Consider the following 122014-nt stretch of genomic DNA (forward strand, 5'->3'; position numbering starts at 1 on the left):
GTTTCTGACCATGTCCATCCCTTTATGGCCACCATGTACCCATCCTCTGATGGCTACTTCCAGCAGGATAATGCACCATGTCACAAAGCTCGAATCATTTCAAATTGGTTTCTTGAACATGACAATGAGTTCACTGTACTAAAATGGCCCCCACAGTCACCAGATCTCAACCCAATAGAGCATCTTTGGGATGTGGTGGAACGGGAGCTTCGTGCCCTGGACGTGCATCCCACAAATCTCCATCAACTGCAAGATGCTATCCTATCAATATGGGCCAACATTTCTAAAGAATGCTTTCAGCACCTTGTTGAATCAATGCCACGTAGAATTAAGGCAGTTCTGAAGGTGAAAGGGGGTCAAACACAGTATTAGTATGGGGTTGCTAATAATCCTTTAGGTGAGTGTATTTCATATGCAATTCCGTGTCTATTAATGGGTAAAGCTACAGCAAGTAGCTACAGTCATGCAGAGGCGAAGCACAACCAAAACTATGTTCCTCTGCAAGATGCAAGAGGGCAAAAGGTTACATAGTGTACTTTTTTTTTTTAATTATACGTTATATAATCTTTTAGCAAACATATGCAATAGTTTTCAGAACAGAATTTGTGCGATATGAGTCAGAGTTGTGAGAAATAAACTTGCAATTGTGAGATAAAAAGTTGCATTACCTTTTTTCGGTGGCGGAAACAAGCTTCCATAGATTTGTGCATCTCAGGATTTTAGTAAAGGACATCATATTTGTGGAACATGCCTAAATATTACTGCATTTGCCAATAGGGGAAATTCAGAAAGAGAAGAACAGAGAAAGCATTTAGAGAGGCTAGAACTGATTTGAATTAAAGTATTATGTCATTTAGGGTGTAATTCGTAAGACTATCGGGTTCCTGGCATCTCACAACATGAAGAGACGTTGGTGTTATTGAAATGTTTGACCCATAATTGCCCATCTCCAGCCAAAAGTGAATCATGGCTTTAAATGTAAACCGTAGCATGGAAACACCAATTAAGTGGTTACGAAATGACTTCATGTCATCTTAGACAACTTCATAGTCAGATTTTGCTTTTGACTCATTATTGTTGATGGGGGAAATTTCATTTGTTTGGACTTTTCTAGCCACTGTCTATATAAATGTGGTCTTTAGCTAATCAAAAACAGCAATATTGACCCTTCAGAAGTACAAATTTTGTGGTCTCACTCGCTGTATAAAAGAATAATAAACTTTAATTTCCCTTTGTGGTGTCATATACAGAGAAGCAAATCATTCTAGAACATTCCTCTAGATAGAAACCAGCACACCACCTCATTGCCAATGTATTTGTATCCTTTCGATTCAGAATGTGAAATCACCAACCACACAAATGGAAATGAAAAAAATCAGAAAACCAGTCATGGAATTTTTGATCTGTAATGTAATGTTCGTGCCGTGAGGCTGATGAGATGTGTTTTAATGTGTTAAGATTTTACTTTAACATGTCTTGCATCCTGGTTTTACATCAACTCCCAAGACAAAAAGAAATTTGAGAATGCAATTATGCATTTGAATTTTCTCTGCCAAAATTTCTAAACTGTATCTGCTTCAACCGTTCTAAAAGCAACAGCTGTTATTGATCAGTTTTGAACTCTAATAAGTGGAAAGTATATTGCAAATGTACTTGAAGACCTTTTTCTGGGCAGTTACGTCTATGAGGTGATCTGTACTTAATACTGTACCTAATAAATCTTTGCCTTAGCGGTTATATGTTGTTTGATGTACCATGTCATAATCATCTATATGCATAGTTTCTATCAACATTCATTTACAAGTTCTCGAACACATCTGGGTGTTCATATGGTTACATCATGTGGTTTGCCACTGCAAGGATGATCAGCTGTCCTTCCTGTCAGTATCCTGAAAGAGGGACATCTTGGAAGGTCATAAGCCTTCAAACCAAGCTGAGCTGTTTGAATTTTTGCACCAAAGTGGCATAAAGTCACCCAACAGCAATGTGACCGACTGGTAGAGAACATGCCAAGACGCATGAAAGCTGTTCCACCAAATATTGATTTTTGAACTCAAAACATTAGTATCATGTTGTTTAAAAATGAATATAAACTTGTTTTCTTTGCATTATTCGAGGTCTGAAAATGGCTTCGTTTTTGTGATTTTGACCAGTTGTCATTTTCTGCTAATAAATGCTCTAAATGACAATGTTTTAATTGAAATTTGGAATAAATGTTGACAGTAGTTTGTATAATAAAACATAGAAATGCCCATTTACTCAAACACATACAAATCCAGAGAAACTGCTAATTTTTACAATATGTAGGATTTTTGCAGTAAAATATCCAAAAACCACTAGGCCAAATGTTATATATTTTGTTTAGTTGATTACTTACAATATCCCAAATGTTTCAAACTATTTGTAAAACGTGAGCAAATTGCGATTTTAACCAAGGAAACGGGGCGTGTGAGCAGGGGTGAGGAGTCGCCAGTCAATGGCGTCATATCCGCTAGTACTGCCATAGTAACCATGGCCCTGTCCCAAATGGCGCACTTCATGCGGACTTTCGGTCTCGTGGACTTAAATTGCGCGTGCTCGCCGAGTCTACGAGTCCGTAGGCTGTCCCATTTAGCATTTTAACGCTCTGAAGTGTGCTCAGCAGCGCCCCCTTTGTACCCTTGAAGCGGTCTTCCGCGAAGCCCGCATAGATGCAGGCTCCACGCACTTTAACTACCCAGGAATCCTTGCGAAAAGCCAATCAGACAACGGATGGGAGGAGATTTCGCTCACTGACAATTGTTAACATGGCTGAGAAGACAATATTTAAGTTTAATTATCATTACGGTTTTTATGACAAGTTTATACAAACATTATGATCATCGACCAGTGGTTGATGTCTCAAACATAGGATAATAATAGCGAGCTGAATAATACGATTGCATTATGCTTCATTAAATAATAGAACAGAATGTCAGGGCTTTACTGAGTAAACACAACAACAATAGGCAGCATATTTCCCCGAACCTGTAGCTCCTGTCCATAACAACAATCAGACCGTCTTCCTGTTTCCGGCGTGAAGATCGAGTCTGTCCCAAAAATACCTCTCAATGCGCCCTCGCGGACTCGCGCTAAGGGCCCTATAGGTCTGCACTACATGACGTCACCGAAGTGTGGACTCTGAGGAAGTCCACAAGTCCGGAGTGTGCCATTTGGGACAGGGCCCATGGCGACAGACGTGGACAACTCATAGGGACAACTGGGTAGCAGGACGGTCACGCTGTTGTTGTTTTGTTTAAACATTATGGACCATGGCAAGCAGACTTTGAGACAAAAAGAGGACTAAAACGAAGATCAACATCTTTCGAGATGCCGAGAGCTCCACGTGCGTGACTAACTTCGACTTAGTGTTGCCATGTAACGTTAGGCTACTTAATTAGACAGGTGAGCAAATGTATAAAACTAATTAATGTTATTTAGTTCAACATGATGAAATGTTAGAATATGATCTATATGTTATTCTAATGTTGATCTAAGTTAGCTTACTGCTAGTCTCATGCAGCCAACAAACAACTTAACTAACAACATTCAACACACTCGAATGCCGTTTAGTGTGATAGTGTAACTGTTAGAGCAAGTGAAACAGCGCTGCGTTACCTCAAGTTTAATTTGTCTAATAAACTGACCTGTGTGAGTAGTAATTCAGCACCTTATTCCATTATATCCGCGGGACTCGCGTGTGGCGCTGATATCTGTCTCTCATTAGCAATCGCGTCCTGCTTCATCCCAGTCATGTTAAAAACATCAATGTATTCACTCATCCATAAAAGATCCATCAAATTGACGACAAGATCCATAATTCCGCTTAATGCTTTACCGTCATCAATAAACGCCTGTTATTGTAAGAGGTTAACGACCTGGTGGCGAAAAATCCTACATATTGTACCTTAAAGGTAGGGTAGGCAATTTTAGGAGAGGCTAGCAATAGCAAGCTAGCTTTGAAAGCATGAGATCCCACCCTCCCTTCAGAGCGTCTCCTCCAGGCCTCCTTCAAAACACATGAATGCTTACAGCAGGGAGCAAACAAAAGCGTCATGAGAGACGCCGTTAAACTACCTCATGTCTCAAAGCACATAACATTACAATAATAATGACCATAAACAACTTAGAGAGATCCTTCCACAGATGATACACATTTTGTGATTACTATCAGGATGTGAAGAGACCTTCAACCAGCATAACAAAATATGTTTCTGGAACAAATCACCCACCCTGTCTTTAATTTATTCCAGAGCTGTATTTTATTCAGTTACTCCATTATGATAAATTATATTGAACATAATTACATTTCTGAATTTTCCTTAACACTAAACTCCTTTGCGTGTTTTCCCACACCGTGACACAGTTTTAAAGCAAGACAATGCTAAATTTTCACTCAGAAATCGATTGCAGTCATGCTCGAGTTACGTTACAGCGTTACTAAACAGCTTCCGGTTTGAGACATCAATGTTGTGGATGTAGAAGTTGTGTTAGGCGGGGCTGAAGTACAGAGGTAGAATTTAAGGGTACATTGGAAGCCCTGCGGAAAAGCTCCTCACCGCCACCATTTGTTTGTCCTCTTCCCTCTAAATACCCCCTTCACTCTGCAACCGGCATTTATCCCCACAGCCTGGGCCTTACAAAAGCCATTCCTGGAGCGGTCTCACGCTGGGACATATCGTTACTCGCTCCCTCTCTCATTCGCCTCGTCTTCCCACACCAAGGGCATTTAAAATCTCATCTAGCTCCTGCTGTGAAACTCCACCATCGAAATTGTTTCTTTTTGTAAACTTTTTGTCTGTGTGCATGCTGTAAAATATGTTTGGATAGATGTAGATGTCCGCTCCGGGAAGGTAAACATTGTGTTCAGAGCGGGTCCGTGTGTGAATGTTAAGCCACAAGCTGCAAATTGTAAACATTAACATGTAAAAAAAAAAAAAGTAATATTTGTACAAACATCTGACTGGTTAAGCTGTGTTGCGCCTCTTTTAGGCAGGATACAACTTTAGAAAACTTGAGACAGGCTGATTAGCCCATATCAGATAACCACAAGGGGGCGCCTACTAAATGTCTCTGTGCTTCAATACTAACTGAGATATATCCAGCAGCTGGATACTATTGTACCGTAAGCCCCTGCTGGTAGATGTTGTAACTACATCCTCTAACCAAAAACATCTTTTCATTGGCCCTTCAAAAGTAGCTGTGTTCTCTGCAAATAAATGATTATTATTATTAATAATAATAACAATACAAGTTTGCCATTTTCCAGGTATTATAGACAGTTGTCAAAGAAATTGAAAGAAGCATCACTCAAAAACCACAACTGTGTTTTTGTATTCATGACAATAAAGCTATAACCTAAAACTTTGGAACACAAATAAAATGACATTTCAATAATGTGCATCTTATATCAAAATCTCTCTATTTGCTCAGAGTTGGCTATATCATGCAAAATATAAAAAGTGGATTTTTTATAACTGAAGAAATGCAGATTAGGCAAGGCACTAAACACTCCTAAATATATTGACATTGATGAGTTTTTGGTTAAAAAGCAGAATACTAGCCTAATACATTTACATACAATTTACAGTGAATTTCTTTATTAAATATTTTAATGACTAAAATGTGACAAATCACTGTGATAGTGTCTTAAAGGGATAGTTCACCCAAAAATGAAAATCCTGTCATTAATTAGGCTACTCACCCTCATGTCGTTCCAAACCCGTAAGACTTTCGTTCATCTTCGGAACACAAAAGATATTTTTGATGAAATCTGAGAGCTTTTGGACTAAATCGCTCAATTCATATGGATTAGTTTTATGAACTTTTTGAAGCGTCACAGTGGTAGTTGTGTAGCTGTCAATGGAGGGACAGAAAACTCTCAAATTTCATAAAAATATCTTCATTTGTGTTCTGAAGATGAACGGAAGTCTTAAGGGTTTGGAACGACATGAGGGAGAGTAATTAATGGAAAAAATGTCATTTTTGGGAGAACTATCCCATTAATAGGTTCAATCAACAAATGAAAAAAAAAAGATGTTTAACGTGGGTGATGTTACCTCAGCTTCATCTGGAAATCGATAGTCAAGGCAAGCAAATTGCATTGTGGGATAGGGATATTTAAGGCATATTTCAGCAAGTGTTGTAGGGCATCTAATCTGGGTATTAGAACTTGTTATGCACAATAAACATTTAAAAGTTTGAAGTCAGTAATATATTTTTTTCTAAATAACACTTTTATTCAGAAAGGACGCATTAAATTGATTAAAATGACAGTAAAGACAATTACGGTATGTTACAAAGAAATTGTATTGCAAATAAATGCTGTTCTTTCGAACTTTCTATTCATCAAAGAATATGAAAATATGAACTGTTTTCAACATTAATATTAATAAGAAATGTTTCTTGAGCAGCAAATCATCATATTAGAATGATTTCTGAAGGATCATGTGACACTGAAGACTGGAGTAATGATGCTAAAAATCCAGCTTTGCATCACAGGAATAAATTATTAATTAATAAATTAAGTTATTTGCAATTAAATTGCAAAAATATTTCACAACATTACTGTTTTACTATATTTTTCTAATTAAATAAATGCAGCCTTGGTGAGCATAAGAGACTTCTTTCAAAAACATATATTACCAAAGTCCCTTCTATAGACTGATATTACTGACTCCAAACTTTTAAACGGTAGTTTACACACTGCAGAAACAGTATGCTATTCTCCTGAACAAAACCTCTTTATGTTTGTCTGAGAAATTTTCATTTAAGCTATATTTACATGCGTATTTGTGATAGTCTGCATCAGTTATGTTTGGCATCTTAAACTGTGATGGGTAAAGCAAAGAGCCCTCGGCCAACTGTTCATCTCTCAGGTCTGAGGTGGAGGGGTCGGAGTGTGTGCTGGGGGTTGTAGTTCACTACTGATCTCCCGCTGTAGTCCAACAGAATGCGAGCGGGGAATCCGTCTCGTCATACTCCTCCTCTTGGGTTTGCGTTGGCGGTTCTGTCCGGCTGGTTTGACACGATCGCTAAGAGCGTCCGAAGACTCGTCGATGTACGCCAAGTTCTCGCCAAAAAAGTCCAGAAGGGAGGGACGGGGCGGACTGCAGTTGTCAACCACAATGACAGGAACATCCTTTCGACTTTCCGGTGATCTCTGAGACCCCTCGGCTCCAGATTCCAGGTCCTCTGAGTTAGGGGAATTGGACTCGTATTCCGACCAGGATTCTGATGGTGTCTCGGATTCAGAGACTGATCCTGATTCAGATTTTGAAGGAGACGTGGACATGGCTCTGGACCCGGGTCTCGATGGTGGTTTCAGGTCTACCCGTGAGATGGATCTTGACGCAGGTCCTACGGTCAGCCTCGATCCTGGTCTCATCTCATACGCCCCATCTAACCTATACCACGACCTGGATCGGGACAGCACTTCAGACCTGTTATCAGACGCTGGGGTATACTTGCACGACGGCCACCCGAGGATCAGATGTCCGTTCTCTCTGATAACATCGGCATCGAGGGAGATTCCATGAGCCAGTCCTGCCGCGCTCAGTCTTGGGCGGCGATGATGGCGGTGGCGCTTTCTTCTGCGTCTCCGTTGGAGCTGAAAGGGGTCGTTGAGATCCAGTGGCACTGGAATACGGAAGTCCATGGACATGTTCTGGATGTTCTGAGTCCAGTCTGTGGCATGAGCTCTCAGCTCCTCCATCTAGAAGAGAAATATATTACCATTGAAACCAATTTATGGGCGGAAAGTGAGAATAAACCCTGCTTTTTTTAAATACAAATAGTAAAAATGTACGTAATAGCCTAAAAACGTATAAAAATGTTGCCATACTATTTGTTGGACAAATCCTAATCTCACACACTATACACTTACCGGTCAAAATTGTGGGATTAGTACGATTTTTTTTTTTTTTTTTTCTCTTTCATGCTCACCAAGGCTGCATTTATTTGATCAAAAATACAGCAGTATTGTGAAATAGTGTTACTATTGAAAGTAACTGTTTTCTATTTTAATATATTTTAACATTTAATTTATTCCTGTGATGCATCAGCAATTTTCAGCATCATTACTCAAGTCTTCAGTGTCACATGATCCTTTAGAAATCATTCTCATATGCTGATTTGCTACTCAAAAGACATTTCTGATTATTATCAATGTTGAAAACAGTTGTGCTGCTTAATAGTTTTTGTGGAAACCGTGATCATTTTTTTTTTTTTCAGAATTCTTTGATGAATAGAAAGTTCAAAAGAGCAGCATTTATTTGAAACAGAAATCTTTTGTAACATTTAAAATGTGTTTACTGTAACTTTTGATCAGTTTAATGCATCCTTGATGAAAAAAGTATTAATTTCTTTTCTTTTTTTTTATTAACTGTATTGTATATCTCACATGAGATTAATGTGCAAATTGGGATGCAGGAAGCCTAACTGACTCAAATTTGGTCAACTGATTAATCTGTTAAAAAAAAAAGTTTTACAGTAGACAGAAAAGGACCTTCATATCAACATTTAAAGTAACCACAATTCATTTGGTTATGATATAATATTTAGGGGAGGATTTATATTGACTAGTTGGTACTACAATAGTTGGTCACCGTGATTTTGCCAAGTAAGACATGGTCCTGGATCAACATTCCTGTCCCAAAATGTAGTCCTTACCCAATACCTACCCCTAAACCTAACCCAATACCTACCCCTACCCATAACTTTTCCCTAAAATCAGAGGGTAATGAAAGGTGAATAACACTGATGTTTAAGTACTTCACTCTGGTTCTAAGCCTAAACTTGACATAAACTGTAAACTTGTCCCTCAAATCTGATTGGTTGATTGGAAAGTTGGTCCAGGATCAACAAAGATGTAGATCCAGGAACATGTGGTACTTGGTGAAATCACGTTCACCACAATGGTCGACCAGTGTGGAAAAACTGAAATGGATAAATTCTCTCTGTCTCACCTCTGCACGGGTCTTCTTTGACAGCACTCTAAGCCAGTTCCCAATCATAGTGAGGATGGATGCAAAATACGCCAGACCAAACACGATCCACAACCACACCAATGGCTTGTACAGGGGTGTTCCATCTCTTCTGTTCTCTGGAGCAGAGGAAAGAGAAAGGTAATGACTCAGGGCTGGTGGTTAAAAGCTCAGGACTGGTATACGGGGAAGATCGCTGCATGGTTTGAGGATTGAGCCATGATTAATCACCTTTGTGCTCATGAGCAAAGCACTCAAAGCAAAGGAATATTCTGAGTTAAATACAAGGTAAGATCTACCAATAACATGCACTACCATTCAATAGTTTGAGGTCGGGAAGATTTTTAATGCTTTTGAAAGAAGTCTCTTCTGCTCACCAATTTGATCGAAAATACAATTAAAACAGTAATGTTTTGAAATATTGTTACACTTTTAAACAGCTGCTTTCTATTTAAAATGTAATTTATTCCTGATGCAAAGCTACATTTTCAGCATCATTACTCCAGTCTTCAGTGTCACATGATCCCTCAGAAACCATCCTAATATGCGGATTTGATGCTCAAGAAACATTTCTGATTATTATCGATGTAAATACTACTACTAATAATAATAATGCTTAATATTTTTGTGTATTTTTTTTTTTATTTTTTACGATGCTTAGAAAAATATAATGTTTAAAAGAATAGATTTTTTACAACATTATACATTTCTTTACAGTCACTTTTGATCAATTTAATTAATCTTTGCTGAATTAATGTATTAATTTCTTACAAACAAACCAAAAAAATGTATATAAATAACTGACCGCCGTGGCCGGTAATGTATATTGGATGCTCTCAATTACCACATGAATGTAAATCTGTAACAGGTCCGTTACAGTTTGAGGCCTCATTATCATTGACTTAAAAAAAAAGAAGATAATTTAGTCACTAAAACAGAAAATGGAATTGAATAAGCATGACAAAATTCTGACTAAATTTTAAGGACATCAAAAGACAACAAGTATGAAAAAAACTACTACAGGGGAACTACAGGGAACACTGAATTTAAATGGAGTGCATGTAACTTCCTTTATAAAGAGTACTCTAAGTCACTTTGGACAATAGTCTGTTAAATGACAAATTATAATCTAACATCTCAAACGATTCTCACAGATAAAAGATTAGTGCATGCACTGGTCTAATATTACAGCTATTACAATTAGTGTCTATGGCTTTAAAATACAGATCATTAGATGATATAAATGTCTGCAACGTCATTGCTGTCTGGACCACAAAACATCCTGCAGTTCAAGGCGTAATACAATCTCGAGTTCTTTAACAGAATTACCATTCGCTCACATGACATAGTAAACTAAATAATATGTAATGATTATTGTATGTAGACATGATAATTATCTGTGCACCTGCCACATAGTCCCCAAAGCCCACCGTGGTAAGAGTGATCACGACAAAGTACACTGCTTCCAACAAGCTCCAGCTCTCCACTTCCTGAAACACCATGGTCGGCACGGCAATGAAGACTAAGCAGCCAATCAGGATGGAGAAGACAGCGGAGATTACGCGTACACTGGTGGGCTTCACACCCTTGCGCTGTTCAGCAGAAAACAATCATGGGGAAAATTATTAAAAGATGGCAACATCCTGACAACTGTGGGATTATAAATTTAAGAATCAGTTTAAGATCTGCTGATCAAAAGTCCAAACCAAACATCACTTTAACTATATTGTATTTGGCATTCAAGATGAACACGATGGCATCAGTTTACTAATTAGGTTTAATAGTTTCCAGTGAGGAGACCTATCTTCTTATGGAGGCCATGTTTACACCTGGTATTAAAGGGGTCATATAATGGTACATGCACTTTTACAAGTTGATTGTACTGAAATGTGTGTTGGCAGTGCCTGTACACAACCATCATAAAATGATAAAAATCCATCCAGTGTTTTTGTTTTAATCTCCTTATATGTTTTCCCCTGCCTCAAATTGAGCCGTTCGACCGTGTGACGTCACACGCTCGGAAGCCCCTCCCACAATTGTTGATTGACAGGAGCGTTTCAACACAGACCCGCCCTCGCTCGTGAGGGAGCTGTCAATCATAGTCCACGCGGACCGGCGCGCTCATTGTTGATATGCTGGAGCACTGTCTGTGAGCAGAATGGCGTCTAAGCGATTGTGGTGTTCTGTTCTTGGGTGTAATAACGAACACAGCAGTCATTTTAATGTTCCTAAATCCGAACCGCTGAAGACGCAGTGGCTGAGTTTGTTTTCGAAGGGAATATTCCCCACGAGCAACGTCAATGCTTTCATGTTTGCGCGAATCATTTCACACACCAGACTGGTTTATAAACGAGGGTCAGTATAAAGCTGGATTTGCTAAGAAGCTGCTCATGAAAAAAGGATCGGTACCAGCTATTCGTGTTCCTGCTGAACCTCCAGAAGAACCGAAGTGAGTGTAACGTTTTATTAAACTTTATATTAATATATTAATCTTTGCAAATTGCTAGCTGCACGCTTCACAATGAACACGTCTAAGGTTTACACTCAGGGTACATTACGGCATGTTTTCTATGTATGACGTTCTCAATATAATTCATAATCCCACGTTTATACTGAACAACGCGTTATGGTTATTGTGTTATTGTGTTACAAACGGTGTACGCCAGAGCCGGCTCTGGTGTATGCACAGAACAGAGAGGCGGGGTCAGCAAAGCTCATTATCATTTAAAGTCAAATGCACTGAAACGGCGTGCTGAAAACAGAGCTGTTTTTGACCAAGTAAAATAAGTGTTTTCTTACAATACTAATGAGAATTTTTAATTAAAGTATATTACAAACTTTTAATTTAGACCCTAAAGAATCATATTAGCTTGTACAAAAATGGCATTATATGACCCCTTTAAGATGCGTTTTGGTCGATCGGATCACAAGTGGACAAGGCTAAATACAGGTGTAAACGGGGTCTAAAACGTTTTGAGTTTGTCCACTTTCGACCACTTCCAGAGGTAGTCGGAAACGCATTCGCCCGGATTGCTTTCGTAGTGTAGACGTTCCTGTGGTCGGATGCGTTCGAACAGCCACAAAAGACGCCTACTAATGCGGAAACATTATGGGAATTGCTCTAGACAGACGGGATTTAAACTGTCGGCTGAAAACCCAAGTTTGGTTTGAAGATGAAAATGTACCAAGCACAATGTTCTCTCACCATTCCTGATTTCTATCACACACTCACAGTGTTCGGCTGGTCTTTCGGCTGTCAGAGCAGACACGTAAGCTGATGCTCTCTGTGTGTTTTATGTCGTCTCTGGGTGCATTTATATGTAAATTGTGTGAGCTTATTTTATCCATTAGATCGAAAGATCTGAAAAATACCATTCATTTACCCGCCCATAGACCCTCCCCTCCAAGAAATTTTGGTTGAAATTAGACAAAAGAGACAGATTAAAACACATTGATGCAATATACCATCACTTACTGTTTTTTGTCTTCATGCACATTATTAAAAATGATCAATAATTAGAACTTGTTTACACAGTTATTGAACTGAACTGACTTAAGTTGAATATTGACTACTGTCTTTTCAGAGCTGCTTTACTGTCTCATATTTGAAAAAGTTTGATTCTGTTATTTATTTTCCTGTTTATCACTGTAAAGCTGCGTTGAAACAATCTGTATTGTATAAAGCACTGTAGAAATAAAGGTGACTTGACTTAATCTGAATTTGTAATGAGAAGCCACTCACCAAAAACAAAGTCTCAACCCTTGCCACCGCTCTCCGCAGCAGCGTGCCCAGGTGATCTCCAACCCCTGCTAACAGGATCCCAAACATGGGGATCCCCACCAGAGCATAGAATATACAGAACATCTGACCACCTTTCGTCTTGGGCGAGATGTTTCCAAAGCCTGCAGAAGAGGAGAACTTGCGAAATCAACCTCACAAGATGATGACGATCTTAAGTGAAAAATGTGTTCATCTCACCAATGGTGGTGATGATGGTACCACAGAAGAAGAAAGCATTGGATGGATCCCATCTGCTGGTATAATTTGATGTGCTCCTGGCGTCCACACCTGCCTCAATGGCATCAACCACTTTCTGAAGAGAAAAGATGATGGATTTATCTACGATGCTTCAAAGTGTCTACAGAGAATGGGAAGAATTATATGTGTATATATATATATATATATATATACACTAAGAATTATCAATATCTAGAAGAAGTAGAGGTCCTTGGACATAGACTGTATTGTGTATATATATACACACCCGTAGTTATTCTAGATATTGATAAATCTTATATATATATAATTAGAAAGGTTGAATATAAGTTTAATTTTTATTTATTTACTAAAACTGAAATAAAAATAAAGCTAAATAGATTTTTTTTACATAATAATAAAAATGACAAAAGCACATAAAAACAATTTTTTACATTTTAGTAATTTTGTTAACTATATATATATATATATATAAATAAAGCTAGTCAGTAACACTTTACAATAAGGTTTCATTTGTTAACATTAAAAAATATATTATTTATTAATACAAGTTAATGTTGAAGTTAATGTTCAACATCAACAAGTTGTATTTGTTAAGTATTTGTATTTGTTTTCTAAGTGACAAAGATTAATAAATGCTGTAAAAAATATATTTCTCACTGTTAACTTTTTTTTTTACAGTGAGAAAAATATTCTTACAGCATTTATTAATGATGAGACATTATTGTAAAGTGTTACCAGCTGTTCAAAATATGAATAAATACTATAATAGTATATAAATAATATTTAGCATTCTTTTAATTTAATAAAAACGTTTCATTACAAATCAATTATCAGCAAAGTCGATTGATTTTTGAGTTTACAGCATTTATAATGACCTCCATGAACTCTCTCAGACTGTAAGGCGTGACGCAGCTGTGGTTCTGTAGGAAAGCCATTCGAGACGTCATCAGCTCACGGTGAGCCCATTCCTCCCTGGAGGACTCCAGCCAGCCGAACACCAGAGCTCCCAACACCAAATACAGCAGCACGGCTGCCAGGATGGTCAACAGTGTTGAGTACCGCATGGCTACGAGGGGCTGGCGACGTCAAACAAGATGCTGCATACTGTGGATGAATGTTGTGGAAACACTGACAATCATGTGTCCATCAGGTAAGGTGGAGCGAAGAGAAGAACGTCAAGGGGAATGGTCACAATAATGACATTATCTCTGGGTATCATGACAAAAGTATTTGGCAAAAATAATTTGGAGTCACTCAAAAGTGTCATCAAATATCTGAATCTCATTGCACTAGATCACAAAATATAAAACAAAAAGTGACTGAACTTCTTTTATGTGAAAAGTTCAGCTTGAAAAGTGTTACATGTAACCTTTCTTTTGCCTTGACATTCATTTTTGTTTAAGAGCGTCCTTAAGTAGCAATATTTCTAAGGTCACGGTATATGTAATAGAAAACAGAGATTAACTATTTACCTTATGCAATAAGGTTTTCCAAATCCACCGTTTTCTCCTTCTCCTCCTCCATATCAGATGTTTACTATAGTGGTTTACACACTCTTCTTTTCTCCGTACAGCCTCTTTCCCTGGCCCGCACAAAAACCTGTGACAAATAATGGTCAAAAATGCTCTAGACAACCTGAAACTGACTCCAGATCAGCTTTGAGCTTTAGGAGGCTTGACCCAGTCCAGACACATAACAGGAGAGCGGTAAAGGCACAGAGGTAGACAACACATGACGCCATTGAAACAGAACTTCTGGCAAAGGTCTATGAAAACAGATTGTTTAACGGCCCTCTGACAGGATCTTGATGCTCACCAGGGCTCTCTAGGACCTGCTTTGTAGATGCATGGTTACCGTATATTATGGTACAAATTATGTTGTCACTTTCTGTATTTGCAATCAGTTTTATTTTACCGTGTTCCGTTTCATATTGCATTTATATGCACATAAATAAACTTTTTTTCCCAGTGGAATAGAAAAATAAAATACTTTTTGCAAAGAACATTGAATGGTTACGGCTCTTACAAAATGGCATAGCTGATGGGTATAACAAAACAACGCTTACATATTTTATTTATTAAATTAAAATGACTTTGGTATCACAGATAACAGACTTAAGTATGTTTAAAATAGATGTTTAAAACACAGTGCAGTCCAACATACCTTGCTCAATCAAGTAGCTACTGATACATCATATAATAGGCTACAATTGCACACTTTTTATATTAAGTTTTTTTTAAATTATTATTCAAGTTCATTCAAAATAATCTTCCAATTCAAAGGAAATTACTATTGTTGTTATTTTATGAATATTTGAAATGCAACAGGCACTAAACAGTAACTGTTTACCTTAGGATACTATCTACTTACAAATACTCATTAATGTGTATAATCCTTTACGAGGCATGTTCGTGAGGGAATGTTCTCTTACCTTAGCGCGCGGTTCCGTCGGGAGTGTGTGACGGTGAGGAGTTCCCTTTCTCCAGCAGAACACTGTGAAGATACACACACTCATCAGGACTTTCCCCATTCCCAAGTCTTACGTGAACCTGCCAACATGAGAAGAAAAAGAGCAGGGGAAGAGACCGAGAGAGGAGGGGAGGAGAGAGCTCGGTTCGGCATACACACTATTGAAAGCTGACAGTTTATCAATCTGTTTCAAGTGTTTAAAACATTTTTGTTGAGCACTCTTCTCTTTGTATGTAAATCCCTGTGGTATGTCATGATTTAGATTTTTTTGCATTTTATAGGCTTCAAAGGCATAAAAACTTAGGAGCAGTGTTCATTGCTGTTATGATGAATACAAGTGAAGTTTTCACATATTATAATCCTGGATGCTGATTGGTTAATGCATAGAGCCAGCAAAAGGCTTAAAGGTAAGGTAGGCCTTTTTTTAATATATATAAACAGTTCTAGTATACTGATTGAAACTCTCTTCCCACCCTGATAGCAATCAATAATAGAAGTGGTCTATATATTAAAAACATGTACATAACATATCTTCTGTGGAATTCTCAGGACCAAAAAATGTTTGTCCAATCACTGCATTCGGTCCGACATCACACGTCATCAGCGCATTACGTAAGACTGTGCAGAGTTGTAGACACTGGGTGATTCTCAATACTCAAATTGACGCTTCCATGTTTCCTTGCTCCTCCGTCTGATTCAAAGTTAGCCATCTTGAAGGACAACTCAATTCTCTAATTGTACCGCGAGGAACGAGGAGTGAAGAAGCTTCCTGAGGAGCTATGAGAGAGGATTCACAGGTGTATTTCTGCCGAGAAACCTGATGCACATATAAATTCTCCTCCCCCTTCACTTCGGTCACAATAATTTTAATTTATGCTTTACCTTTGCAGTTTAAATAAACCATATATCACACATATTTCAACAGGACATTTTGCTTTATTTATGAATTTCTAAAATAAGCAAACTTCTACATAAGGGCAGATCCCTTGAGCGCAGCTGATGATGCTGTGAGGTGACGCTCAAGTGATCAAGAATATTCCTATGGGCTATATGCACGCATAACTTCCGCGTTTGATGCAAGGATGCTCTTGCGTTTCCGGTTGGGGAGATTTAAAGCGGAGGAAAACCGAGGAAAACGGGATTATGGCAGAGTCTTCAAAATGTACTGTCCTCTCGTCTGTGAAACGAAACTTAAATACGTTTAGATGTAATTTTATATATAGTTATGTTTATTTAATATAATAAACAAAGAAGCATAAACAAAAATGAGGGGTGTCTGTTTTTGTGACTAACGTTTCTTTAGTATAGCAATAGAGTATAAAAACCAGTATAAATTCTCGGTATAGCATTGGACTCTACGATCTGCGGAAGTAATCCAGCATCCTTAGACCTTCACCGGAAATACCGCCGTGCATAGAGCCATACACAAATAAGATGATTTCCTTCAATTCCTCAATCCTCATTTTCTCTATTTGCAGCCTTCCCTCGCATCCTACAGGGGGTGGAGCTGAGACGCGAGGAAAGGAAATGAGAAGCACCCACAGTCATAAAGAGCCACAAACCAACAGCAGCCACATTTTACAGTTCCTCCTGGACCAGAACAAGCTTATACTGCGTTCACACCATGTCCCAACTGTAATTATGATGGCAACCCGACGCTCATGTCCTCAGACTCATATTTATGCGTTTCTACACTATCAACGGTGAAGTGAAGCTGCATCAGTCAGGTGGTACAAGCAAGAGCTCTAAGTTATTTACATTCATTATTATTGTAATGCTATGTGCGTTGAGACATGAGGTAATTTAACACCGTCTCTCGTCTTGTGACACTTTGCAGACTCTGCAGTGTGTGTTGTGTGTTTTGAACGAGGTGTGGTTTTGGAGACGCTCTGAAGGGAGGGTGTGAGCTCATGATTTCAAAGCTAGCTCGCTATTGCTAGCTTCTCTGAAATTACCTACCCTACCTTTAAAATGAATTATAATTCACATCAGAAATGAACAATAATAAATGCACAAAAAATAACATTACGATGTCCAGAAATGAATTTTAGTATTATGAGACAGAACTCGTTTAAGGTGATTGTTTCATCCTTACATCTACTATAATACAGTATGTTGTTAGTCTTGAGAGTATTTACATCAATGATTACCTCTTTGACTGGTGGTATAATTTTTGTTAAGCTTCCCAGAGGTTCTGGGCTCTAAATTAGCCAGTGTTTTTTTTTTTTTTCTCATTAAACCCAAAGATGTTCATCAGTGATTGTATATCAAGAGCAGGGAATGATGTCAGCCATGGTGATGACCCAGCTCTAAATGGACTAGATGTCTGTCATCTGTGGACAAAAGCTCAATGGTAAATCAACGTCAAACATGAAAGCTCAGAATTCAAAACATTCACTGTAAGGACCGCAATGGGCCCTCTGGGTCCAGCCAAAGCTCAAGAGAGAACAAACAGAAGTCCCCGACCGAGCTGATGTAGAGACCAAAATGGCCTTTAAATCCTTTAAAAGCTCTGATATGGGATATCACATCTCTAGACATGCCTTTGATTTCTGCTCCAACAATGACTAACATTTTGCTTTTGAAAATACAAGTGCATAACACCATGTTCATGAGTTATCTGAATCTATTATTACATTAATCTGCAAAACAGGTTGTAATTTAACTGTGGACATTACTTGTGATTAAAGCAGGTTTGTGTGATGCCAACAGTCCTTTTTTTTTCTTTTTTTACAGACGAATAGAAATTTTGTAAAGCAGAGAACACGGACTCTTCGAAAAAACCTGTTCAGCCAAAAGACACAAATGGAGAATCTTTAAAAACACAGAGATTGGATAACAGTTGCTTATACTTAAAGCATATAGATCTGCTGCACATGAATCTTAAAAGTCTGATGTAAAATAGTATTTAATGTAACTAAAGTATGGGGTAAAGCTGGTTTCAAATTCACAAATAAAATATATGGAAATTAACAAATAAATAAAATGAGGTCTACAAATAAATGGCTTTTCACACAAAAATAAAGTAAAGCTGACTAAATTTGAGTGTAATTTGCAACAATGACTGGCTGATTTTATTATATGGCTACTTACCAAACAAATCAATATAAAGATATTGTCAAAAATATTTGAATATGAGAAGTGCGGATACAAAACAAAACAAGCCTAGCTTTGCAGGAGATTATAATGTAAAACAAGTGTATCTGTCATTTCAAAAATTAAAAAAGTATTTCAAAGACCCATGTAATAATGCAAATTACCCAAAGAACTCCCAAATTAAGCTTGCACAAAGTTCTAGAATGCAAAAAAGAAAACCACCCATCAACATGGACATTTGGGTTTCATTTACGTTTAATAAATGTAAACATTCCTAACTGAAAATTCTACAAACCATTTGACATTTAGAAGAAACGTACACACAAATACTAAGATGACAGTGAATTAGATAAACAGATTAATCTAATCAAAAATGTATCCATTTCTCAAACCTTCTCAAAAGCTTCATTACAAACGGACAGTGATATAAATACTCCACTGTGCGTTATAAAGCTGTTAGATGACAGAGAGAGAGAAAGAAACAGTCTGACAGTGAATCGCCATACAAGGAACGGAAACAGGCTCAGGTTGATCTGAGTCATACCACACACACACTCACTCTCTCTCTCTCACACACACACACTAGTGCACAAAGGCAAGTTTTCAAAAAGTGTCTGTCAATAAATAAGGCTATTCACAAAATTCAAGTCTCTAAAAGAGGGGCTATCGCCACCTTTACGCAAACAAAAATATATTACATTGGTATTTCAAAGCTAATTTGTAAACGGCTCCATTACTCAAACAAAACTATATGACATCAATATACACAATAAGGCACTGCCTGTCAGCTGATGAGAACCACCAAGAAAAAGAGAGCGCAAAACTTCAAATTCTACATCACATGACAGGGCAGGACTCTCGAGCGTCTTGGTGATCAGATGACATCGTTGACGCTTACAGTAGGATTAAAGAGGCAGTGAAATTCCTTCAGTGTGGAAACCTGGAAACAAAAACAGATGATGCTGCTCTGAAATGTGAATTATATTAGTATAACCAGTGGAAATGACTTCAAATGCGTCTCTAGATGTGTTTCAGAGCAAGCACAGTAAATACCTACGGGAGGTATCAGGTGTGTGTGAGTACTATGGCTCTATTTCATCATCTTTCTCTTGGGGCGTGGCTTCTCTGCGTGGGAGGGGCAGTGCATCAGTTCCCAGAAGCCCCCTGCGCAGGACATACGGACAAGCGGGTCCACTGGGGATGTCAGCAAATCCTTCAGGAGATAAAAAGGTGCGGAGACCATTCAGTCTTATAATAATGAAAACAAAAAGAGACATTTTGAAGAATGTTCACGCTACTCGGTTTCCCTTCTTACCCTTCATGACGACCTCGGGCAGGCCGTACGGTTCATATTCGGTCTCGTCGTACGCGGCAGACATGCGGGTGCGGTTTTGCCGGATGCGTTCAGCAAGGTGAGCTGGGTCGCTCATGGGGAACACGCTGGATAAGAGCAGTTGGTTCGTAACAGTCTGTGGGGCCAGAGAGAGGGGCGGCGAGTCTGCAGACTCTTTATCGTCTTCATCTTGCTCCGTCTCCAGCTGTTCTCCATCTGTCTGGGTGCAGGCATGGATGGGGGAATGTTTGTCCCTCAAGTCCAGCTCACGGCTCTCCTCTGTCTGAGTGGACACACTCTTCACCTCTGTTCTGTTAGAAACGCCAATGACCTCGCTAACCTCTGCCCTTTGACCGTGAGCTGGCTCATTCTTGAGTGTTTTTTCCACAGTAGCATGTTGTTCACTCTGTTTATTTGAAGTATCTCCATGACAATGCCCTTGTTTTTCCAAACCAACAGTTTCTATAGTTTCAATCTCATTATGCCCACTGCATAACACATCAGAATTCTGGGAGTCTGCAGTCTCACAGGACTCTGTGATTGGATTTGAGTTGATTACCTCCGTCTGATATTTGGTTGAGATGGAAACACTGATTAAGGCATCGTCCTGGCTGTTCGCACTGGCATCTGCTGCTTTGGTCTCATCCTCGAGAGACACTGAGGCAATCGGCTGAGACTCTGAATTACTGTAATCTGTTGGTTTGGTCAGTAGAGGGGACAGCTTGTCTTCAGTGTTACTAGTCATTATATTTGAGACACAGACAGGAGGACTTTTGTCGCTGTGGTTGGCAGAGCTGCTCTCGCATTCGTGTTGAGCATGTCCTTCGGTCATCCCCTCATTTCCAGTCATAAGGTTCTGAAAACAATTACAGGAATAGGTCTGTGATCATTTGAAAGGCATTCTATCATAGACAAAAAAAAGAAAAAAGGAGAAAGGTCTATAGTCATTTACTCGCCATCATGTTCCAAATATGGATGCCTATATAAGGGATGCACGATTTCTTTTTTGGGAGGGGATATCTATAGGTGATTTTTCTGATAAAAATTGTGATTGCGATTTAAAAGGCAATTTAAAAAAGCTCCAGGTTTGCTGTGCTTGTTTGTAGGGCGGAACAATGTGGGCTAAAATGTTGTGGTTATATTTCATCATCAGTAGAGTCGAATTGGATATGATTATTAAAAGCTAAGAGCAGCTGTTTTATCAGATTTTTTTTTTTTTTTTTTACAATCAGATACCAAAGGATAGCACATCAATTCTGTTTGGGGGTTCAGGGTTGTCATCTTGAGAGAAACTTTTGAAAAATGTAAATTCAATGTAAATCAATCTGGACCACTTTTATGCTTTCCTTAAAATAAGAATCTACGGTAACGCTTCCTTTTACAGTCCTGTTACCCATGTACTTACTATGTACTTATTACAGTAATTATAATTACTGGGTAATAACTAGGTACTAACCCTGAACCTATCCCTAAACCTACCCCTAACCCATGTACTTACCTTATATTAGCCAGTACTTTCTATGTACCGTATTTTCCGCACTATACGGCGCACCGGATTATAAGGCGCATAAGATACTGCAGTCAAACGTTTCACTGGGTTTGCGAATGCATCCACTAGATGTCAACAAATGTCAACAAAAAAGTCAAACTTTATTAAGCTTGGATGTCAACAAATGTCAACAAAAAAGTCAAACTTTATTAAGCTTACTGACAACTCCGTTCACTCCCATGGTAACGTTGTTCAAACGTTAAAGGAAAACTCCGGTCAATTTTAGCATTGAGCTCATTTTTTGTAGATTTGGAGTGCTGTCAGTACAGATAACAACGACAAAAAACGGTGTTGCCTACACCGTGTTATCCTCTTTTTAAAATCTGCACCCTGTTGACTTAAACGGGACAAGTTTTAAACCTGCTTTTAGCCTCTTAACAACCTTAATGTGTCATTAAGTTACAAGTGCACAGCCATGTGAGTGAACACGGTGAATCTGACTGCAGTAAATGTGAAAGATATGAATAAAAATGATGTTTATTCAGCCAGCTCACATACCCGTATTTTCTTCCTGTTTTCGGTCGAAGTCCACAGTAGGCGATTGTCGAGTGCGCGATCATTGGTAACTAAGCAACAGTGGAGACTCAGACTGTCAGCTGTCAGCCGATGACGGTGCTGTGTGGTGTTCTGAGAATATCAACTCAAATGGATAGTTCGGATAGTTCATCCGAGTCAGATGTTGAACACACGGAGGAGGTTTGATCGCGCGCGCGCAAACTCGTCAATCAACTACTGTGGACTTCAGCCGAAAACAGGAAGTAAATACGGGTATGTGAGCTGGCTGAATAAAGAGATTATTCCTGCCTTCGTGAAAGCTCGGATCACAGTTGAGACTGATATATCAGCCCAGGCATCCACGATCCATTGGCAGATAGTGGCGTAAGTCGCCCGGCGCTGTCTCTCCGTCTTGGTGAACGTGTTTTCACCATCCAAATATAAGGCGCTTCGCATTATAAGGCGCACTCTCGTTTTTTGAGAAAATAAAAGGCTTTTAAGTGCGCCTTATAGGGCGGAAAATACGGTAAGTACACGTAAGTACTGTACTGTAAAATGAAGCGTTACCGAATGTACAAACAACAATCAAACAATGTACACATAATCTAATAATAATCAAGGCAATCTCATTACAAGCAGAAACAAAATTAAGCTAACTAGTCATTTCAAAGTTTCAGTTGTGCATCCATGCCAGAAATTATGATCTCTAACTATTTTTCCCAATTAGAACATTTGTTTATTATAAAATGCTCTTAATATGCTAATAAATAATGCTAAACGAACATGGAAAAATGCCTAGTCTTAAACCACCACGTCATTGATCATTCAACTAAACTAAGTTAGTCATTGATATATATAATTTTTTTTAAACAATTTTACTTTGCTTTTTAACAACTATCAAGTACCATTCACTTTCATTGTGCATTCTGCTAAATTTCTCCTTGTGTTCCACAGAAGTCAGGATTGAAGCAACATGAGGGAAAGTAAACAGTACATTTTCATTCTCGGAAAAGTACAGTTCAACACTTTCACCAGTTCAACAATTTCCCATATGTAAATAATGCCATGCGTTATGAAACGTTATTTACCTCAGCAGGCCCTTGAGATTCCCTCACATCATGTGTCATTTGGGTCTCAGGTGACACATGCTCCCCCAAGTTGGTCTGGTCGTTTGTGTCATCTAATCCAGACCGATATGTCACGTCTCCGACAGTGCACCGCCTGCTGTAGAACCATGATGCACCAGAGCACAAACTGAAGGGTCTTGCATTAAGGGTCCTACATAAACATCCCTCACTCACTGAACCTGTGTTTACTTTCCCCATCTCAGAACCAACATACCCATAATTCACGTTAAGTACCTCGCACTGCCTTTTAAATGATTATGAACAAACACAATTTACATTTCTATGTCGCTTATCACATAATTATCTTCAACAAATGCCAGTCAAGGGACATTACCTTGTTGTTCGGGACTGCGTTTGCAGCTTGCTGGGACTGCAGGGGAGGAACAGCTCGAACTCTTTTAGCACGATGGAGGGCGAGTTGTTGCCCACTATTTCTTCCATGGTCGAGAGCTTCCAGAGTTCTAGTTCTTCAGCTTGTGTCCTGTTCTGCTCAGAGAGGTGCTGGATTTGGTCCTGTAATGCCTGGATCTTTAATATGAATTTAAAAAAATAATAATTCAACATAAAATACATGTAAATACATGCAAATAAAGTAAACGTTTTTTAACAATTAGTTAATCTAAGTAACATAAAGGGTTTTAATACTAATAAGGGTTTGACGCTAAACATCCAAGAATGCTGTTTTCTGGGATAAATGCGCTTGTTTTATATGCGTAGCCTACATATGATGGTATTTGACTATCTGAGAACTCATGAAGAGCTTATAAAATGTATTAAGGAGTCAAAACAGCGGCAGGAATCCCTCCTTCACACACACACACACACACACACACACACAAACAAAGATCTGCTGCAAGGAGACATGGGCAAACTCATGACTATGACGAGATAACACAGGCATGCTTGAGCATTCTATCCTTTTTAGGGTCGCATCTTGTGACATGTCCTGTTTTTGGTTCGTTTACATGTCTTTGGTCCGTGTTGCGTTCATATTTCAGTTAAACCGCACCAGAGAGAGTTCGTTTGGAAGTGGATGAGACCCATCTTTTCAGGGATCTCGGGTCTGCTTGTTTGGTGCACACCAGGGTTCGGATGGCAATGTCACTTATTCACTTATTCAAATAAACCGCACTTACAGCGCAATCGCACCGGAGTTCGTTTTAATCTAACCAAACATGCCAAGTGTGAACACACCCTGGCCAGAAGATCATAGGACAGTTCGTTAAATTTGTGATGTAATGCAAGTGGCGAAGGATCGATTATTTCGTATTGTGATGTACAAAAAAAAAAAAAAAAAAAAAAAGTAGGGCTTTTATCCATCAGCTGTTGATTGGATGGAGGCAGACCTGAACTCAAACTTGCAGTCGATTGTAAGAAAGGGGTGTGGTTTAAAAGGTCGCATGTCATTAGAGAGAAGTCTATCGTTTCAACAGAAGATTGAGTTATGACATTTTGATTAAAGATTATAAAATTGATAAGGTGACTTCCCATTTCGTACCAAGTTTTTTTTTTTTTCTAAAAGAAGAAAATTTCCATTTTACTAAAAATTACCTGCTCCTGAAGAGAATGAACCTCTGCTTTAGAGGTTTCATGAAGAACAACCAACTCCTCCTGTCCTAATGAGGAGCTGGTTTGTAATCCTTTGTTTGTACTGGACAATTCTTTGTTTTCAGTGTTCACTAAAAGCAAGGCATCTTGTTCCGCACAAGTGTCTTTGCCCAACTCTTCATTCTCTCGTTTAACAGTCAGAAGCTCTTCCTTTATCACACCTCCCTGTAAAGAAAGCTCCAAATTCTGAGACTTTAACACATTCAGCTCAAGTTGAGTGACTTGTAATTCCTTTGTTACTTGTTCTTGCTCCTTGATATCATCTGTGGAAGGTTCTGGAATGGGATGTTGGAAGTTCAGAACATCCAACTGTTCATCTGGCAAGAGAGAACTTGCATTCTCTTCAATCACCTCAGAAAGTCCTGGTGCTTCTGAATCTGCACTAGAATTTGGAGCATGTTCACAATGTACGTCTGAAGCGGGACATGATTCATGTGGCTTGGAAGCTTCAGTTACTTGCAGCTTATCAGATATCTCACTAGTGTTGGTTTGATCAATGTTTTGACTAACAGAGAGTTCCACAAGCAGCTGTGCAGAAGGCTGAGAGACCTTCTCCTTCAAAATCAGTTGCGTATCGTCACTAAACATTTCATGGTCACTTATACTCGTGTTGCTGAAGACAGAATCGCAGCTTAGTTCTCTTGACATCTCTGTAGAGATGTCATTGGGGGTGATGTCCACCCTAGTGTGTTTTTCTTCAAGAAAACTGATTTTCTCTAGACATTTGTGCAGTTCCACACCCTGCTTCTGGAGAGCGCATTCTTTATCATGCAACTCTCCCAGCAGGTTCTCGATGTGCTTGCTCTGACTTTCAAAAGCTTGGGTAAGGTGCTTAGTCTGAGTGGTCACTTGCTTCTGTAAGTCCTCCAGCTTTCCTTGAGCTAGTTTCGCCTTCTCCGACTCTCTTTCCCTCGCCGCCCTTAAGCGGTCCACCTCCAAAACTAAAAAGGTAGTGCTGTCCAAATCTGAAGCATCTGTGCTCAATGCTCGAGTCCTGCCTGTCTCCGCAGCTGAGGTCTTGTCCTCTGTTGGTTTAGTTTGTGCTCCAAGATCCATAATTGTTCTGGTTTCTTTGCAGACTTTTGCATTGTGAAGGTTCACAGAATCACAGATGGACTCTTGAATGTCATTCTTATCGTTTGGGTGGTGTTCTAGTTGTAAATATGTGACGGGAAGATTGTCTTTTGATATTTTCTCCTCTAAACTCCTAGACTTTTGAAGATTGTCCAGCTCTTCTTGAAGCTGTGCAATCTTTAGTGCTTCTACTTCCTCTCTTCTGATCTGCTTCCTTTCCTCTTCTCTCTCCCTCTCTCTTTCCTCCCGTTCCTGTGCAAGCTTGAGCTGAAGGTCTTGCAGGTCCTTTTTCATTCGCATTATTTCTTCCTCCATGTCCGTCTCCTTTCGCTTCATCTCAGCCAAGACGTTCTTCAGCTGGGTTCCTTCTTCCTGGCCTCTCTCCTTCTCTTCCAGCCTCATCTCAGCTTCTCTTTCTAGTGCATCAAGTGTTTCTTTCAGTTTCATGCTCTCCTTCTTCTCTTGTTCCAGCTGGGTTTCCAGTTTCGTCACACTGTCTTTGAGCTCAAGAGATTTGGCGCGTTGCTGCTCTGTCTGGATCGAGTGCTTGCGGCTCAACTGTTTCAGTTTGGTCCTGGCCTCCGTTTCCGCTTTCCTCTGGGTTTCGAGGTCTTCGAGTCGCTTCTGAAGGTCGGATTTCACATCTCGAAGTTCATCGCGAAGCTCTGCATTCTCCTTCTTTAGATCTTTTAGAGGCATCGAGTCACGTTTTTCTGTCTTACCTGATGTGTCATTTGCAATGTCTAACTGTAGGCTGCAAGAGATGTCCGACTCACTTTTAGGCATCATACCACTGGTTGAGTCAGATGTAAACGAGTCTGTGTCCACATCTTCAATACCCGTGTCTTGTTCTGTCACTGAGGTGTCTACATCCGTTTCACTCAGCCTTGGAGAGCCGCTTGGATGCGTTTGACCGCCTTTTCCTTTAAATTTCTGTAACTGCTCAGACTCAAATTTACTGATGTGCTCTGAGTCGATGCCCTCCCCTGGCTCTCTGCCGGAGGGGAATTTCATTCGATCCTCTTCTCTTGTTCGTCCTTTTTTAGGAGCTCTCTTTCCTTGAGAGGAGTGGTTGTAAGGAGGAGACTGGTCATGATGGAGGGAAACAGAGGGAGAGAAGCAGTCTCCTGAAGAGCTGGAGTGAGGAGCGGGCACAGCTGGAGGAGGTGCGGCCAGCTGAGCTAAAGGAGAGAGAAATGATATGGTAAATTGTTTAGCAATTATCAGGTAAAAAAGAAAAGTCCCTGAATCCCAGGGTAATATCACAGTAAAGCATTGCCTCAAATATCTTACTGCTTTTATTTATAACAGTGGCAGAATCAATATGATAAAAGCCTAATAAAGGGTTACACTTATTCCTATAATAATAATAATAAGAAGAAGAATATAGACTGATTAACTATATTAATCAGTAAAAATGTGCACAATAATAATAATAAAATGATGCTTATATACTCAGAATTTAGAGTTGGAATTTATCCATTTCAGGAAAAAACAATAAGCCAAAAGAGGCTTTGTATAAGACATTTTACCATTATGAAACTGTCTTTGCCCTTATTCTAGAGTAGAACAAGCTGAACATGTTTACAAGTCTTTAAGAGAATTCTTATATATATATATATATATATATATATATATATATATATATATATATATAAAATGAAGTTTGGGGGGGTTTGAGGGTCTACTGCAGGGGTGCCCAACCCTGCTCCTGCCGATCGACTGTCCTGCACAGTTTATCTCCAACCCTAATTAAACACACCTGCCTTTAATTTTCAAGTGAGCCTGAAGACCTTAATTGGTTGCTTCAGGTGTGTTTGATTAGGGTTGGAGATGAACTGTGCAGGACAGTCGATCGGCAGGAGCAGGGTTGGGCACACCTGGTCTACTGCTTTGACTGGCTTGTCTAACCAATCACAGACTTCTTGTACAAAAAGGTTTTTGAAGGTGCACTGTCAAAGTCTGGCCAGAAGGGGGAGGCAAACACATAAGATGTGTGTAACAGGGCGGGGCCAACACATACAAACACAGTTCTTTCAGACTCACCCTGCAGTTCTTTAATAAGCTTGAGGGCATCAGCAAGCTCTTCGGTCAACCGCTTCACTTCCTCCTGTAGAGCTTTCTCCTGTTTCTTCATCTGCCCCAGAGACACAGTGAGACTCTCGTTCTCCCTCAGTGCCTCCTACAGGACAAGATGAGAAGTGCACATATAGAACAAAGTCAAATGAGATTAATGATTAAAGATACTTTTCATCCATGAACAGCCATAAAACTACATTATACAAGTGTATTGTTACACAAATAAAATCTAATAGTGAAAAGCAACCAGAATCCTCATAGGTGTTTAGGGTGAGGCACGCTGGACAAAGAAGACACACAACAAAATACACAAAACGAACGTATTCAAGCAGACAAACAGGTTATCCAACTGCAATCTTGATCTGCATATAACATTACTCTGCATTTAAACATGTATTATAATCACCAAAAAAGCTTTTATGATGTTTCTTACATTGTAAGTCTACTGTAAGTCATACTGTCTATAAATAAAGCGCTTAAACCCAAGCCCCAGTGTAAACAGAAGTCGTAAGGAGATAATGGTGCTATATCTGAGACTATATCCAGCTGAGTCAGTAACCGTATTGTTGCACTGGGAGCTTCGCCGGTGTGTCCCTCTCTATGTCTGGGTCACTTGGTTTAAAAGTTTGGGGTCAGTAAGATTTTTTTTGTAACAAATTACTTATATTCATCAAGTAATTGTACAGAATTTTACTTTGCTACAAAAGAGTTAAGTACTGAAAAAGCTATTCTTTCATCAAAGAATACTGAAAAAATGTATCACAGTTTCCACAAAAGTATTAAGCAGTATAACGATTTTCAACACTGATAATAATAAAATAATAATAATAATAATCTTGAGCATCAACAAATTAGAATGACAGGAATAAACTACATTTTTAAATATATTAAAATAGAAAACTTTAATTTGTATTAATATTTCCAAATATTACTGTTTTTGATCAAATAAATTCAATGAGACTTTTAAAACTTGTGAACGGTAGTGTACTTTTGGGGACATTATCAAAAAGGAAATAAAGAAACAGTTTATGCATTTGTAAAAATACCCAAACCTGTATATTAGGGTAAGAGTTACAGTCTATAGTAACTATAAGAAGCTTAATTTAGTAGTCAAAATTAAAACCCCATTTAAATAGCTAGGTAAATGTGTGCTGTTGTTGATTCTGGTCTCTGTTTGTGTCTCTCTCCAATAAAATTGTTAGAAATTAGCAACCCCTCCAAAAAAAAAAAACAAAAAAAAAAAAAAAAAGATCAGTATTTGGTTCCCAGCTGGATTTCCCACCCTGTCATAACTGAAGGCTCTGCCTTATCTACCAGACACTGTGACAGGAGACTCGGTTTGGACTTTGACATTGCTGTTCAATAACAATGACACTCTTGTTGAGGTAAGCTAACATTTTATTACATGACTACACTGCACACTGATGCATTTTGTCCCTTTTAATGTTTTTAGAGTGGCCATGTTTGAATAAAGGCTTTTTAACATTTTTGAACCAGAGGAAATGCCTTGGATCTTTTTTCTATAAATGCACCTTTTATTATATTTTGAGGAACGTGAAAGAAAAACTGGAGAGGTACGTGTCTGATTGGTTGAACATCAGTGCATCTCTGTCCCATCGTTCATAGCAAGTTATTTTATACATTTGATCTGAATTTTTATTATATAAATACAATTTGACCAAAATGCTTATAAATATCACTAGAAGTTAACCAATTCCTAAGATCTCCTTTTAATGACCTCCCCAGAAAGAGAAATGGTTAATAAAGAGACTAAATGCCTTTATATTCCAGAGCAATGTAAATAAAAATGAAGGCCATCATTAAGATACACCACCATTCAAATGATTGAGGTCGTTTGAGAAATGTTTGAGATTGAATAAATCAATAAAAAACAGTGATATTGTTAAATATTACAATTTAAAATAACTTTTCTTTTGAAATATATTTGACCATTTATTCCTGTGATGCTGCTTAATATTATTTGATGAATAGAAAGGACAAAAGAACATAATTTATTTGAAATATAAATATTTTGTAACATTATACTGTCTTTACTGTCACTTTTGTCCAATTTAATGCATCCTTGCTGAATAAAGGTATTCATTTCTTTAAAAACTTCTTTTAAACCCTAGAGCCTCAGTTGGAGTCTCTCAGGTCAGTGTGATTATGCATGTTGTTGTACCATGAGTTTGGCCTCAGTCTGTGTCTCTCTCTTCTGACTCTCTCTCAGGTCAGTCTCTGTGTTCTTCAGTTTTCCTCTCACATCCTCTAGATCTCTCTCCAAACCCTGCTTCTGCAAACACACCTGAGAGAAAGACAAATAGTCAGCATAAAGATAAGACCGTAAGCCAAGAGAAAGAGCGCGGATCTTCATCATGCCGTGTTTGTGGCAGATTGAGTCATGTGACTCAATTTCATGCAAGACGCCACACAAACCCATGTCATAGAAACTGTGACAAACATGATGAGATTTATTCATGGAATGTAAATGCAAAACATTATTTTCACGCATCTTGCAGTTTGACCAGATGATGTACAAACCATGCAAATAATTTTTTCAGTTTACTGAAGTGAATCTGGAGGCTTACTCTTGTTAATTAGACATTCATGCAAACCACATATCTAAAATATGTGTGTGCTCACTATCCAGATTTAGAATCATGTAAAATATCTTAAAGAAGGGAAACTTTTAAAAATTGCCATAAGCAAAGTAGAAGTCAAATCAGCACATTCCATCACCTCAAGTCATTTGAATCAGTTTTGTGTCCCACCAGTATAGAGACAACATTATCTATCTCTGTATTGACACATTTGTATCATTGCTCTTCAACACACAGTATCTTATCAGCACTATAAGAATGTCTTATTCTACAAAAGCAACAAAACATGGCTCAGACAAGACTCTGTTGCTAAATGCTTTAATTAATATAACACCAATCAGTGAACTACATGTCAATAGGTGATATTTTACAACCAATATACACACACCAAACTTGGTCACCTCCATATCTCGTTGTACCCATGTTTCTGGAGAATATAAGACATTTGTGCAAAAACATGCCATGAGTTTCAAAGTCAAACAGACATCACACTGAGATTACAACACTGACCTTCGCTCTAGTGTCCTCTGATGAGGAAAAACAGAAAGAGAAAAAAAAGGAATAGAATTGTGTGAGAAAACACATGAGCAGTGGGAGCATGAGAGAAAGAGAGAGGGGTGACATTAGTGCATTGACCAACGGACACCCGTTCTGGAGCTCCCATGAGACAGAGAGAATAAAGAGAAACAGAGGAAGTGGACAGAGAGCAGAAGCTACAGTTGAATCTAGAGTAGATAAACTACAATCAGGCTAGCCTTCTGGAAACATGAAGTTTCTGCAAATTAGAAATAAGAAGTAGCTGACTGCACTGTAGCTATTTAAGGAAATAGAAGTGAGTAGCAGCAAGTGGTGCTCGTCTAAACACTAGACGAGACATTATTGCATTGCTCTACGTGTTCTAGTTGGTTGCTGGGACACTGCTATGTGGTTTCTAAAAGGATCAGGGCTCTAGACTAACGTTTGAGAGCAGTGCACCAGCAGCATCTGACTTGTTAGCAGCAGGAAGGAGGGGGGTATTAATAATATTACATGTTTTGTCTATTGGAAATGCACATTTGATAGTAATTTGCATTGACAGTATAGTAGTTCAGCTGAGATGCAGATGCAAATTTATTTTCATTAACAAAAACCACATCTGTAAAAATTAAGCACATTTTTATAGGGTCAAATTTAAATATGCTGACTGAATTAGGACTCAACTCTTATTAAAATTAAAATTGTTCTTCCATAGTATCATACATTTGTAGATCATGATAACTAGGGATGGCCCGATACCATTTTTTTTTCAAACCGATACGAGTACGAGTATTTACATTTGTGTACTTGCCGATACCGAGTACCGATACCGATATTTCTACCGCAAAAGTAATTGGCTCCCAGAAAAGAAGATGACTATTTTAAAACACAGGTTAGAAGACTGTTTTTATTTTCTTCTCTGCTTGTTTTAACAAGTCTAAAAAATAAATAAAAATTAGTAAAATAATAAATGTATTAACACACAAACCACTGTTAATTTAACATAAAAGCAAGCAGGCTACTGCGTGCATGGTCTGGCATGACTGAATGCGCGCAAAGTGCGCTCCCTTAATAAATCCTAAAAGCTGACAGTTCATCGCGATCTCACACATCTCTGTTATTATCAATGAAGCTGACTGCACAATCAATCTTTCATAATATCCACACTTTGTTTGTTATAATTAGAGGATTTGCCAGCATACAGAATTCAGCACTGAACAAAAAAGTCCGTTTTGAGCGGTGAGGGAAGTCTATCTTAAATGCTTCTGATTGGCCATTGCGTTCCAGAAATCAACACATATGTCTGTGATTGGCTACAGCGCTCAACGCTGTAACCATGTTATGAATAGAAACTCTGTCCTGTAAATCGTTTCTATTTTGTTGTAGTTGTTCTTGTTGCTTTTCTGCAAGAGATGAATAAAAATCTTTTAGTTTTTATGTTTTATTCATAGATATTTCTAGTTTGCGGGAGTCCCGCGAATCGTTTTATTCTCCCGTAACCCGCACACACGGAGTGAGTGCATTACCGCCCGCGCGCGCGCTCGGCCATCAGATCTATGATGCGTCTTCAGATGTTTAATTAGATTGCTGGTGTTAAACGATGTACTTTCTTTCCCTCCTCTCGACACCTTAGCTGAACATAACTCACAGTCTGCCTTGCTGTTGTCATCATCCCTTATCTTGAAATGAGCCCAAACCGCCGACATTATACTTTCCTATGCCTCAGTTCACCTCGACAAAGCACTCGCGGCGGCCAGTTTCGTTTTGCAAAATGTACGTGGTATCGGCGAATTTTTATGAGTACGAGTACGAGTATATTAGGACAGTATCGGCCCGATCCCCGATGCCAGTATCGGTATCGGGCCATCCCTAATGATAACCACAGGTAAGATTCATGCATGGCTTCTCATTACCATGGTAAAAACTAAATGGATTCTATGGTATTTTTTATGAAAAACTGTAGCCTTAACACTTTTAGTAAATACAAATGCAGGAGAAATGCTATAAAAAAAAAAACAGGTCTTCATTAATAATATAATAAAATTTGATACTGAAAAGATCCCACATTTCTGCCACAATACCATGGTTACTGTTAGCGTTATTACAATAAATCCACGGAAAAGGTTTGTGATTTGTGGATTGAAACGCCTCCGAACTGGATCGTTGTGGCACAATGTTTCTCCTGTCTCCTGAGTGTCATCGCGGTTTCATTTGTCTTTTGAATAAAGCTACACTATTTCTAGAAAGGCTGAGCAACTCCTACACTACTGCAGTCAAGTAAATAGGGTCACCACATTTAGTTAGTCGCTCCTCAGGGCTGGTACCTTGTCATGCTGCGCCTGCAGTGTGTTGTGAAGTGCTCTGGCCTGCTGGATCTCCTGGTTGAGTCTGTTGCTCTCCTGCTGATGTTGTCTCTCCAGAGCCTGTCTCTCTCTCTGCAGCTCCGACAGCTCCTACAATACACAAATCGCAACCATCTCTTAGTTACTGTAGGACGTTAAGAAGGAATTTTTTGTTAGGCTGCTTAGAATTAACAGGCATTTTGAAGAGTGAAATAAAAATGAAACAAAACCAATTCCAAGACTAAGATCACAACTCAAAGCTAAAATAGACTTGCAACGGAGCTGTAGATTTAGCAGCAGGGCAGTGGAGGAAACAATGAATCACAAGCATGTCCATGTGCTCGGTCTCACCCTCTGATGTTCTCTCTCGAGGTCTTTCCTGCGCTGTTCTGCACTGCAACGGCTGCTCTCAGCATTCTGCCTTTGACACTTCAGATCCTCCTGAAGTTGCTTGACTTTTTGCTCAGCAGACTGGACCTACACACACACACACACAGGTATAATTACATTCTCTAAACATTCAATGTACACAATGTAGACACTCATTCTCAAGAAAACGAAAATAAATACATAAACTGGCTGAAAAATCTATTATCTAATTATAAAGAAACACTTCACAATAAGGTTCAATTCGTTAACAATAGCTAATGCATTAGACATAAACATTTTTACATAATTTATTAAATCAGCTTAATGTTAATTTATACATACACTACCGTTCAAAAGTTTGGGGTCAGGAAGATTTTTTTTTTTTTTTTTTAGCAAATATTCATTAAATTGATCAAAAGTGACAAAGAGTGTTACAAAAGATCTGTATGTTAAATAAACGCTGTTTTCGAACTTTCTATTTATAAAAGAATCCCAAAAAAATACTAAGCAGCACACCTGATTTCAACATCAATAATAATAATTAGAATGATTTCTGAAGAATCATGTGACACTGACAACTGGAATCACAGGAATAAATGACATTTTAAAATATATTTAAATAGAAAAACGTTATTTATTTTGTATAATTTATATAAATTTCAATAATATATCACAATATCACTGTTTATTGTTTTCTTGAGTTACCTGCGAGTCTCAAAGAAAAGAGATTGAGGGTGTACTGGTTTAAACACATTGTTTAGTGTGTGTTTACCCGCTCAGTCTCCTGTGTGATGCGGGTCTGTGCGCGGGTCAGCTGGTCTTGGCTGCGTGTCAGACTCTGTTCTTTGGTGCTGATCTCTCTGTTAGCCTGAGCCAGGCGAGACTCCACGTCCTTCAAGCGCTCAGACTCCAGCTGTGCCTCCCGCTGTAGATCTGATACACGCACACGCAGCTCTGAGAGAGACGGACAGTCACTAAATTATTTACGTTATCACTCTGACCTTCTGACTGTTTCTGGCTCTTTTGAAATAACAGAGTTTGATGTGCTACTGTATGTGCCAAACACTAATGTTCACAGTGCAAAGCTTCCTCCTCAATACACCAAAAGCATTTATGGAAACTAAGCTATGCATAACTTTTTTCATTTCTGAATGACAACACAACCTAATTAACATATGGCTGCATAATCCAGCATCCATCCATATATATATTTTTTTTTCCTGACAATTTAGCAATTTCCCGTCATATGCTTATTACTTACAATGAAAAGTATTCTTGTTAATATATTCAGAAACATTTTCTTCATGTAAAATATAATTTTTCTTATGATTTTGGACATTTATATTTGGTCATACCACTATACTAACAAAGACAGCCTGTTTAATTATAAGGGTCGGAAAAAGTAAGGGAATTAGTGCAGTAACTTAAATTACAATAACTTTTGATGCAAAAAAAAAACACCTTGACTTGGAAAAATGAAATGCTCCCAAAGCGTTGGATACAGCCCATATAAAAGCCCTCTGAACCACCCGCCACTGTGACAGTTTATCACAGCTTCTTGTAGGGAATTTACATTCCAGAAAATGTTACATTCCTGATCCAGAAGTGAATGGAAGGGAAGTGTTTGAAGAATCAGTGATACTGTGGTGTAGAGCTGTCAGAGTCAGCTGTCTGTGGAGATGACAAACCCTGATGACCTCACTGATGACTCATCAACACAAAGAAACAAAACAATGAAGAGCATTTATACCACCCACCCACACACACACACACACACACACACACCTCTTGCTCAACAGACACACACCCACTCTCGCACTAAACCACCCCACATCTCACTACAAATATGGCAAGAGATAAGACCAGCATTGCGTTAACTTCCATTATTTATCAGATCATCTATGTCAATACTGGAAAAAAACAATCCCCTGACATTCCATCACAAAAATAAATTACATCTTTAAAGCATTTAAAAGTAACTTTTCTATTTGAATATATTTTCTGTACTTGTGATCAAATAAATGCAGCCTTGGCAAACATAAGAGATTTTTTCCTTTTTTAAAAGAAAATCTTACCAACTCCCCAAACTAACAGTAGTGTATTGCGCTCATTTTATACATGGGCAAAAACAAAAATGATTCATTGGCCACTGGTATTGGCAAAAATGTCTATATCAGAATGATCACAGGTTCTGTTTTGGGCCTCCTTTACTGGGAAAGCTTTATTGGAAACCTGACAATAGCATTCAATATGAATCAGGTTGCTTATATAAATAAACCTGACATTTAATGAATAAACATGATACTCCTCACTCAGTTTATGGGCAAACACAGCTGCACTAAATAAATAAAACTACACTTCATTTTAATTTTATACACACACACAAATGCAGGTATGCATCCCATTTCTTTCCAGCTCAGTCTGAAGCTACGCCTGCTGAAAAAAATCTCCACCCTCCTTAACATGCAAATACTACACAAATCTGCTCATGCCACTGATGAGGTGGAATAACTTACTCTCATTGGCTGTCATGCCAACTTGCTTTAAACAGTGACTTTGGACTGCTTTCATTTATGATTATTAAAGAGCAGACAAAATGTCCTGGATTCAAAAAACCCAGGAAAGAGAGATGTAACTCAATCTGAAGAGTTCGACATAGTGTTTAAGTATTTAAGCAAGTTAAGTCTCTGGGTTGGTTTTACCCCGGGATGCCTGAACATTTAAAATGAGATGAAAAGCCCATCTCCTGAAAGCCCAATGGCATGAGAAGCTCACCATCTATCTCGTTCCTCAAGGCCTCCTCCATACCAGAGTCATTGCTCTTGATTATGATGTCACTGGATGAAACCGAGGAAGCTGGTCGTCCTTTGGGAGTCGACGACAAATCACCACGTTCCCATGGAAACACAGAGGTGGGGGTGGAGGGTTCTGATTGGCGGACGTTGCGCCGAAGGGGTGGGGATTTATGTGGTTGCTGTGGAAACGGGGTGGAAGCCCCGCCCACTGAAGGCTTGGGGACGTCTCCGAACTGCAGCTGCTGCTACAATAGACAGAGCACAAACAAATGAGTCAGGAAGTATATTCATAAACAAAATATTCCTTAATAAGTGGTTGCTCTTAATAGGGTTTGTGGATTGGAGACTTACTCTGACATGCTGTGTTTTGCCTTCACTCTCTGCTCTGAAACCACCTGCAGAGTTAAACAGGTTATAATAACAGCAAAAGAATAATGATGAAGAGGTCGTTCTAGATGCATCCCACATGGACAAACATGCACACAGAGCCTGGGTACAAAGTCAAAATGTAATCACATTTTTACTACGCAATCAGTCCTTCTTAGGGACATTCAGACAAATAAAACACCCTTTTGCCTACTTTATGAGTGGATACATTTTGCAATCTTTAAAGAGGGACACTTTGTGAACAGACAGTGAATAAAACAAAGGGACAGTGCGTGAGGGATGGTACCGTTGTTGTCCCAGGGAGAGCTCAGGTTCCAACAAGGTGTGGAAAACAACGTTGATTCCCCAGAGCCATTTCCCTTCTGCAGCTTTTCCAGCTCCGCCTCAAGCCTACATGCAGAGAAAGAAAAAGAGCTTGTTATAGGTCAATATAGGCAACCGAGTAATGGGGCAAACACATTTCTCAAAGATTTAAATTCTTTTTAGTGCTTCTAGGTGTCCAGAAATCACTACTCCACCTTTACTGTTAATAACAACCTAATGGCTGACTATCACCAGTCACCTCATGATACAGTCCTCATCACAAGTGTCAAACCAGTGTTATAGACCTTAGTCAGGTTAGACAGCATATTGAATTTAACGCAGACAAAAACGAGGCTTTGAGGGATAAACTTACAGTCTTTACAATGGTACACACACTGTATAACGATCCTAATCACATCATTTTCACAACTTTTAAAACCGTTTTATGGAGTTTGTCTCAACTGTAAGCTTTTTTCCCCCCTGGAAAGACATCGTCAGCTAAACAACCGGTATGTTGTTAAACAACATCACAATCTTATTAGACGCACTGTATTTCTTTTGTTCACAGCCTCGCTTTCGTTCCTGTCAAAAATTGTTTATATATATATATATTTAAATAAATTAATTTATTTTCATTTTAATTTATTTATTACGTAAACTTTTAAACAACGGCAACATTTCTAATTTTAATTTAAGTTTTATCCTTTTTTCATCTAATATTTCTATTTTATTTTTTTCAGCTTCATTTCAATTAAAGCTGCAGTCCGGAGTTTTTCCTCATTGTCGCCATCTCTGTTCGAAATCTGCAATTGCATTCATTCGTTGAATTATCAACTTTACGTGAGTTGTAGTTCGACACGGCACAGCACGGATGAACACATTGAGGAGACTGTGCAGCTGTCAATCACCGCGCCGGTGTGGATACTGGCATTCAGAATCACAGATTATTCTTTTTGGAAGTATGACCAACATAATAATTTTCACCGGAAAATGTAATCTGAACAAGTGAGTAACATCCACTTTTGTTCTGGTTCTGAAATTGCAGTAAATCACGCTGATTAAATCTAACAATCGCTTATCATCACGCAAAACCATGCAAATTATACTTTGTTCACAAATTGTTAATGTTAACAACATCAGCATTGCGTGACTACATGTAATGTCCTTCCGATATTATCCTTGTTTTCGCATGGGCCGGTTGCAGTCTCTTTTTTTCTGTAGCCACTCCGAAGTCCGAACGAAGTTTTTTGCATTTTACAGCGGGTGAATCTGTTGTCACTGGTGATTGTCGTTTGAACCTTTCTGGATCCGCCATCAAATTGATAAGTTTAATTATATCAAGTGCTGTGAGAAAAGGCTATAAATCTCCACCTCCAGCATCCTCACACTCATAGCCCACTAGCCGAGACTCCTTCTTTATGTGTACAGATGTGACGTAATGACACAAAGACATGCTCGAATCTCCCACGGAAATCCGCCAGTACCACTGGGATTAAAAACATTATTACAAGCTTACCGCTTTGAATCGAGCTAAGGCAAGAAGATAGTTTTGAACACATGGCTGGTTATGCATTTTCTCAAATATGTATTTTGGATCATTTTTAACCCAAAAAAAAGCTACGGACTGCAGCTTTAAATAAAACAATTTTTAATAGTTTTAATTAACAATAACATGAAACACAATTTGGTTATGAATTTGATCATGTTTTTAACTACTAAACTTTTTTTTTTTTAAACTGATTCACACAAGAGTGTGCGATATTCCCATTTCCATAGTAACAGCGACTTCTCCGATTTTTGGATCTCTCTCTAGGAGTTCAAAAACATTTGCGTAACCCTAAATTGGATCATTCCTTTATTCTGTATACAGTAGTGATGCAAGAATCTAAAGTATAGGCACAACAGTGTAAGAAATAAAATGTAACATTGACTAGCAATTGAAATGTCATGACCTTGTTCAGTTTGGTATGTAAATGCACAGGAGGGTTTATGCGTGCGTGTCTCACCGCTTGATCTCCTGTGTGAGGTTTTGTGTCTGCTTTTTGGCAGATTGGAGTTGTCCCTCTAGCGAGTGCACTTGAGCCGTTTTGACCTGCAGGTCGTGGGACAGGCGGTCTCTGGTGCGCACCTCCGCTTGCACTGCCTCCCGCTCTCCTCCCAGCTCTCTCTGAAGCACAGCCAGCTCCACACGCACCTCCTCATACTGACAGAGAGAACACGCTACATAACACATCCAGCACTGTTTGTGCTACAGCTATGCTGAAAGTCTCAGCCAACTTTCCATTTGGTGTCCTTTCAGGCAGTTATTTCTCCATTGCTTGAGTGCCTCTGTTAACCCTAGTAGGACTGTTGTATCCGATCTACCACAAGCCTTCTGTCGTCTGATTGACAGTTCATACTTTTTAGCAGGTAAAAGACCTTTTAGGATAATAGTAAAATATTCACCAAAATATTGTGGTGTACGCACGTGTCTTTTCGCAGTGGAGTCTTTAATAATTTTTAGGGCTGTCAACTTTATTCGTTTAGTCGACTAATCGGTCGATGCCGTCTTGGTCGACTGAAATTCTCATTGGTCGACCAGTTGCATTTTATTTTATTTATTTTTTATTTTACCAATTGTTAAGAAATTTTCATTGATTTACCCCTTGATATTTATTCCTTTTATAAGCAGTTATATATTACTGTATTTTAATTAGCCTATGTTTTATCCCCAACTTTAGGCTATTTTGTAACAGCGCCACAGTTTAGCGCACCACGTAGAACACTCGGGAAGCGCACCTGTGGCTGGCTGCGCTGCTGCTGCGGCGCAGATGCGCTTGGAAAAAACGAGCGCGTCGCTTCCATTATGAGATAACAAACAAACCTGAGCGCGCAAAAGACGCGATATGTGAGCAGGCCCTTTAACGGCTTTATTATGCCGACTCAATAGATTGTGTTTACTTATGTTTTTGTTTTTATTTGTACACTTGACCCGTTTGAAAATAGCCTAAATAATATAACAAAACGAAAATAAACCTATATGCCTTCCTACTATACAGCCTATTATTATTAGGGCCCAAGCCTTGAAAAGGCGAATTATTGTTTTGAATTGTATTGTTTTTTAGGCTATTTGGGGTTTTTGTGTGTTTGTTTTAAAACGCCTAGATCGGCTGGACAAAAGTTAACCCATAGCTTTAAAAGTAAAGAAGAATATACAGCCTGTATAAACGAGAGCTTTTGTTAGGATTTTTCATTATTTGTCAGTTTTAGCGGTTATATTTTTTGCAGCATGTGGTGTGGTCAGGTGCGCGATTGTGACTGTCACTAGACCTAGGACAGAGCTGCTCACTTTGCAGTTAAAAAAAAATCACTTAATTTTCAAAGAATTGTATTATTATTGTAGTTTTATGTATTATTGATGTTTTTTCGTTGTTGTTTTATAAATGCTCTGACAATTGTTTAATAAATGTTCAATCAAAATGCAAAACATCGCGTCTTTTTCTTCTTTTTTTTAGTCGACTGATTGTTGCGCAGGACAGGACTTTGGTCGACTACGGATTTCTTTGGTTGACTACAGCCCTAATTATTTTTATAAAGGAAATGCAAGAATACATTTTATATCGCTATTCGTTAGTAAAATATTGGTAAAACTTCACAATAAGGTCCCATTAGTTAACACTGGTTGATGCATTAACTAATATTACCTAGCAATGAGGAAAACATTTGTTTATAGTGTTTATTATTCTTTGTTAACTTTATTTAATAAAAACACAACCATTAGTAGTTCGTATGGCGTAGCTTCTCTTCTTTCATATAGAAACCCTGCAACATTTTTCTGTAAAACTTCTCGATTTAAACTTCTAATTCATCCCTGGCGTTTTGTTTTGCTCTTTCATCTGCACTTCCGCATTCGTCAATTCTCACTTAAGCAACGCCTATGTCATACGTCGGGTCAGAGGTCACCCTAGGATGACTTGAGGGGGAGTAAATTATGTGATCATTTTCATTTTTACTTGATTATTCATACATTATTTTAAGTAAAAAAAATCATGATATATCAGGTTTTTGAGATGTTTGTTTGTCTCTTCATCATCATTGTACTGCATTGCATTATAGTTTTGCCCCCACAATAACAAATTCAGAGCTTTGATCATAAACCTTAGCATTTAATTATCATCTCACCAAGACATATTTATATGCATTTTATGCAAGTAATCTGATAAACTGTTATACATATCTAATTGTTATACATTACAAGCTATCAGAATTTCATCTTACTTTTTGGTCATATAAATATCAGCAACCTCACCAAATTGCATATTTTTGCAGTTTGGCCCTCTTAATAAAACTGAGGTGTTTTTTTCTTCTCGAGTCTGAGCTCCATGTCATACTATATGAGCCATAAAAACACCTGATGTATCAATTATGATGCTCAACAAAAAATTTTTTGTTATATATATATAATTCAATAAATCAAATTATTATTTCATATGTCAGGCTCTAGAGGGTTAAAATGCACATGTACATATCTCTCGATGCTCACCTTCTGCTTCTGTTTGTGCAGAGCTGCTTCCGAGTTGTCCAGCTGCAGTTGCCTCTGCTGTTTTTCCTTGTTCAGCTTCTCATTCTGAGCCTGAAGCTGCTTCACCTTCTGCAGGACGTGACCCGTCAGACCCACGGTCCAGTCGTCTCCGGCCCAGCTCATCGCTGAAGATGCTTACAGACTGAGGTTTCAGAGAGCTTGGCCGATCATCTTCCAGCGCTGAAACGGAAGAGATATAGAAAGGTCTGGCTTGAGTTGTTGTTCATGAGGATCCTGTGTGCTGCCTTAGGGGAGATACTCTCAGCTGTCTGTACTTGTTTCAGACCAGAAATATCAGTTCACATACTTATCACATTCACTAATGACAAAAATGAACCAGTGTATCTGCATCTTTATATAAAGGAAAAGCACAGCGATCGTGTGGGTGTGTGTGTGTGTTTGTCAGAGTGTTCATGGAAACATTCTTAAGGGACTTCTGCTGCCAAAACACCAAGTAAAACCAAAAACAGAAGATTCTGTCATTTCCTTACATCATGTCTTTCCAAACCTGTATGATGGCTTATTTTCTTTGCAAGACAAAAAAGGAAATATTAACTATTTTGTACTGGTTGTTTTTATTCATGCAACTACAAAGAATGGGGACTGTCAGTTGAACTCAAAAACCGGATCGGTCCGATTCATAATAAATCATTCAGACTACCCTTTTGTAAACTGGATCAATTGTTTTACTCAAAAGAACACAGATTGGACATAGTCACTACTCTAGCACGGGTAGATGTGAAATTGCTAATGCATTATTGCGGTTTTATACACAAAATTTTCATAAGTCATCAGAAGGATTACTATGGAAGCTGGTTTCAGCCACTGAATAAAATATTTTTAAAAAAGTAATTGTGACTTTTTAATCGCACAATTCTAACTTTCTCACAAATCGCGAGTTTACATCTTGCAATTCAGATTTCCTTCCCCTCAGAATTGGACTTTATAACTCAGTCACAATTCTGGCTTTTTTCCCCTTGCAATAGCGACTTTATTTCTCAGAACTATGAGTTTTTATCTTGCAATTTTGAGAAAACAGTCAGAATTGCGAGATGTAAACTTGTGAGATAAACAAGCTTTAAAGGTATCATTCACCCAAAAATGAAAATTCCGTCATTTACTCACCCTCAAGTTGTCCCAAACCTGTATGACTTTCTCCTGCTGAACACAAAAGAAGATATTTTGAAGAATATGGGTAACCAAACATTTGATGGACAAATGTTGTTCTGCAAAAGAACGTTATATGGGTTTGGGACAACATGAGGGTGAGTCAATAGACAGATTATTATATATATATATATATTATATATTTGGTGAACTAGGGGTAAACTATCCCTTAAAGAGAACTTGCAATGAAAAGGTTTAAATACTGAAGTGAACAGTCCCACAGACACACACACAAAGTGAAAGTGTCTATTTATATTATCACTCAAGTATTTGGTTTCTCTTCTCAGTCTCCAACAGTAAGAACTGGATTGCTGAAAGGAAGGAATGATGAAAATCCGGCCTGTGAATCTATAAGAACTGTGAAACTAAACATGCTGGCCCGATCTCACCGTGTACCTGAATTTCCATTACAAAGCATCAAAGATGAGCTTTCAAATACAGATGACGCCAGGCTGGGATAATGACCATTGGCTACCGAGATACATATAAACGTTCAACAACCAGTCTTACCAGTTTTCGCTGTATAATTACGTATACAAACCTCAGCAGATTTATGAATCCTACTATGGCGAGTTTTGGGTCATGAATATCAATTACACTTCGTGAATGGAGGCAGCGAGAAAGGCTACTAATTAATATTCATGAGAAACGCCTTCGCTTTAGTAAGATTTAAAAATTCGCTGGCGGGGTTTGATTAAACTAGAATCTGTAGACTGCTGAAATAGCTAGTTAAAACAATAGTTTAACTATTTATTGGGAAAACAAATGCAGACCATAATCCTGTCAGGTAAAACGAAATGCTTAAGTGAAATCAAACAATGTGGCATTACTTACCAGGACTTCTGATATGTTGATCTCTTTAAAAGGCAGTGATCCTGATGTCTTGAATGCCGTTTACGTGTCTGTTAATAAAATACAACCGATATGTATATCTATATAGCATCTGAAGCGTTTGACCGTTTAACGTAAACAGATTGTCGCTATTTTCAACAGTCAAAACTGAGCGCACGCGGTCGCTGTTTCTTGCGCCCCTCAGAACAACTGCCGAACATGATTTGACGCGAGGCGTGGGGGTCCGTGACGTATACAAAGAGGCGGAGCTTTAAGAGGTAACCAGAAGTGCGGTGGCACCCACAGGTCAGTGATACGTTTTGTTTTGTTTTTTTAATACATTGATTTAACACTACAAAATGATATACATCAAATTAAATATTATGAATTAAAATGTTAAGTTGCTTAAATTGAGTACACAAAATCGTTACGCATTTTATCCCAAACTGTTTTACATTGTTTGCAAAGAGGAAGAAAAATATTGGACACTAGCTAGTGTCAGAAATTAACCAGGCATTGGGGCAAATATATAAATACATTGGCTCTACATACAAAAGTGTGATGTTAAGAGCTGAAAACGTAATGGAAATTTCTATAATGAATTCAAAGTGTTTGTTATTCTCAATCAGTAGCCTACAGCCTGGGAACGTTTTTCAAAATGAGTAAAACACTGAGTTTAATATGGGTTTTGTGTCTCTGTAGACACAATAGTGACCTGTAGCCAACGTTTACTCTTAAAAATAAAGGTTCTTTATTGGCATATGTTTCCATGAAGAACCTTTAACACCCATGGAACTTTTCCATTGCACAGATGGTTGAAAAAAAATATTCTTCTATGTGGCATCGCTGTGAAAACCCACTTTTGGAACCTTTATTTTTTAAGAGTGTATATTTTCCTATTTTAATCATCTGTGTGTGATGATTTCTTGTGTATCATTTATGTCTACTTTAGTAGTCTATTTAATGTTGATTTCATTTTATAATCAACAAACAAATCAACGGATTCACATAATGGGCAGCACACAAATTCCAGTTCCAAACCTATGAGTTTCTTTCTTCTGTTAAACACAAAAGAAGATACTTGATAATATCTATTTGGTAAATGTTGGTAATCAAACAGTTGACGGCACCCATTGACTTCTATATTATTATTTTTTCCTTCTATGGAAGTCAATGGGTGCCGTCAACTGTTTGGTTACCAACATTCTTTAAAAACCTTCTTTTGTGTTCAACAGAAGAAAGAAACTCATACAGGTTTGGAACAACTTGAGGGTGAGTAATGACGAATTTTCATTTTTGGGTGAACTATCCCTTTAAATCAGTGCTTTTGTAAACTAGTGTCAAACTCTTGAAGGATAAAAAACATTAAAGCCTTCAGAAATTAGGTACAGAAGCGGGATGCACCTTGACTATCAGTCACGCATTATAGCCCGAATGGTCACTTTCACTGGTCTAATCCACCAGCATAAACAGCATGTACGGTAATCAGATTATCCTTATTGCCGTGGCCCTTGTTTCTGAGAAGAGTGTAGGAGTGCAGTGTAATCCATGATCACACATATGCATATTAAATCTCCGAAGTGCTGAACAGAGTGGAAACCCTCACAGCACCTACAGATCTGTTCTCTCTCCATCTTTCGGTCCGATCGGACACAGACTGCTTGGTACAGATACGCAATGATTAAGACAGCGTGTGCATTGAAAGCGGGTTACGTAACTCCTTAAGTACCTCTGAGTAACTGATGTTACCACCTTAACAATAGAGCTAATGGACACTTTATACAGCTTTTACAAATCATTAAGCTGCTAAATTTCATTGCTTTACTTTGCTTGAAACTTAAAAATTACATTTTGTAACTTAGAAATTCCTTTATAATATTCAATAGATGCAATGCTAAAAAAATTTTTGCATATGCATTAGTTAGTAATTAGTAGTAAGTAATAATGCATATAAATATCTATGCATATATATATATAATTTTTTTTTTTATGCATTCAGTGCACACATGTGCTGGCAGCTCAGGATGAGCAGGAGGTCACACTGTATGCAAGGTGTGTGTTCAGCGCGCTAATCAGATGGCTAAATACCAGCTCGCATATTTATATGGGATTACATACACATTTACAGTGACTAAATCATCGCAAAGGAGAGCTGTCTCATCTGGAGTGCTCAGACTGGAAACAAAAAACCCTGGATTTTGAGATTTTGGCGCTACATTTATTGCACTTCGGGTCCAATTTGGAGACATTTGATATTAAATCAGGAATATATTGTCAACATTTGAAAACTCACATTATCTGAAAGGTAATATCCTTTTTCTATAACTTGAGTGGTTTTAAATGTATATGGTGCTATTTTTCACCATAATTTCAATTAATAATAATAATTTGCATCCCATATAGGCAATATACTGTACTCCAGAGCAAATACATTTTACATTTACATTTAGTCATTTAGCAGACGCTTTTATCCAAAGCAACTTACAAATTAGGACTAAATTAAAGCGAGTCATCGTGAAGAGGCAAAAACAACACAAGAAGTGCTCAAAATACAAAGTACAGGCATTTCTCAGAGTAGCGTAAACCAGACAAGGGAGGATTAAGAAAAAAGGAAAGATTTTTTTTTTAAAAATTTATGAGGTTAAGTGCTCAGGGAAGAGATGAGTTTTCAGTTGTCGCTCATTGACTGATCGTAGGCTTCTGGTAGGGACGTAAACTCGTAGATGCGAGTGAAAGTTGGAGGGAGCTGAGCCTGTGATAGATTTGTAAGCAAGCGTCAATGCCTTGGACTTGATGCGAGAAGCGAGTGGTAGCCAGTACTGATTCTATTTGCACAATTGTGCACATGTTTGGATATCTAAACTTCTTATTAATTGGATAGTCAACCAGACAATTATCCAAATTACTATATCAAAGACTATATCTGGGTGCGAAAAGCTGTGCTGTGTTGCCACTGCCAGTGTTATTTAGAGGAATTAAAAGTCTGTATATTGAACTAAAGTTGAGTAGGACCACAAAGCAATAAACATAAACAAAAAACAAAAACGTAAATAGCCAAACACGTATTACAGCTCCAGAACTTTACTTTGTACTTAAATTTGGACCTGGGATCTAATAGTCAGATATATCTTTAAATAAATAAGTACAATTCAAAAATAAATACAAATCATTTTCACACATGAATTGGCTCCTCTGAGTCCAGACCTTAAATTCATTGAAAGTCTTTTGGGATGTGCTGGAGGAGACTTTACAGAGTGCTGGACTCTTGCATTGTCAATACAAGATCTTGACCAACAATTGATGCACCTCTAGATGGAAATAACATCACAACATTTATTTCCATCAAGAGGTACATACCTTTTTGGTCAAGATCTAGAAACATGCTAAAAACATAATAATCTTTTTTTTTTTTTTACATTTGCCTAATTAAATCCAAATAGACTCTTTTTTTGTCCGGGCAGGGTGTGTGACAGACAGACAGACAGACAATGTTACAACCTGAACTTCATAACTCAAACCTCTAATGGTTTTTGCTCTCACAGATGTTCCCCTGGTCAGTAGTGTTCTCCCTGGAGCCGAAGGTTCCCGGACAGCGCACTCCAGAAGAGCTGGTGACCAACACTTTGATGCTGGAGCTGGGTGCCATGGTGAAACGGACCGAGCGGATCCGGCTGGAGAAGGCAGCGGAGGTGCGCAGACGCCGAAACTCTTCCTCTGCAGACTACAGCTGGCTGGCCGGCCCTCAGCCTCGGGCCCCCTACGAGCTCACGCCAGGAGAGGTTCTGGAACTGCAGGAGCTTTGTGCCCAGATCCCACCTCAACAGTGCGGGCCGGTCATTGTCAGGTAGTTACTGTCAGGTAGTATCTCATGTGTTACTGGGATACTAGTATAGTCTTTATTAATAGTTTGAATTAGTTCTTATTTTGATATTTTCCTTCTTAATTTTAGTAAGTTTGTCATTTTTTAATGTCTATATACTGTAGTTATTGATTTTGATTTCAGTTTTAACACATTACAATAAGGTATCATTTGTGTATATGTATATATATGAAGAGTTCAGATGCAAAAGCCTCTAAGTGCCATTTGAAATTTTCTTCTAGAATGATATTTTTATCAAGCTTGTATATTTAAGTTCAGTAATTTCACTTAAATGGCAATGAAGATTACCTATTAATTGTCATTTAAGTGAAATTACTGAACTTAAATATACAAGCTTGATAAAAATGATCATTCTAGAAGAAAATTTCAAATGGCACTTAGAGGGTTTTGCATCTGAACTCTTCATATATATATATATATATATATATACATACTCAAAGCATGTATTAACCTTTGTTAACATTAGTTAGTAAAAATATTTATGTTAGTCCAATCACAGTGCATTAACTAATGTTAACAAATACAAACTTAGATTTTAAAAATGTATTAGTAAATGTTGCAATTATCATTGACAAAGATTAATAAATGCTTTAGAAGTATTGTTCATTGTTAGTTCATGTTAATAATAGTTAACTAATGTTAACAAATCAAACCTTATTGTAAAGTGTTACCGTTATTTTAGTACATCAAGTTAAATGAAACCGAGAAGTGTTTTCTTTTTAACTAGCTGAAATAAAATAACTTTTAAGTTTTAGTAATATATTTTATTTAAAGTAGCTAAAAATAAATGTTTTTATTGTTTTAATTTTAGTTACCTATAATAACCAGGTAGTGATATGGTGAGTCATGTATAGCCTACCTCTCAACAGATGTTGATATTTTGTTGCAAAGGTTCCGGAAACTAGTGTCAGAGTTTGAGCCGGATGTGACCGAGGTCCCCAAACTGTTTCGGGGCGTCCTACAAAACTGCCTGGATGAGCTTCAGGGAGATGCAGAAATCCAGAATCGGATGAACCGTTGGGAAAAACAGCGCAGCAAGAGCCTTTCCTTTGTCACTTTCCGGTCCAAGTTCCGCACCCTAAACCACGGCAAGGGAAGCTTCGGTGGTTCCCGCAACAACCTGCAAGAGGAGAACACATGGTCTGATGAGGAGGAGGAGGCAGCCGAGCAGGTGGTAACCGCCCTGCGCGCACGCAAGGGACGAAGTCACAGCATGCCAGAGATCACCCCTCTTGAGCAGCCCACACAGAGCTGAACACCAGGAAGACCAGATGAATAGAAAGACAGAGGAAAGCGATTTGAAAAGAAATGCAGCCTGCAAGCTAAGCTGGTGATGGAGGAGGAAGAAAAGAGAAAGTGGCAGAGAACAAGAGAAGAGAAGACAAATCTGATTCTAGGAAACATCTTGAAAGACCAAAGTTTGTGCTATCAGATTGTAAAACAAACACTGTTAATTTGTTAATTACACCAAAGAACACCAGTATAGGCATATATAAGAAGCCTATAGCCTAGTCTTTTTTTTTTTTACCTTCTAATGTGTTCTTAAATATTTTGAATATTTGGATGTGAATATAAATGTGAATATTTGGCGTAAATGTACATATTTTCAGAAGTAAAATTTTTTTGTGAGGCTGAAATTCAAAAAGCCTGACAAGTGCATGTCCAGGTCATATTTCAGGTCTTTTATATATATATATATATATATATCTTTAAAAAAAGTGCTGGAAAATGTGGGAAAAATACTTTTTAAATTTCATAGCATATCCATCAATACAGGCTTAATTGTACTGCATAAAAAAAATACTGTATTCAGTATTTCAGTTTTAATTTCACCATAAGAAATTAAATTACCCTATTAAAATAATGTCAGCTTAATTTTTGGTATGCAACACATTTCTTTTTTTCTTATAATTTTGGTGTGACCCAGACAGGTTTTGTGCAAGTTTTGTGAGATTTACTCCATAAAATCGTTAGTCACAGCAACAAATGCAACATTAGCCAGAAACACCACTTCTCAGATGTGTTTTAATATGTACTGTTTGCTCTTACATTACAACAGTGTTCAGTTCATACAAGAGATGCAGATCATCAGCTAAAAAAAGCCTGGAAACAGGAGTCTTCATAAAAAGTGCTTATTAAATAATACACTGTACATCGTTCATGAGTTTGATTTGAGAGTGTGTGGCATGTGTGGGAGAGAGAGAAAGTCTGTGATTTAGCAAATGAGAGAGTTTGACCTGGAAAACGCTGTTTCTAAGTGAAGACATCATCTCTGGCAGCTCCTCCTCCTGTTTCATTATTCACAGCATGAAGGAGCTGATCTTGTTCTTTGTGCCGTGGCCAATACTTTCATCAGGCCGAGGTTGCTCCTCAAAAATAAAGGAAAAGCACCCACCGCTCATTTATCAGAGTACCGATCGGTTTCATTACCAGACGTTCAGCTCCAGAACAACCAACACATGAAACTGTCTCAGCACTGACCTGGAACGAAACATCCGAATGCGATGAATGAGCAGTTTATAGCTTTAGAACCATCTGGAGTCTCTTTGGGCCCTTAAAACCTCTTTTAAAGTCTATACTACTATACAAAAACACTGGTCTTCATTTGCACCTTGTCTATTACCGCCTGGAGCAAAATCATAAGACCAGGTAACTTCCTCTAACTCCTCCTTGTGTATTTGGCAGAATCAAACTCAAAAAAAAAAAAAAACTCAAAGTCTCTTAACAGTATATAATATTGCAGACCTCGTATTTACAGGGCCGGCAATCAGAAGGCCTTAACACTAGAAGGTAGAATCTCATGAAAACTGTCAGGAAATGCCAGGCTCATATTTCACCACCCAAACAAGAAACATAAGTACATTTTTAGGACCAATAAGATTTTCTTTTGCAACTAATTTCTCCAAATTTTCATGACTTATGTTTGAAAAAATATATACATGATTTATAAATGTACACATGCATTTGCACATTTTCAAAGTGCGTTTGTAGTGTATATCATAGTAGTATTTGTTGTATTTAATTAAATTAGCATTTATTAATAATAAATATATCATGCCATATACAATCATTTTCATCATACTGTAATTTTTTTCCTTCACATTAAAATTAAAAAATATTTTTTCCTTTCATTTTTGGGGTAAAATATGACCCTGATATTTCTTTGTGAGAATGACCCATAAGTGGCAAATAATTGCATAACTTTGATATAAAAACAGATCAATAGAGATTAATGGGGGCATTATTATTATCAGGAACATTTTATAAAGAGAATTAGGTCAATCAATTTACTGTAAAAATGTTATCGATGATTACGGATAACACTGCCTGAGAAAAACAAACTAAACCAGTTTGAAGAATCAAACCATTTTGGGGAAAAGCCTTCTCTTTTAATATGTGATTATTAATGAGAAACGAAGGCTCAAATATTAATGTAGATGAAGCTTAAAGAGAACAGAGTGAATCAGAACACCCTCCTCTCGGTCTAAATGCACAGTAAATCTCAGTTCCACCTTCGTCAGCGTCATCATCCTCCTCCCTCTAGAGTGAGAGAGTCAAACATGGACAGTCACTGACCAAAATCATTCCACCAATGAGATCAGACCCCCCCCCCCCCCCCCCCCCCCACCCCAAAAAGTCAGAGTCCCCTGCCGCCCAGTCCACTTGTGTTTGTGTTTTTGCACATTCGCCCATAAGTCCATCGCCTGTTCCTCCTTCCTTCAAAACCTTTGGCTCTGTTTCCACCCCGTCTTACACTCAAGGTTGTTCCTTCTCAGGCGAAGAAGACCACAAAGATGATGAAGAAGATGATGAGAACGAGGAATATCTTGATCATGAGCCAGCGATTGGAGGAGACGGACTGGAAGTACTTCAGTATCTCGCTGTGGGCCATTTCCACATTCAGCTGGGTGTCCTCCACATTGGCGTCGATCCTGGTGATCAACAAGAAACATGAACAGCTCAGGCTTTTGGCAGCATTTGACAAAAACATCACAATTAAATCAATAATATTTTCAATTGTAAAAAAATAAAAATAAAAATACTGTTTCACTATAAAATATTATACTATACTTATTAGCAAGTTATTGTTTATATATAGTTATTAGTATTTTTTACTAAAAACAATGTCTTCAAATTGTCCTAAAAAACAAGTTTAATTTTCTTTATGCAAAATACAATTTCTTATTTTTTTCTTTTGATTTTGGGGTGAAAAGTGACCTGGACATGTTTGACATTTTCAACAAAAAATAAATAAATAAATAATAATAATATTTCCCCTGTAGAGGCATATTTAAGTGCTACAACAATCATCAGTCTTAAATGCCAATAAAAAATAAATGGACATTTTAAATATTAATATGCCATTTTATTGTGCAGCAAAAGATATATTCATGACACATTTCTACGACGAGAGAGTGAAAAGTGTTTGTGGTTTGTACAGCATGTATCTGTTGAGTCTGTGGTTTTGCAGTATGCATATTCATATGGTGTGCATGTGTTTGTGTGTGATCGTCTGACCTCTGAATCGTCTCCTCCTGCTCTTTGACCATGTGTGCCAGCTGCTGAAAGATGGAGCCCAACTCCACGATGGTGCTCTCGATGTTCTGCATGGTGTCCGCTCGGCTCTGGATATACGAGTCCTTCGCAAACACAACAAAGGGACATTAAATCATGAAATCAGACATTCAACATTTGTCATACATGCAAACGTTCAGCAACAAGCAGCAGCCTATAGTCTACAATCCTTTCCTAACTCTAGAGGCATTTCCTCTGAGAGACAGATACCTGTTCGTCGATGAGCTGCAGCTGAAGAGGGTTTGCTGTAGAGTCCATGTCGATGGCCACCTCTCCTCCCAGACTCCTGGACTCATCCTGCATCAGAACTGAGCTATCTGCAGGAGGCAAGAAATTAAAAACACTAAATACTAAATAATGGCACCAAGTGTGTCTACAAAACCAAATAATTTGACAAATGGGACATGGTGAAGAATTCTGTTTTCTAAATACAGGGTTCCTACACCTTGGTTCACTTCAAATTCAAGGACCTTTCAAGGACTTTCCATGTCCAATGCTCTCAAATTCAAGGACTTAATGTGGGGACACATTTGTTGTGTCCAACAACAAACGTTGGGTTACCATTGTAGTAGTTTTGCGCGTGCGTGAACTTCATGGCAACGTACAACACAAAGTACCTCATGCAGGAAACACAACGTAACGCGTAACTAACGTAAATCAAGAAAGCTAGTATGGATAGGCCATGAAGTATTGGCGAAATAACACATTAGCGGACCGGAGGTAATATGGCATTTTTTCCAGAAAATGTTTTGCACAAAATAAATTCAAGCACTTTCAAGGCCATGTATCTATGTATGTTTATTTTCAAAAACTTTCCAGGGCCTTGAATTTTTTTTTCTCAGATTCACAAACTTTCAAGGATTTCAAGGACCCATGGGAACCCTGTAAATAATAAATGCAAAAAAATATATAATAAAAGTCACAAACAAGAAATTAATAATATAATATTAATAATTAATCTATAATAATAATTATTATTATTATAATACATTACAATATAATAACTTATAATAAAATAATATATTATCAGCAATAATGTTATATTATAAACTATATATAAAACATTAACATTACATAATAGATCATATAAAATATAACAAATAATAAAGTTTAATAAAAGTGTGGAATGTTAATACAAAATTAGCACAAAAGAGAAGCTCAAATATAAGGACGTTTTTATTTGTTTAAAATGTTTGGTCATTGTTTGTATCATACTATCATCGTGTGTTACTTAATATTAAGTTATGATTAATTTACCATGTAGAAAATATTGCTAATGATTTGAGTGTATCTGCACAGCTCAAGACTATTTATACTAATATTAGTTAACAGCAAACTGTAATAGCATGACATTTTAAAGGGGTGACGTACTGAAGTTATTGGTGAGCAGAGGAGAGGCTGAGACAGGAGCCTGGGAGAAATGCTCTCGTCTGCTGCGCTGCTGCTTCAGATTCTAAACACACAACAGGACAGACACACGTCAGTTATATTACAATATTCACTCATTACAAATGTTTTTGTTTGGAATACAACTCAACCTTTGCTACACAGCAAATGGTTTCACAGGACCATGATGCACAGTAAATGCACTTTGTGTATTTTTTCTTACTAAAGAGCTGATATTTAAAAGCATAACAACTGCTTGACACCGAATTGATGACATTATAAAAGTGCAGCACTTGTCATAAACCAAAAGAAAACTCACCTCTGTTCTCACTTCCAGGACTGACTTGAAATCATTTGACATTGATGCCAGCTTGGACTGCAACACAAACATTCCCAGATAAGACTGTTAAATCATATACTATATTGTGGCAGGAAAATGAAAGGTGTGGCGGCTGTTTAAGTCATTTTATATGTCAAACCAAATAAGATCGTCCACCCCTACTGTCTACAGCAAGGGATATGGGAGACTTCCTGGAGAGTCTCAAATATCTGTGCACTGGAGGAATATCAGATATAAGACTGTACCTGCAGGGAGACAACAATTGTGTTGGAATGTGTCTGGATGTGGCGGCCATTTTGCCCACTGCGGGATCGCACAAGGTCTTGCAGCTGCGCTATCTGCTTATTCAGACTGGTGATGTCCTGATGAGAGACAGCATATCAGATCACTGCAAGAGGTTTGATCTTTCACATTATGGAAGTTAGCTGAAGGATTCTGATAAACACAGATATCAACAATCCTACAGGCAACTTCAACATCAATGCAAACTAAGTGAAATTAACAAGTACTGAGATTCATATCAATATGTTTTCATATGATGGATAGGGAGAAGGACAACAAAGACGCCACTAACCTGTTTAATGATGTACGTTAGCTCCTCAATCTCCACTGCTTTATCGTCGAACAAAGACTTCCTTTTGGCCACTAGGAGTTAGTGGAGAATAAAAATTAACTTGATGCAGTCTCTAACAGTTACAACAACATCAGTTTAAACCCCAATGTAATGTAACATAGTTCGCAAAGAAAAATGTCATTACAGACAGTAATCTTAATCAAAAATGAAATACAAACTATTCAAAAGTTTGGGGTCAGAAAGACTTTATAAAGAAATGAATACTTATTCAGCAGGGATGCATTAAATGAATCAAAGGTGATCATAAAGACATTTACAATAGTGCAAAATATTTTTATTTCAAGAATCCTCAAAAAAAATGTTGGAAAAAAAATCAGTTTCAACAGAAATATTAAGCATCACAACTGTTTTCCAACATTGACAATAGTAGAACATTTTTCTTGAGCATATTAGAAAGGATCGTGTGACTGACTGAAGACTGGAGTAATGATGCTGACAATTCAGCTTTGACATCACAGGGATAAAATAGATTTTAAAATATATTAAAATTCATTTTTTTAAATAATATTTCACTATATTATTATTTTATTTTTATCAGATAAATGCAGCCTTGCTGTTGAGCATAAAAACATTTTACAAATCTTACCAACCCCATACTTTTCAAACAGCAGTGTATTTTAACTCAAAGTCAATTACATTATAACAGGGAACTAGACTAGGGAAATGCCAAATAACCATGGACAAGCATCAGAACTATTAAATACACATTCTTCCACCACCAACAAGAGTCTAAAAAGAAAAGAAGAGCAGTCTTCTATACTGGTGTTACAGTAATCTATGTAGTGTTACTGACATGTTACTTACAAATTGTAAGCTTTTCAAGCTTGGCAAATGTGTTGCTCAAGTCTTTCCCAATTCTCCTGTTACAGAGAAACAAAACAAGATTTCAGGGAGGCAAAGATTCGAGGAAACAGGACAAGACAGAGTTGCTCTGAAGCGAAAACACACTGGGCAAAGATCAAAGAGAAACATGGATCTGAACTCTTACTTGGCCATGAGAGTGAAGTCACTGCGCTGTTTAAGGGCATTAATGGCAGGTTTAGCGTGAGTCCCATTCTGAAAAGACAGAACAAGAACTCTTGGTACATGTGAAAACATTAATAACATATCAAGTAGGAAATACATTTTTGCCAATAACAAAAAATGTGACATGATATAAAAGAACAGCCAAACAACAATGACAATGTTTTACTCTCATGAAGCACAAAAGGAGAGCTTAGGTAGAAAGTCCAAGCTTCTGCTTCCAAATCAAGAAAAGTGGATGGTGATTTATATTGCTTTTATATGGCTTGCTTTGCATAGTGTCTTTTTGGAACTTGCAGCTTAAGTCACCATTTACTTTTGTGCCCGGTTTCACAGACGAGCCTTAAGCCTAGCCCAGACTCAAATGCATGTTTGAGCCGTTTTAACTGAAATAACTTGCTCTGACAATATGTCAGTGCCATTGTTTTGTCTCAAGATGCACACCAGTAATGTTTTTCTAATTTAACTAAGGCCTAGTCCTGGCTTACTCTAAGCATGCGTGTCTGTGAAACCAGGCCTTCATGTATGGTAAAGAGCAGCTCACATTCTGCCAAGCATTTCAGTTTCGTAAAAAGGTTCAGTAAATGATGACAGAATGTTCATTTTATTTTAGGTTAACTATCCCTTTAAAATGTTCAAATAAAGTATACTGTAAATTTTCCTCTAAGATGGTGTGTAACAGGATACATGGCTTTAAGCATCTGTGAAAACCACATTATCCACACTGTAGCTGTAGATGTAGTTTATATTGTCATACCTGTAACTGTCTCCCCTGCAGTGACTTACAAGCCGACTGGAACTCAAGTGTGCGGTCCCGACACGTCATGATAATGCCACAGAAGCTTTTCTCCTCAACGAAATCAGGATGTGTATGTGTGACAGTGAGTCTAAAGTGATCCGGCTGCTGTGAAACTCCACTGGCGTCTTTATGGTGCCAAAGCAAACAACTCAGACTTCAGAGGTTACTAAGAGCTTGGCTGAGCTGACTGTTCTTCAGCGACTCCACACATCATCTGAGGATCACAGAACGATTCAATCAATCACCTGAACTTTGGTTGTTGTTGCTGAGAAGAAACTACAGTGTTCTAGAAAGTATTTGGACACTTGAGAGTGTGAGTAATATTGCGTTTGGTTTGATAACAAAACAAACCAAATGGTAACAATATAATGCACAAGCTTTTCATAGAACTAATGTCACCTTTTTAACCAATGATTTCTTTTAACCACTTGGTGTCAAGTTGATTTTTAATGGATGTATGAAGTCAGTTCCCCTGCAATTTAATATGTAGAATCCATGGAATTAATAATTTTGAGCTGAATATAATTGATTTTTTTTTAAAGAACTTCTCATAAACATTGATTAAAACTGTGTGTGTAAAAACATTACCAAGCCAAATGCCGCAAAAAAAAATTACATTGCCTCAGGGTGCTTTCGAAACAAGATTGTGATCCTATCCTTTCATTTAGTTTTTGTATCATAGAAGAGACTTTCCATTTACTTGTTCATGAATATTGTATCGAAAGAAACCAAATATATTATTATATAGTAATAATAACTGCAATAGCATAACAAGATCTTAAAGTGTTAGCCTACAAGAGATTTATAGTTGGATCAAAGCAACATTTCAAGCAAATGCCATTCTCTGGGTATATATTGCCTTCACGTTGTTACTGAGAATCCAGTAAAAAGAGATACAGTAGGTAAACAGTGTTGTCTTTCACTTCCACATTCAGAAATACTTGACAGATATAAGATCTTCTAATACTGATCCCAACTCCTCAGCTTGCCCTTCTTTACGATATTAATAAAGAAACTCACTTTAGATAATGTCTACAAATAACCAGCCCATCAGTCAGCTGAGCAGAGAGGTAAACTTAACTCACATGTTATCGCATTATAGGCCACCTAGAATATTCTGGCTCCACAGGCAGACGTGGAATAGCACAAATCAATACGACAACTCGTTATCCGAGAAGATCTATTACAAACAATTACTTATATGTTTTAAAAACGATTTATATATTTAAAGGTGTTTACATGTTTGTTTACATGTACTGTGACTGACACCGTCTTCAGTCCAGCAGTACGCAGTTCTCTGTGCGCTAATTGACCAAAAACTCGACAATTTCTGTCTTAATTTAAACCATAATAGCTAAAAAATGAACCTAAATCACTAGCTAACAAATTACTGGCATCATTTAGAATCGTTTACTCACTGTTATTGTGCCATTTCGTCGTTTTTTTTTACAATATTCCCGGCTTGTCGATGTTAGGGAGGTCGGGGTTTCACTTCCAGTCCTGACCGCTTCCGGTGTGCGTAACGTCACTGCCACGTCCACGAACGCGCACGCTCACTGCCGCTTTCCGAAAGCGTGATCTGTGACGCAAGATGACCAATTTTGTGTTATGAGCGGCAAGTCTTGCAATTTTTATTTAGGTTCTAATTTGATGTAATAAGTCATTGTCATTTTTTAAATTGTTTTAATTGAATACTTTTCTAGCTTTTTTCCATTTTCTTTGTTACTTCATTTTTTATTTATTTAATTCATGCATCTATCTATTAATGTTTGTAATACTCCCAAACACAGGTCATCTCTGTTTATGATTTTAATAATTAATGCAAAATTTAAAAAACAACAACTTATATTTAAGCTATAGTTTTGGAGCAGTGGAATTTAATTGAATTTTTTGGGGGGTTAGCCTATCCAATTATTTTAATTGTTATCTTTATTTAACTAGGGCTTTTTTTCTTTTTAATGTTGGTCTTTTTTGTAAAATAATAACCAGTGCGTTTTATGTCGAATATTCGTGATTATATAGATTTTATCAGAAAAAATTATTGACAGTAACATTTAAAACTACTACAACACCACCAGCAGATGTCGCCAAAAGAATATAAAAAGCTGCACTTGCTATGTTGTCGAACAATAAAGCCATGCTGTTAAACATTTTGAGGTGAATATGATTTTAAATATTAAAATAACTATGCACACTGACTAAAACTGCAATAAGAGTTACTCTAAATAAGAACATAAGCAAGCCAAATGACAAGGGTGGTTTTGAAAAGATTGTGATCCTTTCAAATAGCAAAACAAATTTAGGCTACAGTTGTGTTCATTGTTGGGATATTTTCTATCCCTTAACCCTATACATAACATCATCACACACCAGTTTTCATTTTCTTTTAGTATGTTTCCTAATCCATTTGGCTGATTTCCAAATAATTTTAGATTTTACTATCATTATGTGAACAATAGGTCGACTCTCCAGTATATAGGGAAAATTTTACACACAAACACATACATATTCTCTGCAATTGAACATGAAGCAGCATGTAAACTGTTTGATGTCCTCTCAGCATAAGAGCTGTTTGTGCTCCTTATCTCCTTTGTGCTGATCAGCCCAACTCCCTTTGAATCCAGCAAACCCCATAACTCATCTCAAGATCAGCATTATTTTGAGCTTTTTGTACTCAGATCGATGACACGGTTCTTTCCAGCCCATTTGAGACAGGGATCAATAGCATCAGTGTTTCCCCAGAGGAGAAATGCTCATAAAAACACATTAGAAAACACTTTTATTGACTTAAATGCTCATAAAAACACATTAGAAAACACTTTTATTGACTTAAACATGAAGGTTTTTTTTCTCTCTCTCACACACACACACACACACACTGACGCATAGGGCACAGGTAGCACTCAGCCAATGTTGTCGTCTCTGCCAGATAACATCACAACGCACACATATTCATGTTGTCCAGATAGCATCCAGACCTGCTAGAACACAGCTGCTTCAACAAAGAGACACAAAGAAAACACGACTGATGTTTTATCATTAGTGCCACTTTGGGCAGCAACACACTCGCACACGTGAGAGCAGGAAAAAAACACGGGACTGTGTGTTTTAGCTGGAGATGAAAAAGGAGGTGAGCCTGGCAGAGGAAGTGGGCGGCCCTGGAAAATATCATTTAATGCCTTTTAAGAAGAGAGGGAGGAAGGGAGGGAGAGAAAGTCAGAAAGTAGCACAGAAATGTATTCCATCTTCTGGACGGATGAGTCACTCTCTGTTTCTCCCTCTCCAGTTTTTTTTGTAATCTTGCAGGCGGGCTGCTAAATTTAGTCCTGGCTGTGAGCCCTGACAGACAGGTAGGCCAGCATCAGCCTCACACACAGTCTACACACACCCTGTACAAATCCCACTCAAACACACACACACACACACACACACACACACACACACACACACACACACACACACACACACACACACACACACACACCATTTCAGAAGTGAAGTGGGGCAGACATGTCAAGTGTAATACCATTTTTTCCTGACCTTTGTCTAACAGGTTTTTTCCTTATATTTTCCTTATGACAATTGATGATTGGTTTATGCATTACAAGACTTTTTACAATGTCAAAAAATGTCACATAATAAAGAAGTAAATGTAGGCTATTTTATAGTTTCTATACTGTAATAAAAGGTGTCAATTAGCACTGCATTCATTTACTTTATTTTTATGAAAATACTTCGAGATGGCTTGAAAAACGCACAAACCATATGTCGCCATCGTGTGTTTATTGTCTACTTGTTGTTTCATCAGTCAAAACCATAGACAGGTCAAAACGTATTTTATTCAGCTACAGAGATGGCCTGATGCCTTTCTCCATATAAGGGCTTTCCTCGGATGTCATAAGTGTACTGACTTTATGAGTCTCACTTGTGGACTTTCTGCGCGAGGGCGCCCTCTGGCTTTCAGTATGATTAAAAAAGACATTACATGAGAGTGTTTAGCGCTCTAGGTTCACATATCGAATCATTTTGGATAAGAATGAGACGTCAGGCATAGACTATCTTGTCTCTTTGATTAAATCTAGATTTATTCACATTGGCCTATGAAAACCTCAACGTGAACACATTTGCCCGAAAAAAGGTGTGGGGAAAGAGTTTACGTTTTGTGGGGCCCGGGGGATACGAGTAGGCTATTCTACGCCCATGCAACACACACTTGAAAACAGACAAGCAGCATCCATACACACAGACTGCAGCAGTCACACACACATTACCTCACTGCATCAAGTAGCCTACAGTCATCAAACATGCTGTGAAATATTTTTATGAGAACTCGGCACTCCAGTGACTCGCCGCAGGTGATACGCTGGAGAGGATGTTCTGTTTTGATAATGTCACAGGAATCAGATGTCTGGCTCTATATTAATGCAAATGAGAGTGTGATGAGGGGACCAGACAGTGAATAAAAGCGTCACTACCACTCAACATGAATCTGACCTTTACAAGACTTTCAGCAAGCACAGGCCAATAAAAACCCTGGTTACAAACTATAATTTTTTTGTTTAAAAAAAAGAGAGGAAAAAAAGTCTCATTAAAACTGTCCAGAAGATCCAAATATCTCTGTCTCTCTCTCTCTCACTCTCTCTCGTAAAATTTTTATAGCCTATAGAAAAAAGGAAAGAAAACAAAGCCTATTTCAGGATTTTGGTAATAAAATGTAACAAATGTTTAATATAGTCATGTCACATACACTCACCTAAAGGATTATTAGGAACACCATACTAATACTGTGTTTGACCCCCTTTCGCCTTCAGAACTGCCTTAATTCTACGTGGCATTGAAGGTGCTGAAAGCATTCTTTAGAAATGTTGGCCCATATTGATAGGATAGCATCTTGCAGTTGATGGAGATTTGTGGGATGCACATCCAGGGCACGAAGCTCCTGTTCCACCACATCCCAAAGATGCTCTTTTGGGTTGAGATCTGGTGACTGTGGGGGCCATTTTAGTACAGTGAACTCATTGTCATGTTCAAGAAACCAATTTGAAATGATTCGAGCTTTGTGACATGGTGCATTATCCTGCTGGAAGTAGCCATCAGAGGATGGGTACATAGTGGCCATAAAGGGATGGACATGGTCAGAAACAATGCTCAGGTAGGCCGTGGCATTTAAACGATGCCCAATTGGCACTAAGGGGCCTAAAGTGTGCCAAGAAAACATCCCCCACACCATTACACCACCACCACCAGCCTGCACAGTGGTAACAAGGCATGATGGATCCATGTTCTCATTCTGTTTACGCCAAATTCTGACTCTACCATCTGAATGTCTCAACAGAAATCGAGACTCATCAGACCAGGCAACATTTTTCCAGTCTTCAACTGTTCAATTTTGGTGAGCTCTTGCAAATTGTAGCCTCTTTTTCCTATTTGTAGTGGAGATGAGTGGTACCCGGTGGGGTCTTCTGCTGTTGTAGCCCATCCGCCTCAAGGTTGTGTGTGTTGTGGCTTCACAAATGCTTTGCTGCATACCTCGGTTGTAACGAGTGGTTATTTCAGTCAAAGTTGCTCTTCTATCAGCTTGAATCAGTCGGCCCATTCTCCTCTGACCTCTAGCATCAACAAGGCATTTTCGCCCACAGGACTGCTGCATACTGGATGTTTTTCCCTTTTCACACCATTCTCTGTAAACCCTAGAAATGGTTGTGCGTGAAAATCCCAGTAACTGAGCAGATTGTGAAATACTCAGACCGGCCCGTCTGGCACCAACAACCATGCCACGCTCAAAATTGCTTAAATCCCCTTTCTTTCCCATTCTGACATTCAGTTTGGAGTTCAGGAGATTGTCTTGACCAGGACCACACCCCTAAATGCATTGAAGCAACTGCCATGTGATTGGTTGATTAGATAATTGCATTAATGAGAAATTGAACAGGTGTTCCTAATAATCCTTTAGGTGAGTGTATAATACGTAATAATAATAATAAATGTATACATTTTTTTTTTTAAATTGAACATAAATATGCAAACAAGTCCCAGTCATAAAACAGGCTTCATTTTTTACATGAAAATTCTTATTTATTTTTTTATTTATTGTATTTATTACACATTATATTTCATTCCCAAATTAAAAGATATAGGCCTATGTAGAAGTTAGAAAATGAAACTTATTTTAGGATTTAGTCAATTGTCATACAATTTAAAGAAACTGTTGTTATAATAATAATAATAATAATAATATGCAATATATAATAATCATCTTCATCATAATAATGATAATAAAATAGATTAGAAAAATATTTACAAAAATGCTAATAGAAACAGACTTTATTTTGTATCACTTCATGCTGTATCACTCCTGTTAAAAGCCTAGAGAAAACAAGGATCAGTGAATCAGCAAACAGGAGATATCAGGTGAGGTAAGGCAGGTCTGTGCTGTTCCACAGGCGCTGGGCAGGTGGCATTATTAGCCCTGTGTGTGTGTGTGTGTGTGTGTGTGTGTGTGTGTGTGTGCGAGTCTGACTCAGCAGCAGTCAAGCGAGAGGAGGGAGAGAGATAATATTATTTCTCACATCATTATGGTGCTGGCGGCCCTCTGCCCAAGACTCCCAGACCCAGGTGATAATTATCACAATGTTTGTCTTTCATTACCGTTAAACGGCAGGAAAAGAGAGGGAGGGGTGGACGATGCAAAATAGGGAGGGTGAATTGGGAATATAACAAAGACTAAAGCACATTTGTCCATTTTAGTATTTAACAAACTAAAGCACAGAAAAGTTCTGCTGCATTTTCATACAGTGATGGTATTAGAGGGATAGTACTTTAAAATGTACTGAAAGATTACTATGCCATTATATTAACATGATACTCCAAGGTCAAAGTCTTCTTAAAACATGTAACATGTCCAGCTATATAGACCATATTATCACAATAGATTGCCTCAATATTGTTCAGGACACATTTCACCACAAAAAGTAGGCTAAGCCTTATATGTTCCTTATAGGTTTGCCTCATAAATATATATATATGCATTGGACATTTTCTTTTTTTGTCTTTTGGGGTGAAATATGAGGTTGTATGAATGAAAATGAATCTCACAGGTTGTGAGATTATCCGAGTAATATTGTGGTACTGTTTGCAAGTGTGTGAAACATGCTGTAAATGTTTCAGAATTACCAAATCATCACAAATCTATCTCAAAAATAAGACATTTCACTTTATTTATATTAATATATAGCACATTGCTTTATGGCTGTTGTGTTTTTATATACTGTATGTGTGTGATCAGACCTACGTTTGAATGTATACACATTGTAGACATAAAGCAGAGCAGGTTATGTCTCTGTAACAAATATTACACACACGTTCACACACACAGGAGAATCGGGCACAGATGGTATAGCAGCAATAACCATTATTAATTACGTTCAAACACTCAAAGCTTATATCGTTTATAGACTGTGGTACAGATTGGGTTCTGTGGTGTCCTGTTCTAACTGGATACATGTCAGACAGAAACGGTTCTATGCACAAATTCTCGGAACAAAGCGACAGGACTCTGGAATTATCTTTACATAGAATAGAATGGAAACACTGAAGTTCTGTCGGTACATTCATATTGTATGCATTTTGTGTATTTTTGATTTATATATTTTCACGGTTCTATATTCTTACTGTGATAGTTACGTTAACTGTACAGACACAGAGGTAGTTGATATATGTTACTGTTGAGAGAGAGAAAATGCTACGTTTATAGCACAGGATATTTCACACGGAACATTTCACAGCGGCAACAGAGTTGAAGGAAAGCCAGTAGACGAGGAAACAGGACAACATTTTGACCAGTTGACACAGAAAAGACCTGAAAGTCAACATGAACTCAAAATCAACCCTATTCACTTTCATAACACACATTACTGGTCTTATTGTACACAGTTCATTTCAAAGAAAATAATATTTCCATCCACATCTTTCATCAAAATGGAACGACTTGCGTGTGGGTCATGTGGGCTATTGGATAATGCTAACCAATAGTCAAACGGCTATTTAGGCAAACTAACATTCAGATTTGGCTTCATTTTGGTCTGGAACGCCCACTTTTTACCATTCAATCAACTGCCAATGTATAAAATGAAGAGACGCCCTACATATCTTTTTTCACTAAAACACATTACAGAAGTAAATTTGGTTGCAATTGACATTTCATGTTGACTTTGACAAATATCAGTAGTTCGGGAATGCTGATAGCAAGTGGATATCCTAGTCTGGAGGGTGAAAGGGTGCTTGAGGATCTCAATTTACATTATTGCAGATTATGACTAAACAAATAATCTGAGAAATCACTTAAAGTGAGGTCAGTGAGGCCTCAGTTCCTTGCTCTTAAAAATCATAATTCAGTCAATAATGCTACATATAAGGTGGAAAGAAGTGTTTGGCTAAATGAACACCATTAAAATAAAAAAGTAAGTAACCTTCAGCCTCCCCAGCTAACAAAAATATGCTCAGAGAACGTTTTGCTAACGTTACCATTAAGTTATGAAAACGTTATTCCTGAATGTTCAAAACGTCCAGTTTTTTTTAAATGTTTTTTTTTTTTTTGGTCTTGGTGAACATTAGAGAAAACATCAAGGGAATGTTTTCTCTAGTATATCATTTCCCAAGTATTATGGGAACATTACTTTTGAATGTTCTCTGAACCATCTGCAAAAAGTAGCAAGTAGTAACATTTAAAAACATTGGCCTAACATCCAATGCACAACGTTCAATGCACGATGTAGAAATACATTTTTTGTGCAAATGTTTTGATTATTAAATTTCATTTCTAAATTTGGATTTCTGATTTTGGTTATTGAAGACCAGGGGCCGGATTCATGAAAGTCTTCCTAAGAAAGAAGTTAAGAAAATTCTTAAGAAGATTTTTTTGGGAATACAAAATATTCTTATCTTTTTTAGAAAATAAGAAGAAATTGGCAGTAAAGAAGATTTTTATTATTAAGAATGTTTCGTGAATCCGGCCCCTGATAACTATGAACAAACATTCTATTAACGCTACTGGACGAACGTTGTTCATAACTTTGAGAGTTCCCTGTTAGCTGGGTCTGACATCGGTGGAAACTCACAGTCAACATCATCGACTGACAGCTACATCATCTGAGCTGAGCTGTATGATTCCGAAGAAATCAGGCAAAAATACTGAATATTCTTGGATCATTACAGTCGCAGCAAATTAAATGTCCCACAAGAAACATTGCAAAGCATAATACAAAATGCATCTCGATATAAAAAATAAATACGTCATCCTCCCACTCCTGTGAGATGATAAAGAAAAACTTAACACACAGAATGTGTGTTTGTGTGTCTTCCCTTTTCTGAAGCTTGCCGGGTGCTCTCAAAGCTCCTTTACTCAAATTTCACAAAGTCGAGACTGTGAATTTGTCTATGACGGCCACCCAGCCTGATTCTATTGGTTGAATTAACAAAGATACACAAAGAAACATTCTTTAAAATAAAATGGACTACAATAACATTAGTATTCTTTACAAAATGAATAAGATAGATCAAATAAATTCTTCTTTCAGTATCAACACAGAAAAGCTTATATTTACCTGCTTGCATTTGTATGTATACGCATGAGTGTGTGTGTGTGAGGGAGAAAGAATTAAAAAAAAAAAGAGACAGACGAGGTGAAAAGAATAAAGAAAGAGACGAAAAATGAGTGTGATCGGGGGTGTGGGAGAGAGAAGACGTGTGTTTGGTGAGCACCAATTGAATATAGCCAGGTTTCTATACTATTGGCATTCCTCTCACTGGCTAGCCAGTGGGAAAAGCTTTCAATTCCCAAAGGAAGGAACCAAACAAAAAGCAAATCAAACAAACACAAAAAGACTCATTGATACAGTCTGTGAAGCCACATTATGGACTTATAGAGGCTAGGAATAAATTAGGATAGACGAGCAGATCCGTATTATTCACAACTCAGACCACACAGACACCCGTCCATCCGTCTAATCAACCCATCCAACCATTTAACGCAAGCAGAGGGTCAGAGGACACATCGGGGACGTTCTTAGGATAAGATACTCTGTTTGTGTAGCGAGACACTTGAGTTCTCTCAACATTGAAGGTCTGTCAACATCCATCCCATCAAAAACTCTCCACTTAAGACTTTAAGTAGTTTTGTAGAAAAAAAAAGACTCCTTCCTTATTCTGTTTTCCTTTTGAAAGTTCTGAGCGCACTTGTCGTCCTTAGCATTACACTAGCTGCGTGTCCGTGCCTATGAGGACCCATTGAAGCCGAAGAAAAATCCCAGAAATGGTTTTGGATAAAGCTCAATGAGAACTCCACGGTGCACGTCTTGAGCACTGAATATTCCAGCGATATAGCGACTGACCCACTGAACTTTAACTAAATACAATGTCGAATAGTTAAAGGTGATCTGAAGATTGGTTTACAGTGGAGAAAAAGCTTCCTAAACTCAACAATAGGATCTGATGATATTCCATACACACGGTACAGAAGTGGATATACAGTGCAAACAGAATGTATATGCATCTAATACTGCTGAAATAGTGTGTGGGACATTGCCAGATGGGCCAGGGGGTGGGTCTGTGGTTTATTCCCAAGCGCAAACCCTCTTTCTGGGTGAGACCCAAAACTTCAGAGTCCATGACAAAAGAATAAGCAAACCTTTGACCTCCTCAAAGCTGTGCAAAGTTTGATCTGTGGATTATACGGGTGGTTTGATTTCACTATTCACTTTGAGTTTCACATCTGAAAGAGAATGAGAAGAGGAAAGAGATTACATACATGTTAAAAATAGCAAGCAACACTTTACTTGAAACTTTTTATAAACAATTGTGATTGGCATTAAAATACAGTACACTACCATTCAAAAGTTTAGGGTTGGAAAGATTTTTTTTGATGTTTTTGAAAGAAGTCTCTTATGCTCATCAAGGCTATTGAAAACAGTTGTGCTGCTTAATATTTTTGTGGAAACCTTTTTTTTTTAAGATTCTTTGATGAAAATAAAGTTCAAAAGAACAGCATTTATTAGAGATAGAAATCTTTTGTAAAATGTCTTTACTGTCACGTTTAATCAGTTGAATGCATTCTAGTGGGAAAAAAAGTATTCTTAAAAAAACAACAAAAAAAAACAATGTGTTGCCTAAGCCCTAACACATATCAAACAACATCATCCAGATGTGCCAAAATTATTTCTGCACAATATATATTCGTGCGGACGATTTACTAATTTGTTCCCTCGATTTATAAATCGTGTGCACGATATAGCAAATCAAGGGAATTAAAAAGTCAATCCTCCGCACGATTTATAAATCGAGGGAACAAATTAGTAAATCTTGCGCACGATTTAGCCTACTATTTTTTTCCTGCATGTCATGTGCGGGGCTCTGTAATTTTGTACTTTTATAACAGAAGAGATGCTTTTCAGTTTTGTAGCTGATTGTGACCAAATACCTTTTTGTTTTTATCAGACCTACAAAAAAATAAAAAGACCTATGCAAGAGTGCACTCAAGAGTTTACTGCTTAGGTGCTTAAAGCAACACTAAGTAAGATTTTTTACCTTAAAATAATATTTTCAAAATCGTTTCAGTGGTTCATCAAGTCGTGACATGGTGAAATACACTTATGCCACCGCTTTGCGGTCCTTTATCTGATATATCCATGCTATGTAAGATTGCCAGATCGGGTCGCGTTTCTGTAGTCCGAATGAGACATAAGAAAACTACAAGTTTGTCTTGCTTTACGTCAAGCGTTACAATTGCCAATAGGTGGAGCGTACTCGACAGTAGACTACAACTACATGTAAAATACCTAGCAGCCGGGTAGCTTTATGATTCCAAAGCCGGAGCTGGATAAACAGAGAGTGCGTGCGCGTGCGTGCGACAGTAGGATGCGGGAGGCTAAATTATTTACGACAGCGGTAATGGACAATTCCGCTTCCAACCTGTAGGGTGACCGCAGAGGAAAAGTTACTTGGTGTTGCTTTAATACACTAAATGTACTTTTCCAAATACCTCAGGGGGGATTAAATGCCGCTAGGTGGAACAAACTGTAATTTGAACTACTGTCTGTTCAAAATAAATGAAAAGAAACCTAGCATTGGGGATTGGTAGCTTTTTCCTGTTGTCCCGAACTCATATTATATCGTGTCCCTAAAATCGAGGTATGTTGCTTTCTCTTATCTATGGGTCACGGATGGAGAAACACTTCCTTGTGCAATAAAATCCCAAATGGAGGCCATGCCATTGTGTGTAAGGGTCTATTTTTAGCACATTGAGTTGCATTTGAATAAGTTGTTTGGCTCTGTATGTGTGTGTGTGTGTGTGTTTACCGGCAGCTGTGCTCGTTGAGTGTCTTCCCTCTCTTTGTACAGCTCACCTCCCTCAAACTGCACCTGCATTCACAAGAGGGAGGCTGTGATGTCATCCTGTGGGCGGGGCATGGTGGACACACCTCTCTGGCAGGTGGTGGAGGGGCGGAGCTAGGCGGGAGGGCAGGAGGGGGAGGAGGAGGGGGTGTAGTTGGCACAAGATTCCTGCTGGCATGAGAGGGAAGAAAATTAGCTGTTGGTGAGAAATAAAGACAGTGTATGCCCTTCATATGCCAAATATGAGCATTTTGTCATTGTTTATTGGCTTCCATGTCTTTCCAAACAAAACAAGCATCATGAAAGTAATACCTATGTCTATTGAACTATATTTCAAGTGTGCTAAAGCCATGTGATAGATTTGTGTGAGGAGCCATTTTGAATCTTAGTGGTACAAACCATCATGAACTATTTTGCGTTAAACAGTAAAAAAAAAAAAAAAATGGGGGAGGGGTACTGTAAACTATTCCTTTGAGTTCAATTTCAAGTTGAAGAGCACAGATGTCCTAATGATATGAGGAATTTTAAAATAGTAAGGAAAGCTTCAAACCGATTGAGTAAAGCAAATCTGATCATAATACTTGCTCTGACAAATCCGGCACCGAGAGAATTATGTAAAACCGCAACAACGGACAAAGAGCACGTCGGTCCATGCAATCATTAACTTTGCAAAACCAGACCTAAGCCTGCATCTCCACATTAGACTTGAAATTAAATTCAGTAACAAACACAAAAAGACCCATAATGCATTCTGAGCATGCATCAGCCCTGATCTTCTTTTTGGACGGCGGCACCACAGACACACTCTGGATATTGTCTGTGGCCGCCAGTTCTTTGATGTCTCATTTGTGACGTCTCTGATGGGATGGTGGCCTGATGGGGCTGTTTTTCCCTCTCCCCTTTATTTAACTAAACCAAAACTGAAGAGAAGTGTATAGCTGAGAGTTAATTAAGGAAGAAAATCAATCTTTGTGTGGAAGTGGTTTGAGAGGCTGATAGAGCATGTGGAGGGGAGGCTGAGGAAAAGGGAGGGGCGTTCTGGCTGGCAAATTAGCCTGATTTCACACTTGCCACTGACTCCATCAATGAAGGAGTGCATGATGGATAGCAGGGAGGGAAAGACGGTCCAAAAGGAGCCCTCACTTGCCCCCACCAAAAACCAATGACGAAGAAGCGAAAGTAGAAAAGGAAGGAGAGGAACTGATTAATTGTTTCCCTTCGACCGGAATGAATTAATTGTTCTCTGAGATGAAGTCAATGTTGCATGAGTAAATGTGCAGTACGGCACGTACAAAAAAAGGGATTTCGAGGGAAATTCGCAGTTCTCTTTGACCAGAAATTTGCTTTAGTGCTTCGAAATAGGTTTTAATATTTAATAATATTGATGGTACTAAATAAATAAAGGCAAAGCAAAATTTCATTATTAAACATCTTGCTAAACGGCTTCTATTAAATGTATATCAATGATACTTTCTACAATGGCAAAAGAGTACCAAAATGTACCATGTTAGTCTTTGAAGTACCTTAAAGTGCAAATGAAAATACCATGGTAAATTAATATACTAATCCTTTAGTACCAAAGTTAATCCAAACAGCCTGAAAACAAGATTGCAACACTGTGTACAACATTATGATATCAATAAGCCTCACCAATAAGCCTTTTTTAAGCCTCACCTAATTTTGTTAGATGTATAATTTACACAATTTCTTCTTCTCAATTGTATTTATCTTGTTTTCAGAACATTCAGATAATAATAAGAAAGTACCGATTAAGAAAATTACTTTTGTGTAACATCACAGTAATAATTTTTTTATAAGATGAACATACAATGAATTTTTCCCCACGTGTTTCTTTCGTTTTGGTTTCCCCTTTTGTCGCTTTTTGCCTCTTCTTGTTGTCTGTGGGCCTTGCCTAAAAAAAAAAAGACAAAATATAACATATATTAAATATAAATATTATATATAACTAAATAGGTATAAAAAGTACATGACCAAGACTCCATTCAGCTAACTTTATTGCACAGACTCTCTACACTCTTTAAACATTTTATGTCCTCAAGGGCCAGTGGCCTAATTAAGCAATAAAATGAATGTTCTGTTCCGTTTCCCAACAAAGGAGGGTTCTAGGTTTCTGACTCCCTTCCAACAGTGCAAGACGCACGCCAGCTGGACACACACACACACACACACACACACACACACACACACACACACACACACACACACACACACACACACACACACACATTAACTCCATGGAGATGGCTGCTTGCTGAGTTAATTGTGTGTGAAAGGCAGAAGTGGTTGGTTCAGTCTGTTCTGCTCTGATACTAGTTTACTCTGACCCTGATGTTAAAGAGAAAGGCTACTGCTTTTTACAAATATCCCTTTCATTGTCCTGTCTAGGATCCTCTAGATGAAAAACACAAGTCCGACTGCTTAGACAATGTGCCACAGGATTTGTCTGTTGCATAAACTGTACTTAGTCTGTTTGTACAAACTACTTTTAAGTATGAGGAATAATAATGATCATTTTACACCACTATTTTTGAGTTTTATTGCAAGCTTGAGGCTCATTTTAGTGTGTATCCTGACATCAGTATATGCTAATTATAACCAATACTGTTATTAGAACTGGTGAGAGCAAGTGGTAAATCATAAAAAAAAATATTTAAGTGGGATGTAATGTGTGAACTTGGCATTGGTCCTCAGCTTCACACTTCCCTGTGTTGTAATTTGTTTTACAAGTAATTCTCCCCTCTTTATTGCCAGTGAACAGCCAATCTGTTAATTTAACGTGGAATTTACTCGGTTCAACTTACATTTATGGAAAAAGATCTTTTGAATAAGAAACAAGGAACATAAAGTTTTTCAAATTCCCAGTGAGCTCATCCCAGTAGAAAAATATTTATGTAGATGAAGATACCTTAGGAAAACACTGCATTTGTGTATTTGTTGGTTAAAAAAAAAGGTCTCAGACTTCTAAAAGACTCCATCCGTGTGTGTGTGTGTGTGTGTGTGTGTGTGTGTGTGTGTGTGTGTGTGTGTGTGTGTGTGTGTGTGTGTGTGTGTGTGTGTGTGTGTGTGTGTGTGTGTGTGTGTGTGTGTGTGTGTGTGTGTGTGTGTGTGTGTGTGTGTGTGTGTGTGTGTGTGTGTGTGTGTGTGCAGTGGGGCAAAGGGAAGAGAGGGCAAATGCTGTTCACATTGCTGGTAAACTTCACATCACTCAATCTCTCACTCTCTTTCACACACACACACACACACACACACACACACACACACACACACACACACACACACACACACACACACACACACACACACACACACACACACATTACCTGGTTGGCTCTGCATAAAGATTTGCTTTTAGCCTGTAGGGAAAAGACAGACAGTTAAAACAAAATAATAATGAAATTTACAACAAATAAAAGAAAGATCACATATTATAATAGCATACACACAGGGATATTTAAAGGTTGAGCACCGTTATTATTGTTCATATTTTATTTTATTTTTTTAAACTATAACCCATTAAATAGTATTAAACTGTGGCATGTAACTCGTCCTGCACTGCTGAATGAAAAAGAGAGCGTCAAGTATATCTACCCTGAGCACAAGTGGTGCTACACGAAGCAACAGAACTAGATACACACATTATGATCGACAAAGCTATTCTAAGCACTTACAGTGAGAACATCTTGTTTGGTTGTTATGCCTCTGGGTGAGTAATAAGATTAATTTACAAAAGGTTTAGCAATTCATTAAATCATATTATTATTTAATAATTGTGAAACAAAGCATCTGGATATGCTAATACACTCACCACTGATTGGTGCACAGTGATTTCTGCTTGTTCAAGTAAGTGCCATCTATTATCCGTAGCAACACAAATAGATAATATCGAAAACGTGACAGACAACTTAACTCAAAATGGGCAGATTTCTAAACTCGTTCCTGGCTTTAGATCAATCCCCATATATATGTCGGATTTATATACAGTATTTGTCATAAAATAATGGTTTTAGCATGTCGGAGTGTAAACGTTATCAGTGAGATAAATGTTTCATTAGCAGAGCGATCAGAACGGGCGCAGGTAAACAGAGTTAATAATGTTGGCTGGTTGCCTGCGTGGGAGTTTGAGTAACTCAGGGTTGGTCAACAGTAGTGAGTTCAGTTTGTACGGGGCAGATCAGTATTACAAAGAGAGGATAGAGAGGCGAGCGCATGTAAATGCTCTTACCGAAAGCTCAGCTCCAACCCTGGCCTTAATCCGAACCCCACAACCTCTGAAAGGGCTTTTGAGGAGAACCTCACAATGACCTGATAAAGAGCTGATGGTGACAGCTCGGCTACGTGCCAACAGAACAGTGTTTCGGGGGTGACGACTTTCTGTGACTGGGTTCAGGAAGTACTCCGTGGGGAGATGGGGTCATTCCCCATGTGACAAACAGGGTGGACGTGCATTTGTGGGTGTGTGGGGTGATCTGAAAGTCAGATAGGCTTTGGATTGGTGTGTGTGGGTGGGTTTACTTAGCTATTCTTTGAGGACAAAATTCTCCCCACAAGTTGGCAAAATGTTACAAAACCTCCCTTTCGAGTGGTATTCAATGGTTAAAATGATTAATATAGTAACTCTTACACCGAATTATGCTTAATAACCCGACAATGAGGTCATGTAAACTCCTTAAACTGTGTTCTTTTATCACACATATTTATGACCTTTAAAAATGTTTGCTCCAAATACACTACTGTTTAAAAGTTTGGGGTCCATACGATTTTTTTGAAAGAAATTAACACTTTTATTCAACAAGGACACATTAAATTGATCAAAAGTGACATTCAAATATATTCAAATAGAAAACTGTTAATTTAAATTGTAATAATATTTATCAATATACCTGTATTTTTATCAAATAAATGCAGACCCCAAACTTTTGAACAGTAGTGTATACCTGCTTTCTGGGGGATTATTCAATGTGCGAATGTCATTTTACGTTTTGAAAACCAAAGAAAAAGCTATTTCAAAATAATTTTTCTTACGTTTTCAGGTTTTTCAATGATCTGAAGTTTTGTTGTACATGTAAATTATTTTATTGTTGTAAAAATTTAAGCCACAAGTACCACAATTTCTGAATACGAGAGCGTGTCATGTGAACGGCCTCTTAGGGTTTGGATTAGTCAGTTTGTTGGAATATGTATGTGTGAGTATGTATCTCACCTGCACTCACACTGGTTGTGTTCAATGAAAGGCAGCTGCACAAGGTCATGCTTCATGAATGAGGTCCTCATGAGCTGTTGAGTTTAACAGAGCAGGAGTCAGTACACACACACACACACACACACACAATCTCTTCTGCATAGTAATGACTCCATCTTTTATCCTTCAATCTCTCTATACAGTACGTGACCAGGATCCGACCTGATTCATTACACTAGAGACTCCATCTACCCACACACTGAATATGTATGACTAACTCATGCTGTGTGTCCTCTGTGTGTGCGTCTCTCTGGCTAAGACATGAGGTTTGAGATCTTGTATTATACGGGGGGTAGTGTGTGGAGTAGCCTCGTGTGTAGCCAGCCCTTTGCCTAATGACATAAGGTCTGGGCTCTATAGCCACCAATGACTGCACACTTAGTCAGGAAGAGGCTGTGTTACTTACATGTAAAGCGACCAATCCCAGTTTTGTTTTCTTTAAAGTCATGTTTAGGGGTGGGTACAATAACAGACTGGTATGCTGTAACAGACTATCAATACTTTCATGTTTACCTGCATATGCAGCACATATTTCTTGATCTTCTTTTATAGATGTGAGAGGACACACAAAATAAATAAAAAATCACATTGGGAATCGAAAGGGTTGGCCAAGCTTGGAAAATAATACTTTCCCTGTATACCGTCGGTAAACATGCTAAAACATCTCTTTTGAATACAACTAAGTGCCTCAAACAAAACACATGATGTCTTAAAGTTTCAATGCTGTAAACTTCTCAAACTTTTTTTAAATCCATCATTTTGTTGCTCATCTGAAGTATTAATTTGTGCGACATCGGATCTTTTAAACACTGCTTTGTTTCCTGGCGGACTGCTATAGATCGCCGCACACTAGGCTTCCAAAAAACTTGTAGAAGTCAGCCAATCAGATTCAGACTTTTGCCTTTACAAAAGTGTTTCCATTTTTGTGTGCCATACGCATCAGACGTTTAGCGAACAGAGCGTGGGCGGGCCGTGGGTGTGACGTCTCACGCTGAGATTATGTGTGGAGGTACTTACTCCAAACTGTATAAAAACTGTTTTATATGACCTGATCTGTATGTGTGTGTGTGTGTAATGTGAGTGTTCCATACAGCCATGTTAAGCATGTGAATGTAAGTTAGCACATGTATGTGTGAAAGGTCTCTATGAAGGGAGAAATTAGGCAAAAATGTTGCATAGTGTTATATGTACACTACCGCTCAGAAGTGTGGGGTCAGTAAGATATTTTTTAAACAAATTCATATTTTTGAAAAATAACAAATATTAAGCCATACAAAAACATTGGTACAAATAAGAAATGTTTCTTGAGCAGCAAATCATCATTAGAATCAGCATCATGTGACACTGAAGACTAGAGTAATATATCACAGCATTACTGTGTGTATGATCAAATAAATGCAGCCTTGTTGAGCATAAGAGACTTTAAAAAAAAAAAAAAAAAAAAAAAAACTGCCCCCAGACTTTTGACCAGTAGTGTAAGTTAGGGTTACGGTTATATAACCCTATATGATATACAGAGATCCCTCAAAAGTATTCATCTAATCTAATCTAATTAATTTTTACAGATATACATCTCAAGCACACTTTACAAGCCAAACATTTCACAAAAAGAAGTTTGTTGAATTACAAATGTAAAATAATAGATAAATTGTTTAAAATGAAGATAAAAAGTATTGTGACACTGGATGTCAAACGTTTGTGAAATATGTCCACAGTTAATGTGATGGACGACCTGAGGTAGGACACCTGTGGGGTGCATTTGTGTGCGTGTACCTCCATTACAAGTGTGTGTGTTTGTGATGGCACACACTCGAGCGCCTCATCGGAGCAGCAGCCTCCGCAGCGGCGCAGTGTTACACACGACGGCAGGAAGAGGTGATGCGTCTCCCAAGGAAACTCCCGCCAAACCTCCACCAGCGTCTCTCTGGGATGACATCCGCTTCTCTGATACACATCCAACCACCTCACCACTGAGAGAAAGAGAATAAATGCAAGATACAGAGTAAGAAAACACTTCAGTCTTAAAGGGATAATTCACCCCAAAATGAAAATTCTGTCATCATTTACTCATCCAAATATGTATGAGTTTCTTTCTTTTGTTGAACACAAGAGAAGATATTTGAAAGACTATCTATTTTAGACAACCTGCTTCATCATTAATTGAAAACGACATTATATGTCAGTGGAGATCATACAAAATTGGGGTGATGTGAGCAGAGCGCTTGGTGTGGAAAGCAAGATTTCCTTGCTTTTATAAACTGTATTTAAATGATTTACATGTCAGAGATGAGATTTATAGAGCATAATTTGTATTTAACCCAGAACATTCCTCCGAATATTAAGCACCAATGTGCCGGTACTGGTAAAGAAACCAATACACTGATCTGAAGCACTTATAAATGTAGAATTAAATATCTTTTTACTCCCCAAAACATAAGTGACCTTCCGCTAAAATAAATAGTCCTTGAAATCAAAGTTAATACACTACAGTCCAAAAGTGCGTGCGGGATCGTTATGATAATAACAGTAATATTATTATGCTTTTAAACAATTGTGTTCTATTTTAAATATTTTATAAGTAGTTTGTTCCTGTGATGGGTAAGTTGAATTTTCAGAGTATTCAGTGTCACATTGTCCGCTGATTTGCTACTCAATAAACATTTCTTATGATTGTGTATTCTTATTAATGTTGAAAACAGTTGTGCTTAATATTTTTGTGGAAACCATGATACATTTGGTCAGTATTCCTGATGAATGAAGTTCAAAAGAACAGCATTTATTCCAAATAGAATTTTTGTAACTTTATAAATGCCTTTCATTGACTGTCACTTTTGAACATCATTGGATAATTTCTGAATTAAAGTATTATTATTATTTCATACTGAGCCCAAACTTCTGAACTGTAGTATAGTAGACAGTAGCTGGCAAAAAGGCATTTTACCATTAGCAATAAGGACAAAAAAAAAAAAATCTATTTTATTGTATAAGCTCACTAAATGAGTAATGCACCTATGATAATAGGTGTAGAAAAGAAAGCAAGACTCAATACCTTCTCCAGACCTGTGGCTCTCTGTTGGCATCCAGTGGTCTGTCTAGAGGAAAGGACACAGACAAGGAGTCAGACACAACATACAGCAGAGACAAAAACAAAACCGCATATATGGTGCTGTGAAGAACTGATTCCAGTGAACATATGCTAAAAACATAAATAATGATTCTTTAATGCTTTTCTAGTGTTTATTTGTGCCAGAGCAGCATAAAGGTGGACGTTAGCACACATTCACACAAACATGCCCCTCATACAATGGGGTCCGAGCACTGGAACAAGGTCACCGCTGAGAGAGAGAGCAGACTTTGCACTACAGCGCAAACAACACACGCATACATGGCTTCCCTGCACCATGCCTGACTACTTTCTGTGAGGGTAGTTTTCTGAGCATGTGAGTCAATCGCATTACAGGTGATCTCACACTGATATAAGCCAGCGCATTCAATTATACCCTCACAGACTCACACACACATGCTGTGAGAATGAGTGTTTCTGCACGTTTATTTCGCAACGATGGGATCAAAGCAATAAATAAAGGTTTAACGTAATTAAACACAATATTTATCAGAAGACATGGCAGATCCTTGCACGGCATGGGGTTTAGTTACGTGTGGAGAGGCGTCTGCAGAGTCTGTGTTGCAATATGAAGGTTGAGTCAGTCAATTTCTCATCAACCTCCTGCCTCAGTGCCATTGTGAAATACAGCAGCCAGCACAGAGCTGGCAAGGGGACTGGCACACACACATATTAACATTCACTTTCACTCCCTGAAATGCACACACACTAAAAATCTCAATGCTGCCAGGTTTTTTTTTTGTTGCAGCAGCAGTTGGCTGGATTTGGCTGCGTCAGTCCTCTCTTTCTAAAAGCCCTTGAGTTTGAGCACCAATCATCAGCTCAGCTGCCCCGCTTCTCCCACAATCCCCCTCCACCTGAAGACGTGGGTCAGGCTGGCATTTGTGAACGGACTCGAGCGTTAAGAAGTTAGGTTTTCAAACTTTCAAACAAAGCTATCAGGCACTGCTTTATGGCAGATCCAAAAGTCTCAGATCACGTGGGAAAGCTGGGATTCTTTTTTACATTCAAACTTGGAAGTGAACTAGACGTTTTAGGATGTTCACGCATTAAAAAAAAGGAGAAGTTATGATGTAAAATATTTACGATTTTGGACTATTTCTAGGTCAAATATAACCAAAAACATGAGAACTCCATTGAAGCAAAAGATGCACTTTGGAACGAACTTCTCTAAACATTCTGGAGAACATGACCATCAGGTTTCGTTCATGTCAGTTCCAGTGCTGCTGACATTAAAGTCGGCATGAAAAGGAAGTTGCGATACTCTTTTCTTCCTTATTGTGATGAATATCTGAGGGAAACAGCTTCTCGAACAAGACAAAATGTACACTCCTGGGCAAAAAAAGGGCCAAGCCAAAAATGGAAAAATATTTAGTGATCTTTTAATGGACTCTTAACCATTTCAAATCACAAATCACTGGTCAGGAAATTAGCATGAATTGCACAAATACTCTAGATACAGTAACTTTGTATTCTTTAAACGTTTAAGCCGTGTGGTAAACTTGCTGACAGCTTCTTACAGGAAGAAGAGGCAATGTACTTCCACTCAATGTCAACGGCTTTAAATAGTTCATAAGCAGTCGAAAAACGTCTCCCAGTTAGTTTGAGTTTAATATGAAACCAAATATTGTCTCTATGGTTCAAATCTGGACTCTGACCAGCCAAAACATCAGCCTGATGGACTTGTTCTCAAGCCACATCTTGGTTGTGTTTGGAATTTGGGCAGGAGCATTGTCTTGTTGAGAAATAACATCTGATCAGTCCATAGCTAACAACGTTTCAGTAGTGGGAAGCAAGCCATTCTGCAATATTCTCATCTCCTGTACTCGAAAGCATTAAATGACTTTTCACAGTGACTTAGCTCACCGATACCAGCTAACATGACACTCTTCCTCCATGCTTCACTGTGATGCATTAGCAACTCGTGTTTCATTGTGATTCATCACTCCACACACAACTTCCCATATTCTGCTAACATATTTATTCTTTTTTTGATGTATTTCTGAGACAGCAATGGCTTTTTAAGTAGTCCATTTGCTTAAGTTTTGCTAATTTCCTGACCAATATTTTGTGGTTAAGAAACCTTTGTGTTTAGCCATTTTGGGCCTTTTTTTTTTTTTTTGCTTAGGAGTTTAGGGCGGGACTGGATTTTGTCCATAGATAATTGATTAGATGGTTGTGGTTTGCTATTGGTGGATCTCATGTGAGTGACAGGTTGCCCCGCCCTCACGACAGTAAACACATCATCAGAGAAGAGAAGAGATGCTGCAAGAGGGAGAGAAAGTTATTTTTTAGACATTTAAAAAAATAAAATAATGATGTGCACTGTACAGATAAATCATTTATAATAAATACTGCAATATTCCATTTTTAAAAATCCATAAAAAACAAACAAAAGATTTGTTCATTTTGATTTCATGGTGACTTTAAAGCAAGAGGAGACAAACCAAATACTATGTATATTGTTCAATTTCCACTCACATTGTTATTTTGATAATATTATTTGAAATACAAGTATGCAAAATGGAAGTATTTTCGCTAGTGGCCTCAGACTTCTGGACTGCACTGCATACACAGAAAACGCTCACACTAAGCAATATAGCAGCTTCATCATCACTGTGCACGTGACAGGGAGAAACCTAAAGGTCACAGGGTTAGACTTTTGAAAATCTTGCCATACCATATCATGCACTTTCACCAAGACTGGCAGCATGCCATGCAATGTAATGCAACATTCTGAAGGTTTACATTTCACGGCATCTTCAGCATCATCAAAATTAAATATACTAGAGCCAAACTGCAGTCTAAAATAAATAAAAGAAGTTTCGGCTAAACACAACAGGACAAACGATGAGTGGAGCTGCATCATTATGAAGACTTATGATATGCATCCATAAAGCAGAGCTCTGGTCACACGTACACCGAGCAGACCACATACCGCTGCGCTTGCGAAGAACGGAGATGCGCAAATTCAGTGCATTCTGCCATCCTGCTTTCATAGAACTCGCAATGCTGATGTTCTAACAATAGGTGTCATATACTGGCCTGATGGCTGTAATGTTGACAAAAGCTTGTGTAAGTGAAGATAACGATAAGATAGGAAGTGCGTCACTGTCTATCCTTCGGAGATCCAGACAAAAAAGAAAAAAGAAAAAAAAGGACATAAATATAATGTTATGGGCAAACCAATATAGGCTACATATTAAAATATGGGGTTTTTTTTTACGCACACAAATTATTAAACAGCCACTAAGAATATACGAGGTAGGCCTATATTAGAAACTGTATGAACTAGCCAAAATATTGAGACTCAGCACAAAAAAGTAAAAATAAATCAATTAAAAAAATTTAAAAACTTAGGCTAGTGTTAATAAAAAATATTATATTACCACATTAAATTATGTATTTAACTATTTGAAACATTTAATAATATTATAGCATTATATTATAGCTATAATGTGAATGTCACCTATTATCATAGCTATAATTATTGTTATAATTAACATTATTACCATCCCCACATTATTAATTATCATATAGGCCACACCCCCACGATGTGCTCTTTAACACCCTCAGCTCGCTGTGCTCTCAGGCAACAATAAACACAAAAACATATACCCACTGTAGTGATCACAAATAAATTGGTGGGTTTTATCAAAGCATTATATCTTTAAAAGCAGCACCTTTCCCATCCTGCCAAACGTCAATGACCGTCAGGTTATTTCAACATATAAAAGCTCAGACGAGTGTTGTGCATTAACTCAGCTCTATAAAGTGCATTTTACAAGCAATGGCGTAAAATCTGCCATAATAAAAGATACTTATTAAGTGTGATAAAAGACAACCACACCAGAGTTAGGCTAATTTAATCAATTTTAGTTTAAAGATTAATTAAAATATAAAGAACACACACTTTATAGCAGCTAATTAAAATAATGAGTACTGCGAGAGCACTCTAATGCTACTGTCCAATATTTTAAATAACAATATAATTATCATTATTATAATACAGAGCATGTTCTTACCGGTGTCTTGGCACATTGTGTGGGTATTCTGGTAAGTGAGACGAACTGAAACATTCCCAGAATAACTCTCAGTTTGATCCCCATTGTTTGAGTTCACCAAGAAAAGTCAGAAATAGTTGAGTAAATAATATAACAAGAGGTCCAACGTCCAGTCCTGTATACAGTTGTTAATTCTCTATGAATGATTATTCCACTTTCACATCCGAATCCAACATCTTTAATCCAAACAGTGACAATTTACTCAGTAGATTCTCAAAAAACAGGGCAATTGTCATTCCTGTCATGGTTTAGCGATAAAAGAAACACAAATGAAATATCTTAAGTTTTAAAGCAAATAAAAAAGGGAGACAACACGGGCTCCTTGAGTATAAAGGCTTTTGAGATGCTCAGATGACCGTAGGACGTATTTATTATAAATAACTAGCTATAATAATCCCAATGGGCTATATGTTATTTTACAGGAGAGTTTTCCATGCATTTCGCGCATTTCATTTACCGGCTCCCTCGCAGCAGAATTCCCGGTGGAAGTAGAGTAGGCTACGTCCTTATGGTCCAGAGAAACATATATCCGGTAACAAATAAATATATCCTCAAGAATCGATGTAATGAGCCTCCTGAAGGTCTCTGTGTCTCCCGTCTGGTATTTCAGACCCTTTGCTTTGTGTGGCGCATCCCGTGCTACTGTAGGTCACCAGTGAAATCATGCCCACCAAAACCTATGATGACGCTTTGCCTGTCAGACACAAGATCTTATAATTTAAATGTTCGACATATTCATAATATATACTGTTAACATGCGCAAGGCAGTGCACATGCGCCTATATGGAATAGTAATCAGAGAAATGCACCTTGATATGGTTAAGGTCGTTTTCTCCAGTCTCTTATTTGCCCTTCAGGACTCACACGCTCCGCAACTCTCGGTGCGCGTCACCGTCGCGCTCGTGGTGGAACTTTTCTCTTTTTTTTCCCCCTTGACGCGCAGACTTTGCTCGCGCGCAAACTAGCACAGGTGTAATGCTCGCGCATCGTGAGGTGGACAATTATTAACTGACTCCCCCTGTCTATATCTGAGTGCTTGTCTCTGTCAGGGTTTTTTAGTTATTTTTTAAAGGAGAAACGTAATTTATTTTTTACAGACAAACTGATAGGATGACGGATACAAAACGGATACTTTCGGTTCTGGATGCAGATTGGTGAATACAGCTGATAAACAGTTAAAAGCGACACTATGTGGATATTACCTTAATATCTACCTCACTTTGTTCTAACCTACTTGATTTCGTAATATTTCATAATTTTAACTTAAATAAAACCAGTTACCACATGAATCACATTTTAGGTTACCTGACAAGACATTTTTCAGTGTAGAAACGCGAAACACCTGTTTACCTAGCTACTATATCCCTGCGCAGCATCCAGAGACCCGACTGTCAACCAGGGACTATATCTTCCTGCGGAAGGATGGAACTTAAAGGGACAGTTCACCCAACAAATTAGAATTTTGCCATATTCCCCATGTCGTCACAAATCTGTATGACATTCTTTCTTGTCAAAGAAAAAAAAAAAAAAACAGTTTAGCAAAACGAGTGAGCTGCTTTCAGACAATAAAAGTAGACGGGAAAAGGGGCTGTCAAGCTCCAAAAATACATTTAAATCTAAATCTTCTGAATACAACGATAAGTTTGATTAAAAAACAAAAACAAAACAACCATTCAAACAGTCACCATTCACTTCAATGTATGGAAAACAGCAGCTTGGACATTCTACTATAAATGACTCATTTTTTTGTTCTACAAAAATAAGCCACATATGTTTGAAAGACATAATTTATATTTCGGCCAAACTATCCTTATTCTTATCCATTAATTTTTATATGATGCAATTATTTTCCAACCAATGTTGTGGACAGGACTATTTTTTGAATTTTTTAAAATTCATTCTGCAGGCGATACTTACGGTGCAGAATGACAAACTTTTACTTGCCAATTAAATAAAATTTAAAAATAAATACATAATCTAAAAGCAATTAAGACTTTGCTGTGCATCATGTTGACAATGCTCATGACTATATTATCAACATAACACAGCCTCAGAAGTCAGTACTGTGACTATCCATCTTCAGGTGTAAATTCTTAAATAATTAAGTTGTGCAGCATCTGAACTTGAACCCACCCCACTTTGCTTGCATGTGAAGACCCTCAACATCACCCACAGGTATGTTTGGGTTATACACAGCAAAAAAAAAAAAAAAAATCATGTGGGCTGCAGGAATGCGGGCTGTTCTATCTCTCCTGGACTGCTTACAGCATTAGAGCTGACAACCGCAGAGAGCCCTTTCAGAGTGTAACTATCTAAAGGCCTTCTGGAAAACCCAGAGTGGTCAGGAGAGAAGGTCCAGTCATCACATATCCAAATAAACAAACTGGGCCAAGGTCACAAGATTTCACCATTGATACTGCTAAACTGTGGGTGATGTTGTTAGCATTTCTGAGAAGTCTCCCCAGACGGTGCCATGAAAAAGTTGAGTTTTAAAACGTCAAAATGATAGAAGGGGCTCTTGTACAGACAGACAGGCAGAAAAAAAAAACACTGTCGAAACGGTCCCTGACTCATTCCTGAAAGCTGGTATCTCCAAGATCAGACCTGAGCAGAGAGGAGCACCTGCATATGGGCCCTATGCGATATCAGAAAACCACATCAGACTGAGTCCATGGCTGTGGAGTCACAGAACGTCAACATCCGCACATGGGTTTGGGAATGTCAGGCTTACACGCATCTACTGTAGCGGATTCTAGAATGCCGTGAACAACGTTAATTGGGAATGACATACTTGACGTTTGCTAAGAGGAGTTAAAAAGTGGGACGACAAACAATAACCTGTAATTGAAGTATGTGGGATGTCTTAGGCTGTTTTATCGTACATGAAGCAAAAAGTGTTGGTCAGACTACTTACCCGGCAAGGTTTAATACTTCGGGTTTTGTTCAAATCACTAAACCCCAAGTAAAAGCAAAAGTGTTGCTTACCTTCGGATAGAAGTACACTGCCATTTAAAAGTATGGGGTAAATAAGTTTTTTTTTTTATTATTCTTTCATTTAGCAAGGACACATTAATCAAAAGTGTCAGCAAAAACATTTATAATGTTACAAAAGATTTCAAATAAATGCTGTTCTTTTTAACTTTCTATTCATAAAAGACACCCGAAAAAGTATGTCTGAAATCCACAAAAATGTTTTCAATTACAATTACACATTCCATTACAGGAATAAAAAAATAAAATAATTATATATATATATATATATATATATATATATATATATATATATATATATATATATATATATATATATATATAATATTAAAATGTGTTTATTTTATATTTTTGATCAAATAAATTCAGCTTGGGTAAGCTTAAGAGACTTTTTTCAAAAATCTTTCAAAAATCTTAGCGACTCCAAACTTTTGAACGGTAGTGTACAAGAACAGTGGAGGACTTTGCAAAAATCTGCAGAAACACACACACATGCATTCAGATGAAGAACTTAGTTACATAATTGAGATCCATATCATCTTTAATTATTCATTGCCACAAAAACCAATGATATTAAGGCTTGCATTAGAGTTATTCCACACAGAATCAATATTTCATTTTTAATAATGAAGGTGCTCTGGTAATTTAAAGTTTCTGACTATTGCAGAATTTACATTAAATGTCAAACCCTAAAAAAAACCAAACATATCCAGTCTTTAAATAAGGCAATGACATGGATATCTAAGAAGACTTCATTTGCAGAGCGATGCCTTGTGACAGCCAGGGTCTGCCCAGAGTTTGAATCCAGGATAAAGGACTTGTTTAATATAATCTTGTTATATAGTTCTTATATAATAACTTGTAGGAAATGCATTTGATATGCAGACTAGATCTATTACATGGGGGGAAAGAAACGTCTCATTACTTGCCAAAGCACCATTTACTTCCTGTTCAAGAAAGAAAATCTGATGTTCCATTCAATAGGCTGGAAAATAGCCAGCACCTGAAATAAGTCACACTGGACAGGACTGATCTGTCCATCTTTAGAACATTCTTCCATGAGAAACTCTGCGACACATACACACACACACACTGAGCTTAACAAAGTGCACAATGTACAGTGTTTTCAGTGTTTTGATGAACTACTTTATCAGGAATGCAATGTTTCCATAACACCCTTTCCAGGTGCAGTTACAATGTCGCCTAAAATGCAGGCAATACAGTAAATGTACAGGTGTTCTCAACACCTGATGAGGAGCCATGGTCTCCTATAATCAGCCTAATTTCCCTTGCACCCTCTGTGACCTTATCACAGAGTTGGGTGAAAGAACAGGCCAGAAAAAACAGGTAGAAATATTACTGCATGCTAAAAAAATGATAACATTTTGAAACACGCAGTGAGCGTCTGTCTGAGAACCTTATTCATGGATCTGACACAATGTGAAAAATTTATAAAAACTATTGACACAAAATACAATTCACATTCATCCACAACCTGCACTCTCTCCGTAACCCTGTGCGATGAGCTTCCCTTAGATCGGTCTTTTCCTTGCTTTACTTCTCTTCTCCATTACTGCGGATCTTGTATCTCTCCAGGAACTCGGCATGTTTCTGTCTCAAGATCTCCTGCTGCTTCTTAAAGCCATTCACTCTAGAGGACAAAACAGAAAGCATGATCAAATCAATTTTGTACAATTTCTTAAGAAAAGTGCTATTCCGTGGAAAAATCTCTGGTATTATGGGAGGGCAGGGTTTCCCAAATATGGGTTTGCAAGGGAACTGCGGGGGTTTGTGAGTTAATGAAAAGCTAGGAATTATTTATTTCAAATGTACAATTATAATAAAAAATGGGTATGAAGAACGTCACGATAATCGTGAGATAGCTGAGTGCAATTGTCAAATAAAAGGCTGTGATTTAATGACCTACAGTCGGAGTGTTTCAGAGTGAAGCGTGGCACTGTGTTCAGCATCTCAGAGCTTGTTGCTTCACAGTAAATGCAGCGAACTCCATCTCTGCATGTGCAGCGAGTTAAACTAAACGTGCTCTAGGTTTACTTTATTCACATATTTGCATAATCTCCAACATATTTGAAGACAGCATTTTTCAGCATTCCACTAGTATTCTACCAAAATAAAAGTTGAAACTTGTAAAAGTTTGAATGTTTGAAAGTGAAGAATTCGACATACATTTTCGTATTAATGTAAAATAAATATTTTGAAAAATATGTAATAACATTATTATAATTATATTATATATATATATATATATTTATGATATGAGGTAAACAACAATAGTAATAGTGCTGCTGTCAAATCGATTAATCGCATCTAACAAAATTTCTTTGTATATAGTTTTATATATATTTGTGTGTGTGTGTGTGTGTGTGCGTGTATGTATGTATATGTATATATGTGACAGCACTAAATAATAATAAGTATTAATATTATTATTATTCAATATGATTGTGTTCCTAAAACACCAGTGTGAATGTAATGTGGACTGAGACTCAAATAAAAAGAGGTTTGAGTCCACTTTAAAGTCCAGCTACAAAGTCAAAATAAAACACTTATTTTTAAATATTGGATCTATTTACTTGCCTGTCATATGATCAACTGATATCAGAGAACTGTGAACATACAAATGTAATGTTAAAATGTTAAATCATTGAAATATTAACAAAATCTCATTGGGTGCTTCAAGTACATATTTTAAGGGTTCGGCTGACAAAAACATTTGGGAATCCCTGTGCGAGTCTGATTTATGATATCCTGGTCCCTCAATATGGCAGCACGATGCAATTTAGCATTATTATAATTACTAAATTTTTCACCGCAAAATTGTATTCAAATAAGAAACATGATCTACACAAGCACTCAAATATTCGACCACCAAATCGCAAGTGCACAGTCCTGTTGAACATACTTAAAGCTGCTGTAGGTAACTTTTGTAAAAAAAAATATTTTTTACATATTTGTTAAAACTGTCATTATGTCCTGACAGTAGAATATGAGACAGATAATCTGTGAAAAAATCAAGCTCTTCTGGCTCCTCCCAGTGGTCCTATTGCCATTTGCAGAAATACACGCTCCCGGTCAGAAACAACCAATCAGAGCCAGGAGGAATGTCTTAGCAGTGTCAATCACGCTCGTGCACGCGCTGATCACACCCCTCTCCTGCACAGCGCGAGCCGTCGTTCAAACTCAAGATTGCCGGCGTGCTGCAGCTGTGCTTATGACGGAGAAACAACCTAAACTGCCAATTCTCGAGTGATACCTGCTCATAAAACAAAGAGGTAAAAGGAAAAAGACTGATGACGATAAACAAGCGGAAAAAAAAGAATTACACAGAGCCCATTGACTCGGTGTCAAAACTCTAGCCGCATAAAATGTAGATAAAATGTCACGCACTCTGCTAAGCAACAATTGAAACCTGCTAATTCATTGGCTTGTCATGTTGCTGAAATAATGTACTAGCACACCTTATCTAGCATTATATATCGCTAGAATAATTACTTACATACTGTAACGTTAGTTACCGTTATATTAACGTTATCTTACTAGCTATTTATAACTTATAGAAAGAGTGCAACGTTATAAAGTTACATGTATTGCAAAATACATAATGATTTGAGTATGGGCAGGCCATAGTCAATGTAAAGCATATTGTTGACGTTTAGTCCCTATTAGTGAATGTGCCATTTAACTTTTTATCCGCTGTTATCGGTGGCCCTGTTTACTAGCCTGCGCGTTCACGACAGGCTCTGCTGTGGAGGACGAGCTGTGGAGGGAGGGCTGTAGCGCAGCAGAGAGCAAGGGGGTGGGACCTGTAAGTTGTGCTTGTTTTTCAGGCTAAAGTGGGTCGCACACCGGACGAGAAGCGCAGCGCCGCGTCGCGCCACGTCTAGGACAACTCCAGGTATCGCACACCGGACGCGCACATTCTATTCGCGCGAGGACAATTTTGAATCAACTCCTGGTAGAAGAGCTGCACGATGTGTGTTTTATCTTGATTAATTATTTATTTTTTTATGTTCATTGAATAATAGCTGATGTTTGAACGTTAATCAAGTAAAAGTGTCTATCACGTTGAGTCTGTTATTTTGTTGTAACGTTATCCGTTGTCTAGGCAAATATGTCACATAATACAATAGTATTTATTTAGCTAGCGTTTAGCTAACCCGAGTGAAAACAGCACAGGGTGAAGCCATGTACATTAACGACGATTTGAGACAAATAAATGTACATTTACTATAAAACTATGCAAATGGCGCTCTGTGGCGCGGCAGGGTTTTGAACAAGGTCCTGAGCCGTAGCTGGGCGCCGCGGACAGACGCCGAATGGCGCCGCCGGTGTGTGTACACTCATAGAGAATAATGTGTTCGAATTTTAAAGACCTGGCGCTGCGCGACGCGGCGCTGCGCTTCTCGTCCGGTGTGCGACCCCCTTAAGTCAACGTTTTCTCAAAACTCCCTACTGCAGCTTTAAAATGTGCTCTTGAATTACTGTGGCGACAACAACCTTCAGTACTTCAACCTAATGAATGAGTTGCTAATAAAGTACAAATCCATCAAGGCTGTCAAATGAACATGCGATGAACCTATAATCCTCTTCCCCTGTCCCACAACTACTCTCCTTTACATTTTAACAATGTCTCCATAGTTTCAAACGCTCACGCTTTTGTGTTCAAAACCTCTGATGCGCCTCCCGAGGCTACATGTGTAACTTCAAAGTGCTCCCCACCTGGCTCTTTCTTTGGATTCATTGTAGATCTCACTGATGGCTCTGTCCTTCTCATCCATGAAGTTATTATGGACCTCTTCCAGTTTCCTGCATGACAGACCAGCCCAGAGGTCAAAGGTGAACAGATTTACTGCCAACATATATATTTGGAGGGATGAACAGACATCCACGAGGTGCCCACATAACTTTGGGGTCACATTTAAAAGGGCACACATGGGCAATAAAACATTTGATCATTTTTAAAAACATTTCAAGTGGACTTCTGCTACGCGTCAACCGAGCAGTGTCTGTTTAAAGAAGATACTTAATCTCAGTCGCCTGAATTCAAGGTGTAAAAACATTTCGCTGATACTGGAAAGCATAACTAAACATCGAGGATTATGGGAAACCAGTGAACACACTCTACTGGGGTTTGTCTGGCTCTGGGACAGACGAAATGCCTTTCAAAAACAACACACCATTATCACGCGCTCATCAGAGAACTGATGCACGAACTAAAGAAAAACATTTTGCACTGCGTTTCATGCAAACAGTTGCAAAACACTCACTTATCAGCACAGCATCATTCAGAATGTGTTGAAAAATATTAGGATGAACCGCTGTGCATGCTGACCTCAATACTATGTGCACCTTAGTGTGATATGATTAGGTCTCACCTGAACCCAAAGTAATGTGCGGAGATACTGATTAGCATGGTGAACACGCAATAGCCCACCAAACGCATGTTCCGTTTCTTTTTCTTTTCCCACTCCTCTGCCGTGTTCTCCTGAGGCTGGGCCTGTCTGAACTGCTCCCAATACCGCATGCTCTCTGTAGCCTCCGCACTGAGAAACACACAGACAGTATTTTAGCCATTGAACCATAATCTTTTGTAACCACAGAACACGTATACCCAGAAGTATCATAAAAGTCATCATGACAAGTGATCCTATTAACTTTTGTACGATTTTTTTTTTTTTTTGCTCTTATTGTGAATTATACAACAGAGCACATTTTTCTACATGGACTAAAAATTGTTTTCATAACCTTTCATAAAAATGTACAAACTTTTCTGAACAAAACGGGTCTACTTCTTGTCCGTGCAAATCTTGCCACCATGATGATGTTAGGGTGTTCTGGGTGGTTGCTTACTGGTTCAAGTCAAAAGAGCCCATCCCTAAGTCTCTATGATAGACTATTCTGGGGCCTCAATTATAAAGATGTGCGAAAATGTGAACACACGACTTCTCACCGATTTCTAAAACATCCGTATGCACCAAAAAGTTCCTAAATGCGACCCTTTTTATAAATTGCAGTTCATCTCAAATTCAAGCGTAATGTGTAACTCACACATCATCAGTGGGCAAAGAAATCCAAGTGCACTCTCAGAAAATGTATGTGTGGTAGGAAAGGCCTGGTTTCTGTTCGTGTGTGTAGGCATATATTATTATTTTCAGGAAATCATTCATATATGCATGTAATTATAACAAAATAGTTCAAATGTTGCCCATTTGTGCATATAATTATATTAATGCATAATGTGATAGCATAATTATCTTTAAAGTTTAACATGAGCACCAAAAAAGTTCATATGCATGCTTTTGTTGCCACATGCATAAGAACATTTCCACGTCAGTTTCTGCCTTTATCAATGCCGTTTTTCCCTCACTTTTGACATATGATAAAATCCATGGAATTTAGGATGAAATACGATAGTACGTGTGTTTTAAAAAACGAGGCCCCTGGTTTTCTATATATAGCAATGTTATAGCCTTCATGTTGGTATAAAATGCCCACTTTCACAATTCAGTAAAATCCCTTTTAATAAAGTCAAGTTGGTTGATTATAGAGCTAACAGTCTCCCAGTTGTTGCTCACCTGGGGCTGTTGGTGGAGCTGGAGGAGGTTCTGAAGGACGAACCTCCAGAGTTCTGGTACCTCAGCCTGAGGTCATAGTCCCGTCTGGAAACGTCTCTGCTCAGCACCCTGTACGCCTCGTTCAGATGCACAAACTGAGTGTGCAGGCCGGGATTGGAGGGGTCACTGTCTGGGTGCAACTGAAGGAAAAAAAGAAATAGAGGATGGAGGGAATAAAAGCTTGTTCCAATATCTTTACCTGTAATGTTAGAAGTGACACTTGCCAAAGCATGCATGACTAATTACTGCATTGCTGCTGTGTGAATGCTAATGACTGATCTTGACTGGATTGTAAATTTCACTGTTAGTTCATTTATAATTCCTACAAAGGCTTTCTGTTGTTGCTGCTACTAGTGCAGAAATTACATCTTCCCAAGTAGTGACAAATAAGAACTTAAAACAATGATTTTATTATTACCGCCGTCGGTATATGAGTGATTGAATGGGTGAATGTGAGGCAAATTGTAAAGCGCTTTGGTGGCCATTGGGTCTGTGAAAGCGCTATATAAATGCAGTCCATTTACCATTATTCAAAACTTAATTTATTACATTATTATAACTTGATACTTATCATGCTAGACAATCAAAGGAACATGGACTGAAATACAAACATGTAGTATCCTTAATCCATTAAATTCATAACAACACTAAATAAAGACCATCGGATTAATGAATGTGTCAAATTTAATGAATAAAAAAATGGCAAAAGTCTAATCTTTACGACCTTTTCACCTTTCTGCTCTCACTTGTTCTGTATGTCACATGGCTCATAAACCTTTTATGACTTTTATCTGCTTCTGACTTGGAAACAAAGCGCCCATATCCCCGGTTTGTACCCTCATCTCCTGTCTCTCTCTCTCTCTCTCTCTCTCTCACACACACTCACACACACACACACACACACACACACACACACACACACACACACACACACACACACACACACACACACACACACACACACACACACACTATCTTGACGTCACTCTGCCTCCTTGACCTGTAAACAGAAGTTTCTCATTCTCAATCTCTTTCTCAGACACATGCTTAATTCTCTTATTCCTTCTGTTTGTTTCCTGTGAAACTGTCCGCCCGAAACATATTGAATTGCTTCAGTTTGAGACGTTGACAAATTATACACACAAAAAAAGTGCTGAATGAAAAAATACAAGAATAAATGCCTAAATATTTAAGATTATGGGAACAGACAACAGTCTCTCTGCCACAACTGAAGAGCTCCCTCTAGGGGTGAGGAGGTAAATAACTAGTCATCCTTTTTGCACAACCATACAACATTTTCAGAATGCATCAAGCTACTTTTTAACACCAAGGATTAACTATGTATCAGAGAAGAAATTCTGAGGATCTGTCACATTTTTTGATAAATTAAATGCAAATTCCCAAATACGTTGCAATTTTATGCATATTTTGCATGCATATTGCTAACTCCCCTTCCATTCTCAAAGTATAGATGATACATTAAAATAAAATAAAATGTAATGGTTAAACCGATGTTAAGGCCCGTTCACAGCAAGAACGATAACTATAAAAATAACCATATTAGCGTTCATTCCGGCGGTTGGTAACGTTCTGGTTATTATAGGTGCATTGTAGTTATGTTGCTGTCTGTCACTTAAAATTCTCTTTAAAGCAGGATGGATTCTGATTGGCTGTCAATGTTTTTTTACCCCACCCTTCAAAAAATTCTGAAAGTGATTCCAACTACATTGTTCCTCTGTGTCATTATTGTTATAGTTGTGTTGTGGACTTCCCTATTCTCATAGAATTATTAGAACGTAGGGGTGGAACGGTACATGTATTCGTACCGAACCGAAACGGTGCGGGCGTCACGGTTCGGTGCACGAATTTACACGGAGAATACACGGTATAAAAATAAATAAAACTCGCGTGAAAATTAATTAATGCAATGCGGAACTACTGTTAGATACGCGGGTTCTTTAGGGACACATAATCTGTACCATCGGCTTAGCTCTGAACGCGCGTTCACTTCAAACGTTGGCTTTATACGCGCGTCCTATTCGCTTTGGACTAGCGTCGAACTAGACGCGAATTTGACGCTCTATTCGCGTTTGGTGTGACCGCATAATGAACAGGCTGCGATGTCAAGATTGCAATGCTGGAGTGTGTGTGTATGTGTGTGTGAGAGAGAGAGAGGCACGGCCACGATCGAACAGTGGAAACATAAAAAACATAGGCCTACTCCGTCATTTTGTTCATACAGATCATTAAACCTGCAAAGTGTTTACTTAAATTTGTGTACACTCCCAATAAAACACAACATTGTGCTTTTGTCACACTGTAAACTCTGTCCAAAATCTCTCTCTCTCTCTCTCACACACACACACAGTTTTAAAAGCAAAACATATTTATCCAACTCCATTTCAAAACAGTCTGTGGGTCCCATCTTTTGGACATTCATCGCATTGGTTTTCATTTCTCGTTCTCGGAGCACTAATCTTACACATTCTACATTGATTAAAAAAGAAAATCGAATGCGTTTTTAATGGTAGTATTATTTTATACAGAAATCAATTATTTATAATTCAGATGAGAATAATGTTACATTGTTAATTAATAATGTTAATTAAAATTAAGGAAAACAAATATATTGATCTGAAATATAGCAAATTAATTTTAAATTAATTCAGGTACAATTACCAAACGTCTTTTTGTCTTTTTATTAATTTAATTAATAAACTAATTATATAAAACTATTGTCAGTGCACTACAAATAAACTGGTTCTATACCTTTATTAATAAAAACTTATTTAAAAAATACAATGCCTTCTGCATTTTTGTTTTGCTTTTCCCTCCATTGTACCGAAATCGTACCGAACCGTGATGTCTGAACCGAGGTATGAACCGAACCGTGACTTCTGTGTACCGTTCCACCCCTAGAACGGTTATTAAAATGTTGTAGTTATAGTTATTGACCTTACTGTCGATGTGCCTTTAATGTGCATGAATAGCTGTCAGACCTACGCAGTCAGTATAGTTTGTGCCAATTGTAACACTAGACTCTATGACTCTAAAATGACAGCATAATCCCGAGAAATTAACCTTTTTGGACTTGTCGAAAAATGCATTCTTAATTTGTTCCAGCGTAGCGTCCGGTTTCACCCCGAGAAGTTCATAGTAATTGGCTGATGACCTATAAACAGAATGAGAGACGATTAAAACAAAACCACCCTGGTGGTTGCCAGGGTGTTGCCATGGTGTTTTTGGTTGTTGTTGTTGTTGGGTGGCAGATAGGGTGTTCACACACCCATGTTTCTATAATATTCTGGTCTATAGATATGACGACATCAGCTCTGAAGGATGCATTTACATAAATGCTCTGAATCACACTTTAAAGAATATCAGCTCACATTCAGACATATGAAATCAAGTAAATTCAAGTACATTTTAGTTTCAAGTCTATTTTAGACAACTTTAGATTTTCTCTCTTCACAAAATCTCAATGCAAAAAGTGAATTTCTTCATCAGTTTTACTGTAAAAATACGATCTAAACCATACATTTAATTAAGAAGAAAAATTACTTAAGATATTAAGTCTTCGTTTTCTGATAAATTTATACTTCAAAAGAGAGAAAAATATCTGCCAGTGGAGTAATTTTCCTTTGAAATAAAGTTTATTTGGCTTGTCCCACAGGCAGACTTTTTTCTTGATTTAAGCATTAACTCAATTTTTTTTTTTTAAATCACAGAAAATATTATGTCAAATCTAATTCAGCTGCTCAAGTAAAAGTATCTTGATTAAAGAATGTTTAGATATTTGTACTGGAAAACAAGACAAAAATACAGAGTAAGAAATTCACATTTCGTAGTGATGTGTCAAATTTGTTTTGAGCATTTGAGCTAAACTATTTTGATCCTGGCAGCTGCATGTATTATTACTGCTGAAATGAAAACAGGTTTCATCCATAACAGATAAATAAAGTTTGGTGGTGCGTACCTCTGCGCAGTACAGAGTGAGAACAGCCTCTGAGAACTTTTACAGTACAACAAACAACTCTGACAGAAACGAAGCTGAGCCATCAACTGCATGATGCTCAGAAATAAACTCAATGATGAATCTGAAGAACAGGGGAGAGATATGTTATGTTAGCACAGATAAGAAATAAACATACAACTAAATCAGATCTTTATTATGGTAAGAGAAATTCGTTTTTTGGGTGTTTTGTTTGATATTTTTCTGTGGTTTCAGCATATTCAATGTATCCTGCGTTTGGTTGCAGTTTCAGGATGTTGAATGTGGCCTGTCGGAGTGAGGCTTTATTATGTTGTCTTTAAGTTTGAGCACGCTGAATGCATGTTGTGTTTGGATGAAACTTTATCACGATGAACGCTTGCTGCGATTGGACGAAACCTGATTGTGTTCAATGCATGTTGTGTTAGCTTGAAGCTTTATCATGCTGAATGCACATTTCGTTTGAGTAAGGTTTTATCATGATGAATGCATGTTTTGTTTGAGTGAAGCTTTACATGTTGAATGCGTGTTGTGTTTTGGTGTGACTACATACCGCTCAGCAGGATCCCATTGAAATGCAGGCGGTCAGCAGCTCTGCAGGAGATCCTGAATGGACACGAGAGATTACACAAAAACATATCATGTTTTATATCATATTTTAGGCCTTTAAATCTACCCCTGTTTTCACAGACAAGGCTTAAGCTAGTCCCAGACTAAAATGCACTCAATTTTCTAAGGCACGTTTTAAAAAAGTGACTTAAATGTCATAATTAAACTAAAGCCTAATCCTGGCTTAATCTTAACCCTGTCTGTGAAACTGGGCGCTATTCTTAAATTAATCTTAATTACAATCACTACACCCTAAACCATTGTATAGTTATGTGTGGACATAATTAGTTAAGTTTGGCCTCCACAATGTAGATTTTTCAAGTCTTCAGGACCACATACACACCAAATTAAGGTAATGCAATGCATATGTTTCCTGTCCAAACATCTACATTAACTTGTCCAAACATCTAACTAAACATCATAAATCTGAACAACAATTTATCCAATAGGAATCTATGCCCAATAAATAATAAACCGAGTAGATGTCAAAATCTAGTGAGCTGCCTAACTAGGCAACATTTTCAGCACCAAACACGGCTGTCTCGTAACTAAAAAGCTGTCTAGGTAGTCAGTTCTCTTGGTTTGAGACAGCCATTGAAAGTTAACTCAAATTTGCCGGTAGCTAATGTAATCAATAAATCGCAAGTGTATTTATATGCCAAATAGTACATGATCTTAAAACGTTTGTAAACAGTGTCTTAAACCATCTGATAAATGTTTAGTATCAAATTATCAGTTCGTGTTAGAGAAATTCACTTTCTACTCATGCTAACTACTAGCTTAGCTGCAGTGCTAAAAACAACAACAACAAACTCAAGGGAAACGTGTAGCTTAGCAGACAAACACTGATCAAACGTGCTGTAAATCTCATTAGTCACAAATCAGCTGATTAAACACAAATAATGGTGTCACCTTCATTCATGGACACGCGCGGGTCGGCTGTGATCATGTTCTGCGCGCTTTCATAACGCCTAAACAGCGCTGTTACATAAGTGTTTCATATCAGACATACAGCTGCTGTTTGCACTTTTACCTGTTCTCAATAGCTTCACTCTTTATTTACACTAATAATAAAACGATACATTTTAGATATATACACAAAATAAAAAATAGTTTATCTAGCCGTTCATTACTTGCATATTTGTGAATAATAGTGCAGTAATTTCAGGGATCCTGGATACAGACTGTAATATAACAATTCAATATATCTGGGTCATTGAAATAAAGCTTACAAAAATTTGTTTTTTTAAAACCATTTTCAAAACTGATATAATGCATATTTTTGAGTCATGAACAATGTGTTTAAACAAGTTTCAATAAACAGTTTTTTTATATATATACCAGGCGGTATAACCCAGAGCCTCTGGTATAACCAAATAGTTTTGTGTGTATACTGTAGTTGTACCACCTGACATGGAACCAATCAACCCATACTGGAAATGAGCAGTTTTTACCAGTACTTGAGAGATCTACAAACCTTTTCACTCTGCCACAAGGATCAGTTGAGCTCCTCTGGATGATGTATTATCATATTTACTGTTAATACCTTGTCTATTCACAATAAAAGTGTCATGATCTATAAACGAGACTGGAAGCAAAAGCAGGTACTCAAAGATTTATTGGTCAGATAACACGAACACAGAAGGATGACACGGGCGTGGACGGATGACGCAGGAACTTTGATGGCCAGTGAAGAATCCGTGATGTGAAGTCCGTGCAGAGAAGAATCCGTGACGTGCGATCCGTGAGGTGAGGAATCCGTGCAGTGAAGACACGAAACGACAATCCAACACCGAGACAACGAATCCACAACAACACGACGAGGCAAACAGCAGGAGAACGGAACAGGAACACACACGAGACATCAACCAACGATCTGACAAAGGGAATGAGAAAACGGTGAGTATATATAGAGGGATGAGATCGGCTGCAGCTGGTGATGAGATGATGAACAGCTGGAGCGGATCAAGGAACGTCACTCAGTCACACCCACTACACACGTGCTTTCATACAACAACATAAACACGAGACAAGAAGGAACCAGTGGTTTGTATACCGTGACAGTACCCTCTCTCCTAGGAACGCCTCCTGGCGTTCCCAGCCTCCTTTACCTGTCGATTGAAATCATCGATCAGAGAATGATCCAGGATGTCTCTGGCAGGTACCCAACTTCTCTCCTCTGGACCGTAACCTTCCCAGTCCACCAAGTACTGAAACCCACGCCCCCTCCGCCTAGAATCCAGAATGCGATTTACCGAATAGGTGGTATCCCCATCTACGAGGCGCGGCGGTGGGGGAACCGGGACTGGCGGATTAATGTGAGCATGAAATACGGGTTTAATTTTGGAAACATGAAACACGGGATGTACCCTCCTGTACGCTGGAGGTAAACTAAGGCGGACTGCCACCGGACTAATGATCTTGGTGACAGTGAACGGGCCAATGAATTTGGGAGCAAGTTTATTGGAGACGGATCGGAGTGGAATGTTCCTGGTAGAAAGCCACACTTTTTGACCAACGACGTATACGGGAGGCTTTGACCGGTGGCGATCGGCCTTAGCCTTGGTGCGCGCCCCCACTTGGAGTAAAGTCTCACGGGCTCTAGTCCAAGTGCGGTGACACCTCTGGATTAAGGCGTGGGCGGAGGGGACCGCGACCTCGGATTCCAGACTGGGAAAAATAGGTGGCTGGTAACCTAAGCTACACTCAAACGGAGATAGGCCCGTGGCCGACACTGGTAATGTATTGTGGGCGTACTCCACCATAGACAGCTGTTGGCTCCAGGAGGAAGGATTCCTGGACACCATACATCGCAACGCTCTCTCCAGATCTTGGTTGGCTCTCTCGGTTTGGCCATTGCTCTGGGGATGAAACCCTGAGGACAGACTAACCGTCGCCCCCAGTAACTTACAAAATTCTCTCCAAAATTTGGACACAAATTGGGGTCCCCTGTCGGAGACCACGTCCATCGGGAGGCCATGTAAGCGAAAGACGTGGTCAACGACAGTCAACGCTGTCTCCTTAGCTGAGGGTAATTTGGGTAAGGGAATTAAGTGAGCCGCCTTCGAGAACCGGTCCACCACGGTCAAAACGACTGTGTTACCCTGGGAGGGCGGGAGGGCGGTGATAAAATCTAGAGCGATATGGGACCAGGGTCTCGAAGGGACAGGCAGCGGTTGAAGGAGCCCATCTGGAGGTCGATTGGAAGTCTTACCAGTGGCACAAACCGAGCAAGCCAAAACAAAACTGTGAATGTCACGAGCCATGAGAGGCCACCAAAATCGTTGCTTTACTAAAAACTTAGTACGATTGACACCTGGATGACAAGCCACGTTGGAACCATGACCCCATTGGATAACGTCGGACCGTAATCCCTCCGGCACAAATAAACGATTCGGTGGGCAACCGGGCGGAGGCATTACCCCTTCTAAGGCCGTCTTGACCTTCGATTCGACCTCCCATACGAGTGTGGAAACAAATAGGGTCTCCGGTAAAATGCACTCGGGAGTAGACGGGCGTTCGGAACGATCAAAAATGCGAGATAAAGAGTCGGGTTTGATGTTCTTAGAACCCGGGCGGTACGAGAGGGAAAAATCAAAACGACCGAAAAAAAGTGCCCACCGAGCCTGCCTGGAGTTCAGTCTTTTGGCGGTTTTGATGTACTCTAGATTCTTGTGATCGGTCCAGACGATAAAAGGTACCCCCGCACCCTCCAACCAATGACGCCATTCCTCCAACGCAAGCTTGACTGCCAACAGCTCCCTATTACCAATGTCGTAATTGCGTTCCGCTGGGGACAAACGATGAGAAAAAAACGCGCAGGGATGCATCTTGTCGTCTGCGGAAGAGCGCTGGGACAGAACTGCTCCTACCCCCACCTCTGACGCATCGACCTCCACCACGAACTGCCGTGAAGAGTCAGGGGCAACGAGGATGGGAGCTGAAACAAAGCGGCTCTTGAGTTTGGCAAATACAGCCTCGGCTGTATCTGACCACCTGAACGGAGTTCTGGGGGAGGTCAAGGCAGTCAGAGGTGCGGCTAGTTGGCTGAAATTGCGAATAAACCGCCGATAGAAATTGGCGAACCCCAGAAACCTCTGTAGGGCCTTACGGGAATCTGGGCTTGGCCACTCTACCACAGCCTTAACCTTCTCAGGGTCCACCCGCATTCCCTCAGACGAAACGATGTACCCTAGGAAAGGAACAGACTGTGCATGAAAATCGCATTTCTCCGCCTTGACAAAAAGCCCATTCTCCAACAACCTCTGAAGCACTCGTCGGACGTGTTGCACATGTTCCTGGAGAGACGAGGAAAATATCAATATGTCATCCAGGTAGACATATATGAACTGATCGATCATGTCTCGCAACACGTCATTGATGAGTGCCTGGAAGACTGCTGGGGAGTTGGACAGCCCGAAAGGTATGACCAAGTATTCAAAGTGCCCCCTGGGGGTATTAAAAGCAGTCTTCCATTCATCCCCCTCCCTAATGCGAACCAAATGATAAGCGTTACGCAAGTCCAATTTCGTGAAGATGGATGCTCCCTGCAACCTCTCGAAGGCTGAAGACATCAACGGCAAAGGATAAGTATTCTTTACCGTGATGTTATTCAACCCCCGGTAATCAATACAAGGTCGTAGAGACCCATCCTTCTTCCCCACAAAAAAGAACCCCGCCCCCGCTGGAGAAGAGGAAGGGCGGATGAACTTGGTTGCCAGAGAATCAGAAATATATTTCTCCATAGCCTCCCTCTCCGGGACAGAAAGCGAATATAATTTGCCCTTAGGCGGAGACTTACCTGGCAGTAAATCTATAGCACAGTCATAGGGACGATGCGGAGGAAGAGAAGCAGCCCGAGACTTACTGAACACTTCCTTCAGATCGTGGTACTCCTCGGGCACGTTAGACAAATCCCCTGCCTCCTCCTGAAACACAAAAACAGGCACAGACGGACAAGCAGACACGAGACAAGACTTATGACATTCCTTGCTCCACTCCAACACGGTTTTCTGATGCCAGTCCACTCGGGGGTTGTGACAGATGAGCCAAGGATGTCCGAGAACGATGGGTGCCAGGGGTGAATCCAATATGTAAAAAAAAATAGTCTCTGAGTGATTGCCTGAAGTAATGAGAGTGATGTCCTCAGTGATGAAAGAAATAGTGGGAAGTTCTTGACCATTTAAGGCATGTACTGCAATCTTCTGTGTGAGTGGTTTGAGGGGAATCTGACATCTGTGTGCAAAGGTGCTATCTATAAAATTACCTTCCGCCCCAGAGTCCAGAAGTGCCCGACAGTCCTGTTGGTGAACTGACCATCTCAGTCTTACCGGAAGGAGGGTAGATGTGGATGAGGTCTTCTCGGCGGAGATCCCACCCGATAGTAGCCTCATACTTACTATCGGGCTTGGCCTTTTACCGGGCAGCTGTAGGCATAGTGTCCCGCGCCACCGCAGTATAGGCAAAGACCCTGGGACCTCCGCCTCTCCCTCTCCTCCCGGGAAAGCCGAGCTCGACCCACCTGCATGGGTTCGTGATCGAAGACTGGGCCGACCGCGTCCCTGCCACTGGACCGTTGAGTCTCTCCCGGTGGACGGAAAGATGAAGTTCTTCCTCCGGCTCTACAAAGTCTAGCGTCCACTCTAAGAGCCAGCTCAATCAACCCGTTCAGCGACGTGGGGAGGTCCAGGGCGTAGATCTCCCTCTGGACGCGGTCAGCCAACCCATGCAGGAACATATCCCACTGCGCCTCCTCGTTCCAATGGCATTCGGCCGCCAGGGTGCGGAACTCGATGGAATAATCCGAAACCGGCCTCTCCCCCTGGCGGAGGTCGGCCAACACCCTAGCGGCCTCTCTCCCAGCGACGGCTCTGTCGAAGACCCGCCTCATCTCTGCTGAGAGTGCCTGGAACGAGGCACAGCAAGGATCTTGATTCTCCCACACCGCTGTTCCCCATAGCGCCGCTTTTCCAGTCAGCAAAGTTATCACAAATGCCACCTTGGCTTGTTCGTTCTGGAATGTCCTGGGCTGTAAAGCGAAGTGCATGGAGCATCTCGTTAAAAATGCACGGCAGTAAGCTGACTCACCCGCATAGGGTTCAGGAGCCGGTAGGCGTGGCTCCGCTGATGCAGGATTCGCCGGTGGTGTGGGAGGAACAGCGGGTGTGGGGGGCGCAGCGGGCATCTGAAGCTGTTGGAATTGTCGGGTGAGCTCGGACACCTGCGTCACCAAGGCTTGTATCGCACGACCCGTGTCACTCTGGATCCTCTCTTGGGCATCCATTCTTCTCACGCTGAGGTGGACGAAATCCTCCAGCGTGGTGGGTGCTCCTCCTGCTGCTTCCATAGCTGGGTCAGATCGTTCTGTCATGATCTATAAACGAGACTGGAAGCAAAAGCAGGTACTCAAAGATTTATTGGTCAGATAACACGAACACAGAAGGATGACACGGGCGTGGACGGATGACGCAGGAACTTTGATGGCCAGTGAAGAATCCGTGATGTGAAGTCCGTGCAGAGAAGAATACGTGAAGAGAAGTCCGTGCAGAGAAGAATCCGTGACGTGCGATCCGTGAGGTGAGGAATCCGTGCAGTGAAGACACGAAACGACAATCCAACACCGAGACAACGAATCCACAACAACACGACGAGGCAAACGGCAGGAGAACGGAACAGGAACACACACGAGACATCAACCAACGATCTGACAAAGGGAATGAGAAAATGGTGAGTATATATAGAGGGATGAGATCGGCTGCAGCTGGTGATGAGATGATGAACAGCTGGAGCGGATCAAGGAACGTCACTCAGTCACACCCACTACACACGTGCTTTCATACAACAACATAAACACGAGACAAGAAGGAACCAGTGGTTTGTATACCGTGACAAAAAGAGCCATGTTTGCAGTTGCCACCTTAACATTATGAGAATATACAAATTGCTAGACAAAGGTTTTTCAATTATCTCAACAGCTCTAAAACGACTGACATTTATAAAGGTCTGTTCATTTGTTCAGACAGTTGCACCACCTGACATTTTGGGGGTTTAAGATAACAAAATATTATATATATATATATATATATATATATATATATATATAACAGTATTTGTGTTTGTGCTGTTGTCACAATGATATGAGGGTTGTATAACTCATGTACTGAATTTTGAAGACATGGCAAAATCCAACTGGGCACTTACTACTAGACCATTGAACCATCGCATCCATGGGTCAGTCTGATCGTCAAAAAAAAAAAGACATGCTTCACATAAGCAGCAAAAAAGTAATTTATTTGCTGCACACTTGCATAACTGAATGCTTGAAGAAAAGAGAAAGTGAAAAAAAAAATGGAAGAGAAAAAAATTTATCTTTGCAATTCTGTCATTGGTGTATAATGGATTTTTAACAATTGGTGTTATGATGAAAGACTCTCCACCTTAAAAAAAAGAAAAGAAAAAATAATGGTGATTCCTAACTTATAATATGCCCATAAATATGAACAGGTAAATGCAGTACTGACCTCAGAGAAAGAAGGGAAGAGATGATCGAGAATGTAGGCAGCTTTGAGACGTTGCTCTTCTTCACTGTTATACTGAATCGCTTCCAGCAGAGGAACACCATTTAACCTCGTAAACTCCTCAATCACCTGTTACAAGCAGGAGCACTTCAACTTAATTTGCTCGTCAAGTGAATTCTAAGTAAGCCTGTCATTAATCGTCATACATAGATTAATGTAAAGTGATTTTAAATGCAGGGTTATTATAGTTAATTAAAAATGAAACCATAAAAAAACATACTTAAATGTAAATAAAAATAATAATAATTCAGCCAGTTGCCCACACAACACTTGTCATTTTCATTTAGTTTAACTTGATGTATGAAAATAAAGTAACTATAGCTAAAATAAAAATTCATAAAAACTTCATAGACATAAAAAACTAATAAAGATGACAAAAACACAAAATTATTTACACTTTAAAATTTAAAATGATAATGGAACATATAAAAATTCTAAAACTAATTCAAAATATTAAAGGTACATTATGTAGATCAGGTACAGGTTAGTTGTCACAACGAGTGCGAAATGTTGACATGGATCAGCTATATCTCCAACCTCCGGAGAATCACCCGTTTGAGAAGAAGAAAAACGCAGAAAAGAGGAGAGTCTGCTGGCAAAAAGAGAACGAGACAGAGCTCGTAATAAAACCAGAATCAACATTGGCTTGGCTTTTTGGAGATGGTGAGAACTGAAGGATTTGAAATGTTATAAAAGCGATGCAGATGGTGTTTATCACTCAACAGGTGGGTAATGTATTGTATTCTATTAAACAGATAAATTGCCATTCCTAGCTCTCTAACATAGTTTATTGTAAAGCATTATCAATTGTGAAGGGTCTTATTCATCCGCACAATCAAAATGCATGCAGTTTTGTTTTTTTAACCGCTAAAGGGCCAAAAGTTACAAAATGTACCTTTAATAAAACTATAATAGTCTCTCAATGATACTAAAACAACAGTGTTTAAGTGAGACAGGATTGTGATCACACTCACCTGTGGGCTGCTGGATAGCAGCATGTACAGCACTTCCAGGCTCAGCGTCACCACTTCCGGCTCGGCCATCTTGAGTGTGGCACACAGGGCGCTGAGCAGCCCTGCTTGTGTCAATCCAACACAGTATTCTGTGCCATGATGTGCGATATTACCCAGAATTCTCAGTGCCTTGTACAAACATTAATGGTTGTGAGAACGTTAGATGTGTAAGTTATGGAAATGTACACGTTTTTGTGAATATGAGTATAGTAGACTAAAGCAGCAGGGAGATAAAACTGTTTATAACAATGGTTAATATATATTAACCATTATATGGCACAGTATTACATAGTATTTTCACCTTTAAAAAATGGTTTTAGGCCAATTATTAATATCTTTCAGTAGGAAATATCAGTTTACATTTCCAAACATTCATTTTGCCATTAATTATAATAATCCAGTGAGATTTTTGTACGCACAATGAGACTGAAAGACAAAAGCTGTTTTAAATGCAAAGGGTGCTCACACCAAATATTGATTTGATTTAGTTAATAGATAAATAAAATCTATTTATAACATTATTTTTGGAAGCATCCTCACTTTACAGCATTTTTAGTGCTGTAACTTTTCACAGTACTGTATCTTTGCAGGAAAGTTTCTTCAAGCGTCTTAGAGACGTTGCAACAGTTCTCCTGGATTTATTCAGTTTTTTCTGTTTCTTCATGTAATCACAGATAAATTCGATGATGGTGAGATCAGATCTCTGTGTGGATATGGCAAGCCGTTTTAACTTTTATTCATTTCCAGGATATGAATACTTGATATCAACAATTACATTTTTGATATCAACAATTACATTTTTGATATCAACAATTACATTTTTGATATCAACAATTCAATTGTTGATATCAACAATTCAATTCTTGATATCAACAATTGAATTATTTATATCAAAAATGTAATTCTTGATATCAACAATTGTATTTTCACTAGTGAAATGTCACCATAGACTGCCATTCAAAATCAATTGTTGATATCAAGAATTGATTTCTTACTAGTAGAAATATAATTTTTGATATCAATAATTACATTGTTACTAGTAAAAATGCGAATTCCTGATATCAATAATTAAATCATCACTAGTCTAAATGTCTATTCTTGATATAACTGAATTGCTACTAGTAAAAAATTTCATTTTTGATATCTGAAAATGTATTTCTGATATCAATATTATTTCAGATATCTAAAATGGCTTTCTTACTAGTAACAATCACATTCATGATATCAGAAATTAACATTGTCACTAGTGAAAATTGAATTATTGATATCAAAAATGAACATTGTTACTAGTAGCAATTCAATTGTTGATATCAAGAATAGACATTTCAACTAGTGACAATTTAATTCTTGATATCAAAAATAAAGGTTTTTACTAGTAAGAATTGTATTTCTGATATGTGAAATTGGAATTTCAACTAGTAAGAAATAAATTCTTGATATCAAGAATTGATTTTGAATGGCAGCCTATGGTGACATTTCACTAGTGAAAATACAATTACAGATATCAAGAATTATAGTTTTTACTAGTTGCAATTCAATTGTTGATATCAAGAATTATAATTTTAACTAGTGAAAATGTAAATGTTGATGTCAAGAATTAGCATTGTTACTAGTGAAAATGTAATTCCTGATATCAAAAATTGCCATTGTTACTAGTAGAAATATTATTCCTGATATCAATAATTATAATTTTAACTAGTGAAAATTGAATTGTTGATATCAAGTATTCATATCCTGGAAATGAATAAAAGTTAAAACGGCTTGCCATAGTGTGGATCATAACTGACTGTCAGATTTCTTGTGCATACAAAAATCTCACTGGATTATTACAATTAATGGCCAAATGAATGTTTGGAAATGTAGACTTCCTACTGACATAAAGCGAGAGATATAAATAACTGGCTTAAAACCATTTTTTGGGTGAAAATACTAATGACTTTTGCACAGTACTGTGTATATACACCTCATTGTGGATCAGAGTCCAAAAATGTAGGTATATATGTTAGAGTAATGTATATATGCATGCCTGTTCCTCACCATTGTGTTAATTCCTTTCGAAAAAGACAGAAATTGGATCAAAATGGGAACCATGTTGAGGAGCAGTAGGCCAGAGCAGAACCCACTTGAACCAACTGAAAAATAAATCAAATTGTATAAATCGCGGTCATAATTGTGAGAAATTTGTTTTCTCCATTAAAACACAAGTTAGTTTGAGCTTTATTGCTGAGTTAATTGAGATGAGCAAATGCATGCTAATGTCCTGCTCACCGGTGAGGTTGTTGAGCGCCCACAGGCTCTCTCTGGACAGAGCAGGATGAAGGTGAAGGTAAGTCTGACTGAAGACACACAGTGCAGCGAGGAGACGAGTGTCCTCTGGCATTACGTCACCTCCACTGACCAGCAGGTTACCAAGGCAACGCAGAAGAGGCCAAATGAGCTGCACAGCAAAAACCAAAGTCAGGGTCCAAAGGAAAGCACTATGAGTTCTATGAGATGAGAGACTCATCAGGAATCACATGATCCTATTGCTGATAAACTGTGCAATTTGAACTGTTTGAGAGCTGAAGGTCAAATATTATTGTATGAAAGCTCAACTACGACGTTGCATCAGCATCTATACCACAATTCCATTATGCTTCATGAGATTCAAGAAATAATGTAATGGTAAGAATTCATTATAACAACATTGATAATTGGATTATTGTAAATTAATATAGATACTGTTTCTGTTCAGTGAACATGCCAATTTAAAATTACTCTCATTTTTAACCAGATTTGCAGTATGTAGGTGATGTCGATAATAAATATTTAGCTGTGATGGCTTACCAACTCCAGTCCACCCTCAATGTTTCCTTGAGCAACAGCGCCTCCTAGTGTGATCAAAACAGCACTGCACTGTGAGAGGGCGCCTTGTGCAATCAGCATCGAGTTATCCAAATTACTGCAAGCAAAACACAAACGTCATGTCATACATTAAATTATTTTTTACCCACTAGTCACCTTTTGTTCCAGAACTTACATTATCTTGCAGAACTGGCACTAAACAGGTTTAGAACAATTCTCCATTATTCTGTTTTTGTGGAGTGAAAAAGTATGAAAGGAGGAAAGGCCACACCTGCTGACTAAATAGTGCAAACACCACATACACTCGATCGCTGGCCCAAAACCAAACTCAGGATCTGGAGTCAATGCTGAGATCACATGAGGGACTATTTCTGAAGCCATGACCGCTCTGGGGTTTAAAAACACACAACAGACACACAGAGAGAAGAGTGGCATGTTGAGATGGATATCCTATTTGTCGATGGCATCAACAAGAGAAAACTGTAGCAATTTCAGCATTCCGAGACCTCAGTTCATTTGTTCCACATACAACCCCAGGCCAAAGTTATGGAATCGCCACACTTGGAGGATGTTCCCTGATATTTTACTTTATTAGTAAATAAACAAAATCACAGATATAAACCAAAAATATTTTTGTTCAATAGCTTAACATTCTGGCTTTATGAAACACCTAAAACAATTTCCAGATCAAGTAGAGGGAAAAAGTATGGAATCGCTCAATGTTGAGGACAAAATTATAAAAATTATCATCATAAAAAAAAATATTTAAAAAAATTGTATTTTCTCGCTCTCTTTTAACTGGTGACTAATTAGCATTTTTAGCACCCTCTACTTGATCTGGAAAAAAACATGCCATTATATGTTTATTTGCTATAAAGTAATAAAGCAAGGTGAACATCAACTAAATGTGGTGATTCCATAACTTTTGCCAGGGGTTGTACTGAAAAACCTAAAGTAACAAGCTCTGGTCACTTACGGGATGATTTTTTCAGTTGCGTCTTTGGCTTGTAGCAGCTGAGACAAAGTGAAACCAACCGCCTCCACCACTGCCAGATTATACCTCTGATTCTAGAACAGAGAAATCACCCGGTCACATTTCACCCCAAAATCAAAAGGAAGAAATATTTTTAATATTTCAGATAGACACACACGTAAGTTTAAAAATGCAAAATGTAATTTTTGAAGAAAAAAAAAATATATGATGCAGAAAAGTTTTGGTGAGATTCATCCTATAAGAATGCACCATCATCCGTATATATGCTAAGACTTGTGTTTGAAAGTCAGGTTGATTATAACCAGTAAGAGTTTACAGGCACAAAAGTGATCGTTTAATATTAGTAACCCAAATGAGCTTACGTGAATACAGTTTGCCAGTGCAGAAATGATTCCCTGAGCTAGAAGCTTCTCTCTAACTACAGCGCTTTCAGGACACAGATTTCCCAGAGTGTATAAACAGAGTTCCTAAAGGAAAAGACAAAAGAGACAAATTCATGAGGAACGATGGATTGCATCCCTCTGACCCTGACTTTAAAGCGGTAACTCACTGACCGTTAGCTTGGTGCTCTGGCTGGAGAGGTAGGTGAGGAGGTACGGGCCCGCAGCCAGACAGGCCTGACCTACGCTGGGATGAGTAGAGTGAGACAGCTCATGGAGACAGTGTGCTGCTTCCAGCTGACACTGGGCATTATGAGCAGTGAGCTGCCCGATCAACATGTGCATGCTGTTCTCGGATCTGAAGGAAATAGAGGCACTGCATTAGGAAGTACAGTATTTATGGATACATGGCTATCCAATAATTTTATAGACGGAATAACAGCACTTAATACTGTGAAATATTATATAGGCTTCCTTAAATAAGATGGAGTAAGCTCTGTGTTGGTTTTGAAGTTATACTTAATGAAAGTGAGTTGGGTCTCTGGGTTTCTTAGTGCTTTTCTTAGAGATGCAAGACGAACTGCTTTCTCCTCACCCCCAGACTGGACTCCACGTATCAACTCTCTGACCTAATGTTAAACATAAAACACACCCTAAATAAATACACAAGCAATGTGACATCAAATATGTGTAGTTTGTTGAGGGAGCTTAATAAATGAACTTTTATCTCTGAAGACTCACCTGTTCAGGTGACAGAGGGGTGGAGCCAGTCTCCACTGAGTCTTCCTCATCCACATTCTGCAGGAGTCTCTTACTGATGAGATGTCTGTCTCTACGTGCCTGTCTAAGAGCTATGGATAGATGAATGTGTCAATATTGTATTATGTTGCCAACATTAAAACATATAAAATCAACATGACAGGGTTAAAATAATATAGAGGCCCAATAGTACAGCACACACATACACACCTTTCTCAAACTCTCTTCTCTTGCGTTTAAACTCCTCCAAATCACTGGCAGATCCACTTGCTTTGTGATGGAGGGTTTTCAATCTCCACATCTTTATGATTTACTGCATCCAAATGCGAGTTTGCGCCCTGAATATCGTATTAGTTTGTTACAAACAAACAAACAAACCTGAACCTAAATTTCATTACATATTTTAACGTATTTTATCAGCCTGGCTTGATGTTGATATTTTATAATGTGAACAGTGAAACTAATATATCAAAATAAAAGTTTCCCAGGAACCGGCAAAAAAATTATGTTGTTTTTATTATTATTATTATTATTATGAAATACATGATTGTGAATAGATCATTTACACATATTTTACAGGACGTTCATTTTCACCATCTCCTCCAAAGACATATAAAATATGGATCTATGAGGATCTATGATCCTCTCACCACGTGTGGCTTTTAATTTGAAAATGTCAAACCTGTCTCTTCTGACGTGTTTGGCTTCACACCTCTCTTTAGAAGATTCGAGTAAACGCTCTCAATTCATCTCAATGCCATTAGTAAATAAATTCAGAAAACAACTAGAGGTTCATGTACAGTTTCTAGGTAAGTGACTATGGAAATGTGTGCTTTTACAGTGTGAATAAATCTAGACATTGAAGGTTTTTATTTGTCAACACAACATGAAGACCACATGTTTCCACAGCATGATTTAATTTAATGAACAGTACTGTTGGGTTATCATAGGTGAAATGATTTACTTTTTGAATAATGTATTTATAATGATCATGATATAGTGGCCTCTGGTTTCCAGGGTGTCAGGATATAGTTTGTGTGTATGTTGACGAGGCATTGCAAAGGAACATGAGTTGGCCTAAGGTGATCATTTGCTATTTGAGAAAGTACCACTTTGTTCTTTCTTGACAGTTCACATGCGTTTTCTCATATACCAGCCTCTTAACTCAATTTCTCAAACAAACAAAAAATGTACTTTTTTTCAGGTGACACGTTTTTCAGAGGTTTATATCCACCATGTCAAAGGCAACCAAACGCAAACACGTAGTCAAAGAACTTCTGGAGGACTATATCACACCCACTGAAGACCAGAATATCATGAGGGTACAATTGCACTAGTTTTTGGGATCTGTACGGCTTTGAGAACCTAATATTCTGATTCTACTATGTTAGTAATGTTAGTAACACACCACCTCCTCATCACAGGTCTTGGGAAGTAATGGCAACAACCTCCATGAAGCTGTGACTGGCAGTGGCGAGCGCTACCTCGTCAGTATGCCTACTAAGTTCCGCAAGAACCTCTGGATCAAACGAGGTTAGTTTGTTCTGCCTTTCCTGGGCATATAACAACTCTGTTCTTAAAGACAGACACTAACATGTTTTCAAAATCTTTCTCTATTTTTAGGAGACTTCGTCATTGTTGATCCTATTAAAGAAGGAGAAAAGGTGAAAGGAGAAATAAGCTTCATACTTTATAGGGACCACATTCAGTACCTGAGGAAACTTGGTGTCTGGTAAGGCCATTGTGTCTCTTTTTTTTACCAGTTTAGTTTAATAACTCAATAATAACTATTATTATTATTATTACTTTATTATATATACCATATTACTTGTATAATGTATTTCATAATTGTATATATAAACAAACATTATATGCTGTCAATCAATTAATCACACATTTTTCTGTGATTAGTGAAGTTCACAACGTAATTTCAGGAGGAGTGAACCCATCTAATCTTTCAATTAACTGCCGGAGCATATAAGCAGCCGCTCACCTTGCTCTGGCATCAGCTGTTTTGGCATCCCTCCACCTCCCCAACTCCACCTACATAATTTAGGCATCTTGCTACCATACTCATCATCATCCAAGCATTAGTAGTCCCACTGGGGGGTATATCTAAGCTCGAGTTGAAGATGCTTCCTCGAGCCCCTCCACTGCGGACAGCAAACCAAATACGCTTAACCTTATTAGCTTAAAGATTATGTGGACAAAGGAACTTGGGAAATTGCAATTAATCACACGCAACATTAAAGTTTTTAATAGATTTTTATATTGTAATAATTTCCAAATTATTGTAGAAACAACATAAAGACAGTAGCCTGTTTTAAATATTAGTTTAATGGCATCTTTTTATGTTAGAAGAACAGTATCACCTATATCAATACTGCTACTGATGTCTATGAAATAGATTTGTCCTCCTCAATTTTAGCCATTATAGCCATTCAGCATTACAGTATAATTAAAAGCCATAATTTTTAACATTTATTAGGCTTTAAAAAAAACTAACATTGTTTAATTTAAGTGAACTTAAAACAATCTTCACAGAAACCCATTGTAATAAATGTCACATTAACCATTGCCCTTCACTATATCGGGGCTCTATTGGCCCAGTCAGACCGGTTCAGATTTTACATTTTTACCCTGTCAAAATGCACAAAAAGTAACCTTATATGTATGCTTATAAAAAGTGCTTTAAGATTTTCAGGTAGGTCTAACAGGTAGGATATATACAGAAATTGAATAAAGTTATCAAACACTTCACTGTCTTTACTGCATAAATTAAATATGATTAATCATTATTAAAGCTACAAAAGTTATTCAGTCGAGCAGTGAGTGATTTTCTCTTTTTTTGTTTTTGTTCTTTGATTATCCTTAATGACAGACAGCAGCGGGTTTATTAGGCTGCTGTCACTTTAAGACCTGCCACATCCCATTTTCTCACAACTCTTTACTTCATTTAACTCCTTTAAGACTGTGCTTGCGAGGATACTCGACAAACTGGGCATTTTGGCATAATTTTGTGTTTTTTTGTCCATTCAAGTGCTGTCTGAAGCAGATGCACATTTTCGCAAGTGTGTGTCACAGACAGGAGATTCACAGATGTGTGTGCCAGTCCTGCACTGCGTTCTCTTTTGTGTCTTATCGCGCTTGAATGGTTTAAAACATTTGCATGAATAAGGTGGTGATAAAATAATGTAATGCTAGCAAAAGTATAACAGGAAAAACGGATGTTGCGTTAATTGCGTTAAATATAAATAGCATGTTAACGTTAATTTTCACAGCCCTAATATATATATATATAGTGTTCAGAACTGTTCATAAAAACAAAGCTGAAATGTGTTTAGTAAACCTCATTTTCACACTTCACACAGGCCAGCAGGATTCCAGGAGGATCGCACATCCGATGAGAGGAACGAGGGAACACTGAAAGAAAGAAGTGAAAGAAAAACCAAGGAGGAGGATGACAGCGACTCAGAGGATGACGACAGTGATCTTTTCGTGAACACCAATCGTGCCACTGTTCTCTACAGTGAGAGTGAGGAAGAGACTGATGAAGATGAGGAAAAGGAAGATGAAGGAAGAGCATAAAACAAGCAAACTGCAAATGATACTGGATGATGCTTACACTACAGCATGACCAAGACCAAGACCAGTTTTCTATGAAAATGAACCTTAATTGGGTTTAAAACAAACACATTTTCAGAGCTGAATCATTTCTCTCTATTGGCTTTCAGATGGTGTTTCTGGTTTAGTTTGGTTTCCAATCTAAAAGTCATTTTTGTTTCATTAAAAGGAAACAGATTATGTATCATAATTCTTGTTAATAAGGTTTTGTAATAAACTTTGTTTTGTATGCTTGTTGTTTTGCCCACAATTTTGTCCATATAAAAATATTATAGACCTTAACGTGACCTCGTAATTTGTAATCGAATGAAATGCAGAATTCTCTTTACGTCGCAATATGGAAGTAAAGATCTGATGCCACTTCTGTTTCGTCGCAACTTAAAAAAAAAATTTCAAATAAAAGACCATGCAATGTATAACATCAGTTTTCAAGTGTCAGGGGGAAAGGAAAGCTATTGAGAACTGATTCCTGTTTGCTAAACTCAACTTTAGTTTCGACTCTCAGAGTTGCATTTCTGCATTCAGAACTGGGCATCGACGTTTCGGTCCAAAGTTGGAACATCTCAGCTGGGCTACGCTTGTGCACCAGGAGGATGGTGTGATTCGCACAGGGTCCCTTGGGCTTATCCTTGGGGAAGTCAAAGGTGAGGAAGGCAGGGTGGTGGATAGGGTACACTCCCAGTCTCTGAAGACACATGCCCAGGTAGACATCATCAATGGGGAACAGGTGAACCTTTTGTGACACCTCCAAAAGCCTATGGGCCAGAGAACCAGAGTAAACCACCCCCCCTCCACCAGGATATGATGAGTAAGTCCCTTTAAAGAAGCTCTCTGGAATGTAGTACTTACTCCCATTAGAGCGCATAGGTGCTGCATTGTTTATCACGTCCCCCACAACAAACGTCTCCATTTTATTTGGCTGCCTTGATCCATTTGAGAAGCTTTCATTTGCCTCCTCGGCCAGCAGATAGTCTAGGAGAGCAGGCGTCCTCACAAAGATATCATCATCACCTTTAAAAATGAAACGGGCATGTGGGCATCGCCTTGAGAACCAGTCCCAGAACAGCACATCCTTCAGGGTGAGGTTAAATAACGTGTCCATGAATTCCCATTGGATGATGTCACCATATTTATCACTCTCTAATTGCAATTTCTCTTCAATATGCAAGTCTTTGGACTTCCCCAGAAGGAAGACCCTGCGAACAAGCCTTTGCTGCCCACCTCGGCTTTTTATTCTTCCTGAACGCCCCCAAGTTTCTCTTATCGCTTCTCTGTTCAGGAAATCCACAGGCTGAGTTTTGATGGCCAGGAGCAACGTTGGTGCCCGATTCTTTGCTAGCGGACCACCATCACAAACATCTAAAGGATCTATTATCAACGGATATTCTCGACAGTGCATGCTGGTCACAAAATCTTTCATCTGCGTTGGTAGAGTCGAGTAATCTGGCATGTTAATCTCTAAATCTGGAGAGCATCCATTCCCACTTCTTCTGGACTTTTCTGTTTTGTAAGAAATACTGGGTGGGTTTGCAGCCAGATGAGGATTTAGGATGGGGTTATAGTGGGAATCTATCATATACTGGATGATGTTCCATAGTGCTCCACTGTTTAGCTCGCTTCTCCAGAAGGATTTCACAGGATGGGGAGCCAGATCTCTGGAGTGGTTGAGACCACTGGCAGTAAAGTGTTTCTGCAGCACAGGATGAACACCAGGTGCACCGTGTGTCATGACATAGATCAGAACCATGGAGACATAGATGTAGACTGGGAGCAGCAGTATGCACGGCGAACAGAAGAACAGGATCCTCCAGCGGTATCGACACAGACATGAAGCCATATACTGAGGAAAAGAACATTTAAAGTTAAACGGACCATCAAAATGGATTGTTTTATCTCGAATCACTCAGACTTGTCTATTATTAGTATAGGAGTAGTATTATTACACAAGATAAAATCTACAAAAATACCCATGGTTTACTGTGGTACTTATGGTAGGGGTGAGCGGGGCACAAACTAACGTGGGGCTGTAGTTTTAACACACATGCCAGCATGACATATTTACTAGTTGCCTTGTCAACACAATATAGAGAAATAAATTTGCCAAAATTCAAAAAGTCTTTGGAAGATATCCCTGAACATTTAACCATAGCAAAAGTACATTTCTTACTGAAGTTAATTTTTCATCTCTGTTTTTTGTGTGTTTTTAAAACGAGACAAATCTGATATTATTTTAACCTTATATCTGTTATTTAAGAGTTGAGATACCGGTAGGCTAAATCTTTAATGTTGATCTAGCAGAAAACCCGAGCTGGGTTTAAATCGGTGTGGCATGTTGTCTGTTCTATTCTATTCTATTCTATTCTATTCTATTCTATTCTATTCTATTCGGAATTATTGAGAAACCGTGAGAAAAAAAGTGAATAAAGACTGAGTCAATGTTCAGAAATTATTCATTATTATTATGTTTTGAACTATGCTTTATAGCTGTGTTTTGGAGTGTTTGTTGTCAAACTCAAAAATTAGTTTATTTTTAACTATTAAAAAAGCCATTATTTTATATAGAAAGTTAATAATTGTATTTTGTTGACAAAATATTTTATACAAAACAAATTTGTCTTATAATATATATATATATATATTTTTTTATTATTATTTATTTATTACAGATAACATTTTAATCTTTATGGTTATGTTACATCGTGCCCTACCTATGGGACATGTTGTCACATTGCACTTCCATTCTTTCGGGGCATATCAAGAAAAAAATAGCCTATACCGTGGTGAAAAAAAAAAGATATGCTAAGTATACTTGCAGCCAGACTAATTATCAGTATACTTCAAGTGTGTTAATGATTAGTTAACTTGAAGTGTGCTATTTTGAAACAACTCATTTTGTACTAAGTATATTTTAGTTGAATTAAATTGTAGTAAAGTATAATTTTAAGTGTATTTAGTGTACTTTTGTGTACTAAATTGGACCAACTTTAAGTATACTTAGTATACTTCAAGTATACTTAGTATACTTTAAGTATATGCCTGTGTAGGGATTAATTACATGCTTGATTAGTGATATTAAAGTGTACTTTATTTGTGTTACAACACTAAAAAAAAATCCTAATTTTACAGAAAATAACTGTGATTTTTTGACGATCATTTTCTTTCATTTTAAATTGTACTCAAAACACTGTAAAATTACAAATAATATCTGTAAAATAAAAATTCAGCTGTTATTTTAGGTATTGTGACATTAATGACAAATTGCAGTAATTCACATTTTTTATACAGGAAATTGATTGTATTTTTCATACAGTATTTTTTCTGTTTTCTTAAATTACACAAAAATGTATGTAAAATTACAAATATAATCTGTAATTAAACAGTAACAAAACAGTTAAATGATAAAACGGTCAAATGACTGGCAGCCCCCAAAAAACTGTAACATTAAAGTAAAAAATCCTAAATTAAATAAACTGAAAAAACACTGTGATAATTCAGGATATACCTGTAAAATAACAATCATATACCTTCAGTGAAAAAAAAATCGTAAAAAAAGGGTCAAATGACTGGCAGCTACGGCTGCCAAACAAAAACCATAAAATTAAAGTAAAATCTTCTAATTCAAATAAAACAAAAAAAACACTGTTATTTCACAGGTATTTCCTGCATTATTATGATCATATACCTTCATTGTAAAAAAATCGTAAAAAAAAAGGGTCAATTGACTGGCAGCTACGGCTGCCAAACAAAAACCATATAATTAAAGTAAAATATCCTAATTTAAATAAAGTGTAAAAAACTTTAATAGAAATGTGATGTCACCATGATTGAGATCAGTGTTTGCTTTAGTTGGGCTCATGACTCTTGAGTTTCAACATTATTTTTTCTCTGGCTGCTTTAACTGTGTTTTGATGCACATTTATTATGGCAATAATTGCAAGAGAAAATATAAGATGATCTTGGTCGTTTATTGATGATTTTATAGTCATCATATGATGATCTGATTCACTGATATAACAGTCAAATCTCTATTAGCTGTGAATACATTATATATAAATGGACTTTAGTGTATAAGAAAGGCAATTATTATCATACTTTTTTCACATGATTTGTTGAAACATTGTGGGATCAGTATTATTGCAATCTCAAATTTAAAAAAATTATATATTCTACATAATTTTGTTTGAGTTGGTTTATTTTGTTAGGAGTATAGAGCAGTGGTTCCCAAACCTGTCCTCACGGCACCCCAACACTGCACGTTTTCTTTATCTCCCTAATCAAACACACCTGATTCAACTCATCAGCTCATTATCACATGGGTTAATGAGCTGATGAGTTGAATCAGGTGTGTTTGATTAGGGAGATAAAGAAAACGTGCAGTGTAGGGGTGCCGTGAGGACAGGTTTGGGAACCACTGGTATAGAGACATCAAGAATCAACATATGAATCTCAACAATGGTGACAATCAACAAATCCTTTTTGTGACTTTATAATAGGTCAGAATTTTTTTTCATTGTCACCATTGTTGAGATTCACACGCTAATTCTTGATGTCTGAGTGAGTCTGTATGATCCTGTCAAAACATTTTTTGCATAATGACTTCATAAAATCTTATATCACAGCATTGTAGGATCTTCTATAGTAATACTGGCATTCTAAATTAACATTTTACAACTTAATCAGCCATTAAAAAGTCATACCAATCAGGTGGTATCAATACAGCAGACAACTGCTTGATGAATATTATCACTAATAAGTGACCAACATCATCTGATCTGAGTTTCTCTTGATTTCCTACAATAACAAATATGCATCAAAGACATGCACAGTTAAGAGAAAAACTAATGTTAATATCTGAAGGGTCAAGAGCCCAACTAAAGCCAACACTGACCTCTATCATGGTGACATCAAACTTTATTATTTTCAATAAAATATCAACTTCTAAACCTCTGTTATTTCTCAATAAGGATGTTAGTATAAGAAGGATTGTAATAAGTGAAGATGCTGAGATTTTGACAGATCTGTTAAGTGTTTAATGTTCTGTTGGGATGTAAAGTGTTTCTGTATGGTGTGTTTTGTGTCTGTCACCATTGTGTTGAAGAGTAGAGCCTGTGCTTCAGTCCAGGATGAGCAGAGTAACACTGATGAAATGCTGTTGTGTTGCTTTATTTAACCGACAGTAACTGTAGTTGCTGATGACGTATAATCACAGTAAATCATGCATGTAGTTTATAGCAAGATATTTACTTTTTACAGTGAATATGTTTTTTAGTAAAAATTCAGGTAATATATATATATCGGTTTGTATGTATATATATATATTTTTATATGTGAAATAACTGTGTTTCTGTTAAAAAGCTTAATGAAGAATTCTGCAATAGTATTTATTTAAATTAGGATATTTTACATTCATTTTATGTTTTTTTTGTATGGCAGCCATTGCTGACAGTCATTTGACCTTTTTTCACAGTGAAGGTGTTTGATCATAATAATTCAGGAAATAACTGTAAAATAACAGTGTTTTTCTGTAAAACATTTAAGGACAAAGTTTGGAAAAGTTTTTTGCACTCAATTTAAATTAGGATATTTTACTTTATTTTTACGGTTTTTGTTTGGCAGCCGTAGCTGCCAGTCATTGGCCGTTTTTTTACGATTTTATTTTTTACAGTGTAGTACATTACAAATTAATTACGAGTGTCTTTGAAACATACAAGCAATATACCATAAGTGTATTTATTTTTATTTATTAAGTTGTGAGTAAAAAGTATAGGCTCATTAATACCTTGGCTTATTCCAAATGCTACAAATTGCATACTTTGTCTTCAATAACAAATGTACATTATTAGACAAATAAACTTAGCTATAATTTGTACAAAATACTATTGTATATAATGTATTTTGAAAGTATACTTGATCAATGCTCATTTTCAGCACACAGTTAAAATATATGCTACCTAAAATATATTTTTAATAAAGTGCAAATAAATAAACTTTTAAACTGAATTTTCACTTCAAGTATATTTTTTGAAAATATATTGTTAGAAAATATACTAAAATACAATTATTTTAAAGTGTGTTAAAAGTTGTATTGTGAAAATAGGTAAAAGCATGATGCAAAATATTTTTAATATATTTAAAGATAGCACCATTTTTGTTAGTATATTTGCAATGTACTATTGCAAAATAAATATAAAAATATAAATATAAAAAGGGAATATATTTCAAATACAATAAAGTATACTTTTTTTCACTAGGCACACTGTATTAATGAAACAAAACCACATAATGTGGGAAAAAATAAATTATCTGAACCCCAAGTGGATTTACACAAACTGAGAAAGTCAAAAAGTTTCAGGATCTGCACCGCTCTTCCCTACTTATTATACATTTATTTTATTAAAATGTTTTAAAATTAAATATACAACTAAGGTGAGACTGCAGTTTTCACATTATTTCCAACTGGTGCTACTCTAAAAGATAAAGGTTTTACACTAAATTATTCTATCAATTTACTTCTCTCTTTGTGATTATTTTATTGCTCCAACAACGAAATGAAACTTATAGTTAGACTTTGGACTTACCACTATTCTGGTTATGTAGGCGTATTTTTATGATGAATTTCGCATCATTCACGAAAGAATAGGCTACACAAATAATGTATACGGAAAATAAAAGAAAAGGATATTACATGGATCAAGTGAAAACGTCTATAACCAACCAAACCAAGAAATAAGGTACATTTCCCAGTGTCTCGAGTCCTGCTGAGCGCGTGAAGTGATCTCAGGTGTGTGCGTGTGTGAGGCCACGCCCACGATACAGTTGCATAAAAGATAACAGAAACAGGCCAGGGGTTAGTTGTCACACTTTTCACTAGTATATTTCTCATATTTTTAAAAGTCAAATTCTATAGACACAAACCTTAAAGTCTTGGGTATAAAAACTATTGAACAGGTGCAACCATGGACAACAGCCAACATGAGATTTCTTAAAAATAAATAAATATGGTCATTAATTGTAGTTTTGACCTCAAATTTTTTTAGTTTAATTTAAAACCTTTATTTATTTATGTATTTTTAGATAGCAACCTCCCATGCAATCCCCTATTGATTATTGTAGCCTATAGGCTATAAACACACATGACCCCACCCTGTCTCAGATTTTATTGCAGACAAGAGTTCTCTTGGCTCATTTGACAGCTGTTTTTGTATGTTGTAGTTTAATGTACATAATGCTTGATGTTGTTTGACAAGTGTTGCGAGTTGACATGAATTGTTTCACAGATCGAGGCTGCGTTTCCCAAAAGCATCGTAAGCCTAAATTGATCGTTGAACAATTGCCACCAATTGCCTGCGATCAAATTAGGCTTACGATGCTTTTGGGAAACGCAGCCCAGATGATTTCTTTATTACAAAATTATATAAACCATATCATTTATGTTGATTAGAATTCAGAAGAAATATGCTTTTCATCAGTGACGATAAAATTATGAGGCTATGAGCTGCTATCCAGACCTTCTGTATGGAACCAATCATGAGTAAAACGTTCTCATCTTTTCTCGAGAAACTTGCCCACAAATACTAGTTGTCTTCAGGCTGCTTATTGATAAATGTGATACATACCCAAACATATTTAGACGATATCAACACAAAAAATAACTACTCCACGACAGAGTCTTGGTCAAACAAGTTGAGCTGGTTGAATGGGTTTTTGTGGGTCTTCAAAATCAGAACAGAAAGTCAGAATGCCTTGCTCAGAATTTTTGTCCTGTTTTTCAATACAATTATTCAAACATCTTTAAATCAAGATATATCTTGATTCAAAGATCTTTATACATTTACCTGAGGTGCAAATGTAAAATTATGTCTTGAAAAATGTTACAAAATTAGATGAGTTTAGGTTATGCTTAAAACAAGAACAAAGTCAACGAGTTATAAAAACTGCTTTGAATTAAGTTATTTTTTCTCAAGACAAAAATACAGAGGAAGAACATCCCTTTTTGGCAGTGGGAATGTGAATGAATAAGTAATGGATATTTGTTGGAAGTTGTATTTTAAAATGTTGATGTGTTGTACTCATTGGCCGGGTTTCACAGACAGAGCTTAGATTAAGCCAGTATTAGGCCTTAGTTCAATGAGGACATTTAGGTATAGCTTTTATAAACTTGCCTTAGAAAAAAAACATTACTGGTGTACTTGAGACAAAACAATGGCACTGCCATAATTTAAGATATGTCAGTGCTTTCAGTTAAAACAGCTCAAACATGCATTTTAGTCTGGGACTAGGCAATTATGGTTCTCCCTATACATCTATATAGAGAATATATTTATAACTTATTCCTTAAATTATCTTTACTTGGTCTTAAAAGGGTTTTTAATTTAAAGTCTTAAATTTACCTTCATAAAACCTGCAAAAACCCTGCTAACAGAACTCCTGTTTCTCCTTAATACTTAAGCCTGATTGAATCACAAATGGCATTTTAGCCCGCCAAAACAGGCACATCTGCCGATAGTTAGTCTGCGCTGAATGGCATTTCATCAGAATCTTTCTCCTTCAAGCGGGAAGGTCACACGAAGAATACAAAGAAAGAAGCCTTAGGGCCTGCTCACATATCGCGTCTTTTGCATGCTCAAGTTCGTTATTTCAAATGTAGGAGCGCGGTATGCTACAATCAGTGGAATCTGATTGAGGAAATTTCACGTCTTCACATCACATCTAAAAACATGTGGAAGGCGTGGCTGCACCGCTGTCTCATTCGTCCCAAAACCCTTGTGCTCCCGTGACGTCTTTCGTTGCTATGCAACCATGAACTGCGATCTCCACAACGACAAGGAAGTTCCAGTAATGGAATTTCCACCACCAAAAAACGCTTGCTGTAGCACTGCTACAAGATTTATTTATGGAGAAGAGAAAAAAATATGGGTGCTCCCCATCCTTCATGTTGACTGAGCTTTCAATCTGTTACAGAAAGGGTGAAGCTGATTGCTTGGTTCTTGCCACATGACCTGTGGTATGTATGCTTGCGACACTCTAAAAAGTTGAGATTTTTTCATCTCGCTGCACCTGGAAAACCACGTCGCTTCCATTATGAGCGCTCTTGCCGCACGCCTACATTTGAAATAACGAACTTGAGCTTGCAAAAGACACGATATGTGAACAGCCCCTTAAAGAGCTTATTCCAGCGGCGTTTTTTGTTTGTTTGTCAAAATGCCGGGTCATAAGTGTGGCGCATGCAGTGCTTCCCTGCACCCCTTTGATGAGCACTTTTCATAGGAGAAGACCACCAGGAAATCCCCTAACTGTAGGGAGAGTGAAGAGCCTGCCCACAACTGCCATGACGAGTAATTCCTGCAGCCGGGATGTTGCCAGCGATTCCCCAGCCACTGACCTGCCCCATTATTTCCAGAAGTTCATGATGAACTTACCAG

At 38.0% G+C, this 122014-nt stretch overlaps 9 protein-coding genes and 1 long non-coding RNA gene across 12 annotated transcripts; 2 read left to right on the forward strand and 8 right to left on the reverse strand.

Moving 5' to 3' along the window:
- Window positions 1-6702: 6702 nt before the first annotated feature.
- kcnk4a (potassium channel, subfamily K, member 4a) lies at window positions 6703-15720 on the reverse strand. The gene is made up of 8 exons (XM_056250178.1): window positions 15434-15720; window positions 14475-14601; window positions 13878-14106; window positions 12982-13096; window positions 12745-12905; window positions 10408-10594; window positions 8985-9121; window positions 6703-7732 (listed from the first exon to the last, which is right to left on the reverse strand). The coding sequence occupies exons 3-8, from the start codon at window positions 14064-14066 to the stop codon at window positions 6893-6895; spliced, it is 1629 nt and encodes a 542-aa protein (XP_056106153.1). The 5' UTR covers window positions 14067-14106; window positions 14475-14601; window positions 15434-15720; the 3' UTR covers window positions 6703-6892.
- Window positions 15721-18800: 3080 nt separating this feature from the next.
- On the reverse strand, window positions 18801-43930 carry si:dkeyp-115e12.6 (centromere protein F). The gene is made up of 16 exons (XM_056250413.1): window positions 43707-43930; window positions 41667-41885; window positions 39151-39347; window positions 37128-37231; window positions 36806-36849; window positions 36435-36699; window positions 34432-34613; window positions 33642-33767; window positions 33273-33401; window positions 30015-30137; window positions 27800-27935; window positions 24623-26934; window positions 23406-23599; window positions 23033-23168; window positions 19883-20756; window positions 18801-19780 (listed from the first exon to the last, which is right to left on the reverse strand). Exons 2-16 carry the CDS (start codon window positions 41826-41828, stop codon window positions 19650-19652), a joined length of 5115 nt encoding a protein of 1704 aa, XP_056106388.1. The 5' UTR covers window positions 41829-41885; window positions 43707-43930; the 3' UTR covers window positions 18801-19649.
- A 1852-nt stretch (window positions 43931-45782) lies between these two features.
- Window positions 45783-49151, forward strand: zgc:162144 (RD3 domain-containing protein). The gene is made up of 3 exons (XM_056250179.1): window positions 45783-46008; window positions 47246-47547; window positions 48475-49151. The coding sequence occupies exons 2-3, from the start codon at window positions 47246-47248 to the stop codon at window positions 48836-48838; spliced, it is 666 nt and encodes a 221-aa protein (XP_056106154.1). The 5' UTR covers window positions 45783-46008; the 3' UTR covers window positions 48839-49151.
- Window positions 49152-49592: 441 nt separating this feature from the next.
- Window positions 49593-51174, reverse strand: LOC130084710 (uncharacterized). Its single transcript, XR_008807057.1, has 2 exons — window positions 49998-51174; window positions 49593-49952 (listed from the first exon to the last, which is right to left on the reverse strand). It is a non-coding gene; the product is annotated as an uncharacterized LOC130084710 (long non-coding RNA).
- Window positions 51175-51240: 66 nt separating this feature from the next.
- Window positions 51241-57900, reverse strand: stx5a (syntaxin 5A). The gene is made up of 11 exons (XM_056250180.1): window positions 57759-57900; window positions 56299-56554; window positions 55507-55574; window positions 55323-55378; window positions 54459-54529; window positions 54130-54246; window positions 53864-53920; window positions 53530-53611; window positions 52369-52475; window positions 52102-52223; window positions 51241-51515 (listed from the first exon to the last, which is right to left on the reverse strand). Exons 2-11 carry the CDS (start codon window positions 56365-56367, stop codon window positions 51356-51358), a joined length of 909 nt encoding a protein of 302 aa, XP_056106155.1. The 5' UTR covers window positions 56368-56554; window positions 57759-57900; the 3' UTR covers window positions 51241-51355.
- An 8667-nt stretch (window positions 57901-66567) lies between these two features.
- Window positions 66568-82155, reverse strand: vegfba (vascular endothelial growth factor Ba). Of its 2 annotated transcripts, none has more exons than XM_056250182.1 (8): window positions 81137-82155; window positions 77037-77079; window positions 75761-75957; window positions 73949-74022; window positions 72069-72101; window positions 70556-70639; window positions 68692-68895; window positions 66568-67108 (listed from the first exon to the last, which is right to left on the reverse strand). In XM_056250182.1, the coding sequence occupies exons 1-8, from the start codon at window positions 81218-81220 to the stop codon at window positions 67087-67089; spliced, it is 741 nt and encodes a 246-aa protein (XP_056106157.1). In that variant the 5' UTR covers window positions 81221-82155; the 3' UTR covers window positions 66568-67086. The 2 variants fall into 2 exon arrangements, with proteins under 2 accessions (XP_056106157.1, XP_056106156.1); XM_056250181.1 differs by having other exon boundaries at window positions 68692-68898.
- Window positions 82156-85480: 3325 nt separating this feature from the next.
- Window positions 85481-96393, reverse strand: dnajc4 (DnaJ (Hsp40) homolog, subfamily C, member 4). 2 transcript variants are annotated; one of them, XM_056250184.1, is made up of 8 exons: window positions 96314-96393; window positions 95346-95398; window positions 94778-94898; window positions 93883-93973; window positions 90763-90941; window positions 89563-89730; window positions 88907-88993; window positions 85481-85817 (listed from the first exon to the last, which is right to left on the reverse strand). In XM_056250184.1, exons 3-8 carry the CDS (start codon window positions 94867-94869, stop codon window positions 85721-85723), a joined length of 714 nt encoding a protein of 237 aa, XP_056106159.1. In that variant the 5' UTR covers window positions 94870-94898; window positions 95346-95398; window positions 96314-96393; the 3' UTR covers window positions 85481-85720. The 2 variants fall into 2 exon arrangements, with proteins under 2 accessions (XP_056106159.1, XP_056106160.1); XM_056250185.1 differs by having other exon boundaries at window positions 96246-96326.
- Window positions 96394-102809: 6416 nt separating this feature from the next.
- tmco6 (transmembrane and coiled-coil domains 6) lies at window positions 102810-109346 on the reverse strand. Its single transcript, XM_056250186.1, has 13 exons — window positions 109179-109346; window positions 108951-109060; window positions 108729-108838; window positions 108384-108567; window positions 108192-108296; window positions 107812-107903; window positions 107107-107223; window positions 106818-106932; window positions 106260-106428; window positions 106029-106123; window positions 103953-104120; window positions 102922-103047; window positions 102810-102837 (listed from the first exon to the last, which is right to left on the reverse strand). Exons 1-13 carry the CDS (start codon window positions 109267-109269, stop codon window positions 102817-102819), a joined length of 1503 nt encoding a protein of 500 aa, XP_056106161.1. The 5' UTR covers window positions 109270-109346; the 3' UTR covers window positions 102810-102816.
- A 285-nt stretch (window positions 109347-109631) lies between these two features.
- On the forward strand, window positions 109632-112826 carry eif1ad (eukaryotic translation initiation factor 1A domain containing). The gene is made up of 5 exons (XM_056250187.1): window positions 109632-109777; window positions 110173-110290; window positions 110393-110501; window positions 110592-110700; window positions 112340-112826. The coding sequence occupies exons 2-5, from the start codon at window positions 110204-110206 to the stop codon at window positions 112554-112556; spliced, it is 522 nt and encodes a 173-aa protein (XP_056106162.1). The 5' UTR covers window positions 109632-109777; window positions 110173-110203; the 3' UTR covers window positions 112557-112826.
- Window positions 112827-112973: 147 nt separating this feature from the next.
- LOC130084711 (N-acetyllactosaminide beta-1,3-N-acetylglucosaminyltransferase 2-like) lies at window positions 112974-114432 on the reverse strand. The gene has a single exon (XM_056250131.1). It carries the CDS (start codon window positions 114427-114429, stop codon window positions 113014-113016), a length of 1416 nt encoding a protein of 471 aa, XP_056106106.1. The 5' UTR covers window positions 114430-114432; the 3' UTR covers window positions 112974-113013.
- Between the last annotated feature and the right edge of the window lie 7582 nt (window positions 114433-122014).

This window comes from Rhinichthys klamathensis, unplaced genomic scaffold (assembly GCF_029890125.1).
Source record: "Rhinichthys klamathensis goyatoka isolate OS25496 unplaced genomic scaffold, OSU_Roscu_1.1 h1tg000068l_1, whole genome shotgun sequence".
In the NCBI taxonomy this organism is placed as follows: Eukaryota; Metazoa; Chordata; class Actinopteri; order Cypriniformes; family Leuciscidae; genus Rhinichthys; species Rhinichthys klamathensis.

Excerpts from the sequence above, each read along its gene's own strand:
- kcnk4a (XM_056250178.1), bottom strand. The coding sequence starts at position 14,066 with ATGCGGTACTCAACACTGTTGACCATCCTGGCAGCCGTGCTGCTGTAT. Across the intron at positions 13,097-13,877 it reads GTCTGAGAGAGTTCATGGAG|AAAGTGGTTGATGCCATTGA; the intron begins GTCATTATAAAT and ends TTTTCTCTTCAG. Across the intron at positions 9,122-10,407 it reads CTTTGGGGACTATGTGGCAG|AGAACAGAAGAGATGGAACA; the intron begins GTGCACAGATAA and ends CCTCTGCTCCAG.
- si:dkeyp-115e12.6 (XM_056250413.1), bottom strand. The coding sequence starts at position 41,828 with ATGAGCTGGGCCGGAGACGACTGGACCGTGGGTCTGACGGGTCACGTC. Across the intron at positions 30,138-33,272 it reads TGCAGGCGCAGCATGACAAG|GTGTGTTTGCAGAAGCAGGG; the intron begins GTACCAGCCCTG and ends TCTTTCTCTCAG. Across the intron at positions 26,935-27,799 it reads GCTTATTAAAGAACTGCAGG|CTCAGCTGGCCGCACCTCCT; the intron begins GTGAGTCTGAAA and ends TCTCTCCTTTAG.
- zgc:162144 (XM_056250179.1), top strand. The coding sequence starts at position 47,246 with ATGTTCCCCTGGTCAGTAGTGTTCTCCCTGGAGCCGAAGGTTCCCGGA. Across the intron at positions 47,548-48,474 it reads TGCGGGCCGGTCATTGTCAG|GTTCCGGAAACTAGTGTCAG; the intron begins GTAGTTACTGTC and ends TTTGTTGCAAAG.
- stx5a (XM_056250180.1), bottom strand. The coding sequence starts at position 56,367 with ATGACGTGTCGGGACCGCACACTTGAGTTCCAGTCGGCTTGTAAGTCA. Across the intron at positions 55,575-56,298 it reads TGCAGGGGAGACAGTTACAG|AATGGGACTCACGCTAAACC; the intron begins GTATGACAATAT and ends CTGTCTTTTCAG. Across the intron at positions 53,612-53,863 it reads TCCTGGAAGTGAGAACAGAG|AATCTGAAGCAGCAGCGCAG; the intron begins GTGAGTTTTCTT and ends TTGTGTGTTTAG.
- vegfba (XM_056250181.1), bottom strand. The coding sequence starts at position 81,220 with ATGGGGATCAAACTGAGAGTTATTCTGGGAATGTTTCAGTTCGTCTCA. Across the intron at positions 77,080-81,136 it reads CACAATGTGCCAAGACACCG|ACAGACCACTGGATGCCAAC; the intron begins GTAAGAACATGC and ends CCTTTCCTCTAG. Across the intron at positions 74,023-75,760 it reads CACACACACTTGTAATGGAG|CTCATGAGGACCTCATTCAT; the intron begins GTACACGCACAC and ends TAAACTCAACAG.
- dnajc4 (XM_056250184.1), bottom strand. The coding sequence starts at position 94,869 with ATGCAGTTGATGGCTCAGCTTCGTTTCTGTCAGAGTTGTTTGTTGTAC. Across the intron at positions 93,974-94,777 it reads TCACTCTGTACTGCGCAGAG|GTCATCAGCCAATTACTATG; the intron begins GTACGCACCACC and ends TTCTGTTTATAG. Across the intron at positions 88,994-89,562 it reads GCACATTACTTTGGGTTCAG|GAAACTGGAAGAGGTCCATA; the intron begins GTGAGACCTAAT and ends TCTGTCATGCAG.
- tmco6 (XM_056250186.1), bottom strand. The coding sequence starts at position 109,269 with ATGTGGAGATTGAAAACCCTCCATCACAAAGCAAGTGGATCTGCCAGT. Across the intron at positions 107,904-108,191 it reads CACTGGCAAACTGTATTCAC|AATCAGAGGTATAATCTGGC; the intron begins GTAAGCTCATTT and ends TCTCTGTTCTAG. Across the intron at positions 104,121-106,028 it reads CGAAAGGAATTAACACAATG|GCACTGAGAATTCTGGGTAA; the intron begins GTGAGGAACAGG and ends TGTTTGTACAAG.
- eif1ad (XM_056250187.1), top strand. The coding sequence starts at position 110,204 with ATGTCAAAGGCAACCAAACGCAAACACGTAGTCAAAGAACTTCTGGAG. Across the intron at positions 110,502-110,591 it reads GAACCTCTGGATCAAACGAG|GAGACTTCGTCATTGTTGAT; the intron begins GTTAGTTTGTTC and ends CTCTATTTTTAG. Across the intron at positions 110,701-112,339 it reads CTGAGGAAACTTGGTGTCTG|GCCAGCAGGATTCCAGGAGG; the intron begins GTAAGGCCATTG and ends CACTTCACACAG.
- LOC130084711 (XM_056250131.1), bottom strand. The coding sequence starts at position 114,429 with ATGGCTTCATGTCTGTGTCGATACCGCTGGAGGATCCTGTTCTTCTGT.